At 44.6% G+C, this 128,720-nt stretch overlaps 3 protein-coding genes and 1 long non-coding RNA gene across 5 annotated transcripts; all 4 read left to right on the top strand.

Moving 5' to 3' along the window:
• The first annotated feature begins 7,639 nt into the window (after window positions 1-7,639).
• On the top strand, window positions 7,640-37,346 carry LOC119454164 (uncharacterized). Of its 2 annotated transcripts, none has more exons than XM_049667130.1 (10): window positions 7,640-7,788; window positions 25,333-25,451; window positions 26,260-26,298; window positions 26,770-26,802; window positions 27,467-27,566; window positions 30,288-30,400; window positions 32,649-32,696; window positions 35,250-35,285; window positions 36,476-36,614; window positions 37,271-37,346. In XM_049667130.1, the coding sequence occupies exons 1-10, from the start codon at window positions 7,719-7,721 to the stop codon at window positions 37,282-37,284; spliced, it is 711 nt and encodes a 236-aa protein (XP_049523087.1). In that variant the 5' UTR covers window positions 7,640-7,718; the 3' UTR covers window positions 37,285-37,346. The 2 variants fall into 2 exon arrangements, with proteins under 2 accessions (XP_049523087.1, XP_049523086.1); XM_049667129.1 differs by lacking the exon at window positions 7,640-7,788 and adding an exon at window positions 22,711-22,837.
• Window positions 37,347-40,117: 2,771 nt separating this feature from the next.
• On the top strand, window positions 40,118-51,720 carry LOC119454162 (putative protein TPRXL). The gene is made up of 4 exons (XM_049667956.1): window positions 40,118-40,253; window positions 43,839-43,994; window positions 46,847-47,040; window positions 51,658-51,720. Exons 1-4 carry the CDS (start codon window positions 40,184-40,186, stop codon window positions 51,718-51,720), a joined length of 483 nt encoding a protein of 160 aa, XP_049523913.1. The 5' UTR covers window positions 40,118-40,183.
• A 4,176-nt stretch (window positions 51,721-55,896) lies between these two features.
• On the top strand, window positions 55,897-65,499 carry LOC119452442 (uncharacterized). Its single transcript, XM_049667128.1, has 5 exons — window positions 55,897-55,995; window positions 59,159-59,206; window positions 59,635-59,670; window positions 63,833-63,974; window positions 65,367-65,499. Exons 1-5 carry the CDS (start codon window positions 55,909-55,911, stop codon window positions 65,378-65,380), a joined length of 327 nt encoding a protein of 108 aa, XP_049523085.1. The 5' UTR covers window positions 55,897-55,908; the 3' UTR covers window positions 65,381-65,499.
• A 40,108-nt stretch (window positions 65,500-105,607) lies between these two features.
• LOC125945379 (uncharacterized) lies at window positions 105,608-108,305 on the top strand. The gene is made up of 3 exons (XR_007466863.1): window positions 105,608-105,758; window positions 107,261-107,302; window positions 108,127-108,305. It is a non-coding gene; the product is annotated as an uncharacterized LOC125945379 (long non-coding RNA).
• Window positions 108,306-128,720: the final 20,415 nt, after the last annotated feature.

Below are 128,720 nucleotides of genomic sequence, written 5' to 3'. Positions count from 1 at the left end.
TGTCTCTCGCCCCTTCCTAATTTCCCTTAAGTTTGACATGAGGCAATGTGCGTGTTGGTATGCATGACGTCACTAATGACATGGTATGGTATGCATGACACGTGCCTGGGGTCATAAATCAGGTACCGACTCTCTCTGTTTTTTTAAATTTTATTTTGTTCCCCACACTGTATGTACGCGCAAGTTTGTAGTCACGTTGACGTCTCTCTCTCTCTCTCTCCTATTTCCGTTGCATTTGACATGAGTTAATATACGTGTTGGCACGCATGACGTCACTAAATGCGCACGCGCATGTAGTCATAAATCAGGTACAACTTTCTTTTTTTGTTCCCGACACTGTATGCACGCGCAAGTTTGTAGTCACGTTGATGTCTCTCGCTCTCTCCTGTTTCCGTGGAGTTTGGACATGAGTCAATGTACTTGTTGGTATGCGTGACGTCACTAAATGTACACGTGCCTGTGGTCATAGGCCAGGTGGCTGTCTTTAGTTTTTACTTTTTTGGTTACAGGGGAAATGTACAAATTGAGCTCTGTGCGCTTGCAATCGCACTCTCGATGAAGGCCGGAACCCGGCCGAAACGTCGAAATTAAAATGTTTATGCTTTTCTACGTGCGCCTGCACTTCTTTTAACTTATTAAACACCGGTACCGAAGAAATAATTTCTTCGTATATACATATATATACATATACGCAAATACACAGCCACCTATGTGACCATAATGAGATGGGGAATGACATTCAGCAGCCAATTTGTTCTAAATGCTGCTGCTTCACGGCAATTGTGGAAGGCCTAATATAATTTATTCTATATAGAAATGCCTCGAACAGCCTCGTTTTCTCCGTTTTGTTAAGTTACTTGGATAGCAGCGAGCACAGTAATTCTGAAGTAGCAGGGAAAACGCTCATTTTATGGCCCACAACATAAAGTAAAGAACAGCGTTCTCCGACAGCACGTGTTGGCAGGCGACGTGAAAGCAGTATAGACATGAAGTGATAAGACTGACCTGCGGCATTGCGAAAAAGGTTCGTCCATAAAAGATATAGGACGCATTGATAGCGCAGAATGCCTGGCAGAGCCTAGCATGGCACAACTGAGACGGTTGGCTGGAGAGTTCGTCGCTGTGAGACAAGCAATGATAACGTTTAAGAGTACGAACACCGCGCAGACAATAATTAACGAAGTTTGAAGTTAAGATGACTTTTGAATACCTACGTAATTTGCCAAAAACTCAATTAAACAGAAAAAACTGCAAGCAGGAGATTTTCGATAATTTGCAGCGAAGCTATTATTTAGAGCGTTAGAGCTATATTTTTTCCGAAAGGCTGTAATTAGGTCTCACATTTGAATCTTTGCCAAATATCAGCAGACAACTCCCATGCCAACCGCCTCCCCCCCCCCCCCGGCCCCGCCCCTTCAAAACTCACATTCAACACTCCGCACGGATTGCCTTGAAATATAGAGGCTCTGCCTCTCTCATCTAACCCATGATAGATACAAATAAGCTGTAAACTTCGTGAAACACTAGTATGACTGTTTAAGAGGTTTTTATCTGCTATTTATACAAATTCCATCACTCGGTCAGCCTAAACTTGTCCACACAATACTAGTAATATGCCCTAGTGTTCACGCAAAGTGAAACTCGCTTCGACATTAAAATGTGTACGACACCGGAGCAATATTCCATGCGCTATGTATAACATTTCTGCACGTAACATGTACTGCTCCCCAAAGTGGCTATTTACCCTATGCCTTTAAAAGTTCCTCATGTAGTGCTCCACATTCGTTATAAATTCAAACTCAGTGCCACAATCTCCAGCAACACAGGAAAAATGTATGCTTTTCCTACAACGCCTTGAAGTAAGGTACCAAATGTGTAATTAGTGTTTATCGAAGACTCTGCTACACCAACTAGGCCTTAATTATGCGCTGAGAAAAACCCTTAATAAAGTGTTCGGTGAAGCTTTGTGTGACTATTGATTCTGTGGACGCTCAAGTCATTGTAGTTCTGGGGGCTATTTCTTTCTAACGGAAAACGCCTTGCTTTCATGTCTAAAGAAAGCTAAGAGTATGCTTATATTTAGGCTCTGGTCCAATGGCAGCATAATATGCCACAACAAACTCGAACTTACTCTGACATTTCTTTGTGAAACAATCACGCAAGTCCTACCCTAAATTTTTCCTTGAATGAAACTAGTCCTAGGTTATTTTCAGTATTCTTGCATTTACTGCACACCCGCCTAGCTGTAAATCACCTCCAAACAATTATGAACAACACGATGGGTACCGTTCATCTCTACCTCGTCAGTTATTCTATCATCATCAGCAGCAGCCTATATTTTATGTCCACTGCAGGACGAAGGCCTCTCCCTGCGATCTCCAAATACCCTTGTCTTGCGCTAGCGTATTCCAACTTGCGCCTGCAAATTTCCTAACTTCATCATCCCATCTGGTTTTCTGCCGACCTCGACTGCGCTTCCCTTCTCTTGGTATCCGTTCTGTAACCCTAATGGTCCACCGGTTGTCCATCCTACGCATTACATGGCCTGCCCCGCTCCATTTCTTCCTCTTAATGTCAACTAGAATATCGGCTATCCCCATTTGTTCTCTGGCCCACACCGCTCTCTTCCTGTCTGTTAACGTTAGTCCTAAGATTTTTCGTTCCATCGCTCTTTGTACGATCCTTAACTTGTTCTCGAGCTTCTTTGTTAACCTCCAAGTTTTTGCCCCATATGTTAGCATCGGTAGAATTCAATGATTGTACACTTTTCTTTTCAACGACAGTGGTAAGCTCCCAGTCAAGATTTGGCAATGCCTGCCGTATGCACTCCAACCCAATTTTATTCTTCTGTATACTTCTTTCTCGTGGTTAGGGTCCCCTGTGAGTAATTTATCTAGATAAACGTACTCCTTTACAGACTCTAGAGGTTGACTGGCGATCCTGAATTCTTGTTCCCTTACCACGCTATTGAACATTATCTGCGTCTTCTGCATATTCATCTTCAACCCAATTCTTACACTTTCTCGATTAAGGTCCTCAATCATTTACTGTAATTCGTCTCCATTGTTGCTGAATAGGACAATGTCATCTGCAAACCAAAGGTTGCTGAGATATTCGCCGTTGATCCTCACTCCTAAGCCTTCCCAGTCTAAGAGCTGGAATACTTCTAAGCATGCAGTGAATAGCATTGGAGAGATTGTGTCTCCTTGCCTGACCCCTTTCTTGATAGGTAACTTTCTGCTTTTCTTGTGGAGAACCAAGGTAGCTGTGGAATCCTTGTAGATGTTTGCTAAGATATTCACGTATGCCTCTTGTAGTCCTTGATTACGCAATGCCTCTGTGACTGCTGGTATCTCTGCTGAATCAGTTAATCTTAGCGTACCGTTAATCAAGGGTAGCCTTAATCTCTACTCCTTAGTTGAAACACCTAGCCTTGTCTTGTCTAGCATGGAAAGATGACTTGAACCCGAAGCTTGATACAGCATGACCTTGACACTCGATCCAGCCATGCCTACAGTTATAGACGGAACACACAATCGGCGCGGAAATCTAGCGCAAGGAGCCTGAGTTAAGAGTAGTTTGCCACTTTCTACAAATTTCTTAATACCATATGTCTATAGTACGCGCCCACGTACGCACCTCAAATTTCTCAAATGCCCGGCCTTATAGGTTGTTCCTAATGCAAAAATTTTACATTCAAGAACCTGCGTATCCATCTCGCCTTACATGTGAACGGAGGAGGGCATCAACTCGCCTATTGGACAAGCTTTGAAACACTTACATAACGACCGCAAAAACAAGACAATGGAATTGTTTGGACAGTTGCGCCCATACAAGCTAATATTACCTCTTCACGTTCTATGGGTTCTACGCGTGGACCGTGACTTCACAACTTTATTGTGAACAGTAGCTCTGATGCAGTGAAATCTTCTTAAGCATGAAGTGCTTTTGACTACCATTTTGGGTGACCTTCAAGTGACCTTGAGCCAAAATGCCAAGCCGTTATCGGGGCACTCAAACGAGAACAGCCGGGCATCGTTGCGTGAACAAAACGAGATCATCCAGGCAACAAGTAACAAGTTAAGAAAATGCAGTCTCTGGCCCCCTAACCCTTGTGTAGGACCACATTACATGCGCCATCTCCTGCCCAAACAGGTTACAAAAACATTGTGTCTGAGTACTTGTTAATGTTTGCTGACAATATCACTCAAGCTTCTAGTAGGCTGAAGTTTTATTTGTCATTTCCAATAGCGATGTTCAAAAGGCAAATACAGGGCACCATACACTTTATTGTCATCTTTTGACGTTGAGACAGGGTAGCCTGTGCTCCTCTGAGCGCAAGTGGTCCGTGAGTTCCGCGCCACAGATTTTGCGTCGCCTCGAAAGATGGCGCCACGCTGCTTGGCACCTCCTTCACGCTTTTCTTCTCCTAGCTAGGCAGTGCGCTCTGTCGCCGTGGTGTCTGTCGCTGTATATCGGGCCGCCTTCAGCCTGCTTACTTCTTGTGGCTGGGCAGCGTTCCTATGGACCAGTGCACAGTATGCCGTGCTGCGTTGTGGTTTGGTGGGGTGCGCCGTTGCGAACATGCACTTCACCCATTTTTGGATTGTGGCTAGTATTATCACCAATCAATCGGCTTTTCTCGTACCCATTTCATGCTTACATCCACTCTCGATTACGGGAGAGCCAGCGTTTTTTTTTATTTATCTGTAATAACGGGTAGCAGAGCACTTTTCAACAAAAGGAGCTTTCAACGAATTATTATAGTTTTTCACCCCCTGAATACGAAAATGATAGTTTAACAGGCCAGAAGTGAGCACTAGTTGCTCTAACTTACCAAAAACAAGCCACAGCGTTTGCGAGAGACGCCAACGGGTTGTTTACCGGCTCTGATTGGCAAAGACGATCGTGACGTTTACTTAGGTATCGGCAAGGAGCGCGATTCGAATAGTGCGCTGACGTTACCCCTGTATTGACGTCATCCTCGCGACCGGTCTTGCGCCGCTATGCTCGGTGCGCGAAGGGGGCGGAGCGTCAACAAAAATTTAAACCGCGATTGTGGTGCTGCTACGCGCATAATCGAGAAAATGACTGCAGGAGTTCAATTATATACTGGGTCAGCCTTCAACCCCCCATAAATCTCCCAATTCTAAAAGCTCTTCAGCTTCGCTTTAAGTGCGATCCACAGACTTGTGCTGTTACCGTTTATTGATACAACTGTAGACTGTTTTGCATTTATTAATGCTTTTTTACGTTGGTTTTGTGCTTTCTGCGAGATCACATTTTGTGATTAATGGCCCTTTCTTTTTCAAACATTTCCCGCTTTCACAGTTTATAAAGCGAATAAAGCGGATAATCCTTTTTGTATCGGCTCGCTTGTAAATACCTTCAACGACGAAAGGAGCCCGAATGTACGACCACATGCTATGTGTTTCCCAGACGTCTTCGACAGGTAATCACAACGTCCACTTCACAGCGTTCAATGCCCATGCACGCTCCACTGAAACCAGAAATTTATCAAAAGTTTCCGTTTTGAAACGAGAAACTATAGTTAACGCACTGCGACTGTGATGTCTGCACTAGACTTGGCCGTTAGCAACTACCAGCGTGCTGGCATATATTACTCGATATGTTTTACACGACGTTTAAGTTTAGAGATTGCTTACCCATTGATCCCTCTGCGGTTCATCCCACAGCTAGAAAATTGTTTGCTCTGGCACTCAAGCTGATTAGGCGTGAATGTGAAGGTATGCAAGAGGGCAGTGAAACTTCAATGCAGTCTCTAACAGGAAAATGTTTTCTTGCTTGTTCTTTTTCATGTGAAGGCGCCATGGTAACTTTTGGTCAGTGGATTTAAATCAGTTGAGCTCACACCGATATGGCATCTCTTTTGATTGACACTTTCGTGAGCTATTTTTTTGGAAATCATGGCTAATACTTTTATGCGCCGTGGTTTTGACAGTGATCCAACCGACGATGCACAAATCGTTAAGCATAATCTCAACGTAGACGCGAAATGGGTCTACAGGTACCTGTAAGCAGTGCGTGCATTTGGATTTTATACGTTGCAATAAGGATTTTTGTGCCAGTGACGAATGTTGCCACGGGCCGATTATCTTTGTCCAAAAAAATATCTCGAGTCCAGCCGGTTTAAAGCTGTCCGGAGACAGATGCGTGGGACGCCGTAGTGAGGACAGATACCGAAATTATTTTTAATTACACCATTAAACATTGTAAGTTATTTTAAGTATACTTCGAGGGCGAGATTGTGACTGTGGACTGAATATGCAATGAATTCGTTTCAGGTTGTTTTCTTCTAGCCTTTAGTTTAAAACAGCCCTAACATAACAAATAGCAAGTTCGGGTTTCCTGCGCTCGAATGTTTTCTTGCATATGTAGGAGTCATATGTCAGGCTCTCAGCTGTTCCAGTACAGTAGGAGTAAGGGTTCGTAAACGCCACTTTTTGCTGTAAACGTTGCTTTGAGTAACGTTGCTCTGAGCGGGAAAAGCTAGATGGCATTTATTGCCATAGCAAGGCGTCCAGCTTACACAGACAGCAATTGGATACCCTGAAGGAACTCCTGAAAAAAAAATGTAGCCGCCGCAGTATTACAAGTGTCCCAATACCGTTCAGGAGGCTGATGGTCGCGTGCCATGAGCTTATCGCAGTTTCTTTATAGGAATAACTACGAACTTCGCAATCTAGGACGTATACGAACAAATAGGAACATCCTTGTTCGCCTCGCAGAAAAAAAAATTTTTAATTACACCATTAAACATTGTAAGTTATTTTAAATATACTTCGAGGGCGAGATTGTGACTGTGGACTGAATATGCAATGAATTCGTTTCAGGTTGTTTTCTTCTCGCCTTTAGTTTAAAACAGCCCTAACATAAGAAATAGCAAGTTCGGGTTTCCTGCGTTGCTGAAATTTGCGCAAACGTTCGAAGCTGGCAGCGTTTTTCACTTTTCACGAAGAAGTGCATGAAGAAGACTGACACTGTGAGACTCATTTCAACCATTCTATATATTCTCGTCTATCCCCAGTGAGATGAATGTTAACGTACGAACCTTTGCCATATGTTTCACCAGGAAGTGGGTGAACCCTACAGAAGAGTGTGCAAAGAACAAAGAAGCACTCATACATGACTTCCTTATAACGTGTACTTCTCCACGTGCGCCAGCCTGGAATATTTTAGAGCGTCATACTGCACGAAACTACTTGATGGCCTTGAGGGAAAGTTGACGTGCAATGGTAGAACGGCTGCCACTTGCGTCACCAGCGGTTCGTGGAGCATGTGACAGCTACAGTCATAATCAAGCGAGTCGTCCATTTGATATCTACATGCATTTAAAGTATAGCAGTTTTTCTCTCAAGTTAAATCAGCTCTTTGTTGAGTGCCTGCTTTCCGCATTACAGTAAGCAAGTGAAATCGCCTCGTATTATTTTACTGAGCATTGGACATCATGCAGGCCGAGTACTTGTATATAGATAAGACGGCGTTGATGACGCAAAGCACTGATAATGAAATGGCAGTCGGCACTGCGCCTGCAGAGACACGTGTGACTTTCAGGCCCTTTAAAGATATCGTAGCATTCTGTAATAATACGCCTTCTCAGTTCACTATAAATAGGCTCAAGCAGCCGCGGTTACGCAGACGAATTGGCAGTCTCACTAGAGAAATTGCGCCTTTTCCCGTATAGGCTGATCCAAGCCATGAACTTCGCTCAAATATTCCTCGTGGTCTGTCTCTTGACTGCCTCGTGCAGCTTTCGGGCTTGTCACGGTATGTATTAGTTCTTGCTTTCAACATTAGTTCCTGTAATTTTTTCTTGATGTATTCGCAAACATCTGTTTTCTGAGCAATAGGCCGAGGTTAAGAAGAGGCTAGAAACCTGCCTTTGTTGTTTATTTATTTATTTATTATTTGAACCACGATCCACATTCTTATCATTAAAATAATGACGGTTTCATTTTAGGTGACTCCTGTAATTTTTATTTGTACCTGAAGCTATTAGTGGACTATTTTTCGGCACTTCCGCTATGAGAAATTGAAAGCAAACCGGTGGAAAATGGAAACTCGTTATTACTATTATTATCCTTCTGTTATACTCGCTGCAGGAAGAAGGCCTCTGCCAGCACTCTCCAAATACCCGCGTCTTCTCTCCTAACATCTTCACGCCCACGAACACTTTGCCGTAATCTATTGCGCTTTATATTCCTTAGCACCTTTCCCGTTATCCACAATAAGCGGTATATGACCTGCTCCACAGAACTTATTCCTCACATTCCCAACTAGAATATCAGCTCACCGTTTTGCTGTCGGCTCAATACCCGTGGATTCCTATTCCTCACCGTTATGCCAGTACTTCTTTATTTCACCGCCTGTTGCTGCTCTTAGCTTTTCTGAAGCCTGTTTGTTAGCGTTCATGTTTCATCCCCATGCAATAGTACTTTTAAATCCGGTGATGGCAAATTTTTTAAGGCATAACGAGAAGCTGCCGGTAACAACTTGGGAGTGACTGCCCTGTGCGCTCTGGACTTTTAATTCGTCTAGAATATTTGTTTTCGTATAGTGACTACATGGTCTAAGTAAAGGTTCTTCTGCACAGCCTATAGAGACTGGAACCCAGTAACGAACTCCGGTTTTCCTAACATAAAAATAAACAATATCCACCTTAACAATAATTACAAAGCTTTGCGTTGCTTCGCCAGTAAGGTCATCAGTCATTTGTCGCAGTCATCGGCAGCGTTGCTGAACAGGACAGCGTCATTTGGAAAGCATACGCAGCTTAGGTGTGTCCGTTTATTGTCACAGCTAATCCTTTCGAACGTGACGTCTTGTATATGTCTCCTGAGCAAGCAATGAATAACATTGCGCTCATTTTGACCAGGTACATTGCACTATGATTGATCTTTGTTTAAGCGCCTTTCATGAGAAGGATTATGGCCGCTGTGGAAAAAGCTAAAATTTTCACGTATGCTTCCTCTACAGCAAAATTCCTTAATGAGTGCTGATATCTGTACTTTCGTAGAAGACATAAGTAGAAGACTGTGCTAGACTATATATAAATACGATGAGTTTGAGTACCACTTGAAAACTAGAGAAAAACAGGAGGGGGCAGCACTTACCTCGCCACATTTCCCTCTTTCTATCCGCCTCTTTTTTGCGTCAGGTTATTATGCGCTGCATTAGATCGCACATTTTGTAATTTATGGCAGCTATAGAAAACTCTTGGCTATATTCCGCCTATTTCTGAATTCCTTGATTGACGACATGGATGTGATTCATTGTTGCGCGTTATTTTCTAAATTATTTTCAATATGAAGAAGACAAAGGTATTGTTGAACATCCTGGCAAGAGAACGAGAATTCAGGATCACCAGTCAGCCTCTAGAGTCTGCAAAGAAGTATTTTTATCTAGGTCAAATAACTACAGGGGCCCCTGACCACGAGATGGCTATTTATAGAAGAATAACGTTGGGTTGCAGTGCATATGGCAGGCATTGCCAAATCCTCACTGGGAGCTTACCACTGTTGCTGAAAAGGAAAGTGTACAATAATTGCACTCTACCGGTGGTAACGTATGAGGCAGAAACTTGGAGCTTAACAAGGAAACTCGAGAACAACCTAAAGACCGCACAAAGAGCGATGGAATGAAAAATGTTAGGGGCTAACCTTAAGAGACAGGAAGAGAGTGGTCTGGATCAGAGAGCAAACTGGGACAGCCGATATTCTGATGGCGATTAAGAGAAAAAAAATGGAGCTGGTCAGGCCAAGTAATGCGCAGGAGATATAAACGATGGACATCAGAGTTACTGAATGGGTACCAAGAGGAGGGAAGCGCAGTTGAGGACGGCAGAAAACTAGGTGGGGTGATGAAATTAGGAAATTTGCAGGTGGAAATTGGAATCAGCTTGTGCGAGAGAGGGGTAATTGGAGATCGTAGGGAGAGGCCTTCGTCCTGCGGTGGACATAATGGTAGACTGATGATGGTGAGGATGATTATGATGATTTTCTAAACATGACTTGTTGTCTGTGTTGACTAAAGAGCTCCACTCGTTTTGTTTGAAATGTCTACAGTGAATAATTTGTGCAAAAGTGAAAGGAAGTTATTGGACACATAATTTTAATTCATTATTGCATCCATCGTGTACTAAAGCCTTCCTCCTTTAGATAGCTCGCAGAGCGCTTCCAATATCTTCCCTTGTTACACATCGAATTTGTAACTCATCTTTGACCCTATGTTAAAGAAAGCTGGGTTTTACCGGCAAAACCTCTTATTATCAGGCACGCTGAAGTGTGATTTTCCCCGGAATTTCGTATTACTCGTGTAAAGCAGGCGCTTCCACTGTATACAGCCAAAATATGCAAAAACTGATGTTTCACTAAGCGTCACGCGCATATATAAGCACGCGAGCCTTCCAATTTCCCTAAGCCGTTACTAGATGACACTATAGCTGTACTGCCGACGTTGTCATTATCGTCACCACGTACCGCACTTTGCACCGAACCGATGCTTATCTCGCCGACTCCTACGCAGCGGCACTCGTTAGGCCTAGCTGGCGGGAAGCCTTGCGCAAATTCGCTCTTATGTTTGTGCCAGTATGCCACATCGGAGATTGGCAGCGAGGTCACGTGCACTGGTTGGACTAATTCCCACGTGCGTGACTAGGAGTTTGGGTGCGCGGGCGATCAGCTGTCAACTGCAACGAAGCTCTGTCAAGCTTGTGTGAGGGAAAACTAGACGAAATAGCATAATTTTGCGCATGGGTATCACGCCAATAAAGCTCAGTGAAAATGTTTTGAAATGCAGCCTAAACTGACTGTGTCGAGGAGTGAAGGCTGCGTTCACAGTAGCTACACGACGGCCCACCACACCCGTCAGGCTATACGCTATCGGTGAAACGGAAACTTATCCGACGGGTTAGCTCGAGCGTCTACTAACCAAGCGGTGGCGTCCTCTTCGAACCCCAACCCCTCATACTATCCCTCACAAAATCACATCAATTTAAATGTCAAAGACATCCTTGCACATCAGCGCGGAGTCCGCAGAAAATACCCGCCGCCTCACCCACAACTTAGCGGGGAAGAGGCCGCCGATTGGCGTAAAATACAGACCGGGGTATTCCCCCATCTAAAACTGCTAAACGCCATGTATCCCACCCGCTATAGGGCCACGTGCCCTTGGTGCGGTGCCATACCTACACTAATACATGTAACTTGGGAGTGTACTAAACACCCTCATAGGCCAACTAATTATTTCACAATGGAGCAGTGGGAGGCACAGCTCGCCCGTTCCGACTTGGCAGGACGAAAGTCCTTAATTAGCCAGGTCAGGCAGGCGGCAGAGGCCAGTGGGGCCCTGGACTGAGGGGCTCCGACCACCACTGCTTAAAATATTTTCCAGCCAAATAAATTTTCTATATATATATCCGCCGCCTCGGCCTCACCAAATTTCAATCAAATTTTATTTTATTTGAGTACTAGACTGAGCAAAAGTCTGTAAAATAATTTCCACTGTGCTGGCGCCCTTAAAAAAAACAACGAATAGGTTTACTGTACCATTTAGTTTTTTTTTTCAGACAGCCTGAGTACTGGAAAATCTTCGCGGCATTGTCCGTCGGTGACCTTGTTATGCTGATAGTCACCCGCCACTAGTCGCGTTATTTCCAAAGCAGTCTCAGTGCAGTTCGAGGCTTCAGTAAGTAGCCATAAGCCTGCCTCATGTATTGTTCGCACGCTTTAAAAAACAAAAAGAGAACAAGGATAGTGCGGGCCTTAACAGGACTAAATACGACCATTGTGACCACTTGGTTTTCTTTATTCCGCATCTAGTGCACACTGCACGAATGTTTTTGCGTTCCATTCAAACTGGAATTCAGCCGCAGAGGTCAGAATCAAAATCCGTGGCATCGTGCTCAGCGGCGGGGTTTTGCCGATTAAACATTGCGATTGCCGATGTCACATCGCAGTTATATTAACGCGACAGCGTTAACGGCCCCATGTCGCAGAAAATCCCGTGTCGGTGCTGGCGTCGACTGGCGGAGATGTCGTGAGCGAAAAATTTCCGTATCCATTCAGGTATATGTATATGCCACGCCGTGCTATATGGCATGCGGTGTACGCGTTATATTGCCACACCATTCTATCCCTAAAGTTGCTCCTAACTTGTCTTACATTCTTGACAAAGTTATTCCTTGGAATTTTCGGAATGACACCCTGCAAATAAGTTTCGAGAAACAAAACACCGAGGGTGCATGCCTTTCATGTTAGATCCTCTCAGACAGAAATATTAAAAGTGCAAAACAATAACAGAAACCTCAAAGTGATGTAATTTTCTGGCGCGGCTGTGCACGCCCTCCGGGCATGGCCCACGCAAGAGGGTGCGCTTTAAAAAATTAAATTGTGGGGTTTAACTTTACAAAACCACGATCTGATTATGAGGCACGCCGTTGTGGGGACTCCGGAAAATTTCGACCACCTGGGGTTGTTTAACGTGCACCTAAATATAAGTACACGGGTATTTTCGCATTTCACCCCCATCAAAACGCGGCCGCCGTGGCCGGATTCGATCCCACGACCTCGTGCTTAGGAGCCTAACACCATAGCCACTAAGCAACGACGGCGGGTTAGAGGCCGCGTTTCTTCCAGAAAGCTCGCCTTCGTGCGTAGCATTCACCACCAGAATTTCCCGGTCAACATTACGGTTACATAAGCTGCAGTTACCGAGAAGCGTGATAAGCAGTCAGGGATCTTTGAATGCCATCGCGTTCCACTCTTAAAGGCGAAGCTTTAGCGTCCTGCAAATTTTTCTCCACGCTGATACTTGTCTGACGCGGACAGAGGGAGGGGGGGGGGGGAGGGGTCGACTAAATTCTCTGTCACTCCCGGTATTCATGAATCGAGGCTGTTGCGTATACTCATATGCTCATAATGTCTCCTATTCGATACTCATCAGCCACTTTTACAAAATGGGAATTTCCGTTGGCTACCGGTCTTCGCTAATGACAACGTTGTCTAGACGACTGTTACTGAGCTACTACACGTGCTACTGCCGTGTCTACACAGTAGAGTAAAAAAAAAGAGAGAGATTGAAGAGTGAGGACGAAAAGAAACATCCTTCAACTCTGAAACATTGAGAGTTGTGAGGCCAATCAATTTTTTGTTCTCCGGTGATCGATACCGGTGGCTGCTTCGTTACGTGCCTGTCCTGTGGGCACTGGTTCTGTGGGACGCCATGCTACTGTATCGTAACCAGGCGCACCGATCATCGATTTGCCTGGCGAACGCGGTCAGTAGCCCCAGGGCTCAGGTGCGCACTTTATCTGCTGCATTACACCCGGGAGTCTTTCGCGCCCTCTAGCACAGCCTACATTTTTATATTTTTCTCATGTTACCAGTGACTGCACTGGTTGATTGGCTGCTTAGCTCTTTACCGACAGGCTGGCACGCGGAGTCTTCTCCGATCACTGTTGGATGATACCTCCTCGGCCTCAATTTCTTTCCTTCAACATTTTACAACCGTGCAGATAGTTGAAGAGGATTCTGTCAATAGACACACAGAGTGACAGATGAAGTGCCAACCGTGGCGGAAGCAGAAAGAGTAAAGCAACAAGAGAAGTAAGAACGCCCGACAGAGATGTATGCTTCTTTGAATTGTTTATAATAAAATTTCATCAAGAATACCACGCTATAAATAGCACTTACGTGCAACTGCTAAGCAAGTAACGTGTCACGCCAGCCTTGCATAGCTATACCAATTATTTTGAAGAAGTTATGTTCTGGTTTTTATACCGCCCTTTTTCAAGGATGACGTCCCATTCTGAGCACTGTAGGGCACGTATAAACGCAGCGAGATGCATGCTGCAAACATATTGCCTTGCCGTGAAGCACGCCTGTACCGTTGTCCGAGCTGCTACACACAGCATCTCTAAAATTGCGTCGAATTGCGTAAGAGAGAGAGAGAAGTTTAATGATGCGAAATGCAGAGAGGTCGGCCAGAGGTAAATTCCTCTAGCCAGCTACTCGGAGTTGGGGGAAGGGGAAGAGGGAAAGAAAGAGGGAAGAAAGAGGCGCATGATGGGTGACTGCCCTAAGTACGTGGAAGAGCGTCAAAGGTTGAAGAATGACCTTACGAGTCTCGACAGCCCACCGTTGTCGGAGGACGTTATTTTAGGTCCTTGGCCAGACAAATGTCATAAGCTACCTGATAATACTTCAGCTTGCAGCTTATGCACTTAACCGCACAACGACTTTGTTCTACCTCTCACTCAGCTCCCCCTCAGCGTTGTGCGCATGAACCGCTTGTTGCGTTTTAGAATGCAAGTGGGCGAATTCGCACTACTCTGTTTGCGTAATGCAGTCTCTGCAGCTGGGGTGTCGAGTAGTCTCATTTGCTGACTAAGTTGCTTTGTTATAACAGAATGGTGTGGATGCTGTTATGTGCGGATTCTACCCCACACATCTCTTTATACTTATGTTGTTGATACAGACTACAGACAACGCGGCTCTAATGTATTCCTGTTCTGGTAACTATAGTGTCCCGTATAGGTATGCTGCACAGCGGCCCCTGCTATGTCATCGCAATTTCTGGTCATATTTATCAGCCAAAGTTGACTACATACACTTAATTCCTCGTAAGTTCAAATCTCACTGCTGATTCGGTGTTTCGCCGTTCATCACTACTTTTTGAATGCTTACAATATTAAAATTTTGAATTGCTAATGTCACTGATATTTAAAGAGTACTGTTACTCAAACCTTTAAAAACAGCACATATCATTACCCCAAAAATGATTATTTTCTATTTATCTGGGGAGATCACCTCCATAATAAGCATAAGCGATGAAAACAAAAAAATAGTTTGCGGAAACTTTTTTTAGCAGTGGGGAGGAGGGCCGGAGGGGGAGGGAACACCGGCAAAATACTGCAAGTAGGTTTTGACCCAAGCCACCTATGGCTGAAGTTCGAAACTTTACCGACATCCCTCGTCATACGTGAAGCATAGATTCACATTTTATTTGCTTTACATTCCATGTGTGACATCACTGCAGTCGGAGATCTTGCGCCAGTCTTATCTCCGCTGACTTCGCTTTCATAAGAACGCGAGTCGCGGGCCGAACTCCTTCTACGTCGTCATGTGTTTCGACTCTAAACCAAAAAAAATGATACTTGCTGCCGGTCATTCAGCGTTGGCCGAACACCTTTAGCCAGAAACTTCGTATTCAATACCAAAACTCAGGAAGAAAATGTTCCTTTCTGATACGTTGCCTGTTAAGAGAGCAATGGTTAAGAAAGTATAGCTGCTTATAGAGCATTGACCTCTCTAGCTGGTATATATATTGAGGAGGAGGAGGACAGAAAGGTATAAGGCAGTGATGTTAACCAGAACAGCGTCTGGTTGGCTACCCTTCGCTGGAAGAGGGTAAACAGGGGAATGGCAAAATCCGAGAGAAAGAATGAAACGAAGAGAAACGAGCCTGCTCTCAGACCAACGGTACGTACCACACAGACAAAGATGTTCACAGGCGCCAGTCAACGTCAAGATGCACAAAAGTGCCTTCAGGGACTCGGGTGTCGACGAGCTATGGGGTCGGTGTTCGAGTAACACGTACATGTACTACCTGCGATCGTTCAGTCGTAGCAATGCCTTGGAGAGTGAATGTCTTTTGGACGGAAATACACATTGGCGCAATAAATGTTCGATGTATTCTTAGCTGGCGCATACGTCACACGCCGCACTCTTGGTCATTCTAATCAGTGTTGTGATAGTCTTCGGGAAGGCCACTACAAACTGTAGCCGGCATAGAAGCGATAGCTCACGTCGATGAAGCTCGGTTGGTGTTCAGAGCTCGAACGAAGGGTTTAGTTTGCTTAACCTGCTGCACCTTATATTTGGGGTATTCCACTCTGCTAAAGAGAGCATGTGGGTCAGGGCACAAAGCTGCCTTCCAGCCTCTGTAATATAAAGAGGAATGGGAACGTTGTGTTGTTCTTGATGTGACGCTCGGGTAGCTATGTCTGCGTGATATTTTCTACAGATTCCACAATGGCCTGGTAAACATTGTAAAATACCTTCATGACCGCTTTGTTGGACCTTTCGGTGAAGTTTTGCGATATCGTACATCAGCTATCCGTGAGATCTACGTCAGAGAACTGACTGCATACCATGTATATCCGCTCTTGAGTCGGGAAACATAGACCCCTTTACCAGAACTTTCTGCGTCAGTGAATTGACGTGAACTTCGCAGAGCCGTGAGTACTGCAGACGTAAAAGTCATGACTTGTAACGTCTTGAATTGCAGAGTTACTGCTCTTGTGGGTATAAACACAGAACCGCCAGAACTTTCCGGTCTAGTTGATCTTTCTGTATAGATGTGTTCATGGTTCTCGTAATTCTCGTACAACATGATTTAGCTGAGTTATAGTGCTGATGGTTTTACATCTGAATTTTTATGAAGTCTTCAAATTGGGAGGTGTATGACAGGACGGCACAAATATCTTGGAGGAAACACCGGCCCGACCGCAGGTGTGTACCGCGATGTAAGCAAGGCACAATATGCACGGACAGTTGCACTATATGTCGTGTGGGGACTTTCTACGGTGAGGGATAAATACCATTGCCTAAAGGGCGTGAAAGACGGCATAAGCAAGAACACGCGCTGTTTAGACTTCGATTCCTGCTTCGTTTCTTGCTGCCTTGCCTCCTATTCAGATATTGCCGACGGATATTATTTTGTACCTGTATACTCTGGCCATCATCTTGCAGTGAAGTGTTATATTTGGTTGGCGAACACTAACCGTAATTAATTCGCTTTCCCATGTCTGCTTCAAGATGGACCCGTTTATTCCAAAGTAACATAGTATAGCCGCACCGATGAGATGTAAAGCAGTGGATTTTATCATGCACCGAAAGTTCTAAATTCCAAACCCGTCCAAGTTATTATATATCTGAGATTTAGGGTGGCGCCCAAATCCGGCAAGAAGAAATGAAGCTTTCAGAGCCACTAGGCTTACAAGTTGAGCGCAAGCATATTTATTTGTTTATCTAGTGATACTGTTGGTTCTACCTAGGGCCAAGATAAAAGTCGTAGATTATATTATGAATGAAATAGACATTACGCATCTTTCGCCTAGGAACAATACAATAGCCAATGAGTAGAGAGAGAGATAAAAGCAAAGGAAAGACCAGACGGCAACTAGAGGATATCTTCAGTTCGCTACCGTGTGCTAAATAACCCAGAACGCAGTAGTAATGAAACAGAACTAACAGCAAGAATTTTTTTGTTTTAGCCCATAAATAAAAAAATAATTGTCTGAGGTTCGATGAGGTCATGAATAGAATCGGAGCACCACAGTTCTTAAACACAATGGTCTAGACTCCGCGCCTAACACTACATGATTTCTGAATGAAAATAATGAAATGAATGACATAATGAAATAAGATTATAAATGCCCACCCCATCACGCAAAAAACCCTTCGGCTTTGTCAGAACATAAAATCACTGAATCAGGCCAACCTATTCCACAAAACATTGGCAGTTAATACACGCATAATTCTGGGCAATAATAAAAATGTAGTGCAAGTGGTTGGAAGGTTGGCTGTGGAGCCGGCAATGTTAAGAATGTGTAAACGAAAAAATAGTGAACGTAGAAACAAAACCTGGCTTCTACAAACCTGAAACCTGGCGATGTTGAACACGTGATCTGGCAATTTTGAGGATTTTGAACACGTTATGTGGCAATTGTCAAAATCAACTATAAAGAAAGGAAAAAGAAATACCGCGTAGCAGAAACTGAGTTGTAGCTTCAACAGTATTTTGATATCATTGTGCAAAACCTTCGTGCAAAAGTTCGTAATCGCACCAGGCAAGTCATGCTGCGCAACAGAAAGAAATAGCCATAGAGCGACCGCGGCTGTGCTGGGAGCGTAACATCACAGCATTTACCCATTCATTACAGTTCAATTAGATTAAATCAACTTTACATGAAAACATTTAAGATAGACTCGCGATACATAGGTTCATTAAAAGTGCAGAAGTGTTGTCATTGATAGTCGCCAACAACACAGTCATACTTCACGGGGGACGACGTCGCTGCACAACACCTGCCGCCTCCGTTTCACCGACAACATATGCTGTCTCCGCAATGTAGCAGCTGATGTCATCCTCGTGATTCACAATGCAGCGCTGCTTGAACATGAAACACTAGGTCTTTTTGCCCACGTGGCATTTCGCAACCCAGTTGCAAAATTGCACTAATGCAGGTTTGCACTGATGATTTCTTTCCCGGCTCGAAGAGGCTAACTGCGGCTGCGTTATAACTGATACACGTGAACTACTATGAACTTCGTCTACTTGCACATGGAATACGCGAAAAGACCTAAAAGATTATCTGTATTATTGCCCATGGCACCTGTATTTTTGCAGCAAGAGACCATCAGTCAGTTGTATTGAACTATTATAAATGCTCTACATCAAAGCACGTTTAACTAAATCTGTTACCGCTTGCAATCATGCCTGATGTTTAGCTTAACTGTAATTCAGTTAAGCATAATCTCTTTCGTATAAACACAGTATATCAGCTTTTTTCCCAGATATCGGTGAGCCAGGCTGTTTTTCAGCGTACAGAGATTTTCTTGAGGTTCAATAGGAAGAAATTCGGCTTCAAAAGCTCAGCTTTATCCTTGGCGGTTCGAAAATTGCCAGGCTGAGAAGATAATAAGCTGTTTCTGAAATCAGAGGCAATGACAACGGCACCTTGTGCATTATTCTACAGAGTGATTGTTTTGCGCAGCATCAAATACATTACAAAAAAAAAACGCCAAGCCTAGCAAAGTATGACACAAAATAATATAAGCTTTCTTACTTCGATAATGTTCAATGGTTTCTGCATTTTATACGCCGAGAGAGCACGTAGCAATCCTTCTGCAAATACTTCATTTTAATGGTCGTTACGTGCTGTATTTTGTGCAATACACCACAGAAGTTGTCTATATATATTACACACGCCGCAAAAGATCATTTCAATAAAATTTCTCATTCAACATTTGGGATCAGGACAATTATGGTATTCCATATTGATTGTCTTATCAGTTTAGTTCCGTGAACATAAAAAAATGTTTTCGGCAGTGAAATTTGCATTAACCGATTCATATTCGCGACTTAAATTAAGAAATTATCAAAATACAGAGTTAGAATTATTTCTTTTCCAATCAATGATTCCTATGTAAGTACCACAAAGCAAGAACAAAAATTGACTCAACTGCAGTTGTCTACGTAATGCAAAGCATTCATGATTTGTAGAGCATGGTTGCATGAATAATGTAACTTTTTAGTAGTGAATGGTTAGATGTAGATTATATGCTTAGGGGCTTATATTTATCACAAATTTCACGTAAGGCTTGCAATGCAATATACAACATTAAAAGCAATCTAAAATACAGTCGCCCATTCTCTGTGGGCCCTGGGTCACATACCCAATGTCGACAGTGCACTTACACATTGTACATGCCTTGTGTACATATCCCGTGCGCATATCCAGTCACCCCCGGTGGCACATAATTTTTGACTGCACTGTCACCGAGATGGGTCTGCGAACACGGCGATATACACAACATCCCCGCTCACCCGTCCACCCGTCCATCTGACGGCCCACCTGACGGCCCACCTACAGGCCCACCTGCAGGGCCGCCTGTAAAAAAGCGACTGTATACGAAGAAGGCTTCACATTAGTAGTATGAAACAGCCATACATAGGTCAGGCAACTATGATGACCTACATTAATGGTACTAGTCCCACCCTAGTATAATGGTGGGGACTACTAGTATCAATCTATACCGGAAAGTACTCAGGTCCGCGTCTGTCCCGCTAATTCAAAGACAAATGTGAGTCCGATGGCCGGCGTCCCAGGAGCGGATCCTTCCATAATAGCGCCTTCACAATGGCTGAACCCCTGCCGGAGGGCTCAATAAAGACCAGTAAACAGGAATATGCTAATTCATGTAGATGTACCTTCCCCCTAATATATTCTTTGCATATCGCTCTTGGGTGCTGATCACGATGACCTCTATCAGTAACACGATGAGCACGAGACGCATGAGCGTGCGATAGAATAATTTTCTTAAATTGAGCGTGCGGTTTAGCAAGGTCGTTCTAGACTTTTTAACACGAAAGTGTTTTATGCCGGGGTCCACCAAGACTTCACTGACGTATTTCCGTCACGGAAATACGTCACACGAACATACACGAACATAATACAAAGAAAGAAATGAGAAGAAAAAGTTCCACAAACATGCAAAATTTGGAAATCGAACCCACGACCTCTCGGTCCGCGACGATAGATCGCCGAGCGTTTAACCCATTGCGCCACAAACGCATTTGCAGAGAGCTACACAGACGCGCCTTATATATCTAACACTCCTCCGTGTACCCGCGCTCTTGCTCGGGGTGGTGCCGCCGCCTACGAGCAGAAAAGAGAAGTACTGCATTATGACACTAACGCGCACCGACAGTGAACGCTTCGGTGGTCTCAGCACTACGACGCCTCGATGCCAGCATTCGAAGGGACGCTGGCATCAAGAAGCACTACCAACGCGTTCTCGCAGAAGCACTACTAGGTGGCGTTCACCGTACTCAGCACAGCGGAGCGTGGCCTCCGCAATTAGCTCTGAAATTGTGTCTGAAGTTGATCGCGGAGGCTGCAATTACGACGCGCTATACGCGCTGATTTGACTCGGTGACGATTCAGTTACGTGCTTCGTCTTTCGCGTTGTGCTAGCGTGTGCAGCGTAGTGCAGCTTCCATATGCACGACGGTTGCTCATGGTCATCGACGTTGGTAGTCGTGATGGAGGAGACGTGCCACCAGGCGTCAGCGTGGGTGCATCAACGCCTAAGGGCGCTTTAGCCACAAAACACCAATAGACATTATATATCAATGTGCAATAAACATTACTTCTGTGAAGACACGTTTCACTTTCGTGTTCTATACCGATTCCTATATAAGAGGGATCAACCACATTTTTTTTAGTAATCTCAGAGAGTGTGCTGAAGTCCTCAGGTGATTTCTTGGCGGTTTATTTTTTCTTTTCTTACCTTTTCAATATTTTCTGTAAAAAATGTATTGTGCGTTTTCGACAATGATCCTCGATCTTTGTTATAATAATTGTGTCTCTTGTTCATTAGCTACAACTTATCGCCTTTTTTCCCCACGACATATTGGGTTATCTAAAATTTTTATTAAGAAAGAATTAAGAAAGAGCAAAAAAAGACATGGTATCAGGCCTTGGGCATAAATGAATTTGTAAACGTTGTTGCTGTTTATAAAACTGAAAAGGTTCGTGTAGACAGGTTTGCTTTTGGTATTGCCCTATTCTTTCCCCAAAAATTTCCGAAAACATTGCTTTATATTTTTGGTGAGCCGAATTTTTGGCCTGCCTCCCTGAGATTTGTCTTGGTTTGATGCAGCTCGACTTCTGACTGAGAGATTATACAACCGCTGCGTATTGGTACCTAGTGTTTACGGATTACCATGTCATCAGAACGGGCTTTATACAAGCTGTTACACCAAATATAACATACCCGATGATGACATTTCCACCCACGAAGCCACCCGCAATGTTGCCGCACGATTCGCCACTCATTTAGACCCAAACACATGCATGCCACATGCATTTAGTCACAGGCACAACTTTGTTATTCCTATCCTGGGGTAAACTGGCACATTGAGACGCCTGACGTGCGCGTCATGGCGCATACACCATATACATGAAAAAGTGAGAGCGGGCTATTTTCCCCCAAACGTTGCTGCTAGAGCTAGTGCTTCGAGAATAAATGAATACGTGGTAATGCATCGCCTCCGAGATCAGCATGCTATACCCAGTGAAGTACCTTTCTGATAGGCCTGGGTCGGCTGCGGAAAGGGTGTGATGTGTGTTCGTTGTAGTAGAATAGCAATATAAATGACAAGTTCTAAGCTCAAGTTTGCGACAAAATATATACGCACAGGCGCTCGTCTTGCTGTTATGCCTGCTCTGGACGGCGAGGTGGTGCCGCACAGCATCCCCCCAACCTGACGACGCATCAACTATACAAAAAAAGAAAAAAATAGAGGAACACTGAGCCAAAGTATAAAACAAAACAGTTTAAGCTTGGCTTACTTCGAAAATATTTGATAGTTTCTGCTCAATTTTGTGCACTCTATAGCACACACCAATCCTCGTGCAACTGTATTGGTATATTTGTCGCTAAGCGCTCTATTTTGTATAAATGTTAAAGAGAGCATTACTGAGTAATCCAGCACATGTACACTATACCCACTGTAAAAATTATATATTTCGCATTCAGTTTAAGGAATAGTACATGTTAGTATTCGGCAATAATTTTAATTCGGTTGTTCGAAAAATGCATAGAAATGGTTTCGTGACAGTAAAGCTTACGTAAACCTTCAAAAATTTATGAGGTAAACTAATAATGAGGAAAGACACCCTAGGCGTTCTTTCTCTACCTATCCATCACCCCAAAGTGAAAAACAAAAGAAAGAGCTGTCCCTGTTGTGTGTTCGCAATGAATGTTTTCTTTTAGAAGCGAGCTATAAGAGATCAACACTCTAGCCAATGCGAACATCCTGATCACGTGCCGTATACCTCACGTGCTCAAGCGCTGCACATACATACAACATGTTGATTGAACTCTCCAGCAACCTTGAGGGAAGCACTTGCCCTCCCCTGGTACAAACAACTAAAACATGTCCGATCACCATTCAGGGAAAATGTTGGATGCATGGCTTCAAAGCCATGAAGCAGTTGCCGCGGTTCATCCCAGCATTCACAAGGGTAATTAACTTTTTCCTCTAAACTTCAACGGTGCTCTATATTTTTGTGGCGGATTGCTCACGTTGCCTGGAAGGTAGGTAATCACACTACTGACTTGACATTACCTGTCTTCCATCATCATTTACACGGTAATGACGAAGACGATGATAACGAATCACCATTTTTTGGCAACTCTATTGGGAACGATCATGCGTACGCAGCTTTCAGGTGCGACACTTAACTTGAAGCATAATCCTCGTTTCTGTATAAATAAGCAGCCGCTGCTTGCATTAAGCACAAGAAGTAACAGACTACCATGTGCATACTGCCTCACTCCAGTAGAAACATGTCCATCGCAACAATCTTACTCATGCTCTGCATTGTCACGGCTCCAGTGGTTACTCAGGCTAACAATGGTACGTCTACTTTTTTAAGATTCACGATCACTCGCTTCCTTTTGGGACCTTTATTGAAAAATTTGATGACTGGTGAAAAGGCGCGTTTTCTTCAGGTTGTGAAAAAACATCAGGAACTACTTTTACAGCGAAGCGCCTGGAAAGGTTTGTATGGAACTTTTCCCAGTGAACGGGAAAGAATGAGAGGAATGTTGGGGTTCTGTGGTGCAAAAATTGAAGTATGTGGGATAATTAAAGGCTTAAAAATTCAAAGCGCTTTTTTTTCTTTTTTTAGAGACGCTATATGAAATGTGCAATACGTTACCTCAGTTGTTTGCGTTTATTTGTTTGCTAAATGAGTGTTGTACGAGGAGAGCCATATGTGACAATATCTTTATATTTCAAGAGGGTTGAGGGCTGGGGTGGGGCAGGATTATGCATATTATTGGTGACGTGTACACATTTCCGGCTACATGGGAAAGCCGCTCGGCATTGTGCACATCACTTCTTTATATCGCTTTTAATCACAAGAGCAGCCTCTGAAGTTTAAAGTTGAATGATAAGCTCACACAAAATATGAACGATTCTGTTTTCAGCTTTCTCACCATATAATGTTTATAAAATGCGCACATGCATAGCAATGGACGTTTTGAAATTTACACATTAAGAAGTGGTGGAATTGTAACTGTTTATATCTATCAGTCTTTATAGTTTGATCGAATAACATTCAATATCATTAAAGCATAAATCGTTGAGCGATCTGTACAATGTGGTTCACCATGGAAAATATTTTGTTCAATATATTTTCTGATGAACATAATTTGGCTAGTTTAATATGCATAAGACAAATTACCACAAATGAGCAAAATATCGTAGCAACAGTCTTTTCACTGAAGTGATAATTTTCTGCTTGTGAGTGAGACTAATGTTTTCCAAAAGTGGCATTTAATGTTAACTTGTTAATTTAATGTCACTTGTTAACAGTCGAGTCTAAATTACACGAGGGACAAAATTTCTAGAATCGTTTACCACGAATTCTTTTGTAAAATTCCTCCTGGCTGTTGCTCAAGCTTTTCGTTTTGCGTTGCTTTTGAGTAAATAGGCGAGACATCACAGACCTTCTTGAGGCTCGGCATTACATGGCCTGCCCAGCTCCATTTGCTCCGCTTAATGTCAACTATAATATCGGCTATCCCAGTTTGTTCTCTGATCCACACCGCTCTCCTCCTGGCTCTTAACGTTAGGCCTAACATTTTTCGTTCCATCGCTCTTTGTGCGGTCCTTAACTTGTTCTCGAGCTTCTTTGTTAACCTCCTAGTTTCTGCCCCATATGTAAGCACCGGTAGAATGCAATGATTTTACACTTGGCTTTTCAACGACGCCCTCATGCGCCTCGTGAGCGCTGGCTGAAAAACGTTCTTCCCATATTGTAGAACACCATACAGTAGAACACCTCATGCGCCTCGTGAGCGCTGGATCGTGAGCGCTGGCTGAAAACGTTCTTTCCATATTGTAGAACACCATACACTAGAACAGCATACTCTAAAGAACCTCCAGTTTTTCTTTAAATATGATGAGCATCGAGGCATCCATGTATTCTGACTGTAGGTTGTGAATACGACAACTCTTTGTATCTAAAATTTTCTATACTTTGAGGAACAAACGATCGGTGTACGGAGAAGCCCACTGCCGCCAACGGTCAGCAATGCCGTTTTCAGTGAACGTTTAAAATTTGAAATCATTTATAAAGCCGCAACTTCAACTGTGAAAGCTAAAAAAAGACACTTTTCGCAAGTTTCTAGCTTTTTAAAAGAAGTTGAGTGAAATTTCTATGAAGTCGTACCCATTTTTAGAAGGTCGAAGTAATTTCGGCGCAGCTTTAGACGCATTTCTAGTGCTCCATCGGGCATGTTATTTGGAGCAAATCACAAGTCTACTACGAAAATTTGTCGTTAAATTCAATATCTTTAGTAGCGTAATTGCAAAAAAAACACAACCTACCATCGTCCCTTAATGTGGGCAAGAAGCTCAATATGTGCTAATATCGAATTTAAATCCAATCTCGCGCACAAGATGATACGCCGTAGCCAACATTCTTCAACGATGACGCAACATATGCAGGCGAAACCAAGCCGGAAGCTCGAAACGATGGCACGACCGCAACCACAGGGACAGAAAGCGAATACAACGAGGACAACTGTATAGAGATCACGCTCCCAAACATTCTCCAGATTGATGAGGTGAGGTGAAGAGCATCTCTCTTTATTGTAACATATGGGTCAGCTGACTGTTATGTCTTAACGTGCATGTAATGTCATAATGTACATGCACAGCGAAATACTATGATTTCTATAGAAAGTGCGAATAATTCGAAGTTGGTTAATGAAAGGAATGGAGAAGTACAGTGATGCCATGGATATTATGAAGCCGTCCGAATTATGTTATTTTATTAAAAAGGTTTTACAAAACAACAAATATGGCGTCGCTGTTGATGATGAAGCCTTTTTGTTTTCTCGTGACTATGACTGACTAAATGTTTACTCGGAATATTAGTATTACGCACAGCGTTACAGAAACTAATTGGTCATTCTGCGCAGTGCCCGAAAGTAGAGCGCACTTTATACGCTCACCAGCCAAATCTACAGCAACTCACCCACTAATTCGGTCTCCGCATAGGCATATGGAAGCGGGGCTCCCGTACATTATGGCAATTCTGGAGAAGTAACAAGCATCAAAGAAATAACTTTTTTTTCATAACTGGACAGCCCGCTTTATAAAAGTGCCATATTGCGTAAGGCTTTCCGAAGTTATGTGTTTTACGAGCTCTCGGTGCCACTTCAACTCAGAAGCTCTATATATTTATGTAAATGCATTTAAACCGCGAATGTGCCCATCCACGAGTGCTCGCCTAACTTGAGTCGTGTTAATTCATCTTCTGGCGAAATTTAATAACTCACTGAATTGTTTATTATAAGGTGTAACACAAATAAACATATTTTCATTTCATAGTGTTCAGAGGTATATTTACATTGATGATGTTTATTGCAGTGCCTTGGAGATAACCTCAACCTCTGCAAGGGAAAGACAGTACGTACACTTGACGCATGACTGCTACAGTAATTGCACAGAATCAAGGCTTTCCTAATGCTGATAATACGGTCATAGCAGCTAGACAGTGACACAACGTAGCAAGCTTATGCTACGTTTAATGCTTAAAAGCACAGTTTGCGGCAATTGTGTTTGCGGACGCTGCACTTCCCATGACCACAAATATATTAAGCTTAAAACAAGCAGATATTCTACACGCATATTTAGAGTAAACTTATGATTACAAACTTGCTAATCCTATTTAATATGCGCATTTTGCATTGCCTATGTAAACTGTTCCTAAAGGAGATTCAGTATGGTAATTTAGTATGGGACGTATTTCGAGTCGTATTCTACAGTGTCCAGGTAAGCGAAATTCTAGAAATTTCTGAAGAAGCGTTAGCTATAATTACTATTGCAATTCGTTTTTGCTATTGCAGCCTTTTCTCATGTAGAACCTTGTTTTTGCAGACTCTCACTGAAGGCGTCTTATCTTTGGCAAACGTAAGTCTGATACAGTTTCAATAAGTTCATCTGTGAATGCTCCTAGTTTTCTAGCACATTTAGGGTGTTGCGATCATTGCTGTAATAAGAAGAAAGCATTGTGAGAACTGCAGCTATTTCAAAAAAAAAAATTATGGGCATAAGAACACAAGGCAAGAATCAAGAGATTCCAATATTCCGTTGCATTTCACGCACGCAGCTTCAACTCAGTCTTTGACAGTGGTGGTACAAGTAATCGAAATAACTTCAACCAAGCGTTTTTTTCCAGGGGCATATATATATATATATATATATATATATATATATATATATATACATGATTCGCAGTGTACCGCCGCCTATACTGTGCTGCTGCCGGTTCCAGGAGTCGAAAATTCGGCTTTTGCTGCCAAGTATAGCGCAAATGCTACTCACCCTCCCAGGCGAATAATTATTTTCTTGTAATAAAAGAGAACAGAACATGCGCGGTTGTCATTAAATGGTAGCAATACTTTGCGAGAACTACCGTTACCATAGTCATCCTGGCAACACGATCGCTTGTATTATAAGCATGAATAAATAAGGGGAGCGTCGTAGTTGCGCATTGATAACTAGGTGCACTAACTGTATTTTCAAACAGCACAGTGATAGTGTTGTCAAGGACTGGCCATTTTTTTTCTTTCAGTGCACCGTTAGCGGCGTTGTTAGGAACTTGAGTCTAGTAAAAGCCCTGGTCACCGTGAAAGATCTGCTGGTGGCCCTCCTCGGCAAACTCGTGCCAAGCTGTAAGTTAAAATTGTTTCTCTTTTTCTATAAAAACGCCGACTCGCGCATGAATATTGGCATATTGTAAATACTCGAACAGTTTTGCGATGCATAGCTTCGCTATAATAATTGGCAACTACGTAGCAAATTGGATATATCAGCAATATAATACCAACATGGACCGATTGGTACATATTGAATTAAAATATAGTACATCGCATGGGACACAACGAACAAAAGAAAATAAAGAGCTCTTCGTCTGTTTCGTTGTGATCGCCGTGAGTCATGCTCTGTTACTGTAATTACCATATGCCAGAGCCATGTACGAACGACGAAATGTCGCTGGTAACAGCCCATACTGATTTTGGAGGGCCTCATGCACGTCATCATAAATAGGCTGTATATTTTATCAGAAATTTAGAATGATAAGTAGTTGTCTTAAGCGATATTATTGTAACTTGAAAAGTACGCTTCTTTTGAGGATGCCTGGAGTGGTCTTCCGAAAAAAAAAGTACAACAATGGTGGCATCCAGCGTAGAAAACTGGATGCGCAGCGTGTTGCATAGTGAGCACTCGAAGTATACGAAAATGTGTTTTATTTCTTAAAAGCTAGAGATTTCAACTTTCAACTTACGAAGTGCCTTCTTGTCCATATAAAGACTTGATATGGGGAGTTCTGGTATTAATACGACACCGGCAAAAAAAGACGCAATATATTGCAATAAGCCTTTGTCGGCTATTTTGCGCTCCTCACTCGTGACTGAGAAGTTGTAGTAATAGCAAATTTTGCGTCTGTCACGCCACCGATCAGGTTTGCTGTGTTTCGGCGATGGAGTCCATTTCATGCTTAAGCAATGAGTCACGACTGCGAAGTAAATTAATTTCAGTATTCTTTACTCACCATCATAAGGAATTTTATAGGACGTCGGTCATGAATAGTTTATTTTGTGGAGCCATGTTCTCCCTGGGCGCGCGGACTTCTCTTCCGATGAAAGCTTTATCCAGCCAGCTCTGCTACGAGGGATCGATAAGGCGCAGTGATCTAAGGAAACATGGCATCAATTTCGTGTTGTTGATCTAGGTGCTATAACGTACATGTATTCCAACATGTTTCTATTTTATTTATGCAATCAGCCCTCCATGACTGGTCAAACATTTTCGGTCTAACCTCATTTTGCCGGTCTCTCAGACGACGTCGCGAAAACGGCGAAAAATACCCAAATACCCTTCTCATATGGCGTGTGCGCACTGATGGTGCATGAATATACCAAACAAAAAAATATTATTTCTGATTCCAAACAACTTTTCACATTAGCCCTCCGGTATTGGTCAAAAGCTTTCGGGCAGGGCCCACTTCGCCTGTCTGTCGCATGACGTCACAGAAACCGCGCAAACTCACCACATCAAAATGACGTGTGCGCATTGAAGACACATTGTTATGCAGAAAAAAATGAAAATTTACTCGGAATAGCCGTATTCTGCTCTGTTCCGAAAGGAATAGAAGACGTCTGCCCATCGATTGCACTGGCAGTGGCTACTAGGAGCTGTCGGAGATAAGTGATTTTTTTTTGCATATAATAAACGAATGAACGTGGCAGTATAACCTTGTCGAGCCCTTTCAGTACAAATACGACATCGCTCTTCAAACTGTTATTCGCTAAGGAATCCATTTTAGCGGCATGTTTCCCCTTCCGTTGGACGCCGCCGTGATTTTCGACCAGCCACCAGGTGAAGACTAGGTGAAGTGGGCCAATCCTACACACCGGCATCACCCTCGGCATCCAGTTATCTATTTTCTCGGCGCTAGTTCAGCCCCAACGAAACCATCTCCCCTGTCTCTGTGCTCCTCACCACCAGTCAGCCAATTAGATAAGAAAAATATGTCAATGTAGGCAATGATATCTGTCTTGAAGGCAAATAAAGTGACCTCATATAGGCGAGCAGAGCATCTGATTGGGTGGTTCAAACTAACACTGCGGGTCACCGACCGATGCATGCGTTAGGCGGTTAAGTAAATGTTATGTTAATACATTGAAATAGAAACCGATTGGACTAAGTTTATGTCATAGGGCCCCAGGTATTACGATATCCACTACGGGGAGAATGCTATTCCTGCTCTTCATGAACTCTTGCGCCCACGAACCTATCTACGTCTTGAAAACTGACCTACGACATCTTTGGGAAATAAGTGATAAGTAGCTCAGGACGAAGTTTCTAAGAGGAATAAACACTGGGAAAAGAGAATCGTCAGAAAGAGACGGGAACTAGGACTGCGTGGTGAGCTCTTATTTGCAGCAGATCTGCGGTGGTTGACGCAAAAATGGGCGCAAAAGCGAAAGCGCACAAAAGAAACAAAGAGAGAGAAAACCAAAGAGAAACGACTGCCTCACCCTTTTCTCATCCCTGTGTGCTTTTTCCGAAGTACTGGAGAACATTGAATGTTTTGCATGGGGACACTCGATCCATAGTCGAGCGGCTGTATTGTTAGTAGTTGAAATTTTTCTGCACTTCGCAACAAGTCAAAAGAGAAAATTTCGAGGTATCCAAAATTGCTTGGCATAGCATTATCATTAGGTGCAAACTGTTAATGTGGTTATCTTACATGTGGTGCCAGCTAAGCAAGAAGCTTTTTAGCGACCGGCGTCAGTAGGCGCTTCAGTGGGTTGTGATGACTAGGCTAGCTTTTTTTCTTTCATGTGCTTTTTCTCTACAAAGTTTAGAGCTACTTTCTCTATTTTCAGTGGGCACAGTATTGAATGGATTGGACCTGCTTTCTCCGCTTGCAAGCAAAGATATTAAGGACAACGTCTGCTACGGAGATATAAAAATTACCGTTCCTAACAGCCTTGGAAAAGTAAGTTTAGCTGTCTTCTCACATTTTTAAGTAATAGTGCACAATTACAGCTAAGGTAGGTGAAAATAAAAAAACGCTCTCTCGACAAAAGTCGCTGCAACATAGCCTCTATATACACAGTACATAACATAACGAAAACATTTTGATTTAAACCTATTAGTATTACAAAAACCCATATTTGGCCTTACATGTTTGCATCAAACGTTGCTTATGGCAAGTGAATAAACCAGTATTGCGAACAATACATGCACGTTCACAGCAAAGTTAGGGACAGGAATGAATCGGTCACCTCGTAAATAAGCCTTGAGTCGTTGGTTGTGTACTTTTTGAGCGAAAATATTTTGACTTCACACACACGCACACACACAAACACACACACAGGCACGCATATATATATATATATATATATATATATATATATATATATTTAATAGTATTGTTTCAATGACTTCAAAATCATGAAAGAGTGAGTTATTTTGCTATTGTTAACTGTTGAGCATGCTTGACTGTTGCGCAGTTAATTATTCTGTAAGAAGAAAGCGCTGATGATTTTCGTTAAAAAAGAGCCGATAATACCGGACGATGCTTAGTAATCCCCTGAGAACTGAAGACACATTTTAAGATGCAATTGCTTTCGACGTCGCCTCTTATTACCATATCGTATGTTACTAACGTGAAAGCTTATTTGATAATTTATTACTTTGGATAAATGCTGAGCGCAGAAAATTCATACATATGAAGAAAGTAAGAATGTGATGATGTCCTTTGTCGTATGAACCACTTTTATTCGCCTAAGGAAAAAGGCGAAGTTGTGGAATCATGTGTTCGGTTGGCATTTTGATGCTGCACGTAAGATTTTAATGCAGACTGGCGGTATTCGAATATCACTTCACGGTTTCTGTTCTCGTTTGTGTCGTCGTGAGGAAAGGTCTAGATCATCATCATCAGCGTATATTTATGTCCACTGCAGGACGAAGGCCTTTCCCGGCGATCTCCAAAAATCCCTGTCTTGCGCTAGCTGATTCCAACTTGCGCCTGCAAGTTTCCTAACTTCATCACCTCACCTAGTTGTCTGCCGTCCTCAACTGCGCTTGGTCCACCGGTTATCCATCCTACGCGTTACATGGCCTGCCCAGCTCCATTTTTTTGTTTTAATGTCAATTCGAATATGGGCTCTCCACGTTCGCTGTGTGATCCACGCCGCTTTCTTCCTGTCTCTCAACGTTAGGCCTAACATTTTTCGCTCCATCGCTCTTTGTGCAGTCCTTAACTTGTTCTCGCGCTTCTTAACCTCCAAATTACAGATCTTGATCAACGTAGTGTCAATTTTCACAAAATCTGCTAGCAACAATATGCCTAAACTACTTCCATACAGCACAGCATGCATTCAAATTTATAAGCATGATTAATCTATAATGTATTCCTTCCGAGCTAATTTTGAAATAGAATAAAGGCAAGGTGCCCAGGAAATCTCATTGTTGATCAAATGAGTTTGCTTAGATGCCACGGCATAACTGGCACGAAGAGTGCGGACAAGAACAAGACAACAGACAAGAAAACACACCACTATCAACTCAAGTTGATTTGGAGCCGAAATGAATATTTATACAAAAAGTTAACCGTGATTTAGTGGTTATAAATTCTGGGCAGCTGCACGAATGGAGCCTCAAAGGAAACCCTGTAGACGCTCCGTATTCAAAATATTATAGTGATAAATGCGCGAGTAATACGTCTATTTATTTGTGCGCGGTAAATTTGCTTTTTTGAAGTAATATTTGTGATTCCAAATCGCATGACCTCACGTTCTTGTTAGTGCTTTTTTATGTAAGATGGCCATGCACACACTTTTCTGCACACACAGATTTTCTTTTCACTCAGAACAAACTTCAATTGGTAGCGGGGCTTATCCGTTTCTGTTTTTCTCCTTCTGACTGTCCGCATGCTTCTCACCTGCTATACTATGGCAAGATACTCAATTGAGTAGAAAGGGAGCCAGAGGTGAAATATTCGTTGGTAATAGACAATACTGTTCCATTACCTTTGCTTCGAGGACCCTGTGCAACCTACCTGTCTGTTCAAGTTCACACTTAGGTGTAGACTACAAAGTGATTCCTCCGGTATTAAAGACTCGTCGCATTCACATCACAATATTTTGTTGAGGGCCACTGGTGGTGTACACGTACATGTGATCATTAAGGAAACCTGCCTGTTTATTCCGCTGTTTAGTTTAATCTGTTCTTTTTTGCAGTGCGTCGACGATACGCTCAAGCTTTGCAAAAATGGAACGACAATTGACGTGAGTATTGCTTGTGTGTTACTATGGGCTTTGAAAAACGAGTATAAAAAGCTGCTTAAGTAAACACACTCGTGGGGATTAGTGGTTCTACCGGAGTGCATTGGAATGGAAAACTGGTAATGATATAATGTAATGATGTAATGATGCCTGGTGGTATATAATTATATCAGTTGTAATGTATCCCACACAATTTTAACAGCGGAGCTGTTTAAGGCGACCTTCAGTCCGTGTGTCGCGAACAGAAAATATGGGCCGATCCTGGCGGTAGTACAGAAAGAGGGCAGGCGCAATGGCACATACTCCTGTGAACTAGCGAAGGTGTTTAGGCCTAGCCCAAATACGTGACCAATACCTTGCGATAGCCAATCAATAGGTAATTGATAATCGATCAATAATCACTAAATTCTGGGAAATGCTGGGGATGACTTTATAGTGCTTAGCCTAGCGCAATTACGTGGCCAGTACCTTGCGACATGCAATCGATAGCCAATCAATAGGTAATCAATAATCCATCAATAATCAATAAATTCTGGAAATTGCTGGGGATGACTTGGTAGTGCTAAGTGCCGATCAGCTCCGCTGTTTCTTTAGCCTTGCACCACTAGTGCAAGCTAAGCTAACTTTTCTGATTATTTAATCTAAGTGTTGTATTAGGGGAGTGCTACTTTGGAATGAACACATGACTTTGTAAGAAAATGCTTGCTTACACCTGCAAGTGGCTTTGCATTGTTGGCTTATGAACCATAAGGAGGGCTCTCAAGCACTTCACTCCTAGTGTTTCCTTGCTGGCCTACAAATCCGCAGTACTACTAAAACTTTATTCCGCGGTAATTATTTGGGATCCGTTTGCGTTGACTAATTTAAACAAGATTGCAAACTTAAAAAAAGCTGCCCATTTTATCTATAACGGTTACGGTCAAACATGTGTAAGTGCACTGCTAGCGAGAGCAAATCTTCCGCCCATAAGTGAAAGAAATAGAGTTCGTCGTCTAAAACGTTTACATCAAATAATTAACTGATGCTATAGTATAGACCTCAATAAATTATTGTCTTTCTCTTCACGTTATGCCACAAGGAAACGTCAGAATCTCCCTATTGCACCCAATGACGCAACATGTATTTTAAAAATTCGTTTCTTTTTGCGAGCACTATCCGAGACTGGCATCGTCTGATGTTCTACAAGTTGTTCTACGGATGTTGTTCTACAACCATCTCTTGAATTGTTTGCCACTTGTCTCAAACATCTCACTGAGCTTCACGTTTTGCCATTGTTCATTATAACATTGATATTGTTCTTAGTTTGACTATTACAGTTATCTCTAAAATATTTGCATTATTGTATCACTAACGATCAACTGAATTATTTTCTTGTTTTCTTGCATTTTATTTTTGTAGCATTAGATATTTTATAAAGGGTAACATTTAAACTTGTGCAGTTCCGTGTTCCTAATTATATTTTCTTTCCATATTTGAGTTTGAAATTTGTTAAATATTGTATACCTGCCAGAACGTTTTCATTTTTACTTCTCCCGAAATGAATTGCCACCGTGCTAAAATCCCTGCATGGTATTGCAGTATCTAAAAATGAATGCAGAAATAAAAATAAAGAAATATAAAACTTTGTTAAGGCTGAAAAATAAAATATACCGAATACTAAAGAAAGTCACAGGCCTGCCCGCCCCACGCAGCACTCATAGCTTAAGCTAAGAGAAGCGGCTCCATAGACGACCGTCTCTTTGCGGCGTTGTTACCAAAACGCGCTGAACTGTCCGCCCGGCGTCGACGGCGAGCTGCGGCTTGTGCTGCTCTCTGCGCAGTGGTCTGCTGAGCCCGACGTTGCCTGGTTGTAGCCACCTGCGTAGCTCTAGATTCGCTTATTCAGGAGCAGTTCGTACCTTGTGAGGAGGAGCCATAACGTGTGCCGAAGAGTAAACAAAGGTATCGAGACTACGCAGCGCTCATGTCACATCCCTTGATATCTGACATGATACAATGCAACTGCTACCTGTCCTGACATCTGGTGGAATACAACGCAGCGGCAATGCAAAGTTAGCACGTATCGACGCTACGGGGCGCGGTTCTCACATCGTGTGACTCCTTGCGTGCTAGGGCGCCTGTATGGGACATTTTACCGCAGCAGCTAGCAAACGCTTGCATGGCACAGTGGTAGAGTAGCTGACGGCCGCGCAGAAGGCTCGGGTTCGATGACGGCGAGGACTAGGTATTTCTTTCTCATTCCCCCGGTGCACCGGTGGCGGCGGCGGCGGCGGACAACATCGCCAACCGAAACGGCCATTGGATTGAGCCCATAGCAGCTAACGCAGTAATAATCAGCGCTGACGGATGCCTCTGATCTATAAAAGCACTTCACGGATTTCAGTCTTGTCAGTGACCCCGAAATTGTCTAGATATATTGGTGTCGATTATCATGACAGCTGACTGCAACTTCCAATATTAGTATTTAGTCGATAGCTTCCGACTGAATCCGTGCATAACAGCGTGTACAGTGAATGTTGCTTGCTTCATTTACAATCGTTCCTTTTCCATTTTCAGACTTCCATTGTAGAATCCCTTGTCAAGACAGTTGGGGTAAGTGCAGGTGGAATGAATATACATTGCAGCGTGTTTGTTACCGTCCTGTCGGCTAGCCATCAGCGCATTAATTGACCTAAGACATAAGTGTGCGCTTGTTGGTCTCGAGAGCTACGAAAGCAGACGACGGAAGCCTGGCGGTAACGACAGAAACACTGCGTACAGAGATAGTCAACGTGTACTTACTCATCCATTGAAATAGCCACATTTCTGTTATCCCCCGATTTTTACCGTGAACATGTTTTTGTCGCAAGTGTCGATAGCTTGTTTTTATGTGTACAGCGTGTGGACGTGGAGCCTCCCTAAATAATTATGTGATGTTATTTTAGCGCGCACTCCAAGACAATAGCGCCCAGGAGGGAACAGTACCTTAAAGTATTTGCATAAGTTTTATTGCAAAGTTCTGGCTAGCTTGCCTAAGGCATTTTTAGACAGCGTTTTGTGATCTGCGGCTGAAAGTTCTTCCAAAAACAAAGTTGTTTTCTTTAACTTTGCATACAAACAATTTCTACACTTTGCTGAAAAACAGTTAACCAATGAGAATATGCGATCACATTGCTTGTTCTTGAGGCTTTTATTTCTGAAGCGCTTACAATACAATAATGTGAAATAACACCACATCAAATCGCAATAAAGCGTGAACTGTTCTGGTGTTGTCGGCGGCCAGATATGCGTACAAAAACAAAAAAAACAAAAAAACTTAGGAAATTGGATTCTATCATAGTCAAGCAGGATTTCCTTGGTTGCATATGTTTTGCACATAGCAATCAAGTGAATTCGATATACTGCAGTCGGTATAGGAAGTATACAGAGCACCAATACGATGCAGTAATTACGTTATCACTTACTAGTGAAGGAACTGAGGCATTATCTTCTTCCACCGACATCAAATGTAACGTAATGCAAACTTTAAAACGCACAAACTGCGCAAGGTCTATAGCAGCAGAGGTACATTAACTAAAATGATCAGGTCTTTGGAGCTTGTGCTAACGCCTGTTGCAAACACATGCGTTGGCTCTCGGGCAGCTGGATGCTGGCAGATGCTTAATATAAGCCTGACGTGGGAATAGTGTTGAACGTGTTTTTTACTTGACGTGTCACAATGCGCGTGGATTTAACTGTGCGAAATAAAAGAACAGTGAGAAACCTAATTTTGTTTCCGTTTCGTGTTATTTTATCCATAACAGTGCATCGTCAAGGACTTGTTCACCACCCCACCAGACCAGACAGTCAGCAACCTTTTGTGCGATATTGCGAGAACTCTGTCGGTCGTTCTTGGAAAAGTTCCTGGCGGCGGCATTCTAAGCAAACCAGTAACTCAAATCTGTGAGTATCGCGTATGGGAAATAAAACTTTGCAGCAGTAATTCAACAGGTGCTTTAAAGAAATATGAAATTCTGTGCGAATGTTACATAAAATATACCAAGGAACCAAAGTGGGAAAATAAAGTTATATATATATATATATATATATATATATATAACTATTTTATTTCAGGAAGAAATTGAGGCAGTAATTGAGGTAGTGATGCCACATACCATGTAATCAGATTTTCATTATGATAACTGTGCGATTGCGGATTTCTATTTTACATTTAGATTTGCTGCAACATATAGAGGCTTTGTATTCATGTAGAACTAACGTTGCTTTTTGAACTTTTAGTGGCGCCGCAGTTCTCAAGACTATTTTATGTATGTCTTAGAGTAAACGCAGATCCATGTTTCATTTCTTGGGCTCTTTATGACAATTGTGATACATATGACAAAGTGGAAACTGGGGGAATGGTAGAACCACAATATTTTATTAGTAGCGCGAATTCTTAATTTTGAAGTTGGTATTTATGTTCCTTTTATGTAATATTGCCTGATGGGCGTATAATGTAGCAAATAGTTCAGCATGGACTCAAAAGTGACAAAAAAAAAAACGATGCAGAATATACGAACAAACCTTAGATCACCCATGTGTTTTCTTCTTCTTTTCAGGCGAGTCGAAGTAGCCTCTGCATGCTACAGCTAACCCACCTTCACACTGATCCCGCCAATAAAAGAAGGAAACAAACAGTGTGTTTTATTTTACGGCCCACCCACCATGGTTGCTTAGTGGCATCGGTGAGGTGCTGCTAAGCCCGAGGGCCCATCTTATCCCGACCATGGTGGCCGCATTCCGATGGGGTCGAAATACAAAAACCTCCATGTAATGTACCTTGGGCACACGTACACGTGCATGAAATCATTTCGAGAATCTCCCCCTACGGCTTGCCTATTATTAATATCGTGGTTTTGATACGTAACCCCCCGAAATAAACAAAAAAGATTTTACCGCCCCGATATCGTCAACAACTTTCTGCATTAAGAAAAGTGGGTGAAGGGTGGAGAAGGTAGTGCGAACGTCTTTACTGAAAGCAAAATAAATAAAAAATGTATCTCTATTGATAAGGACTTGGAGGGGGGAAGGGTTGTGTTAGAATGGGGTGGGGCGTAGGGTCAACAGTAACAGTGCTGGCTTCCTGAAGATATTTTAAGTTTGTGGTAGCTAAACTGCGATATATGAGCAGTTTTTTTGACATAGACGAAAGAAAATAACGACCACGTGTAGCTCTAATATCTCCGTTTGGTATGAAGAAGACCGGGTCAGAGGCATTGTGGTGGTGCGCGGCTAAATGAAGCAATTGAGCTGGTACAGCTCTACGCTGGGAATGAATTTGCCGGCTTGTAAACATTACACTGTTACGTCCGGGCAGGCTGTGTCGCACTCACGGGGGTTTCCAGGTGCTCGAAGGCCGCCGTTCGGAAACTACAACGGAGCACCTTTTGTCAAGACGTTAAACCATTTTTTCACAGCCGGTAAGTGGCACGTATACCTCTGCTTCCCATTCAGTTCTTTTTTCTCTTAGAAGGAGCTCGGGCAGTGGCCAACGGAGAGCGAGAAACGCTCACCGCTAAATATGGTCAATCACGCATGCGCTTCCAGCATATTGTTACTGGGATCGGGGATCGGTCGAAGTACGGGGTACGAGGTACGGGGATCGATACCCCGCACCTCCACCAAGATGTTACGGGGAGGCAGACACATCAGTAAAACGTACTTACAATATATTTACAAGGCAATGAAGCGCTGAACCATATGGGTGAAAGCGCGCTAGATCAAAAACGTCTTCTTTATCGACGCTCCTCTTGAGGAATAGTCCCGTGACAATAGGAGGCAATAGGTTGGTTAGTAAGCCCAGAATCACCAGCTACTCTGTGGAGCGCTTGAGGTGCCATATGCAGGTGTTGTGAACTAGATTCGGGGAGTTTAGTCATAGTAGCGAGCTGCCGCGGTGTTTTTCATGAGCGAGAGCGGCCATGATGTTGCAAATTCTCGCGTGTCCTTAGCATATTGCAGTTGCCGTTTATAAAAGACTACGGCCCGCTCTCTGGCAGTCTTGTACGCGGAATAGTAGAACAGCAAATGATTTTAATTACGTTTACAATTGTATTTAATTCCAACGACAAATCAAAGATAGAAATGACTTCCAATACATTCAATATTGATTCTCTTCGTTCCCGTAAGTTCCAGCTTTGGTGTGTGTACTGCAATAACATCTATAACGTGGTCTGGTGCCTTTTTGTTCAGTGATTTTCATTGAAAGGAAAGTTCCAATAATTGCTGCGTTTTCAAGTTCACATCGGAATGAGCCTCATCAAGAACACAATGTTGAAATCGCCCCTCGAGTTTCGAGATGCCGCGACAATATTATAACGCGCCTATTTCAACAATTACGTTGACATTCCTGCGTCACGATTTACATAAGCAATAAAACTGGCAGGCCATTCAACCCTTGGTTGAAGTCGAAGAAGGATGACATCTCCGTGGCTGAGATAATGGGGTGCATGAAGCTCAACTAGAGGGTGAATCGCCTTCCATGTCTTACTCTTCAGTTATCATCATAATCACAAACTTCCTCATTATTATCATCACAATCACGATCGCCATGAACAATAAAAATAAGAATCGTCATGATTATCATCAGCAATCTATTCATGGTACCATAATAATCCTCATCATCATTGTCATATCCATCATCATCGCGGCTCACAGAATAATTTATACAAATAATCATCATTATCATCATGATCACCAGGTTTGTAACATGCTTATACGGCACTATCATCCTGATCAGGCGCATGAATATGTTTAAACAGAAACGTTAGAAAATGAAATGCCCGATTTGGTAAGGTGGCGCTAAGTCGCCAAGTAATACATTGTCTTCAAAAATTAGAGCTGCTTGTTTCATCAGAGACACATGCGTCATGCAAGAGGGCCTGAATAGAAAAATGCAACGCTAATATGCAATTTCCGGATCACGTGAAGCGTTGCATGCGCGTAAGGGTTACGCATTCTACAGCGCCACGACAGCCTTGAGTATATGGTTCATGATAAATGTTGGATTGGCTGCCACTTGCGTCATAACCGCCCGGAGAAGCTCGCGACAGCTGCTACGTACACCTCATAGCGCGAGTACTTGCTGTGATCTGCACTTCGATATATTGCAGCATTTTTCCTTGAAAAATTCGAACGGGCCCTTTTGGAGCGGATGTTGCTGGTATTACCGTAAGCGAGTGAAATCGCCCCATGTTTTGCTGATCACTGGGCACCACCCGCACATGTACTTACGTATAGAAATAAAAAAAAACACGATTTCATAAGGTAAAACACTGAAAGTAAACTGGCAGCCAGCTCCGCGTCTGTAGAGGCACCTGCGGCTTCACGGTTCTCTGGGAATGAGGGAGTGGTCTGTAACCATGGGCCTTCTCAGTTCTCTATAAATAGGTGCCTGCAGCAACGGTTACGCAGGCGCATTAGCAGTCTCACAGAAATCACTCTGTATATAGCCATATAGACTCACGCTAGCTATGAGCTGCGCGTTAATATTTCTCGCTGTCTGCCTACTAAGTTCTCCTTGCAGTCTTGGGGCCAGTGATGGTATGCACTACTTTGTTTCTTTCGACATTGTTTTATCTAATGTATCCAGATGTGTTCGCTTAGAACGTCAGATTGCTTAGCGATGTACCGGTTAATGAAGAGGTTACGAAACTTGCTTTAACGAATAATTTATTATTTAAATTAGGCTGCTGAGCTTTCCAATTGCTAAACTACTTTAATTTCCGGTTTTTCTAAAGGTCTAACGCTTTACTGCTTGAAGTTATACTTTTTTGCGAAAAATTTAGATAAGGCTTTGTTTAAGCGAGATACGTTAAACCAACCCCACCGTTCTAAAGAAACGCTTGTTTGCAAATTCATGAGCAAACGTAGTCACGTATGATATAGGAGGCACCAAGTAGTGGCGGGTACATTTGTGGCCATGCAAAAGAACATTTAAATTCCAGAAAAATTGCAAGAAATACGAGCCATTGAAAAAACTTGATATTTTGTTTAAAGATAGGGAGTGTAGTTTTCGCAGCGGAAGACAGTAAAAGTTTTATCCACATTTTTTGACGTCATCTTTGATTGACTAATTCATACCTTATATTTATGCCGGATCATTTATAGAGGTTGGTTTATGGGAATTTTCGGTTTGCGTAGTGCTTATGAACTTGGCGCAAGCTGAAAGAAAACCTTCTTTCTATGTTTTCCGTTCTCCGTGAGGTATTGGCTGTTGCTATTTCTGATTTGTTAGCTCCAGGTAAAATTGCTACGCCTCGCGATTTTGTAAGCCCTGCCGGAATTTTCATTTTCTTGCCTATTCTGTCCCAATAATGGTTCTAAGGAAAAAAATTCATCGATGACTACGATACTCCCTGATGTGAAATTTGAGTGTAGCTCCACACGTGTTTTCAGAGTGTCTATATTTTCTATTATGATTATATAGGTACACGGTTTATATTAAGAAGAGAACGCTGTGGCTAGCGTAGATGGTGCGGACAATCCATCTCATGCAGCACATTGCAAACGTAGCGAAATGTGGCGCGACTGCGTCGCTGATCGGGAGATCACGAGAGACAACGCGTGGGTGACGCTTGGACGCGATTCACAGCAGCCGCCACAGACAGACTTCCGTTCATGCAGCGCTTTGTTTCCATACAGACGGCCTGCGTTGCTCTGGCGCCATATCATGGCCATCGTCGCCGCACAGTCTGTCTTGCGCAGCACTGTTTTTCTTCTCACGCTTTCTTTCCGCCAACGACGAGAGCGGCGCTTCGTCGCGGGGAAATCGTGCCACGAGTGTCAGCGGCGACAACACCCAACAAAGGGTAATGTCGAGCCTTGCTCGTAGCAGTGATCCCCGTCTCGCACGCTGGTACCGCGGACTGACCTCAGCAGCTGACGCCGCAGACGAGCGTAGCCCTCCCCACCTCATGCCACCTTGGCCCCCCTTGGAAGCGCAGATGAGATCGCCCATGCTGCTGAGGATACCGTGGCTTCCGGCAACTCAGCGCATGCGCAGGCTGTTTCCCCTTCATTCCTTCTCCACTTTCCGCCTCATGCATGCTTTATTTTCAGCCTCCTCTTCCTATTTCCTCCTCGTGCTCTCTTATTTCATCTCCCGCTGCGCTCCCCATTCGCTTTCATCTCTGTCTTTGTTCGCTCGCTCGTGACGAGGTACGTCACTGAGGCACGCCGACGCTCAACGCAGGAACGCGAGCACAAGAGCTGCGCTCTAAAATTTTTCTCGGGCGGACCGTCAATTTTGCCGCCAAATAGTTATTACGCAAGAAAATATACCTCTACTGTTCTATGGAGGACAACCTCTAACTGCAACCTGGATCATATATGATACAGCAAGTAACATTTGCTTCAGAGAACCACCCGAATGTATCCTAATGGGATTAGGATTTTAGGGTACTTCAAGCACTTTCGATGAGGTGTTTCCATGCCTGCCTGTATGTGTCGGCCTCCAACCATTCCCCGCCACTTTGGGACATGGGTAGTCCGTGGTCACAGGGGTAGAACATCGGCATGTTGTAATGAAGGGAACCGTGTTCTAATCCAGTTATCGGAGTAACTTGGGCGACGGATATGTGAGATAGGGTATCCGCCCTCATCAGTTAACCCATTTCGCAACAGCTTGTGTTACTGGGTATGAGAGCGTGGTTATTTTCCGCTCTTTAACAAACAGTTTTTACTGCATCTTGAACTGCGTATGTGAAATTAGCTATGTGCCACTCTCCAATGAACGTCTCTGACGACATTGCAATTTGGTGTCACTTGGTATAAGCCACTGGGTATGTGCTGCTATTCAACCACAAAACTTTCATAACATTTTTTCCTAAGTATTCGGTGAAGAGCACTTGCCGCACTGTCATGTTACCTGCTAGGGTCGCCAAGGTCGTAGCCACCAGCATCACCTGCGAGACCAAGTTGCCGGCGTCATCTGAGTTTCCCAACTCTCGCGATATATTAAGGCAAACATGTCTGAATATATATTCACACACGCACCACGCGGGGACCTTGCTGCGAATAGTAAAGTATTGCTGTTCAATCTCCGGTTTTCCGCCTTCTTCAATTAGCAATAGTTGGGTTTGATACCTTTTTGCAAAGATCACCCGGAAGTATTTCATGTTGTAAGAGCATTTTAACATCGGTAATCTATAATTGGAGTACTTGCTAAAGCAGTGGAAATGGCAACATGTCACACAAAAATAAGAACGGTTTATTTTTTATCAAAACACTTTACTGAACCCTTTATCTGGGAAGTACGAAAGGCATGGCCTATATTTGTTTCCTTCTTCATATTGAACAAGTACAGAGAACACAAGATATGAAAAGTTTCTTCAAAACTAAGCTACACGCATTAGCTCAAAAATTTGTTAAGGTGCCGGTTGAAGATAAATTTGTGGTTCAAGACTTATGTTTGGTACTTGCTTTGACAAAGTAAACGTGTGTTCTCAAAATGAACCTCTGTGAAGATAAAGAATTAGCGCTTGCATAAACAAACAAAACGATTTTCGCAGTGGCGAGATGATGACCATTACGCGCGCTAAGAGAAGGACGATGCCTGTGTTTTGGTCTCCAAGACATACTCTTCTTTGTTGCTACCGAACTAGCTTTTAGCCACAGGAACGTTTGTGATGCCCTTTGTCAATCCTCTGTCAGAGAAAAAAATGTATTCTATCGTAAATATTCCCATTCAGTTTTTTCTTTTGTAATTTAAATGTCAAGTTCTTTAATATGTAAATTCAATAGAACTCATTTATATATCAAGTAAATTTTAAAGTTCATGGATTCCAGTAACCAGATTTTTTTTTAATAGGATTCCTCAAAATTAGTATGTTTTTTACCTTTGCACCACCCCATTCTTGACCAACCCCCTAGGATGGATTGCGCCAGGACACTGAGAAACATCAACAACAATAACATCTGCTGCTGTTCGCGCACATTTGCGCAAGAATACCAGTGAGGCGGAGGTAGATAAACAAAGATGAATTTAAAAGTACTATAACTTGAATTTGTCTAGCTTTTGGAGATGTTTTTCTTAGGTCATCGGTATTGTTTAGCTGCCAGTTAAATGGTTAACGTACCGATCGTTTAGTTATTGTAATATACATGACATGACAACTATGAACGCAGCCACCATGGATCCCGCATTGACTGCAGCGGCTACTGATGAAAGTACATCGGACGAGCCATCAACCTCTGATTCATCTACAGCTGCTACTGATGAGGGGACTGTTCCAGATACAGAAACCTCAGAGGATGGCGCCTCAACGGCTGATGCAGACTCAAGTAAGGAACCCGGTTTTTCAGAGATGTCTGGTTCTATAGGTGATGTCAAATCAGAATGGTTGTCACTTCCCGCCTATTGGTGAAGATTTGCGCAGATATTTTACAGGAAAGAAAATTAGGCCTCAGGAAGGCAAGACCATCATGCCTATTTTTACGCGTTCAAATATCCTTATTGTGGTGACTAGGAGAACAACGGGAGGCCATATTGGTATTTGCTTTTCTCAAGTACCTAGACACATGCATAGTTATGCACAAACACAGGCCAATATTTACTTGTGAACACAATTAGCAACATTAGAATTTTGAAATGGTGCACTGTAAACAAGCGATGAATCTTAGTAAAGAAAACAGATAATTCAAGATGAGAGACACGGCGAAGAGAAACAAATTTTACAATGTTCTTGTTTCAGTCATGACTTACTATCTTTAAGAAGGCGAAAGAACATCAACGTTACTGTGCAGCATAATCCCATTGATGAATTCACATAACAACATTGTAGGCATACTTAAGACGATCATAGAGATTCTAATGCTCGATATGTGACACACAGCGAATAGATGGTGGATGCTGAAGCATGACACATATCGAGCTTTAAAATTTTACATTTTCCTGCCCCTTGCATAAGACTAATAAATTAAAGTCCTTGCTATGGGTATTACATCAGAGCTGTAAAAGAAATGTCTAGGTAAACCTTTATATATCGTGATTTTACCTTTATTATGGTCATTTAAAATATATTGTGAACTAATAAGAGCAATGCTGCAACGCAACTTCCTTTGCAGGCAATGCAATGTGGTTGTGGATTAGTAAGTACAGCAACCGTTTTCTAGCCGTAAAGTTTTTGGTTTGATTTCTACTATTAATGATAACTTATTTGGATTTGTATGGGCCAGACCAGATAGCCTGATTAAGAAAACTAGGTGGAAGTGCAGAAAGCCTTGCTTTCATTTTTTATATGGACAGAAACATGTAGGTTATTTGGCCGATTCAAAAAGTATTTATAGAAGTAGTGTTGTGAAAAAGAACAACACATCAATTTTTCGTCTTTATGCGACATTGTTACTGTTTAAATAAACTAAATGAGGTCGACTTTTCGCACGACAAAACGTTTGTAGAAATTCCAACGGAAGCAAATGATCAGGATACTTGAGACGTAATTTTATGCTGCTATTCTGGGTATTTGCAAGCGCTATCTGTTATAGTAATGCCACTTGTGGTAGTGAAATGATCCTGCACTAGCAAATAATAGCTGAGACATAAACTGCCTACTGTCAGACGAAGGACAAAAAAGGCTACAAGCATAACTTCTAAAGTAATTTTAAAACAACGCTGTCTCCTTGGTAGAAGGCTCTGTCACAATATATACAGAGGAGAAAAACAAAATTGACAACCTCTAAAACTTCATAGGAATTTAGCAACTGCCATCCCTTCATGGAAGTGTTCTTCGTAACGAAGAAATAGAGTTTGCGGCGCTGCTCAGCTCAGAACTCCAAGACCAACTTTGGGCCGTCCAGCGAGCCATGGATGCCGTGCGGGAGCAACAGCACCCAGTGGCCATCGAGGCGGCCCCAGGCCCAGGCCTCCCAATCGCCTGATTTAAAATAAAGTTCTGTCACTCACGCTTTCCCGGAGTGTGAATCCAAGCTGTATTTCACACTGTAAAAAGTTTTGCGAAAACGAGCTAAAAACGTTAAATTTTTAATAAGCTAAATACGACCCAATTGAATGAAGGGAAAATTTTGTCGTTATCCTGCGAACGAAGCGATTTGATGCTTCTTTGTTTACTACCCTCACTTAGAATTGGCGTGCAGATTCCCCACAAGCATAAAAGGAGGCAGACACTCTCTTACGCGTGGTCCAATTAGTGTTCATTTCTAAAATAATTAAGTGCTACTCACAGACAGGAAACGCAACTAGGAATGTGATGAATTGTTTCGTTTAGCAGTTGTGAAATAATTCTCATGCGCAGTCCCAATATTTCTTCTTGTTTGGCAAGTGACTGACAAGTACGTCGCATACAATGGGTCACCGATATCTCATTTTCTTCCATATTCCTATTTGTGCCATCTGCATTATTGATTTCAAAAGCTTTCGAAAATGTCTAGTGCCTTGTTTTGCCGATATATTGTCTAATGCGTGGCAATTCGGTATCATGTAAGACGCCTTGCACGGGAGCTGTGCAAAGGTTACGTCGTTTTGCGCTGCCTCATACCAATTGAAGCTGAACCCCGTCCATACAGCACTGAAAGTTTTCTTGGGAGCAAAGCTCCAATTGCGAAGCCAGTCTCTTTATTTGTCTTGTATTCATTCACAATAGTCTCGAAAGTTCGCGTAATATTATTAGGCATATCTCGGCAGATGTTTGATGAACTGGACAACTGCTTCACTTGATCTTGACTCAACCTCACTTGTATATTATTTGACTGTACACGCCTAAAATTTAAATTTTGAGAGCTGTGACGTTTTATATGGGTCGCGGCATACGTTAGTAATTTATAAGATTATAGCCAGGTTTGGAACACAAATAAAAAGAAACATGGCCCGAGTGCCTCTGCCACTTCTTAGAGTTAAGATCACAGACCGAAATTGACTGTACACATGAAAAACTAAGCGAGTTCGTGAAGCGAACAGGCCATTAAATGAGGTGAAATTTCTTCTTGCGCACTATACAGCAAATGCGGACTCAGAGAGAATTGTTTTCTTTAAGGAAATTTTTCGTCGAGTGGTCTATATAAAAGGTGCGCACCAAGTTCAATAAATACGACAAATGCAGTTTGGAAGATCACTTACACAGATGCCACCATTTTATACCATTGCAGTACGCTTAGAAAATGTTCTGCACCTTTTACAGATGACGTTACAGCGCAGACCGACAGCGCAGCAGACGACGGGTCTACGAGTGTGCCTTCAGAAGTCACCCCCAAAGAAGCGCCCACCGCGGACAGCACCACGAACACGACGACGGCTGGTTCTGAAACAACCAGCTCTTATTCAAGCGACAACTGCATAGAGGTCACAATTCCGAATATTCTGGGCATAGAAAAGGTAAAAAGAACAAATTTTCATTGCAGGGATTCCTCACCCTATTATACGGTGGTTTTTTGCTTATTTTACTAGACGTGCCTAGACAAGGACCTGCTTGTACTCCCAGCACAACTAGAAACATAAAGATGCAAGCCGGACGGCTTGCGGCATTTATTGCCCTGCGTGGTCCAAGAACCGTGCGATTTCTTTGCTTTGGCTTGGCTTCAATATCTTGCCTATTGAGCCAAGATGAGCCGTATAACATTGAGAACTCTACTCTCTCATAAATGAGTCGTCATCTAGGTCGAATGTATTAGGTTTACGAAATTTTTGTAATGGGACCTGGAGCACATGTAAAAATCTGAAAATTTCAGGTATGCGCTTTGCTAGCACAAGACGACTATTGGCAAGAAATACTAGCAATTGACGATGATTTTTAATTTAAATAAATCAGATTTTTACTAAGAAAATTCAATGAATACGGGTATTACAGGTAAATAATTATTATTCCTAGAGTATATTTGCCATACCAGATTCAGTTTTAAATGTCCTCAGGGCGCTTGATGTGAAATGAGCAACGTACCCGCCGGGGTGGCTCAGTCAGCTAAGGCGTTGCGCTGCTGAGCACGAGGTCGTGGAATCGAATCCCGGCCCCGGCGGCCGCATTTCGATGGAGGCGAAATGGAAAAACGCCCGTGTGCTTGCGTTGTAGTGCACGTCAAAGAAACCCAGGTTGCCAAAATTAATCCGGAGCCCTCCGCTACGGCGTGCCTCATAATCAGAACTGGTTTTGGCACGTAAAACCACAGAAAAAGAAGAAATGAGCAACGTTTAGGGAAATCTATGCAATAACAATAATTTTCCTGCAAGATGAAACGCTCTGAGCGGCACCGCGGACAGGTGCTCGCGCCAGGTTTATTTCTGGTATTTTTTGCATCATAATTTATAACACCACCGAATTTCACATTGAAAGATTTCACTGCTTTCCTGTTGAAGAAAAATGGCAGTTTATTCTCTATTAATGACGTTTCAAATAACCAAATATGGCAATGTACATTGTCTTTAAAAGTGAGGGAGGAGTTTGAACCAAATATGGCAAGTACATTGTCTGTTAAAAGTGGTGAGGGAGGCATGGATGTGTTCAATTACGTTACAGTTAACGAATGCACCGCCTCAACAAATCAGAAGCGCGTTATTAACTCTTACCTTGCAGCAGTTTTCGACAGCACCGATGAAGTCACCAGCTGTCTTCCTTGAACAGCTGACAATAAATTAGAGCTTTGAACTCCTGCTCTCAAAAATGTTCATTAGAAATCTATGCGGCGTGATGTTTCACATGTGTAAGTCAGCCATCTATGAGCTGTTCACGTAAATAATTTTGTGATTTCTCTTATTTGCTGTTGCCTGTTGGAATGTCTTACATATGCGGTGACGAATCCAGTGACCGTTGACAAGAGGAGTGAAGAGTCCAAGCCACTCAGACTGGTTTCCGGACACACGAAATGTTCACAAAAGACACGGGTCCTTCTTCACAACAAATTAGCATACTAGATAAGTTAGTAAGAACCGTCAATGAGCAAATACGTCTCGAAACGTTTTGGCCAAAGACAGCCGGGAAATAGCCATTTTTACGGACGAAAAGCTTTCTGTAGTCGGCGCCTCTTTACATTTTTACAGTTCTTATATATAGGCGTGTCGTAACCTGAAGGTTTTAAGTGCAGGTACTTCATGAATTTACAGTAATAAATAACTCCAGATAAAATCGATAAAACGATAGCCCCTTTATACCGACGTCTTCATCGTTGTCTCACTTGGTTATACCATGATGTTATATTTTATCCCTTTTTTGCCTTCTCCCTCCTAGAACATTTGCATACTTAATCCGCTTCAGTTTGTTGAGTAGCACGGAGACGCATGTATGTACGCTGCCAGATTTATCTGTATTCTAAGAGAACTGGGCTAGTTCGTATTGCTTCATAATTACTACCGGGGAAACAACGAAGACAAAGGGTCCTCAACTCATTGTCCTGTCGTTTCGTCTTTCCCTTTTGTCTTTGTTGTTGGCACTGCACTAATCATGTGCATTTTATTATAGGAGCTTTCTGACGCGACTCGTAAATGACAGTTCGTAAGGAACGTTACCAGGAAAATATATGGTTATTCCTATGATGGCTTGGTACGGATAAGAGAACCGTGGCGCCATGACATAATTTTAAACACGTTTGGGGTCCTGGAGTGCATCTTACACAAAATTTAACCCTATGTTGAAGTGGACAAAGGATGTACTTCAGATGCCAGTGTTACCTAAGTCTTATTTCTTAACAGCACCGGCCTTAGCTGGCGGCAGAGAATGAAGACTTATTTACCTCAAATTTCTGAGCCTTGCTTCTTCTGATGTTTCTTCGCAGAAGCATGCAAGATACTTGCACAATCGTTCGGCAAGACATGACAGTCGGCATCAGAAATGAACCACCCGGTGTTGTGGCAGAATTCTTGCTGTGGAGAATAAGAATGTCCGGTGTATTATTCTTCATGACGTGCAATCCCCATGACACAACAAACGTCTTGGCAGGGCATCGCCTGACCTGCTACATCAAACCCCACAGACACAGATGGATGGATGGATGTAAAACTTTAATAACAGACACAGATGTAGCTCCTTTATTGGATCCAAGCAAGATTTTATTACGTGATCGCCTAATGCGCTTGTCAGTGTAAACGAAGTAGTCAAAGCACATAAAAAACGTATTATTGTTGGTGTCATCGTAATTTTTAGAAGTTTCAACATTGTTCAATTATGCTTGTTTCTATGTGGGCCCACCATTTGTACTTTTGGCTAGAAAAGATGCCAGCAGTTTATGATCATGTCTTCCACTTGTTATAAAAAAACGTAGTGTCGAACGATGTGCATCTATTTCATAAAAACAAGTATTCTGACGACAATGTCCTATCGAGTTTGTACGATGGTTTTTGGTTGCACTACTCAGCCTAAACATAAAACAAACAAACATGTAATTTTTTATTTGCCTTCCAGTGCCTTAAAGACAGCCTCAACTTATGTACAGGAGAGAATGTGAGTATTCTTCACTTAGTGCACGAATATTGTTCTATAATTATATGTACAAAACAAGACTGTATTGTCCGAAGAACTGTGGAAAATATACCGTACTCCCATCATTTATAGTAGAGAATATCAAAACGCATGGTTCATTATGCAATAATCTTGTCGGCCCAACAGCATCGCGCCTAATTACGGAATCAAAACGTTACGTTTCTCCACGCATATAGGTTACAAATCACCTACCTCCTCGAAACTTGGCAAAGCTGGTGACATGTTATGATATCATGTGATGACTATCATTCAGAAACTGAGGCGTACAGGAATTGGACCCTTCGATCTGTTGTTCAAGAAGTGTTCTTGTTCCAGAAGTATTTTGATGGCAAATCTTCAATACTTTTTTGAATCAGAAGAAAGTCATGCTATATTCAATTGATGGCACTCATGCACTTGAGCTAAACCCGCCTGTAGCAACGTCATCACCACCACCGCCATCTTGAAAGCATTTAAATTTTTTCCATAATGCACGTGTGAGAAATCTCAAACGATGTTTCAACAGCATCAATGAGCACACTAGAAGCTCTGAACAGCAGCGACTTGAGACTAGTCATTTTAGAGCGTTCTTAATGGACGTGCGTCAAGCTGACTTCCCATTCTCTCCTTTTTTTCTCTTTTTCCTGCTGCTTCGCTTCAGTTCTTCCAATTAAATTGCGGCTCTGTTATAATTATGTATGGCGGGAAGCACACCCTGTAAAAGTTTCAGAATAAATGAAAATATCTGGGTGATGATGATGATGATGGTTTAATGGCATCCCCTTTGAAACGGGGTGGTGACAGCCGTACTGAAGAGCAATCCCCTATTGCAGCGAAAATATTATGGAAGTATACTATAGTAGAAAGTATAGCTCAATTTATATCACCCGCTACATTTACTAGTAGAATCGGCACACTGTCGTGCATGCACTTTAACTATAACGAAAACATATGATATGTGCCGAATAAACATGTAGCATGTTGGATATCCCAGTTAACATAGGCATGATGTGTAAAAAAGCGTACGAGATACGAGGACGGGACGCACGGAGTTATGTCATCAGAAGGCTTCCACAAGCTGAGAGTATTCCTTCCATTTCTTTAATTAGCTAGTTAGCCGAAATCATTACGCAATTTATAAGTATTTGGTCTAATGGCGCTAGTGTCAATGTCAAATTGTTTATCGTATTCCAAAACATCATATTCGATACCTAACAGGCTACGTCATTTTTCTCATTCAATGAAACGATAATTTTTTTTGTTCTACCTCCACTTTGCGGCTTGTATGTATCTTTCTTCCTAGCCGTTAAGACCACCATGAGGGCGACATTCACACGTTCCTTTATATATTTACATATCATCAACCCGTTAAAATATAGTGAAAAAATTACTTTCTTATTGTCATCATCAGCCGCCCGTGCGAGGAGTCTACGCAGCCTCGCAGTATTCTAGATACGTCAGGGCTTCCTGTCACCATTTCACTTTCGTTTGAGTTTCAAGTGCGACACGGTATGCGATCGTTGCTGTTATGATATTGGTGTGTTCAGCCCGAGGATGCGGTGCCGCTGGAGCAGTGGGACGAGCTTCAATATGCTGACAACATCGCATAGGCCGCGGCAGTAAGCTACTTCGCCAGCCAGCGATCCTGTCTGTCAAAGTGGATGAACTTTTTGACAGTGCGTTGAAGGATGATGCCTTCGATGACTTCGAGTGACGTGCTATAAATGCCGGTTTCCTACGCCTAAGCACATCGTTGACTCAAGTTTTGTTTTGCTAAAGTTTGCAGTCGTAAAGATATTGTTTACGGAAATTTAGTGCCCTAAAATGGAGGGTGAACACGACATTGCGCGTACTCACGTTTCAGATGGCTCTTCGACTCTGACCAGCTCTACTGGTGCGGTAGTTATTCCGTCGGCATCATTCTGCAAGAAGTTCAAGATCAGCCACGTCACAACATCAACAGGGTCTGAACTTGCCGCCCTCCGTAGCGCAGTGCTTTATGTGCACGAACAATCACCAAATAATTGGGCTATATTCTGTGACTCAAAGGCAGCCCTACAGTCACTTTTATCAGCTCTGCGCCGCAGCCCACATGAACAATTGGTAGCAGAGATACGAGTACGCTACCATCAAGCGGTGGTCAGAGGCCACGACATTGTATTTCAGTGGCTACCTGGGCACTGCAACATCACTGGCAATGAATGTGCCGACAAAGCTGCCCGTGAAGCACATGACGAATATGAAAGAATCCCCATACCATTGTCAAGAACGGACGCAGCGCGGCACCTCAGCAGTCTTGCCCATACTATAACTCTAGGAAAATGGCATATACCAGAGTTTACTAACCGGCGCCTATATGCCATGGACCCACAGATGCAATTACGACTTTTACCCGGTTTTAAACGACGTGAAGAAACCTTACTGTGCCGCCTGCGATTAGGAGTTTCTTTTACGAACTCCTATTCATTCCTAATTGGAATGGCGGACAGTGCGAACTGCAGCACATGTGGTGTTGAGGAAACCACCAGACATCTCTTATGTCTGGTGGTTTCCCTAGATACGAAGAAGAGAGGATTGCCCTTCGGACTGCTTTGGGGCACTTAGACGACAGGCCTTTTACGGAGGAGAAGATCTCGGGCCCGTGGCCTCGTGCGTCTTCTATGTACAGGGCTACAAAGGCGCTACTGCGCTTTTTGAAGTGCACAAGCCTACATGACCGCCTGTGATGAAACTTAGCCATGAACGCTTGACTGTAAATGTGTGAGGTGTGAACTGTGAACTTCTCTCTTCCTTCTCCTCTTTCAATCTCTTCTCCCCCTTCCCGAGTGCAGGGTAGCCTACCGGGCTCAGCCTGGTTAACCTCCCTGCCTCTCCCTTATGACTTCTCTCTCTCTCTCTCTCTCTCTCTCTCACGTTTCATATAATCACGATATTGTGCAAACACGACAGCGTGTGTAATCACGTTTGAACATGGTGAAAGAGCTGAAATAGCTGCGTCGTATACACACGTGTATCTAATAGACCAATTTTATGTTTGAAAGTAGGGGACACACTTTATATGAAGGTGCAACATATCCACCAGAAAATACGATAGCATATACTTAGATTTATGTGCATGCAAATTATACCGCACGTGGTCAAAATATAATACGGAGTCCGCCATCACGGCAGACATCATAATCAGATCGCGGTTCGAAACTTAAGCTCCCAGAATACTAAAAGTAGTAGCGTGAAATTCAAGAAATTACAGCAACAGGTGAGAAAAGCCGTCGTTTGCAAAGGGTAGTGACAGCCACCACATCAGGGCTCTCAGAGGTGGTTCCAAACTGCTGACTTGACTAATAGTTGATTTCTCGTGACTGCGGAAGTGGCAAGAAATTGTAACTGTTGGCTGTTGCTAATAGAAAGCAGCCGAGTTATGCTTGGCACGTGAACGCGTTGCCCGGCTTCGAGTTTAAACAATATGAATTACGATTGTTCTGAGCAGCCAGCTGTTACTCTGATGCCTTGAAATTATTGCGCGGTCGTGATTCCTTTAGTTGCTACAATTCCTTGTGTGAAAGCGACTTAGAGAGCGCTGCTGTCGCACATACGAAGCACCCAGGTGTGCGCTCACTTGACAAGTTTTGGGTATTTCGCGCTCCGATATCGAAATGAGGAAAAAAAAGCTAAGCAAAATGTTGAGTACGGTAAACTGTTTGAGCTTATGTTATTCAATGCGAAGCAAAAGAGACCTACGAACTTGCGCCATTTCACCAGAATAATACATTGGTGAAATAATTATTTTTCGGAATGATTATGTAAATAACACACGCAAAAATGCTCCTGTTTACGAAATTCTTCCGCTGACAGAACATCCTGGGGGCCGTGTTCGTTTCTCGTAGCTTGTTTGATAAATCATATTAGCGTTAGCATAACACCTTATATGAACACAGGCCCACACCAATAATAAATTTTTCGAAACTGCGAACAAATATGCTGTAATGTTTTTTTTCAGATATTTGAAAGTTCTTCATGTGATTGTGCTTCTCCTTATGCGTCAAATATTTTCTTTTACAGACGCTTATTGAAGGCGTGTTGTTATTAGTAAACGTAAGTTTGCCTTGCCTCCCATTTTGATCCATTATCACGTCACGTCGTCATTTATGTTGCCTCGGTAAATATCAGTTTGAGAAAACAGCGAAGCAATAGTTTTACGAACAGTTTTGTTCAGTAATGCAATGGAATATGATGTTTGGATATTCCGACATGGTAACATGTCATCGGTGTGCCGTATATGGTCGCAATCGCTTGTGAGTGAGCGGATCAGTTTTGTCTACTAAAGTGGCACATGCTATATGTGGGTGTGTCATAATATAAACTGTGTTTGTGTAGCGCATCGACGTACGGCTAACATGAGCGACTAAGACATGTTATTGTCACTTTTGTGTGCTGCTTCGGATGGTATAATGCAAAGCTTTATTGGTTGGTCGCCATGAAATCAATGCCTAGTTATGAATTTTTTTGTGTCAGTGAGCTTATCTTACAGGAATTTTGGCAGACAAATATGCACTCAAAGCTGTCTGGAAAAGATAATAAAGGTGTCGGTGTTTTTTTTTTCCTTTTCAGTGCACCGTAATTGGCGTCTTCCAAAACTTAAGTCCGATGAGCGCACTGAAAAACATGCGAGATATCCTTGTCGCACTTCTGAAGAAAATTCTACCCCCTGGTAAGGTTTGTAAAGCAAAGACCTATGCGACGGATTACATTTGCTGTCGTTTGTATGCAAAATACGATAAAACATGCCTGCGCGTTAGACTTTTACGAAAAACAGTACGGACGCTGGACCGTCAGACAATCAACTAGTTTGCTTCATCGCCATTTAGGACATATAAGGCAGGACATTGTTCAAATTATGAAATACATTCACTATGAGAATATTATATGTACATTTATTAAGTGTTAAAGTTTAGGCACCACTATCATTGAAAAGCGTCTGTTATTCATACGTGTGTTTGCATAGCTTTAACCGTGCCAGCCTGAAGTTTTTGTCTACTGCTCTATAGTACTGCTCAGAAAGTAAGTAACTTAACTGTATTTTGAAGCGTGAGCACAAATTTTCAATGTATAGAGCACAGTACGCTGTAAAAATATTCGTCTTGCCCTTTATGTCTGAATGCACCCTATAGTCTAGAAGCTTTCACAGTGCTTTTTACACCATTTCACACGTAGTTGAAATGCAAAATGTCGTTTGTGTGAAAAATAGTCAATTTCATTGCCACCTATATTTATCTAACCATATTGAAACAACTGCGAGGTCATAAGTATTGTAATACTTAAAGTAAAACACCGCGAAATGTAACACGTTTACCCTATCATACGCATGTGCCCTCACGTTAGGGACACATTCATTGTTAGGACCACAATGCACAGGCACGCAAGCACACTAACGTTAACAATACCATTTATTAAGCTTTTGAACAAGTAAATACAATTAGAATGTTTGTAGTGTTCACTTACCGCAAGGCAGGGTTTTTTGAAGAGGCTAATCTACCCTGTGAATTGTCTCCGCTATAACTCATCAATGTGGGATAGTCGTTTCTAGCGGGTTTACAACTGAAGATTGGTACCTTGAAATATTTATTATTTCACATCATTCTCTATGTATAAAGAATAGCTGCATTCTTAATGCGTCTAGAAGGAGGTATCACTAACGATGTACTGAGGTCAATAAAATTTAGGAATTGTGCAATATGCATGTTGCTGGAAATGACAGTAATAAAGTCTACTTTATTTCAGTGGCGACATTATTAGAGAATATGCCCATGTTATCTTTTGGTAATGACATTGAAGATAACGCATGTCGCGGAGCTATCAAGATGGGTTTTCCCAGCAGTCTTGGCAAGGTACGTAACGCAGAACATTATCCCTACCAATGATATGAAGTACAAATCAGTTTATTGCGAGAAATGGACATGCTTTCAATAATATTCAGTAGCATAAAGATTGAGAAGCATAGACACCAACTAGTGCGTAAGTTAGGAAGGTTGTCCAATTTGTTGAAATAAATTATAAATCTTTCACGCTTCTTTGCGAGAAATATAGTAATTTTTCACCGCCTATATCTGCGTAAGCATTTAGGGCAAATCATTCGCGCAATACTTCTCATTTGCGGCAAAAATTCCATTAATTATGTTAATTTGCTCATATAGCGTAATATTTGTAATCTTAATACACAAAACATGTTTCCTGCATATACAGTAAAATATTCATGAAAATGAGGAGTTCTGTGCAGCTTGTTCCTGAGCGTTAATATTAAAATATTACCCGCCGTGGTTTCAAGTGGTTATAGTATTGGGCAGCTAAGCACGAGGTCGTGGGATGAAATCAAGACCACGGCGGCTGCATTTCAGTGGGGGCGAAATGTGAAAGCACCCGCGTACTTAGGTTTAGGTGCACGTTAAAGAACCCCAGCTGGTTCATAATACCTCAGATTCCCTCAGTACGGCGTGCCTCATAATCAGGTCGCGGTTTTGGCGCGGAAAACCCTATAATTAAATTTTAATGTTAAAATAAACTACTTTTTGAAATGATTCATGCTTGTGCATGAAGCTTCAATGGTTTTCGGCCATTATGAAGCTGCTTGTGTGCAATTATGCAGCAAGGATATTGTACACTCCCTGTGATAACTAGCCCCCGTTTGTGGCTTAGGTATACCAGGGCGTTTCATCTAACAATAATTAAAGAAAGCAGTCAAGCTTTGACATTTGACAATTACATATTGTTCGTTAATGTCCTGAATCACTCGGAGCATTTTTTGAAGTGTGACAAATTACATAAGTAGCGTGGTCTTTTATGCAAAGTTTTAAATATTTATGTTGTGGCGTACGTTTCCTTGGAACCATTGTAGATATTGTTATGACAAAGCCAAGATTGTTTCCATAACGATTTAAGTTACACGGTATCCACCGCGTACATGAAAATCTGAATATTCGAAATTAGCTCATTAGACAAATAATTGTCGTATAAAAGTAGTCCTAATTAGTCAAATTAAGCAAGGAATTCGCCTTTTTGCGGAATGTGGGCCACTTTTTGTAAAAAAATTTGGCTCAGGCCACATGAAACACCTAGTAAATTACCTATTAAGATAGACGAAGTTATGCGTGTACCATAATTGTCAGAATTGTCCCATGTCATGCATCAACCACCACACGTACATACATTACATATCATAGGCTTATTCTTCCGCACTTTCATTGTTTCAATGCTTTCAATTATTAGCACTGGATACCCGATAACATAACCTCGTGTTCACACTGCGCAAAATTCTAGCTTGAATTAATGCCCTACGCATCTAGATCTAATTGTTTATGGTAATTTACTTGTGTTTACATGTGCTGTTTTTCGTTTTTGTATGTTATCTTGCTTTTTATAACATGTTTCAAGTGTCGTTATCTTAGTTTATAGAGCCGCATTTCGACGAGGGTGAAATGCGATAACACTCATGTACTTAGATTTAGATACACGTTAAAGACCCCAAGGTGGTTCAAATGATTCCCGAGTCTGCACTACAGCATGCCTCATATTCATATCGTGGTTTGGGCACGTAAACCCCATACTTTAATGTTGTCTTCCTAGTACTTGCTTTTACCTATAATTTGTTGTTTTTTTGACCGTGTCGATCCCGTCGTTCTTTATCACAAGTGTGAAGTAAAGATTCCGTTACAACACTTTGTGCTGTGTTCATAGAGTCACATGCAAGATATCCTCGATCTTGATTCCTCTTCCCATGCTTCAAATTTGTTAAATGCTTTCATATTACATACTTTTACGCCCCCTTAGGTTATGCCGTCCCTGCATTTAAGGAACAATGAATGAAATAAATATGATGAAATGGGTGCAGCGCGATTTACACTCGCAATGAGAAGACAAATCAAGTATCGGCGGCAAACGTCCCTTTAATAAGCCAATATTAAACTATGTTGGCTGTGCCTAGCTGCTCTCAGTAATGCTCGAAGTCGGAATCACGACGAGCAGGCCATTGCTTGAAATGTGGGCTCGCCAAAGCTCGGTGTTTAACGTTCAGACTAGCATTGAGGTATAGATGCATCTTTTGTCATTTAGAATGTCCTGTCACTTTTATTCACAGATTAAATTGCTGGCAATGACGGCATTGGGGTGATAAACAGTCGCAGCAACAGCTGGCATAAGCAAGAGGCCTTGGTTTAGCCAGTGTAGCGTATAGTGATGGAAAGCTCGACAGAATGTTAATGCAAAATAAAATGTCGTAGTAAAATACTTGAAATAGAAATGTACACACAAGGTTCTTATTTTTTTAGAAGTATTCAAAATGCACGTGCTCGGCAATCCAATATTTGGGAAATTTCTGGAACCCTATTTCCTGAGACCTATTAAATACCTGCCGTCCTAAACAAATTTCAAGAAATGCTAAACTTTGAATGTACATGACGTGTATTTAAACATGTTATGGAGACGTTGTTGTCCTCTGGAAGAAAGTGCAATCAGAAATAATACAAAATGTCTGTAATGCGAAACGTATGTAACATAGAAAATGCACTGTAAATCTTGTCTGGTTTCCCTGTTATATTGTGTATAATGACTCAATGTTATTCATTATGTGAGAGATTTTTCATCGTTTACAAGTGCAGTGCATCTTTTATATTGTGTGTATATTCCAATAGTGTCATGCAATGTGTGTTTTGTTGTGTGTACTAAATTGGGATAGTGTCATGCAATGTGTTATGTGCTGTGTGTAGTACTGTACAAGTGACAAGTTCTCGTATCTAGGATAGTGTAAAATGTCACGTTGTTTATCTTGTCTTGTTCAGCACAATTTTCTTTTCAATGTTTCGTTACTGCAGCGCAGCGAACTGTTTACGGTCAGAGGCCTCGTCAGGCCCTAACTGCCTTTAGCTTCTGTCCTTGTATCAGGCATTATATTCTGTCTGCTGTGAAAACTGAAATATAAAAATAAAATAAATGGGAAGCGCTAGCTCATTTCGAGGGTTACATATATGTTGTAATAATTGTATGTTGTTTTCCATGTAGTGCACGGATAATACGCTTAAGCTATGCGAAAATGGACAGACAATCGACGTAAGTAGATCCTTTTGATTCAATTCAATAAATTCCGCAAAGAATGAAATGTCCTCTTGTAAAATAACGTTGCGTGCTGCTACTTCAGATGCCTGTAGGCCGAATGGTCAGCATGAAGTCACAAAATGTTTTTCTAACGTATGACAGGCCTAAGTATCTGGTTAACATCTCATCGAGCACGGATTAGTGAGGCTTAATGAAGATATCACTGCACATTCGACGTATGTTTAGTGTATGCCTGGATATTGCTAAGAATTACTTAGGTGAAAAATAAAATGGCCATTGAATGCCTATTTCAACCACTAAAAGGAAAGGCCACTCGGGGTACTGTAGAAAATGAAGTTTGAATTAAAGAAACATATGGTGGCGTTTATTTGAGTGTGCAAAACAATAGTTTTCTAAATGTAGCAATGAAACTTTATTTACAGATATCAATTATAACGTCACTTCTGTCGACTCTAGGGGTAAGTTGAAAGCAACATTTTTACCTATTGCACTTATCGAGAAGTCCTTCGAAGTTTAAAATTTGCTTGATTGTACGCTATACCTGTATTGTGGGCAACGTATATATATATATATATATATATATATATATACATATTGTTTTCTCCTAAAAATGTAGATAAAACATGAAACTCAACAATAAAGGTTCACGTTCGAAATCTATTCACGCACAAATCAATTGCATGTAATCATGGTATTATTTGGTATCTCTCAGCCAAAATATATTTCATACTAGAGAATAAATACAAACATGCTCCATTTTTAGTACGATGAATAGAAATTAATCTCGCAAGCTTCTGCATTGATCGGCAAATATCAAGACATATTGTATCAGATGATTTCAGGAACTCTGAATATCGATGCATGCAGTACGGCAGCAGCAGAATCTCACATTACGGGGCTTCATTTTCTAAAGAACTAACCATTTGCAAGGCGCACAACGTCATCTTCAGCCGAAGCGATAACTAAGTGGTATGCACTGCACTTCTAGTTCAAGTTATAGTTCGTTGCACCTTTAGCAGTCAGTTCAAGCCCGTCGGCGGAGGCACTATTTCGATGGTGGCTAAATAAAAAAGCAACTGTAAACTTTGGTTTAAGTGTCCATTAAGGAACACCATTTGGCCAAAATAATCAAAAGTTACCCACTAAGGCGTGTCTCATCATCAGATAGAGACTTCGGCACGTTAAACTTCGAAATGTAATTATTCAATGCCATTTTTTCAGCTACAGTTTTGCCTTATGTATCCTTCGAACTAATCGCACAGATGGCAGCAGTTTCACAGTACGCGTGGCCCACCAAGACCAGCACAGATTGCCAATAACCATGACTACACAATAGCACGCTGGTTGTTGCTTCAGACCTGCTCCTGCAAATTCTGGCAGTGGGATGAGTTAGAGCCACAATATTAGTGGTGGGCAAATTTTTGCTTGTCTTTGGCATATAGCAAGGATGAGGTTGATTGTTACTAGTTCACGGTGCGACCATGGCACAATGACCGTGGTGGCTTAGCGGACAGGACGAACAAGGGCAACCGCGTTTTAAGCTTTCATCTGCATTCATCGTAAATTTACGAGATGTAGACGAATATCACTTTCTCGATTACTAATCGAATAATAATGATGGCATAGCGAATTAAATATCAAGAAGGTCAAACGCAGATGCATATATTTAACGCAAGTCTGTTCGGGTGCAATTGGATACCACGCTTATACTGACTAGTAAAGAAAACAGATCCACATATTATGAAAAATCAGAATTATCATCACAATAAGGATTATCACGAAAATATGGATTACTTTTAAAACAACATACCTATTTTCGCAGAAAAAAACTGCATAATTAGCCTCTCGACATTTTTAGAACTTGATTGCAAACAAAATTTCCATGACTGAGTGGATGCGGTATGGCTAGCTTTGTAAGTCACTAAAAAGTTGTTGCCAAATCGGAAGTTGTGAAGAAAGACAAGGGAGAGCGGCTGAAGTACTTGCTTGCCATAGGCGCATGTTACAGAGGCCGTTCCAAGGAAAACATCACTGGTTGTGCCGTAAAAGAGAAAACTTATATATGGCTAGACTGCCAAAAACACAGAATTGCACACTAAGAGAAAAATATCACATGTTTTGACGTAGGCTTCCACCGCCAAACCGAAAAATTTATTTGCAGTGTCGCTTTTGATTCTCCATTGCTTTGAAAACTCATGTAACTTTTTCACGTCTGATAAGTTGCGATACTTTTTTAGCCGACTGGGAAAGTAAACCAACTTCAGCAGTTGATCATGCCAGAATATTTCGTTAGTTTCGATATACAAAATACCGATTGGTTCATTTTGAAACACACATAGGCATAATTATTCAGTAATATTCACTCGTCTTCGAAACTTCGAGTATTCGTCCATCCCTGAAATTTACCCAAGGTAAAACATCGCGAGAAACCAATGCTTCCACATTCGGCTTGTATACATCGTTGTTTCTTCTTGCTCGATTTGAATGAGCAAGCAACTGAAATCTTGAGCGCATTTACGAGGAGAGCCGCAAGACAAATGCTCTTTTAATGAAACGTGTAGACCCTCATCAAGGCGCTCGTATCGGTTTCCCCGCTAGAAAAATTGTGTTCCGGATAGAGAAAATACAGAAGGCACAAAATATTACCATCGACCAATGTCACAGAATAAAACATGCATGATTTCTGGAAGCCAGACAAAATATGACACTATGCTTTACAAGACGGCTGGATTCATCATCCTGAGTCATCGCCGGCGCTTCTGAAGTTTTGTTGGCTTCAAGGACGAATCTACACGCTTACTAATTAACTACCCGTTTGATGTTTAATTATAAGGAGAGCAGTGGGAACTACTTTAAGTATGCAACCAGAAGTTTTGTTTTCCAATTTGTTCTGCAAAAACAGTAAACTGATATTTGCGAAGTAGAAAATGGGATCGGAGGGAGCTACTGCCTTGAGATGTCAATGGCTGGAAGAGTCTGCTTTCTCAGTAAATGCTAGCAACCTTAGATCTGTATAAACTTTGAATCCAGTATTATTTTACAAATGCGATACCCTACAACAGGAATAACTATGGACAAGTTCTAATTTGCTCTGATTTAGAACTGTGTTTGGCCACTACGGGGCTAAGGTTACGAACCAGAAAATGGCCGCCTCAGTAAAAGCCCTTCTTATGCAGAAATGTACTAAAAAGTTTCAAACCGAGAACTACCTCAATAAGGACGGACATCATGAAATAGGGTTTCCATGTTGCTACAATCCATATTGTAATTTACACGTTCCTGCGGAACCAGGGCTTATAAAAGTGTACGTGGAAGGGAGTGTCAAGGCCATTTCTCCGACTTTCATATGTTCTATAATGCTTCAGTGCTATACACTAAGGCTCCATTTGATATTCCTTGTGAATCCGGCCATAGCATTGCAGAAACTTTTCTTTCACATTGCAATCATGGCTTTCGAGAAAGTATTTGCGTAGGCTATGCCTGAGTGCACGGCAGCAGATAGCAAGGATAATGTTTACGTGCCACTTAGTGCATACGATGGCTTCTCTGAAGAGCTGTCAGGCGTCGTGAGAGTACATTAGGGGAATGGACGCATGTGAAAAAAAATCCAATGAGTTGCAGCTTGTCCCAAGAGTGCTCACTTAAAAGAGACTAAAGTGGAAGTTGTAGCTATTTCTCCCGTTCTGCAATTCACGTGAGAGGTTTAACCACATTCACTTAGCTACCAATCTCAGTAAAGCTTTCGGCATTTTAAGACAGCGTTCAAATTTTCTGGCATTTGAAGGCACTACTTTTATTAAGCTTTCGAATGTTTTGAAAATGCAGAATACACGGATAAAGCAAAGGCTTTGAAGGGAACGATTTGGACTCAGTTCACAGCAATGGAACCCTAAACGTTTTGCATAGTTCAATACATTTTAGGTGTGAAGGAAAACATTTTTCTAAGGTCCGCTTTACAAAATTGTTGGTTGCAATGTGGTGGTATTTGCGACGATAGCGGCGAATATAAGTACTTTATATGCTTGAGGTGATCTAACAGACACATTTTACATCACTGGAATATCTATTTCGGTTACGACTGAGCAGCAAATTATTTATTTCTACTGACCTTGAGTATGGTATAAAATATTAAAACAAATAATTTCTCTGTGTTTGTTCTATTGACACATTTTACAAGTGGACACATTTGTTGGTTCGTGCATTAGATATGTGAATAAAATAAAAGAAAGTACTACTTAAATATTTCTACTTCAAGATCAGGTCATGTATATTCCTTCGACTAAAAACACGGCAAGGGATAGCCATGGGTTAAATGACTGTCACGCAATTTGCAAACAACACTAAGGCAAGTGGTAAATGTGCGTAATATTTTTCATAGGTAAGTTTTAAGATTTTACGGTGTCTATTTGTAGTATGCAAGTAAATGCATTACAATATTAAGCAGTACAATTATTATGAGATCAAAAAGAACCCTTAACTGGTGAAGTAGCTAGGCACGAACATTCCTTAGCCGTGCGCGCATGTTTAGAGCTTATTTCGCGCATTACAATGTGGAAGTCAAAGTGAAGCCGCACGCTTTACTAGGGATGCATACATGTACGTTCTTTTAAATCTTTACAGTGTACACTTGAGACACTGCTTACCACTGCGCCAGATGACCTTATCCGCACGCTAATGTGTGACATTGCAAGAGCTCTGGGCGCCCTTTTTGGAAATTTCTTGGGCACACAGAAACTAATTCAAATGCTTGCAGAGGGAACATGTAAGTATGAAATGAAACGCTTAGCAGAATAATATATACAAGAAATAATGCGATGAAACGAGAGAAAGTTCGTGTACTTTTCCTTATGGATTAAATGAAGCAATTTATAACAGCAATGCAGAAGCAACACGTACCTTGAATATATTGACCTTAGGATACATTTACCTTGATAGCATTAGCTCAAGGACTTATGGGAAATCCATGTGCACATATAAATATCTCTGTACCCCTGGACTAAGAGCGCCATAAAGCTTCCGGAAAACAAGAAGTACCCTACATAATTGTAGCCGCAACATTACGGTAAATCGAAATTGTTCACTTGAAATTGTGAATTTTTTCAGCGCACTTAATTTTCCACCGCATTCATTGCACTACTTTTGATTATATTGGACTGCAATTTTGAAAATTTCAGAAGCCATGTCATACAATTATGAGTTGGATAGCATGTCAAAAAGCTTCTATGCCTCGTAGGCTAATCATACGCCAACAAACGGATGGTGAATTTAGCACTTCAGTGTAGGGATACATGCACTGCTATAATACAATAAAGGCAATGGATATCCAATAAACGTAATAGATATCCTTTAGGATATCTATTGCCTTTATTGTAGTTCATCTTGTCCCCAATATTGACAATACGTAAATGTTTCGAAGCAGTTGTGCACAGAGTGAATAGAAGTAAACTTAGAACATGTCTATTCGATGGTAATACCACCAAAGCGACTGGTTGTCATCACACTACTCAAGGTAACAATATTTTCGCTCAACGCATTTTTGTCAGTCTTTTCATGTTCGCAATTAAAATGCAATAGCCACAGAAAAACGTTTGTGTATAGCTGCCGAATGTTCATTGTTTTCTGTGTGGATGTGCACGTTTTATCTTAGGTAGGAACCCTCCTAGTAAATGTTTTTATATATCATTGCAAATACAACTACTGTGCAGTCGTTACTGAACACAATTTAAACATCCGAGGCACAGGCATAGGTTGTAAAGTGTCTTGTACGTTGTTGGACAAGCCAGTGAAATGGATAATTCATAGGGTCACTGAGACAATTTCCGACAATCCTTACTCCTGATTTGAATCCAGCACCTGCCCAGCAGAAGGAATTATTAACGAAGAACAGATGTGCATTTGTTGACACCACTTTCTAACTACCATTTTTTAATGTTAATAGTAGGGTAATGTAGCTCCAACAGCGGGTACGACATGTTTAAAAGTATTCATGTATGCTTACTAGACGAATTGCAGGTACAATGTTTTTAAAAGTACTGATATTAGTAGTACATGAGAACACATCCCTAATATATATACTTTATATAAACATTAACTTTGCAAGATTGTTTGCAAGGTTGTTCGAATCTCCAACCAGTACTGTTTCTTCTCTTTGCAGGCCCAGCATCATAGACTTCGAAATACCAGGCAGCATTTTCTTGTCTATGAAGTGCATGAACAAAACACGGCAAGAGAAAGTTGCTTCTCATTAACATGATGGTCGCATCAATAAATCATTGTTTTCATGAAAAGATACTGATTGTCTCTCATGGATGCCTTCGTTACTATGAAACATCTGGTGTGTCCAGGACTAGTGGATGCAAACTCTATCCGTCTTCTGTGCTAATGTGCTCTCGTAGAAATAATGGACATCACCCCACCGCAAGACAATAGTGCCCAATTCCTACCGTCACTGAGAGATTTTGAGCGTCAAGCCAACATCCTGGAAAGGATACAACTGTACTATTTCTCCTCAATTCCATCTTTCCCTTACCATAGGTCAGTGTTTTTCCATTGCTTAATAAATATGTTTCATTGAATACAAAACATGCGTACTTTTCATTTACTTCCAGAATCCACGCATTTCGCAGAGAGAGTGATTGTGAAGTAGAAGATTCGATATTTTTTGTAGTCATTTAGGGAGCACGGCTCCCTGCCTTGAGAAACGAGAATGGGAAGAAAAAGAAGAAAGAATAAAGAGAAGGTCGTCATAGTCGCAGCATCCTTTAGTGACAGTGGCAGGCAGGCGGCGCACTTACAAGTCAGACACCAGCCCCGTGTTTTCCAAGAACCTAAAGAGATACTTGAAGGTGGAGCTGTGATGCCAGCCGGGAAACATAAATTCTGACGCTGAGACCACAGGACGGCTAATGGGTCGAAGCAATGTGGAGACAATTTGGGAGGACGTTTAAGCTTCGCCTTTAAGAGTGGAACCCGATAGCATTCAAGTATGCCTGACTGCTTTTCACGCTTCCAGGCAACTACAGCTTATGTAACCGTAATGTTTGGAAGCGATAGCTCTACTACTCCAGCTACAAACCCAGAAAACGCCTGGTTCCATAAATCTGACCTTCAAGCTCAGCCAAGTTTAAACTGGGACTTTGCCTGCTTAATGCGCTTTTCTGGAAACGCTGGTGGCGAACGCTATGCACGAAGGCGAGCGTGCCGTTTAATGTTTTGATGGTATTTTAAGTAATATAGCGGGCCGCGCCACTCCTACATTTGAACAGACGTCAAACGGAAGCTCGAAAAGGGGTTTGTGTTTGAATTTCCGCGCAATAGAATTATGTCTTCTCGTTTATTCAAATTACAGTCCGACGCTATCATGTCTGTACGTAGTGTATAAGTCTTTCTTCACAAATTTCCTGACGCATTTTACTTTCAGAATTCCATTAGTTCAATAACGCCTCTGCGCCACGTGGAAGACTTGCGTGGTTGAAGATGGCTGGTTCGGGATGGTTTTCTTGGCGGCGGACGCCGGCTCCGACGCCGGATTTTCTGCGACACGGAGCCTTCTCGCGTTAAAAAAAGCCCGCTTTCTGGAGTAGGCGGGGCTCAAGCAGAGCAGGTGCTCAATTGTTTCTGCCAGGCCGCACACTGAATAGGCCGTGGAGGGAGCCAAGCCCTTGCTCTACATATATGCTGCCGCCCAGGAGCAGATGATGTAAGGCGCAGCAGGAGTGACTGCTGCAGCCTTAATGCCAACGCCGGTGACAAGAAGGAGGGGTACGCCATATTGCACGGCCACCAGATTTGTAGGCGCCGCTTCTTGATCAACGCTGTGGTCTGACCAACACGACGAGTCACATGAAAAACTGTCGGGGATTGTCATTATTCTGTTTGAGACCAAGTTTGTTAAGGGCAGCTCCCCAACGGTTCTCGAACAGCGGGGGCGTGGTCGGTATCAAAGGTCAGTAACAGAAGGCAGAAACGAAGCTTCGCGCTCGGAGCTCCGAAGCAGCCTTGTGACTTGGCATCGATGAGAAAGCACAGAGGCACAGCAGGCAGGAGCATGTGTCGCATATAACGGAAAGAACGGAAGTGCTAAGTTTGGATATTGTGAAACATTAGAATTCTCGGGTATAGTTAAGGCATTGCGCTGAATATAGGGTTTGCTTCAGCAAAGTGGACCTGGCGTTGATACGTGGTGTCCCTATTAAGGTATCAATGCACTTCCCGAAAAGAAGTTCATAATTTTGCTGTAGTAGACGATTATGAACTAAGACTGGCGCAAGCGAGAGAAGTGTCCAGCTCACAACTTCAAAAATTTGAGATGTTCAGCGCATTTGAGAATTCGGTCATTTACAATTTAAAAGTGAACAAATTCGTGTCAAGCGCGATGGTTAAATCTGCTCTTTCAATGTTGGGTATACTGTGGAGAGGTGAAGATGCAAAGGCAGGAATAGAGAGAAGAAGAAAGCGACCGATTAAGAGGTCAGTCAAGTCTAGAAATTAGGCGCATTGACCACGAGCATAATTTGACAGCGACGAGTGGAGTAGCGGACCAACGAATAAAAATGACGGTACCAGGACGCTTTATGACACGCTAAAGACAAAGCTTAAAAAAAAGTTCTTTATGTGCCATTTACGGCATATTTCGGCAGCGTTACTACGTTTCACCCATGTATACTGGAACGTTGAACGAGGTGGTAATAATTTATCATATTAAGCTCAAAATATTTCACTGCCATCCCCCCACAAGTCAGATTTCGCTTATTGCATGTTTGACTTTGTTCTGTATGACTGCTTATGTTCGAAGGAGACGCTGATAGGGAAACACCGCAGTGAAGCAGAATTACGGGGCCTGGCAACTTTATGCGATCTTTGGTTGCAGCTGGGGCGCTATAACGTAAAATGATTCCAAACCGTTTTGACTCCAAACTTCTGACGTTAATCTTACGTAACCACCTACGCAAGCATCGGGCGGTGACCCGCAGCGTTGTCTGAACAACCCAATCAAACACTGTCCTCGTTTAGAGGATGTCACCTTTGTTCACTTTCAAAACCAATAACATTGTCTACACTCAGCGGTTTTTCTTATCTAATTGGCTGACAAGAGGAGAGGAGCACGCTCTAGTGAAGTGGGTTTCGATGGGGCCGAGCCAGCACAGTGAAAATAGATAACTGCATGAAGAGGGTGGTGCCGGCATCTCCGATTGGTCCGCTTCGCCTTACTTAGCTAGCGTTGGCTGGTCGAAAATCGCGGCGGCGTGAAACGGAAGGATAAGAATGCCGCTAAAACGGATCCTCAACAAGGAAGAGTTGACAGAGCGATGTCGTATGCATGCCGAAAGGGCTCGATAACGTTTTACTGCCACGCAAGAAGGTTTACCATGCGCAAATAAATACATGCTCACCGGCAGGTGCGAGTGGCGAGGGCATGAGCGATCGGCGGGCAGCCATCTTTGATTCCTTTCGGAACGGGGCAGTCTGTGGTTATTCAGAAAAATTTTCAGTTTTGTTCGGCATATCAATGCATTTTTTTCGCGTACACGTCACTTTGACGTGGTGAGTTTTCGCGGTTTTGTGACGTCGCGTGACAGACAGGTGAAGTGGGCGTAGCCAGAAAACATTGGACCAATGGCAGATAGCTACTGCTGAAAAGACATCAAATCAGGAATGATTATTTTTCTTTTGTGCTGTTTAATCATGCATAATCAGTGTGTACACGTTACATCAGACGGGGAGCTATTGCGGTTTTCGTGACGTCGCGTGACAGACAGGCGAAGTTGGGAGCGGCCCGAAAATGTTTTGACCAATTGTGGAGGATGATTGCAGAAACTGGAATCAAAACAGTTTGGAATCATTTTACGTTAAAGCGCCCCTGAACACATGAAACAGTGCGCGCGTTATCTAGAGTATAGAGTATGTCGCGAAGGAAGAAAATAGCACGCACTGTAAAGCCCCTCGCGCATGTAGTCTTGAGAACATCAGCTGTTTTCTTCAATACTTTGTAACTGCTGCTGGTTTGGGTGTAAGGGCGGCGATTCTAAATAGCTGAATTCGGCCACGGCCATACTGCCAAAGCGAACACCAAGTTGGTTTTCGTTCTATCTAAATGAGAAACGCCCCCTTGACGAACTGCAATAACGCTGAGGCATTCGTCATTTAGAAGAGCTATGAATTGTGCTAGTTGGTGGGTATTCATTTTTTTTTATCTCGTGTCACTTCGGGTCCGCTTCATATCCAGCGTTCGTTCAGTCCCTGTTGTGTGCTGCAGTACTTAGCGCAAGAAAAATGAAGGCATTCGTCAGTCAAAGTGGAGCTCCATATCTCTACTGCACAAGATCACATCACGACCCAAATTATGGCCGCTTAAAAAGCATGCACAAACAATATCGCTACTGCATGAATGAATTATTTTGATGTAAATTTATTAATTGCAAAAGTGCATTTACGCCGATGTGCCATTCACTGCTACGTTAATAAATAGGCTAGAATGGGTGCTGTCCTCGATGAACAGTTGACAGTTGACAAGAACTTTATGGAAAGGTCCTGAGGAAAAAGATTGGGGGAGCCGAAGGCACCCCAATCAAGTTGGTGGCTCCGCCCATGACGGAACCGGGAGCTGGTGGCTCTCGGCGACGTCGCGGGCCCTCTGGACGGCCTGTCGTTGATGCGTGAAGTCCGCGCTTTGCAGCAGGGCGTCCCACTTGGACTTGTCGTGAAGATCAGAGCCCGCGTTGAACGGGCACAGCCAGAGCATATGGTCGAAAGAACAGTACTCGTGCCCACATTTGGTGCACGATTGCGGGAAGTTGGAATCTATCCGATTGAGCGCTCTGGGGGTGAGGTACGACCTCGTCTGTAAGAGCCTGAACGTGACAGACTGAGCCCTGTTTAATTTTTGGTGAGGGGGGGGGGGATTTCCTTCGGCTCAGTCTGTCGTGGGATGTGATCTCGTTAAAGGTGGTAAGAGGGTCTTTAGTGGAGCAATCTTGTGAGAGAGCTGTCCTCAGTGAAAAAAAAATATTTCACACTTCTTTATCAGCGATTATCTGTTGAGAATGGAAACATAAAATTAGGAAATGGCATAGTTATTTCAAAGAAACGAGGAGATTCTAATGAGAAATAGGCGCAGCTATATTTATTGTTCTGCAAATTGCATTGCGCTTTGCAAGGCCAACATTCTTTTTGCTGAAGCCCAAACCTGATTCTTCGAGATGAAGGATAATTGTGGAAGTTATGGAAAATTTAAGTTCGCGCAATGGACCTTCGACAATTGTTTTCTTTATGCCTAGATTCCAAGTCATTGCCAAAAAAAGAAAGATTGATTTTTTAGGTTCATTACAAAAATGTCCGAGAAGCTGAGCGTCAGCCCAATCTTAGCGCAAAAAAGAAAAGTTAGTCCGTGGCATGCAGCACACCGTTTTGTAAAGGCAACTTAGTGCTGACATACTGAAGTCATATTTTTATAATACTGCTCGCTTTGTAGAAGCTTGAATAAAGCAGACAATTCTCTAGATTTGCTATGGACACACGTGCTGTACCTCACAATACTGATACTACGGAGCTATTCAGAGATGCTCGGGCAAGCGAATCTGGCATTTCATTTTAATATAGTCAACAGCGACCCGACAAAACACCCGAAATTATTCTCAGGGGTTGAACGCTCCACTATATAGCCCCTAAACCTCTCAAAACGAATGTGCTTCCGTTCACTGTAATGAACCACCAAGAAGTTTTTAGAATGTCTTTAGTAAGCTAGCCGAAAAAGTTACTTCATTTTGGTGGCCAGTTGACAAGGAATGTCGCGGATGCGCAGTCAGTATATGCCTAGACATTATAGACAAAACGTAATTTTATCGTTGAGTTATTACATCTGAAGAAAAGAGTTAAAGCGCAGGCTAAAAAATAAAAAATAGGTATACATTCGCTTCACAATGTGTTCCAGTAAGACCTTTTTGCTGGAGCTTGCAGCTTAGGGTCTGGCGTCTTCGTCGAAACGTATAGTTATGGGATATATTTATTCAAACAGCGGCGGTAACTTAGGTACTTAAGATTGGACGACATCGCTTACTGCGGACACGGTAGCGGTCATGAACGTGATAGATGGAGACACCTGAACTGATCTGTGGTGGCAATCGTAACTCACACCATCGAATATACAAATATTTTGGCGATCTCGCTCTCTAATGAGATTTCAGTGCGCCAGAGCGGACCTCGTTATACAATATTTATTTAGATTTTTTTATTCCTGGATGAAAGGAAGAGAACTTGAGGTTGTCCATTGGAAAACTTAACAGATAACATGACTTTTAATCCGATAGTATTTTTTTACATTCTACTGGCCCAACAAACGCTCATTCTTCGAATTATAAAAAGTGTCCGTTATCTGAAAAAGGACTTTTCAAAGAGATGTAACATGTTGGCAACATAGCAGTACATAGGTTTTCTTTTGTTTGATATATTCCAGTGGGAGATGGCACCTCCACTGCTTAAATCTTTTGCGTTCTTAGAACAGTGACAGCAGGCACACTGTGAGGTTGTTAGGGGTGGCCGAATATTCAAGATTTCGAATTTGAATGGAATATAGTTTCTATTATTAGAATAATATTCTATTCGAAAATAAACTACTCGAAGTTTTTGAATACTCCTTTTGGTATCTCGAGGGAGAGGGGACGATGGGTGTAAGGACTATTCCGACTGATTCTGCTGTAGGCCAGCTGTGGTTGTTGTGCTGGGGCACAACTTTCTGAGTAAACGCACAGAGCAAATAATTTCACTCAATACCTTGCAGTCGATAAAAAATAATACTTGGCCAGTCTCAAAATGCTTGCACAACTTTAAAGCAATGTGGTATAGTGTGGTATCAGAGTTCTTTCCTTCGGCGAACGCTACACTATGTGTATATGTTAGCATGACAGTCCCGTGTTCCTTTACTGTCATTGCCATGGTGTCCGAAATAATCGACAGCAATTATTTCAAATTGCAAGCTCCTGAGTTTTCCGAAGAACTAATTGTTGGTTGTATTAGATGCATGTATCAATGTCAATGTGAGCCTGATATCTTTCTTAACAGATATGCGCCACGCTAACTTCGTATTTCACGTCACTTCCGGAGTGAAAAAATATTCGATAGTCTGTTTATTATTCGCATTCGATTCAATTTGGACATTTCAATGTTTGCATACCTAATAAAAATATAACTCTCCGAGCCTTTGGTGGAACGAAGAAGAAGTCGACTAGTGCGGCATCGACAAAAATGAAAAGAAAATGAAAGTCGACATCAGCTCCGGCTTTCATCAATGTTCTCGAGTGGTTCTCCCTGGTGAACGGGGTGATTATGCGACACGGCAAGTCAAGAGGACTCTGCCAATACCGGATTTTCGTCGTTTAAAGGAGTTTTCGGCGTTCTGTGAGCGTTTGAACCACGGCGAAGAGACGCGCGTAGGCTTAGGCCTACCCCACTCCCGCACATGCAACCCAGGATGGATGTCGAAGAAGAAGAGATTTCTCAAGAAGAGGCATGCGACCCGGGATGGAAGGTGGCGTACGGTCACCGGCCCGGCAGGTGAAAGAAAGAACATTCTTTGGCTCACGACGGTGGATCTACATGGGGCTGGCGGAGGGACGGCGGCCGCACCGCCGCACCGTGCGACGCGATACAACGTGTCACCACTGCTTCGAGGCTCCCTCGACTTCCCAGGGACACCTTTCGCATCATTGTCATTACGAGGGACGGCCTGAATGTAAACAATGTCAGCAGAATACGCTTTGAGCAAGCCTTGGTCATGGCGGCAGCCTTGGCTCCGGCCGAAATTGAAGAGGACACGATGTGTCCAAATGGAGTTCAGAACATTTTTGTGGTGTGCACTTCGCACGAGAAAAACGCGGACGCGTACGCCAGAGTGCAGCAAATCAGGCTCGGCGAAGGCACTTTTGGGGTGGCGGCGTACCTGGCCCCACCCGAGAACACGTGTAAGGGTGTCATAAGAGGAGTCGACGTAGAAGTCAGCGAAGCTCAACTCAGAGCGAGAATTGTAAATCATCGGAATCCGGGTGCTTTGGAGGCCAGGTGGATCAAGAACACCACGGCGGTGGTGGTGCTTTTTGAGGGCATGAAAGTGCCCAACTACGTGGCATGCGGCGCGAGCATCTTTCGTTGCACTCTCTACCGACGCCACACGGAAGTCTGCTACGAGTATGGAGGACTGGGACACCGGGCTGACGTGTGTCCCAACCCGGGAAACAAGTGGTGTCGCTCCTGCGGCAAACGATCGCCGGAGGAAGATCACCGGTGCGATCCGAAGTGCACGTTGTGCGGTGGCCCGCACCCCATGGCGGCCAAGGAGTGCAGGGAGAAATTTCAACTTCCCTATATCGTCAGAAGTCGACGGCGGCAGCGGCGCCGACGCGCCGAGCAGCTGCAGCTGGGGACCGACGTCAACACGGCGGGCGGCAGGAGCCGCTCGTGTACACCAGCCGTGCGGGAGCGCAGCACGGAGGGGAGCCGCTCCCGCACGCCAGCGGTGCGAAAGCGCGGCTTCACCGGGAACCGCTCTCGATCCAGAGGGCGCTCAGTGTCCAGCATGAGGATATACAGGAGGAGCCTACCTGGGTGGATCGTGTCAACGGGAAGACGAAGAAGGGGCAGCAGAGACCCATGGAGGTAACGCGGTCGACTTCGCTAGAGCATGGTAGTAGGTCGCACGTGGAGGCATTACTGAAGGAAGTTAAGCAGCTTAGATAGGAGGTACGCCAACTCAAAGCCGCCAAGGGAAACCCCAAGCCGGGTGAAATAGAGGCGAGCAACCAGACGCCAGAGGTAGTCGAACAGATACCCCGCGTAGGACTCAGTAAAGCAACGCGTAAGACCCCCCTTCCTGAGGAGGAGCAAGTGAGCGACTCGGAAACGTCTGAGGGAGAGGCTCAGCAAAGAAAGATGTTGGAGGAACTACTCAGGATAAGTAGAGAAAATCAGGAAAGCGTAAAGCTTTTGCTGCAAAGAATAACGGTACTAGAGGAAGAGGCGGCGATTAGGGCCAAAGCCAAGGTCCGAGCGCAAAACAAGACAGTGAATCACTCCGAGGACGCTCCGGACGCAGAGCAAGGCATGTTAATGTAGCATCATGGCGGGCGATCACAAAGATCTGGTAATCTGGCAGTGGAACTGCGCCAGTTTTCAAAGGCGCAAGGCTCCACTACGGCAGTTTCTAACGAATCAGGTGGAAAAGCCGCAGATTTTATTTTTACAGGAGACACTATGTGATGTCACTACCCTCTCTGGCTACAAGACTGTGTCGGTCAGGAACGAGGGAGGAAGAGGATTAGCCACGATGATAAAAAAATTTACCCTTCATTGAGTATCAAATTCATTCTGGACGAGGTAAGATGGAGGCCTCTTTTCGCGGAGGTTATACCGCACGGGTAGCTTAAGCAGAGAGTCTTTGTGCTTAATGTTTATATCCCGCCGTCAGACCAGAGACAGATGTTTAAGTCTCTGCTAATGAAGGCGACGTCGTTAGCCAAGCACTGTCCCCTGATAGTTGCCGGGGACTTTAACGCCCCTCATAGTGCATGGGGCTACGTCAGACAGACGGTAAAAGGAGAGAATCTGGTGAGTATCCTGGATGATCTCGCGTTTACAGTAATCACGGACCCAGGGTTCCCTACTAGGCTGGGCACGTCCGTTGCGCGAGACACAACACCTGATTTGGCATGTGTAAGGAACGTAGGTAACGTCACGTGGGTCAATAAGCAGGAAAACCTGGGCAGCAACGACTTCATAGCGGCAGTGACCTTAAGGGTGGACGCCCGACCAGCCAGGGTATTTATAGTGACGGACTGGAATGCGTTTAGAAAACATAGGAAGGAACGAACGAACACATTTTCCACATTTGGCGAGGCTATTGACTCACTCACGGAAGACGTAGAGAGGGCTACTGCAATAGTAAAAACGGATGCGGAGGTCCCAAGAATGGACCCGCACTTAGCGCGCCTACTGGAGCCCAAATCCTCGATTCTGATGTGGTGGAAAACACAACGGCTAAACCGCAGGCTGAGGAAAAAGTTTGCGGAGCTTAATAGAGAGATCGAAAGATATTGCACGGAACTCAATAGGTTAAAATGGGATGAGGTCTGTGCGGCAGTAGATGGGTGCATGCGCTCAGGAGGGAAGTGTAACCTCCTCAAGCGCCTCCTGGGTGACGCGCAGGCTAAGGGGAATTAAAACCAAACACTTAGTAAAGTCAAACACAGGCACAAACAGGAGGGAGGTACTGAAGAGTCGCTTTTGAATGCGGTCGCGGATAAATACCTCCCCATAGGGCCGACGCAGGAAGAGGATTATCCGCAGATCGAGTGTGCGACGGTGGAGGAGCTGGACGTGCCCTTCACAGAATCGGAGATCAGGGCGGTGCTCCACAATTTAAATAGCGGATCAGCTCCGGGTCCGGTTAAGGTTTCTAACAGGCTATTACGTAACCTGGACGATAAGACAGTGGAACTACCAACTAAGGAGGTTAACAGGGTATGGGAGGCAGGACAGGGGCCCGACGGATGGAAGGAGGCATCGGTGATAGTCATCCCTAAACTTGGAAAGCCCCTTAATCTGGACAACATGAGACTGATATCACTGAACTCGTGCATAGGCAAGGTAGCGGAGCACGCAATTTTGAACAGGGTTTCCGGGTATATAGAGCGCATGGACCTCTTCCCACATAATATGGTGGGTTTTCGACCCAGCCTATCGATGCAGGAGGTTATGCTAATGCTAAAGAAGCAAATCTTTGATAGCGGCACTGTGGACATGAGAGGAATTCTCTCCCTGGATCTCACTAAGGCGTTTGACACAGTATTACATCGATACATACTGCAGGCCACGGCCGCGATAGGCCTTGGAGTCAAATACCAGGCCTTTGTCAGGTCCTTTCTCATGTATAGAACCGCTAGTATTCAGGTGGGGCACATTCTGTCGAGCGTGTACGAACTGGGGGCTCGGGGCACCCCCCAGGGATCAGTAATCTCACCACTGCTCTTCAATATAGTCATGAAGGGTCTTTTTCAAAAGGCTGGGTGGCCTCCCGGGCATAGGTCACGCTCTGTACGCAGATGACATCACTATCTGGTGCCCAGGGGGCTCCCTAGCAGAAATGGAGCAAGCTCTACAAGCGGCCTTGGGCGAGGCAGAGGCTTACCTCGCAGACACAGGTCTCAAGCTGTCTCCCAGTAAGTCGGAGCTGTTACATTACAGACCGGCAAGGCAAGGGGTTATAGGGGTCTGACACCGCTCAACCAGCTACCCGTGGTATTTTACGCGAATAATGGGCAGACAATTCCTAGAGTCGACTCAGTCAAGATCCTAGGCCTGCTCATAGATGTGAGGGGCTGTAATACCAGAACAATTACCCACGTTACAGCCAAGACGGAGAACATGTTGAAGTTAATCGCTAGGGGGTCCAACCAAAAGAAGGGGTTAGGTGAGGACAACCTCCTTTTGGATGTACCATGTGTTTCTGATGAGCCATATTAACTATGTGGCGTCAGCTCTAGTATGGACCAAAACGGAAAAGACCAAGTTAAGTACCCTCATGCGCAAGAGCATCAAGAGAGTGCTAGGCTTGCCGATTGCCACGAGCTCCGACAGGCTAGATCAACTCGGAATGCACAGTAACATAGACAAGATCATAGAGGCGCAGGTCACTGCTCAGGTGATCAGGCTGTCGTCGACCCCGGCTGGCAGGTGAATCCTGACAAGGTTGACATGGCCCCTAGGATAATGCAGGAACGGCGGATAACACTGACACGGGAAACGAGAGATACCTACATGGTGGGGCCCTTCCCGCGAAATGTACATCCACATCATAACGAGGGTACACGTAAAGACCGTGCACGAGCTATCTTGAAGAGAGTTAGGGATTACATAGACTCTTAGCAGCTTTGTCGATGCGGCGCAATACGGCAACAGGAGAATGTTCGCGTCGTCGGTTATAGGAGATCAGGGAGTGCTTCGCTCATCCGCCTCGGTAAGGGTGGCCACCCCGGCTAAAGCAGAGCAAATCGCAGTTGCGCTGGCCTTATGTGACCCAGAGCATTTCTACATTTACACCGACTCGAGAGACGCAATCAGAGCATTCGAATCTGGTAACCTCGCATGAGAGGCGGCCTCTATTCTAGAGAAGAGGGCTTGCCCCGGTTCTCATTACGCGCTTGTGCCATTTGCTCCCAGAAGAAAACGAGGACGGTCTTGTTCACGAGCTAGCGCCTTGGTCTTATGTCGGTGCTGCACGGCTCCTTCGACGACTCGGACTTACTTTAACGGCCTCTTTTAGAAGCCGCCTGTCTAATAAACGTGACATTTTTCTGGTGGAGGTGCTGGGTATTCTCGACCCATGCAACAGACACCTCCTAGCAGCAGGAACGCTAGATTGCCACCAGAACTCACGCCAGTACACCGCGCCAGCAGAGAATCTAGGGATTGGCCCCCGAGTTTGAGCCTTTACCTGCGAGGACAACGACAACGTCGGCAGGTATGGATGCTACATCCTGTACTACCACGACTAAACCTGCGACGACTACTCCGGTACCTCCTGATTACACGCTGCAAAAACCACGCGTGCCAAGTCCCTACCATTGCGAATTTCTTGAAGACGTCGAAGACTGGCTGGCAGACTTCGAGCGCGTAGCTGAGTTCAATGGATGGGACGACGAAGCGAAGCGCCGAAACGTTTACTTCAGTCGTTTGGATGGTGCTCGCACGTGGTTCCAGAACCGCGAAGGCGTCCTGACAACATGGCGTGAGTTCTGTCGCAGGCCCTTTGACACCTACGCCAGCTCTCGCAGTCTCGCATTCAGAAGCCTAATGAGAGTCTGGCTATGTACGTGAAAGACATGGTGCGTCTTTTCAGGCGAGCTGACCCTACCATGTCGGAAGACAAGAAGCTGCGTCATTTGATGCGAAGCGTGAAAGAGCAGCTTTTTGGTGGACTCTTTCGTAGTCCGCCCAAAATGGTCGCGGAATTTCTCACTGACGCCGTCGCCATGGAGAAGGCCCTGCACCAGCGTTATTCACACCAATACGATCGGCAAGTGAATCTCTCCTCTGCGACCAGCAGCATAGGAGCTCTCACGACCGACGTCGAGTCGCTTCGAGAGATTATTCGAGCGGTAGTCCGCGACGAGCGGCGACAGCTTTATCAGGCGCAGCCGCCTTCAGTCAACTTCATCGCTAGCGTCGTGCGTGATGAAGTGCAGCATGCGCTCGGCGCACCACGTTACAAAGCAGCACTTCAGGCCGCTCCACCAGTTCAGGCGTTCACAACTTCAAGTGAACCTCGACGCGCAACCTACGCGGACGTTTTCAGACGCATCGTCCCGTCGCCGGCGACACCTACCATAAGCGAATACCAGCGTGCGACTTATGCCGACGCATTCCTGCCCCCTATCCCTGTACCAGCGCCGCTACCTGCCGTCACCCCGTATGCGACGCTTCAGTCAGCGCAGGCAGTTCCTTATTTTGGAGAGGCTCGGCGCGCCGCGCGTAAATCGGACATTTGGCACAAGCCCGACCGACGACTGCTCTGTTACCACTGTGGTGAGGCAGGTCATTTATACCGAGATTGCCAGTACCACCGCCTTGGACTCCAGCCGCTTCCTGTCAATTCGCCCCGACCACGTTTCGGACAGCGGCCACCCGAGATTGAAGATTTTTCCCAACAGCGCGCGCCACCATCATCAAGGCGCCAGTCGCGATCGCCGTCACCACGACCATCCTATTCGGGAGGTGCAAGTAGGATGTCGCAAGGACGCTCTCCAAGCCCTCGCCTGTAAAACTGACGTCAGGGGCCTTTCGAGGCGAGGCCGCTGATACTCGACGTACCGAAGACCTCCAATTGAAGCGACCTCAGACCGACGGATACTTGACGACGCCGGTGTCTCAGGCGGGAGACAACTTTTCCATGAACATACCTGTGCTGATCGACGGTCGAAATGTTACGGCCTTAATCGGCACTGGCGCTGACTACTCGATTATCAGCGGAAAACTGGCAAGTCGTCTAAAGAAAGTCGTTACGCCTTGGACAGGTACGCACGTACGGACAGCTGGCGGACATGTCGTCAAACCGCTTCGTGTGTGCACTTCATGGGTGCAAATTCAAAATTCTACGTTTCCGATCAGCTTCCTTGTTCTCCGAGAATGCTCCCGTGAATTAATACTCGGAATAGACTTTCTTCGAGAGTATGGCGCCATCATTGACTTCCACCGACGCTGTATTTCTCTACAAAGAATGCGACGACACGAGACCCTGCCGCCGCACAGCCGCTTTTCGAATTTCCGACGACAGCGTCACGATACCACCTCGTGTTAGTGCAATGATTCCGGTAACGTCCGAGGGCACACGCGAAGGCGAAGTACTCGCAGAGGGCAACGTCTCCCTTCTGCTTACCCTCGGAATTAGCGTGGCTCGAGGAATCATTGAAGTTAGGAATGGCCAAGCTGACGTCTTGATCACCAATTTTACAAATGAATACCGACACCTTTTCCGTGGCACTGCCGTCGCTTACGCTGAAGCCTGGGAGGACGTCATTGAGTGTTTCGCTTGTGGAGAAAGTGGCAGCGATGAAGAATGCGGCACAGATATTGACACCAATAACGAGCTGTCGGAGGACAATAAGGCGGCACTGCGGGGACTGTTGTATGAATTCAAGGACTGCTTCGCGCGATCGTCTATAGTCAGTCAGAAGCCAATCACGCAGCACAGTCGTGTAATTACTTATTTACGACGATGCACGTTACTTACTTACGACGTTAATTACTTACGACGATGCACGTCCTATTCACCAGCAGCCGTATAGTGTTTCGCTGAAAGAACGCGAAGCAATTCAACGACAAGTCAAGGAGATGATTGACGATGGCGTCATCCAGCCTTCAAACAGTCCGTGGTCGTCACCGGTTGTCCTGGTAAAGGAGAAGGACGGCACTCTCCGCTTCTGTGTTGATTACAGAAACCTCAACAACGTCACAAGGAAAGACGTTTATCCGTTGCCGCGCATAGATGACTCTCTCGACCGGCTACGGCGAGCCAAGTATTTTTCTTCCCTTGACTTGAAAAGTGGGTCCTGGCAGATTGAGGTAGACGAGCGTTACCGGGAGAAAACAGCCTTTATCACTCCGGATGGACTTTACGGGTTCCGAGTACTTCCGTTCGGGTTGTGCTCTGCTCCGGCAACTTTCCAACGGATGATGGACACGGTGCTCGCCGACCTAAAATGGCAAACCTGTCTCGTCTACCTGGATGATGTGCTCGTATTTTCAGGCAGTTTTTCCAGACATCCTAAGCGACTGCGGCAAGTGCTCGAGACAATCCGATCAGCTAACCTCACGTTAAAGCCTCAGAAATGTCACTTCGGTTACGAAGAATTGAAGTTCCTTGGTCATGTCGTAAGCGCGGAAGGCGTCCGTCCCGATCCCGAGAAAACTGCCGCTGTAGCTGCTTTTCCGGCTCCTACCGACAAGAAAAGCGTTCGACGCTTCCTGGGACTATGCGCATACTACCGGCGCATTATACGCAATTTTTCTAAAATTTCTGAACCACTTACTCGTCTCACGAGAGACGACACGCCGTTCATCTGGAGCTCTGAACAAGAAGCAGCTTTCACCGAGATTCGACATCGCCTGGCATCGCCCCCTGTTCTTGAGCATTTCAACGAGGACGCCGAAACAGAAATTCATACTGACGCCAGTAACGTCGGTCTGGGTGCAGGTGCTCGTACAACGGCAGGAGAACGGCGAAATGGTCATAGCTTACGCCAGTCGCACCCTTTCACGACCTGAGTGCAATTACACTACCACAGAGAAAGAGCGTCTTGCCGTCGTAGTGGGCACTTGCCAAGTTTCGACCTTACCTCTATGGCCGCCCATTCAAGGTCGTGACGGATCATCACTCCTTATGCTGGCAGGCAAACCTAAGAGACCCTTCTGGACGACTGGCACGGTGGAGCCTGCGCCTGCAGGAATACGACGTGACCATCGTGTACAAGTCAGGCCGCACACACGACGATACCGACACATTGTTGCGCGCACCTGTTGAGCCTGCCGATCAACACATCGAATACGAGAGCGCTTTTCTCGGCGCCATAAGCGTGGCAGGCGTATCGACACGGCAGCGAGCAGACTGTGAATTACGACCTATAATTGAATACCTAGAAGGCCGCAACATCTCTCTGCCCCCGCAAATTGCCCGCGGTTTGCCGTCAGTTTTGTTCACGCCAGGTCGTTTTGTTTACGCCAACATCTCTCTGCCAGTAACAAAACCTATTTTTTGGTCGTACCGGCAGAGCTTCGTGACGAAATCCTGTTCGCATGCCACGACGAGCCTGTGTCTGGCCAGTTGGGTTTCTCTCGAACTCTTGCCAGGGTACGCAAAGCGTACTACTGGCCGAAACTCGCCACTTGTGTTAAACGATACGTCCAAGCCTGCCGTGAATGTCAGCGCCGAAAGTCGCCAAATTTGAAGCCTGCGGGATTGCTGAATCCTATCGAGCCGCCTCGAGGGCCGTTCGATCAAGTCGGCATGTACCTCCTGGGCCCGTTTCCGTTGTCTACTTCCGCAAACAAGTGAATAATCATCGCCACAGACTATTTAACCCGATATGCTAAAACAAAGGCTCTTCTAAAAGGCACAGCTTCTGAGGTTGCACAATTTTTCGTACAGAACATCGTACTACGTCATGGTGCCCTTTCCTGTGTCATCACAGATCGAGGAGCGGCGTTTACGGCAAGGCTGCTTGAAGAAGGTTTTCAACTTAGTTGCACCACGCACCGAAAGACGACTGCCTATCATGCACCCTCAAGCAAATGGCTTGACCGAAAGGCTTAACAAAACGATGACCGACATGCTGTCAATGTACATAGACGTGCAGCATAAGACGTGGGACGAGGTACTATCGTACGTCACGTATGCGTACAACACCGCTACGCAAGAGACCACACGCTTCACGCCGTTTTCTCTCGTTTACGGTCGAGAAGTTCAGACGATGTTAGAAGCCATGTTGCCATGTGACAATTCTGACAGTTGTGATGAAGACACCGAGCGCTTCGTGCAGCGTGCCGAGGAAGCACGCCAACTGTCTCGCGTGAACATCAGGAAACAACAGTGTATTGACGCGCGACAGTACAACCTCCGCCACCGACAAGTTGAGTACCAACCGGGTGACCAAGTGTTAGTTTGGACCCCCTTCCGCCGTAAAGGCCTTTCGGAAAAACTTCTTAGTCGGTACTTCGGCCCTTACAAAGTGCTTGGGTGAGTGAGTGACCTCAATTATGAAGTTCTTCCGGACGGCACCCAGCTAGCACGACGCCGACAACCACGGCCTGAGATTGTGGACGTCGTGCGGTTAAAACCATATCGCACACCATAATAGTCGTGGTTTCCGGACCGTTGCGTTTCTCCTGGGCGAAGTCTTTCTGCCTGTTAAGTAGAGATGGGCAAAACGGCTCACTTCAGTGAGCGGCTCGGAACAGCTCAGCTCACTGAAATGAACCGGTTCATTTGAACGGCTCACCGGTTCACTTAAACGTGTAACCTGTGTTATGCATATTGTATAGTTATGTGGCTTTGAAAAAAAAAACGATATATGCATAATTTAATAACCGTGTTATTGGTATTTTCGCTATTTTAGAGAATATTTTTACATATATTAAAAGCGTGAATTTTTAGTTGTAATGAAGCTTTCTTTTCTGATATTGGGGATAAGATGCTTATGATACTGCGACAGGTAGAATACGACGTACTTTTCTCAGAAAAAATAATTTGTAACTTCATCGTCATTACAGAAGCTTGTCCGTTTTTGTGGTACTTTAAAATCAACTTTGGTGAAACTAAGAACACAAAGTGATCGTACATTATGTTTCAACTTTATTCATTTATTCACATACGTACGTTCACTATAATATGAGTAAGCTGTAACGCCATGCAAAATAAATGTAGAAATCATTTCTTGAAGTACAATACAAAAATCACACGAAAGATCCACAAAACTGCCGCACATACCTTTCGTTTCTTTTTTCTCTCTCTTGAGTGCACGCGCGATACTGGCGATCATGCCATCATACACCAGGACAAAAAAAAAAAAAGAAAGAAAAAGAAATGAAGTTCTATTACAACACAACAGATCATTGGCCTCGTTTTATTGACGTGCTAATGATACACGCTCAGAAAATGCACTGAAGTGGATGTCATGGGCGACATTTTCATGACTACACTAATTAGCACAAATGAAGATCAGGACGTAAACTGTACGTTTACCTCTTGTCGTTAAAGGGCCCCTAAACCACCCAGAGGTCGAAATCTAGTTGTGGTGTTGCAGTTGTGCCCGAGTCTACAACGAACACGTAGATGCGAGAATTTTTCGAAATGGTGCCGTAATAGCGGAGTTACACGCGTTTCATGATCGAAAAACGGCCCTCGCTCGTTTCGCTCTTTCCTTCGCTACGTTCCTCATCGGCTGGTCTCCCCTCCTCGCCGAGTGCTTCTCGAAAGGTCACGTGACATACGTCATCGCCAACGCGCTTCTCAAAACACTGCATACTTCCGGTAACGTCCACGCTAGCGGCACATATACCGACGGCGAACTGTCCGCCAGTGTCGTAGAACGTCTGCCGCGCGAGAGGTGTCCAAAGTAGACGGCAGTTCGGCCGGAGCCCCGCCCGCTGCACCATCAATGGCTCAATCGACTACCGCGAACCTGTGCGCCTCCGCCACGGCAACGAAAACATAAGCTGCAGCCGGAAGACGACGGGCTCGGCTGTGCTCGCATCGCAGCCGACGGCGCCGCTAATATCAGCGTATTTTTCTTGTTTGTGTACAAGTATTGCAAAGAGCGATAACAACGATAAGAAAATATTACGGCTTGTGAGCGTCGGTATTTCATTTCAAAGCGCCGTCCGTTTTAGCTTTGAAGGGAACCAGAAAAGGCCTAGCGACGATATCGGCACCGTCGTGCGATCAGCGGCGGTGAATCTGACGCACAAATGAGTCCCGGTCTCATCCTCTCTACGTACGGCAAGGAAATTTCGCCGTTCGCGAGCAAAAACCGCTGTCGAACGGCGGCCCGCGAATAGCAAGCGGCGTGCGACGAGTTACCGTGCCGGTAACGTGGACGTGGACTCAAGCGCTTCTCGGCTTCCTGCTGTTGCTGCGGTGCCGGCCCGTGTTATGCGAAGCGTACCGCTATAGACCCCGTGTTGCGCGCACGTCTGGAAAGGCCAACACTGTCGCACTCTGTTCGCGCAGCTAATCAGACCGCTAAGCACGACTGTGTTGGAACGCGAGCGATTTGGCACTTGCGTTGCGGGCTGTAATTACTGATTCGCAACGGCGCACAAACGAGCAACACGGCGAGGAAGAGCCGAAAGCGCGCGTACGTGCTAGTAGACTAACCGGAAGTCGTACGTTCTTGTTCAACCAATGGACATCGTTTCCGCAGTTGACATCACCAGATTCCCTCTGCTGACATCGTGACGACCACTGGGGATAGCGGAAAGGCGAGGGGCGGAGAACGGCATTGTTCTTTTTTTTTTTTTTTTTGGCGCTCCCGCAGCGCGTAGCGCTGCAGACTTTGGCATCGTTGATCGTGACGGCATTCTGAACTCGATGCGCGTTTACTCGAAATGTTCCAAAATATCTCAGGTGGTTTAGGGGCCCTTTAAAGACACGGAAGACCATCATCGAAGTGTTATTGGACTGGCGCACGATGTGCGATCGGTGAGAGTCGTGCGACATCGTTCGAACAGCAGCAGGCAACGAACGGTAATATCCTTTGCCAATTAAGACATCTTTACTTCTCCCCTCGGTGGCATCGGGTGCCACACCATAAGACGCACAAAAAACCAAGGGGACTGCTGCGCACACCACACACTGCGAGTGAGTACCAGTAGCGCGAGTCGGCCCACACCGGACACCATTCGTCGGTCAGAAATCGAAAAACATCGAAACCTAGCAAAAGACCCAGCTCTGACGGAACGGTTCGGCACGGCTCATTCAAGGAGAGATAACCAGCTTCCTCACTCCGAAAGAAGCGCCGCTCACTTACTGAACCACGCGGCTCTCTCGGTCTTTAGAAGAGCTGGCCGCTCCTGAGCGCTCAGGAGCGAGCCGGCTCTTTTGAAGAGCGAGGGAGCCGAGGCGAAAAGAGCGGCTCGCTCCCGAGCGCTCAGGAGCCAGCCGGATCTTTTGAAGAGCGAGGGAGCCGTGGCGAAAAGATCCGGCTCGCTCCTGAGCGCTCAGGAGCCAGCCGCTCAGCATAACCCAGCAGAAGACCCGGCTCTGACGGAACGCATCGGCACGGCTCTCTGAACGCGAGAGAACCGGCTCCCTTTCTCCAAAAGAACCGCCGGTCATTTTTACTGAACGACCGCTCACTCGCTCTTTAAAAAGAGCCGTTCACAAGATCCGGCTCGCTCCTGAGCGACCCATCTCTACTGTCAAGGTTTTGTTTAGCATCGAGTCGATGCTCTTCTGGGAGGAGGGGTAATGCCACGCGCTTGTGCCATTTGCTTCAAGAAGAACACGAGGACGATCTTGTTCACGAGCTAGCGCCTTGGTCTTCTGTCGGTGCTGCGCGGCTCCTTCGACGACTCGGACTTATTTTAATGGCCTCTTTTAGAAGCTGCATGTCTATTAAACGTGACAATATTACGTTGTTCCCCGCACACATGGGAACGAACGTTCTCGAGGGCTTCCCAAACCTCAACGACATTGGCCCCCGACCGTGCGCGAGAACTCACGCGCCGCGACGGTCTGGAGGCTCCGGAGGGGCAGGAAAGGACACAGCAGAAAGACCCACTTCTCATATTCAATAAAATTACTAAACATTATCAACTTGGCAAGAGAGTTTGTCCTGTTCCTCACCTGAAGCTCAGCAGAGGTCAGTCTGCTACTGTTAGAATGTTGCAGACGGGATCTTTCCCGTCGCGGGGCTTCCTTAGTAGGATGTACTCACACGTGGACCCTGGTTGTCCCGACTGTAATGAAACCTTTTGCTCAATGGCTCACATGCTCTGGCGATTTCCCGCGTCCTACTCTCCAGCGAAGCCGAATGGGAGGAGGCCATCAGAAGCACGGTACTCCGAAAGCAAGCCAGGCTATCCAGAGGGCCCAGGAAAGGGCGGAGCGTCACGGCGTTCTGTCCTCTACGTGGGCGCGGCCAGCGGTTACAACGGCCTCCCGTTAAGGGGTCCTGACAGCTCCTCAGGATCAAATAAAGTTCGTTGTCTGTCTGTCTGTCTCTTAGCCTTTGGCTGCTGCACAAGGTCGAGTTGGCTGACGGCTCCTTTGAATCGTCCATGTTTACGCAGCAGATTGCTTGCACCCATTTTCTTCTTGCGGCCATCAGAAATGAAACAATGAATCGAAAAAACCTAGTAGCTGCAGCCTACGGCCGCAGACCGTTGAGGCATGGGCGATACGCTGCTTAGTGCGTTGATTTAAACCAAACGAGATATGTCTTCTCCCTGACGCCACAGATATTAACCATGCAGTCGAAATGTGGGGATAGCCACCAAAAGACGAGACATGTGCGCGTCGTCGCTGCGCTTGCGCAGATTGCCCTTATGGAAAAGGCCCATTCTCAAGTAACTCCGTGAGCACTAACATTATGAATCACTACTCGACATGTGGTACTGCTTTGTGGGTTTGATGTCGATGCAGAACACCGGCGGTGTCCGTTTAAATAACGGATGTACAGTTCAATCGTAGCAGCTGGTGTATTAATCGCTATCCCGTCAACATCGTACTTTCCGCTAGAAACACTAGATCATTTTCACGCAAGTGGAATTAGGGAGGCCAGTTGCAAAATTGTTCGAGTCCCAGGTATACAGGTGACATTCTCACAGTTCGCTCACTGCAAGAAGCTAAAATGTGCATCCACTAATCATAGACGACGGCCCCTGCGTGTTACTGGACAGTGGCGATCTGTCATTGTCACACACCCCGTGAACGAGGCGCCAACGCTGGGCCAAATTCCAAAGCCGACTTATCAGCTTCTCAAATTAACCCCGCGAAAGCAAGGACAATTAATAAGGGGCCCTATGTTGCGCCAGCGAACGCCGGTTGTGGTCCAAAGACCGAGTCACAGCCCAGTAATGTCAAAACACACAAAAATATATTCTTCAAACAAGTCAGTTACATACACACGTGCACACTTATGCTAGACACATCACAATACAATTCACATGGGTAATAATATAACACTGGAAACAAATTAACGACAAGCACGGAGAGCCCAACACGTAAAGTAAAGTTTGGATAAGAACACAAAGTGTCCAATCGTATTCACCCGTGCTGGTCTTGAGCTGGATCATCTCGGCGTATCTCGATGCAAATCTCGAAGGAGGAACTTTCTTCGCAAATGCAGACGCTCGATGGACTCGTCGGTTAGCTTGCCGGGAATCCCCTTCTTCCGTAGACGGTCAGTCTTCACATCACATCTCTTCATCGGCGTGGTCTGATCCCCCTTCCGATTCCGCAGAGCGCTTTTATTGCCTTCGCCGGCGCTTCTGGATGCTTCGGTCGGAGTTGTGATCTCGTATATAGTATGAACAAAGCCTGGGAATCTTCTAGACGTTTCTCGCATTTTCGACCGCGGCCGTCGGGACGTCGTCGAGGAGGGTGGTGACTCATCCGTAGGTGCAAGCCAGGTAGCCCTCCTCCCTCTCTCTCTGCTCGCCGGGTGAGAGGGTGTCTCGACGCTCTCTCTCTCTCTCTCTCTGTATCGCTCGTTACCGTTGTCTTCGCGTATTTAGTTTTTGTTTATAGACTCCGTTAATCGCGTCGGCTGTCTGTGGCGTATGCTCTCTCTACCTCTGTCGAAGCTGCCGCGGGCCGGCGTGATTCTTTCGCTCACTTGCGTGACACGTGGCGCGCGCTTAGAATATGCGCTCTTTTTTGAGTCATTTAGCTCCAACTATGGTACATCCATTGTATTACAGTTTCACTTGGCCTAATTATGCTGGTGAAACTGCATTATGTGACGATAATATACGTTGCACGAGTTCATAATGGCAAGGGACTCCCTTGATGGGAACAAGTGTGTTCCCCTAAGTCACACTGCTGTTTTGCATCTGACGTCGCTTTTGCTAAATTATATTATCCAAGATATTAGCAATATAAAAGCTGTGTCTTGTTTGTGGTATGTCCTAGCAGCTGTGCAAACTGACAAGATAGTACTGCCTGCAGGTAACGAGAAACATTGCGAACGATAGCCGAGGAATGCTTCACGCTCCAAGGCTTGCACGGAGGATTTTTTGCTTTACAACGAAGCAATGCAGAGGCACTGCTACTGCCCTTCCTATTAGCTATGGTACCTTCGTCACCCCATCCCCCTGCCCCGCTCTACAAGCCCTCAGAGGCGCAAAACACAAATAAATGATCCCCAGTGGGCCATATAACAAGGACCCTTAGGAGGTGCATTTGAACGGCCTGCCGGAAGTAAAGTAAACTTTGGAAAAATCCCCACGGCAACTATTTTTGCACTCTAGCTCGACGGCGGCATGGTGCTGTGAGCGGCTGCGATTTGTGGGAACTGCGACGAAAACCAACCCTTGTGACACCTGCGAGCAACACCTGATGACCAAGGATATTGTCGGAGTCATCAACGATGGAATGAAAGCAAAATGTAGGCAGCAGTAATGTGGAATACGCCGACAAACCAAGAATTTCGAGAAGCGAGGTAATAGCGGCAGTAAATATTCTGCGGATTTACGTTGTGCCGCTCTAGGGTATCGCCGGTGAGCGTGTCGTGAACCTCGAATTCACATGTTGGGATGAAGCCACACGTTCCTTCGGGTGAGTTTCGTAGGTTGCAAGTACTGTCTGTCATCCAGTATATATTTATTTCATGTTAAAGTGAGGTTTACTTTTTCTCAAAGTACTTAGCTTGATTTATTTCTCGCGTCATAGTGCGTGATCTTTACAACGAAGCAACCTGTAGTATGTTTACCCGAAAGCGCGGGCCCGGCCCACCCCATGGGCCGGGCCCGCGCTTCTGGGTAAGCCCGTGCCCATGCAGTGCTCGAGTTGGGACACCCTTTATATATATATATATATATATATATATATATATATATATATATGTGTGTGTGTGTGTGTGTGTGTGTGTGTACGCGTGTGCGTGCGTGCGAGTGCGTGCGTGAGTGCATGCGTGCGTCTACTTTATCGTGATAATGCTGCATACGGGACATGGCTCTAGTGTTGCCCACAATGATATTCTTGATCGACATCGGCCTGCCGAATATTTTTTATACAGCCATACACTTTTATAAACAAGTGCTTGGGTATTCCAGTCATACTACAGGTGGCTTCGTTGTAAAGATCGCGCACTATGACACGAGCAATAAAGCAGGCTAAGTACTTTGAGCGAAAGTAAACCTGGTAGGGCAGTTTTGACCCAGGCCCGCGCAGGGCTCGGACATTCTGGTAGTGTGCATGCAATATGCGGCGAGTTATCCTTGTGCGTTTCGACTCTAAAAAACATGTCTTTTGCGGTCTCGGGCCGGGTTCGGCCGGTTTCGAGCCGGGCTCATTCCGGGTTCGGGCCTAAGGTAAAGGGGTGGCGGGCCGGGCCGGGCCCGGGTCTTGCCATAAAACTCTTGGTCGGGCGCGGGCGGGCAGCCCAACGTAAAACCGGGTGGCCCGGGACAAGCCCGGGCTGAAAAAATCGGCCCGTGCAGCGCTCTCGGCCCAACTACCATGCAGCAAGAATTAAAAATATGCAAATACCAGGTAGCTGTACAGAACTAAAATAATGTTGTTTGCCGTCGCTTGGAGATATGCAGATTATGTTTTGCATTTCGCCTAATTGCATAATTAGTCCTAATTATTCCATCAACTTATCAAATATTATGATTACATGAAAAGTGTCAATGAGAAAATTGTAGGGCAACATGAAAAACTCCTAATACAGCTTTATTTTGCTCAATACGCGCTACATAAAAATCTTTTTCCAAGCGTGAAAGAATCCGGCGAATTCACGCAAGTACCTCGAGCGTCCAGTCGTGTGACAATTGTGCGTGTAATCGCGGGCTTCTTTCACGCCTTATAATAGCGGCTGCTAAGTCTTGCATAAAGGCATTCCACTTGAGTGGTCCCACTTGAGTGGTCTGGAACAAATGTAACTGCAAATAAGAGCAATACCGCAATGATCCTGACTACGATGATGATGACGGTGCCAGGTCACGTTTTACTAACATCTGTTTGCTCCCCACAGACCTCTTTCTTTATGGCGTCGCCTCATGTTAGAGGTTGGCTTGGGTAATGCGATAAGCTAGAACCAGGCAATAACGTAGCACCACTAACTCCCTAAGTATGTGTTTGCATTCTTAAATTGTGACGCTGTGTTAGACAAGCAAAGAAAAATAATGGCACGCCTTCGAGTTAGGCCCACATTTTGCATTCAAGATCAGGGTACCTCTAAAGTGGGTGAAGGTCACGCGTAATGCGAACGCAATAATTAGAACGCAGTGAGATGCCGTTTTACACGAGCATACCGAGAATTCATTGATTTCCAATGCATCATAAAGTCCGTAAAAAAGCTGTCTTTCAGTACCTAGCCGATTTTGTATCTAGGCATTATGCTCATTCGGTTGTTATGTCGGTCTTTATGAACAAACGTCCCATGCACTGGTTTTGTAATAAATTCCTGAGTGCCATTTTATAAGTCGAGCAGATGATTTATGTATGCGGAAAATGGCTCGTATGGGACCTGAGGAGTAGATGTGGTTTTAGTAGTACAGAAAATGCGAGCTGCGTCCATTGAAACACGAAATATATTACTACAACTTTTGCCTAAGCTAATGGGGAACATAAAAAAAATAAAGCCTTCCTATACTCCATCTCACAAGATGGGCAAAGCACTGTATAAGATAGGGGCGCCCTGAGCCAATCATCATACACCGCACTACACAATTGTGTTCCTACGCGCCTGCCCGCCTCCCGTGAATTTACAAGTTGCTCCATCTGTCTTGGAAAAGGTGTACAATAGTATTTAGGTTTTTAATTTTGTAGAAGGTGGCGCTTGCCGTCTTTTTGATCGTTTTGTTTGTTTTTGGACGGGCGAACGTCTGTTCCAAAGAGAGTCACCCGACTTTTCTTTTTCTTTTTATCGCCACCTGTTCGAATTAGTTCTTGTGACGTCAGAGTTTTTTTTTTCTTTCTTTTCAGTGTTTATAATACGTGTACATACAAATATTTACTTCAGTGTGGCCACTGCCCAAGCAAGTTGGTTCAAATACAGTCCGGGGCAGCCGTGTGGCGATGGAGGCGAAATCAATCAAACAATCAGTCAATGAAAAAGTTTATTTCACAACATATTAGTTGGAGTTTTCTCGCTCTCATTTTCGCTACCATCACTGCGACAGTACTTAATGAACGCGACTTGTACGCACACATGTAATGAATCTCGTTAGCCCGTTATAGCGGTTCACATCTCATCGTCCTCATTACAACTCAAATCAGCACTGTTCATTGTCTCGTCCTCCAGGTTGACTGTAACAGCTGGACAGTGGTCAACAACATCGCCAATGATGTGGTCCAGTTTTCTCATCACAACTTCCTCATTGAGAACATGCTCCACATAGCTATTCCACTTCTCAGTTGTGATTGGCATGATGCCGTGCCAAACCCGAGGTTCCACATCTTGGAGCTTAGATGTATAGTTTTCACTCGCCATGAAGCCGTTGACGTAGCTCCAAACAAGCTCTAGGGTTCAGTTGGTAATGGCAGGGTGGTAGGCATACAACGAGATGGCAGATGGCCAGCAGCTTCAGCGATGCAGTCCGCACACTATCGGTCCCCGTCTGTGTTCACGTTGTCGACAAGCTTCACGAGCTCCGCCTTCACCATGTCGCTGCTCCACTCAGCATCTTTTCCGGACAGCCAAGACTCTATATTCTTTTTGAGGCTACTCACGAGCGGCACTACATCTTGCTTCACAGAATAGTAAGGTGCGTTATCCAGGACGATAACACTGCCTGGTGGTAAGTTGTGGGAGCAGCTTCTAGGAGAACCACTTTTCGTAATGGTCCCCGTTCATTTCCTCGTGGTAGTCACCTGAGCATTTCTTTGGTCGGCAGAGTTCCACAGCGCCTTCGACGAAGCCACGTTCGCTGCCGCTATGCGTCACAGTAAGTCTGCCGCATTTGCCTCTAAGGTTTTGAAGACCAGTCGACAGTCCGGATCGACGTGCTTCGTGCGCAGACTGGGTGGTGTCTTCAATCCACACCAGACTACGCGTGTGGCCAGCGTTGACCCACGTTTCGTCGTATAATAAAAATAGTATACCCTCGCGTCGCAGCTCCGGCATCTGACGCAGTTGCCGGTGGCGAAACTGCACAATGTGCGTCATTTCGATCAGCAGTGCCTTCCGAGAGCGTTTCTTGTACTTCAAGACAAGCTTCTTCAGCATCCTCTCCGTCGTCGCTGTGGACACAGTCGGTAGCGTGTCGTCCGCTTTGAAACGTTGCACCACCTTGGCGATAATTCGAATTTCCCCTTTGGAAAAAGCTGTGCACTACCCTTCGCAACACTCTCAGGTCAAAATCCTCCACCTTTGACCCGTCACGAGCCTTTCCACAAGGACACTTCTTCGGTGACAGCACTGTCGGCCTTGACCATGCCTCAGTGAGCCTTGACCATGAACATAGTCATAACCATGACTCAGCAAAAATGACAACGACTCAGCGAAAAAAATTACACTAAAACACTACTATAGTTTCAGACGTGGGCAATAAGTGAAGGAAACACTAAAGAATTGTGGTGGAAGTCATAGACATGACCATGACTCAGCAAAAATGACAATGAATCATCGAAAAAAGATGAACACTCAAAATACACTGAAATTGGTTCGACGTGGGTACAAAGGGAAGGAAAAAAGTAAATTATCTTCATAGAAGTCATAGTAATCACCATTACTCAGCAAAAATGACAATGGCTCAGCGAAAAATATTAAAACTCAAAGATCACTGGAATGGGTTCGGACGTTGGCAAAAAGTGAAGGAAACACTAAATGATGATGGTAGAAGTCATAGTCATGAGCATGACTCAGCAAAAATGACAATCACTCAGCGAAAAAAAATTCACACGCAAAAACCACTGCAGTAGGTTCGGACGTGTGCACTAAGTGAAGGAAACACTAAAGAATGGTGGTAGAAGTCATAGTCATCAGCATGACCCAGCAAAAATGAGAATGACTCAGCAAAAAAGAATAGCACTCACAAACCAATGGAATCAGTTCGGATGTGGTACTAAGTGAAGGAAAAAGATAAAGGTTGTTGGTCGAAGCCATAGTCATGAGCATGACTGGGGCTTTCGCCTTTAGGTCCCTTAGGCATAGCTAAAGAGACTCCTGAGGACTCATGACATACGTGTCATGTAGGTCATGAAACAGTCGCCTATGGCTTGGTGCTCTCATGGTCATTTCGTTAACTTGGTAGGCTCCCCGCACACTGCTTCGCAAAACATATATTCCCACAGGGCGTGGGAGCTGCCGGCTTTTTTTTTGTCTGTGCTTAGTCGGCCAAGTCTTGGCGCCAAGCGCAGTTGCGTAAGAAATATAATCGTGGTGTATAACAAAAATTGTCCCTTTTCACGGTGGAGACGCATCAGTGTGCTCATCTGATTTTATTTTAAGAAAGACGAAAACTGACCACATTGTAACTTGCCGGCTTTTCCTTTCTTATAATTTGGCATTGTATTATATAGAATACACAACATGAATTCGCGATTTTTCATAGTTCGCTCATCACCAGTTCAGTAATAATTACTCTAAATAAACGAAGCTATACGCTGCTATCAAGGCGTGAATGCTAAGCCCACCCCACAAATGCACATGCATTCTGAGAACTTGTTCTTTGACACGTACCTAAAAGCTTCTCTGCGTCTGTGCAATCCTTCGTATACCACACGTTGTCGAGAAAAAAACGTCGTTACTGTTTCTAATCAAAGTGCCTTGGCTGCTTTCGCGTAGCGCATTTTGAGTTACGCTATCTCTAGAATTACGGTAATGCAGACGACGCGAATTGTTTATCTGAGCGGCACGCCGTGCTTCGACACAGCAGCAAAATACAAAAGTCGCACTTTCGCTCGAAAGGCCAATCATCAATTGCGATAACCAATTAGTAGAGAGCTATACGTAGTAGAGGTAGTAGTTTTATCTGCTGCATAAACTTGGACATATTCGCTTACTGACTGAATTAACAAGCCTGGTGTCAGCTCGCACAAGCAAACACGCATCGATCACACTCGATCACCGCAGACAACTACTGTCAAAACACTGGTGTGAGCAATCATGGGGCTAACAGTGAGCTATAGTTCGTGCGGTCTATGGCTTCAGCGGATACTGAGCGGCGGAAGCGCAGCGCATAGCAAGGTCAAACCCGTATGGAGATCGCTTTCAAGATACGGTGTGCGCGACAGCCGGAACAGCGCAAAGCACAAATACGCAGTTGCTGGCAGAGTAGAAGCCGCACCCCTCCCTTCCGCGCTGCCTTCCTGCTTTCCCCCTCTCCTTTGGGCGATTGAGTCGCCAGTTACCCTTGCACCCGGTCGCAAGATACACATTTGGTGCCCCTCCCTCCCTCCCTCCCTCCCAAACCCCCCACAGCTTTTCGCGCATCGGAAGACGTCGCGTTCGCTCTGCGCCGTGCGTTCGCTCCCCGTGAAAGCGCGCGTCCCATGCGTGCTTTCACGCGCACATAAAGCATACAACGTGCAGCGACGATTTTATCGCCCTTGGACTTTATAGGCAACCTCACGGCGACGACGACGCCCATGGCAGAAATCCGCTTGGTGTGTCCATATAAGAAGGAGGAAGTTGAGGAATCGCCGCATGTGCGTCAACGTCTTGCGTCGACCCACTGCCTACGATGACCGTCTTTTTTGCTATGGCTGCTGTAGCTGTGCAGCATTAGCCTTCATTGATATTCATGAACAAAATATCCGCCTCCATTTCACCCTGCGAATGTGGATGAAGAGCGAAGCTGTTGCTGACGTTAGACAAGCACCACCGCGTACGTGTGCGCAAGTGCCGCAGACATGCTCATTCGTCTAGGCCTTCCGCCAAGCGCAAGTGCGTTATGGAAATAGTTCACATTTTCAAAGTAATTTGCGTCAGAGAATTCCTTAAGTGCGTCCTACACACATGCTCCAGAAATGATAGCTTCGTATTGTAATTCGAATATACGTGAAAACATTTTTATGATGCGCGGAAACTCAGTGACAAAGCGCTTTCCCAGCTGCTGTTCGAGGTCTGTCCGAGTGGACGCGGACGCTAGGTGGATGTAAGGTTTTCGGAGAGTGTTTGCCATAATGTCGATTACGGCCACAGCGCACACTGTGCGACAGATGCAACCGGCCGAGCACCCACGCATCAAGGAGAGATACATTGCGTCCGCACGTACGTCACGCACCCACGCACGTTTGAGGAAGTGCAGCATATATCGTCACTCTCCTAGGCCCTCCGCCAAACGCAAGTGCGTTATTAAACTAACGGAATTTCTCAAGTTAAATTGCGTCAGAACATTATGAAGTACGACTTTCATACAAGCTGTAGACATAACATCGGAGTGTAGTTCGAACATATGACAATAACGGCATCGTCACGTGACGATATCGCCTGATGATGTCACCACGTAAAACGTGATATCACGGAATGACGTCTTCGTCAAGGGATGATGTCACCTGATGACATCATGTGATGCCTCTTGGAGAAGCTGCATACTGTGCGCTGCCCACTTCTTTGCGCTGCCTCCGGGATCCACTCACATTTTTGTGTGAGCGATAGCCGCACGCGCGGACACGAGAACTCCCGACCAACTAGAGGTGAACAGCTTCCCTTTCAAACATAGATTTTTGTGTACCATTTATTTCATCTCCTCCCGAAGTCTACGCATGTGCCCTACGAACAAGCTAATAGCACTCCGAAGAATTTCGCTATAGGGTAGGGTAAATTTCGCTGTGCTAAACGGGTTCGCGAACCGGTTAGAGACCGCTTTAAACTTTCAATTCTCTAGGAACTGAACAGGAACGAACGCGGAGCGGTATTTTTCTTCGCTTCGACACCCTGCTTCCAAGAATTTTTTTTTATTTAGCGGCGGAGATGAAGGCGTATTTCCTCTATTCCTGCTGAAGAACTTGCGTTCTTCGTTGACGTGCATTCCTGTGCGTGAGTCATTTGGGCCTTCTCTCTTTGGTAGATGGTAATTTAGTTATCAATCTTTTTGACAGCTTAGAATTTCTGCATGTGCATTTTTCTCCCACAAACGTGTCTTTTGGGCGAAGCTGATTAAATGAATCTTGGAGCTTTAGCACATGATCGGACATGACTCATCAGTGAAACCCACCGGCTTCCATGCTACGATACATTTTGTACCTGAGGGTTTCTTGTTTGTGCAGACTCGTATTTGATGTCTCTAGAATATTATTTGAAAGTGCACCGGAGCATTGCCAGCCTTCACGGATGGTAGTTTTCATTCTTTTAGAATAACCCTATGTGTATACAGATAAGCTGTATAGAAATATAGATATATCTTAAGATATAGTGATTTGCAGCATTTTTGCAGTAATTTGTGGCCGTGAAGCTCGTGTTAGAAATTTTCACCTTAATTTACAGCTACAGAAGCCAAATTATCGACTGTAAATAGGGCGTAAGTTATGCGATTTATTACGTTTACAAAATCCTTATTTTTAGCAACAATATTCTTTTACAAAATCTATTCAAAGGCGTCGGTAAAGATTATGAATGTTATGATTAGGCGAAACAATATTAAAACCAACAGAAAAATATAATAATTAGACAGCGAATGGAATGGCAGCGTAGTGCAATATAATATGCGGTTGAAGTTATTTTTTTGATAAGTATGAAAACTGCGTTGAGATCCATAAGTGAAAAAGTCAAGAAAGGGCTGTGATTGCAGTGATTAGTACACATTTCCCGTGCCGTTATTATCAATGCCTGAAGAATTATGCCTAAGTATGGCGGAACATAACACTCCTATTTTGGCTTTCTAGTTACTCAAAAAACCTAAATAGAAGACCTCATACTTTTTTCCTACGTAGTTTGGAACAGTCGCCGAGGTTATAGAAGTTTCTTTTTTTTAGTGAGGACTTTGCTTGTAAATTATGATGGAGTAATTTCTTGATTGGTTACTACTGCTGCATGGCCGAACTGGTCACCATAATTAGTCTATATTTCTTTGAGTGTGGCTTACTCCACTTCACACATCTCACAATTACCAATGAGTTCCTTCTTACTTCCAACTAGTTCATTTTTATCTTGCTTCCGTCAAGTACAGTAAAGGGGAGGAAACATTACGCAATATTAGCTCATAGTCTTGATTGTGTATTAACTTTTTTCGGCCCCCTAGAATTTTCATATTTAATTGTTTACACGTCCCAGTTTTGTTTCCTTTTACTCCTAAATAAACATGTCCCTCTCAGCCGCCCAATTAATTGTCAATTCTCTAATGTGGGCATGGGTCATGAGCAACCAGGACAACATCAGCAAAAACTCCTCATAGAAGGCTCCAGGCCAGGCTATTGCGCGACAGCGAAAAATAACCACACGAAATAGTGCCAGTAGCACTATATACATCGAAATTAACAAATAAATATGCCGCGTCAGAACTCGTTTTGATGGAATTATAGAGCTTAATAGGACTAGCAGACGTATTAGCATACCTAATCTGATTTCGACAACTATTCAACACAAAGGTTTCGATTTCTCTGCGCTTTGTTTGTGAGCATCCATACACACGCCCACGCAAGTTGTTCAGAAGGAGCAATGATTTCGCTGGTTGCCCTGTTGCCAAGTTACCTGTCAAGTTACCTCTCGGTTACCTCATGAACGTGTCAAGAAAACACGGAGCAGCCAGAACAAGCCAAGGATTTCATAAACTATCACTCCTAAATAAGTAGCAAGATTTGTGGCACTGCAGTTGCCGAACCACCGTGACCTTCATGCGGATCTTGATTTTTTATTATGTCAAAAGCACTCTTAGCTAGGGTGGTCTGCTAGGCGAGTTGGAGCATAGTGACGGTATGATGATTCCGGCAGGTAAAAAGACCCTAGCGTGAGCAGAACGAAGACATGGGACAACAGCTGGACTTACAAGGAAGTTTTATGTTGAATACAATCCTACGGACTGCTGCCCCGCATACAAAAAACTAAAACCTTTTTTTTTCTTCTTTTTTCAATTTTAAACATCCAAGAGCACGTGCTTCGTGTATGCATTTTTAGAGCCTGGTTTATGAATTAATTCCAATTCTTTATCTTTAGCTGGACAAAAACTTCACTTACATACAATTGTGCGCCCAATTTTACGACACAGAAAGTTTCCCACACTTCCCTTTGCAGTCTATTTCGCTGATTATCCCCGATCGACACCTGAAGAAAGTATGGGCTGCAGCCACACTTCTTGAAATGCAGGGGCAGATTCCCCTTTGCCCCCGTTGTAAGCAGATCGCTGTGTACAAGCAGCAACTCATTCATACAGCAACTTGTCTGGCCAACGTAGCAAGCAGCCCCGGCCAACGTAACACTGATAGCCAGGTTTTCGACACGTTTTTAAACATTTCCATTTAAATAATTCAACTGACAACGCTATGCGCTTATAACATCATGATCATAATCATCAGCCTGTATTATTGCGATAGCAACTATAGGCACACTCCAAGCGGATTTCTGCCGTCGGCATCGTGGTCGCCGTTGCCGTGACGTGCCGTGTAAAGTTTAAGGGCGATAAAATCATCGCCGCTCGCTCTATACTGTATGCGCGTGTGAAAGCCTGCCAGGGACGTGCGCTTTCACCGAGAGCGAACTCACAGAGGAGAGCAAACGCGCCTTACGTTGAGTGTAAGGCCTTGGGGGGATGGAAGGGAAGGAAGGGGGGGGGGGGCGACATTGTGCTGCTGCGCCAAATGCGTATTTTGCAACCGGGCACAAGGGGAACTGGAATGTCGCAGGCGAAAGGAGGAAAGCGGGAAAGCAGCGCGGGAGGGGCTTCTGCTCTGCGAGCAACTGCGTACTTTGAGCGGCGGCTTCCGGTCGCGCGCACCGTATCTTGAAACGATCTGGAACACGGCTCCTACCTTTGTATGCGCTGTGCTTTCGCTGCTCAGTTTCTGTTGAAGCCATAGACCGCACGAACCTTCGCTCGCTGCTGCTGGCGCGCTTGCTCGCGCCAACGTTTTGACAGCGGTTGTGTGCAGTCATCGGGCGTGCTCTATTCATGCTGGCTTGTGCGCGCTGACACCATGCTTGTTAATTCAGTTAATAAGCGAATGTGTCCAAGTTTATACAGCCGATAAGATTACTGTCCTTACTCCGTATAGCTCTCTACTAAATTGCGATCGCAATTGATGCTTCACCTTTTGGGCGAAACTGCGAATGCTTTTTTATGTCCACTGCAGGACGAAGGCCTCTCCAAACGAGCTCCAATTACCCCTAGTAAAGTCAAGGTTCTTCCCCCTCTCTCTTGAGGGTACGAGTGTTGCTTTCCAACTTCGCCGTCCGAGCACACGCTGCCAGAGGCGGTTGCCGCTTGTGAAGAATACTGCCGCTAAGGATAGCGGCGACGGGTTCATTGGATCCTTCTGATGGATGGAAGCAGACACAGATTGAATGAAGCTTGAACGACTTTGTATTTACAACTTTGTAAGCCTGCTGCTAAAAAGCGCGAGTTATTTCTTTAATTATTGTTTGGAAAGCTTGGCAACGGCGTTTTCCTTCATCCTGGTCTCGCCGAACGGAACGGCTGCAAAGAGGGGGCAAAGAAACAGCTAGCAGGCAAGTGGCCGATTACCCTTGCCTGACGAGCGAAGCTCAATAGGATAATTGATGGTCAGCAGTTGGTGACTATCGCAGTGACCGCACAGAACGCGTAAACACCGTAGTCATCAGGTACTGCGCGCACCTTGCCCATTGTGACCGTTGTTGATAAACCATTTCTAAGACCGCAGCCAATTGACCATTGTAGGAACCCCTTTGATAACTGCTCAGAAAAAGTTTGAAAGCACACGGAAAATTTTACTTCGCATCCTGTACGTTCACAAAAAGCAGTTGCAGACCGCCAAGACGCCTATACAAAAACAACGACATAAACAAATAACATTTTTCATCTCCTGCAATTGCTTGCGCTGCTGCAAGCACACGAGAAAATGGCCTTCGAAATTGACGTTTGTTACACCGAAGCAGCCATTTCCGGGAGTCTGATTTCTTCGTAACCACTAAGCGTTACCAGATTGGCGATTAGTTCAAGTGCGATATAAACAAATTAAGGTACGAATTTTTTAAGACACCGAAATATGCTCAAATTGTTGCAGCTTGCTGTGGGTTATAGAGGGTTTAACATGCAATCCAGGATTAAAGCCTAAAGTATTGTGCCATGCCCCCCCCCCCCCTACATATTAGAACATATCGCGGTCATTCCGGACGATGAGGGTAATTTCACAGTAGAGCACATTGATTTTAGAGAAGAGTCCAAAACAATGCGAGAGCGAAACCTACCTTCTTATACGTACAGAGCGCCTTGAATGGGCCACAGAATGCTCAGTTTAAAAATTGGGGTAGCTCGCACTAGTTGGCCAAGGCTAAAGACACAGCGGAGCTGATCGGTTCCTAGCTGGTGCTGGCTATACGAAGTGATGCTAAGTTGTACTAAGTAATGCCAAGTGATGCTAAGTTATACGAAGCGTAAAAGGATTTCTTCGTGGGCCGTGGCATCGGAGAACGCCTCGCGAAGCACTTGCAGTCCGATCACACGTAGGGGAAGTGGGGCAAAAGCTATGCACAGTGTACGGGCGGTGCGCAGCAGACGACACGCCGGGATGATCACACGTAGAGGAAGTCCCTTATAAAAATGACTATTGAAATGTTGTTGGCATATTGTTGAGGAATTGTTGACACAATATCCTTTCAATAATGTCTCAATAGTTATTGAACGTACACAACAATAACTCAACAATAAAGTTGTTGAGCGCTTCACAACAGTAAAGTCATTGACTAATTGTTGTTGACATATTGTTGAATAATGTTGAGTACTATTGAGAATTGTTGAGCAATATTGACATTAAATATATATCTGAAACACACACATGTAGACGTGTATGTGTTTTGCACATATATATTGTTTTATTGATCACTTAATCACCACTAAATATATAGAGTGTCACATAACATGAACCAAATGTCTATCTCTCGAGTCGTAACTGGGGGAGCTTGTGGCAAGACGACGCTGCCGCAGGCGTTCCGCTTCGTTTGCCCTAACTTCAGCGTCGGCAGCTCTTCGCTGACGTTTCGCCTGGGCTTCGGAAGCCATCACGCTAGAATCAGCATGCTAGAATCGGACGACAAGCTTCGCCTACTAGAATCGGACGACAAGCTTTGCTTACGTAAGATATGCCTTTGCTTGCGTAAGATGCTTACGGCGACAAGCTTTGCTTTCAGATATATATTCAATGTCAATATTGCTCAACACTTCTCAATAATACTCAACATTATTCAACAATACGTCAACAACAATTAGTCAATGACTTTACTGTTGTAAAGTGCTCAACAACATTATTGTTGAGGTATTGTTGTGTACGTTCAATAACTATTGAGGCATTATTGAAAGGATATTGTGTCAACAATTCCTCAACAATATGCCAACAACATATCAATAGTCAGTACTCCATTTTCCCGACAGAGGAAGGGCTGTTGATTTTGTCTATTTGGGTCCTACGTATGACAAGGGCAGTTCAAGGAAGCGTTACAGGTCCCCGTGCCCACAGGGGATATGTGCTACTTAGCTTGGACCCTTTCTGCACGGCCTCCAGGATCGGCCCACATAAAAGGGGTGTCATTGATCTTGGACCCTTTCTGCACTGCCTCCAGGATCGGCCCACTTTATCTGCCTTGTATCTATCTGCCTTTTGAACGTCGCCATTGGAAATGACAAATAAAACTTCAGCGTAATAGAAGTTACACCTTGAGTGATATTGTCGAGAAACATTGGGAAGAACTCGCAAGCAATTTTTTTTGTAATTTGTTTGGAGAGTAACTAGCATGTGTAGTAAAGGGTTGGTGCCAGAGACCGCCTTTTTTCAAGTTTGACTGGTTGCTCGGATGATCTCGTTTTGTTCTCGCAACTTGTCATAGTGGTTTTTGATGTGTGGCAAAGCCAGTGTCAAGCAGACACCATTTACTATTTTGTTTGCTCATATGTTTTGTTTATATCAAGTACAATGCATTTCATGTACGGTACGCTATATTGCACTCTACGTCCATGCCACAGTTGTACTCGTGCCTACGGGTGACTAAATTTCATTTTCAACTTGCCGGCATGTTCTCGTTTTGAATGCCCGGATAACAGCTTTGGCTTTTGGCTCAAGGTCACTTGAAGATCGCCGACAACGGGAGCTAAAAGCATTGCTTAAAAGAGTAGGCAACCTTAAACTTTGACTTAGGTGTTTCTTTTTGGCACTCGCATCCCGGCGTTGGTGTTCTGTGCTTTGGTAAGCAGTAATAAGTGATTTCTGATCAATTACAATTATTCCAGACACTTCAGTAACTCAACTTGAACTAAGCTTATGCTTTGATATCATGTCTATAAAGAAACTGATGGATTTTGCACTGTACTACTTTTTTTTCTTCTTTCCTGATTTATTTTTAATCTGGTCTCAGCTAATTAGTTATAATTATCCCAGACACTTCAGCAAGTCAACTTGCAACAAAACTTATGCTTTGATATCATATCTATAATGGAAGTCATGAATTTTGAAATGAACAATTTTTTTCTATTTTTCTGATTTACTTGGATTGCGTCCCTGGTCCGTCTCAGCTAATTAATTCTAATTATTTCAGACACTTCAGTAACTCAACTTATAGCTAAATATATGCTCTGATATCATATCTATAATGAAATTCGTGAATTTTGTACTGTACTGTTTTTTCGATTTATTTTCACCTCTTGATCATCTCAGGACGTGAACCAGAAGTACTGTCCAAAGAACAAATGTCACTCGACGCTCCTGCCACTAAAGACTCCCGATACAGCTTTCTATTGCTCAATACGTGCAACATAAAATTGATTTTTTTTTCTTTTTCTTTTTTTTCGAGCGTGAAAGAAGCCCGCGAATACACGCAAAATTGTCGCACAACTATCCGCTCGATCGAGGCACTATGCGTGTATCCGCGGGCTTCTTTCACGCTCGGAAAAACACTTTTATGTACCACGTATTGGGCAACAGAAAGCTGTATCGGGAGTTTTTCCTGTTGCTCTATAATTTTCTGATTGACACTTTTCATCTAAATATAATATCTGAGAAGCTAATTATTTATTATCAATTGATTAATAATTATTAATTATAATGATTATCTAATTATTTATCTAATGCAAAAATTGAGTATCTGTAAGCGACGGCAAACAACATTACCTTGGTTCTGTCCAGCTACGTGGCATTTGCATATATTTAAGTGTCGGTGCAAGAAAGTTGGGACACCCTGTATATACCGGGTGTTCAAAATTATAGGCTTTACGAAAATTTTTAAAAATCGCTTGTAGCAGGTAGCATAATTCTTATCGCTTAGCTTGGTTATTCGAAGAAACGGACATTAGTAACACAAGAAATTGAAACTAATATTCTAATAATTAACAAAAATTGACAAATGAACTTCTTAGTTAATTATTTTACGACACATATTGCAATATATGAATTGTAGCCGGTGAGCTTGCAAGACGCATCCACCTAAAATGAATTTCCAGGATAACACCAGTTTCGAGATATTATTGCGCAAAGTGTGGGACGAAATACATGGGCGTTTTAGTTACTGTTGTGCTTCAATGTATAAAACAGCATTTTGGTAACAAAGTAAGTGTAACAACAGTGCATTTTTACGGCGAGTTTGATGGCGCATATTTCCAAACTGGTGTCATTCTGGAAATTCATTCCAAGTGGATACGCCTGACAAGCTCACCGGCTCAAATTCGTAAATCGCAATATGTGTCGTAAAGTAATAAAATAAGAAGCTAATTAGTGATTTCTTGTTAATTAGTTGAATCTATGTTTCGATTGCTCGTGCTACTAATGTCCGCCTCATCGATTAACCCAGCTCAATGATAAGAATTATGCTACCTGCCACAGGTGATTTCTAAAAATTCCGTAAGACTTAAAAATGACCACCCTGTATGTATATATATATACACAAAATTGGAGCACAAGACAAACGTCCCAACAAGCAGTGACCAATGACCGATGATTGGGCACCTCCTGGATTCCCATCGGCTTCTATTGTAAGTGGCCAGTGCCCTGTCTGTCAGAAAACGGCATTGCCTCCATGTTAAATATGGGCATGATGGTGCGAAAAGTAGTATGTAAGCATAATAAAGCAATATGTTTTTAAAGAGTGCGTTTCGTTTAGTTGTTAGCCCTTAGCGCACAATAGAATGAAACAAGTTTGGGTGATCTCTGCGACGTGGTGTCCATATTTTACATGAAAGCCTAGGTCTATTCTGTAACACGTAGAGACGGGTGCTGGCCAGTGTGCTGGGAAACTGCTTGGCCACCACGCACAATCTACGCTGTTATACTTTGCCGGTGGCAAATCGTAGCGCAGAAGCACAGGTACAAATGTTTAATCAATGGGACGGCAGTGGCGCACCGACGGGGGGTGATTCGGGGATTGTAACCCCCCCCCCCCCCCCTCTGAGGCCAACTTAACCCCCTCTTTTGTTTAACCCCTTTTCTTTCCTTACGCATTTCAGTACGGCAACTAAGATGTAAGACGCGCAATCGTCTGCACACTCGCAAAAAGCGCATTTTTTGACAATTTCCCCCGAAGAAAGTGAAATTAGCGCTGTTTAGATGGTATTGACAAACTGTCAACCCCCCCCCCCCCCCTGGCAGAGATCCTGGGTGCGCTACTGTGGGACGGCATGCTGTCTACCGTTCGTCATGATGTCAAACTAACAATCACGAACAGCGTCAATTGTGTACGTTACTGGTCCGTAGTTCATTTCGCGCCGGTTGCTTCACGTATTAAAATAAATATTTATTTTTAATACAAACGATTAAAGCTGTGCGCGCACACAGGGCGCGACATTTGCGACGTTTGAATTTTGCACTATTTCCCGCGCGCTCCGTACGTGACCGACCGGCGCACTGCGTTACCGCGATAAAGAAAATAGTTCCTCAAGGAAGCTAAGCAGAAAACTTTCACATTCTTGCAAACCACAAAAATTGTTAAGAAATATCATTATATTACAATATTTGTTAATAAATATGGCAATTCATATCTATGAAAGCGCGGATTTGTATGCGCGCTTTTGTGTGAATGCGCGCTTGCGCTGTTGACTCTGGCGCATTCCGGAACTTTGTGCGTGCGGCGTATGTGTGCGGGTTGCGTGATGAGTTTGCTGCGTTTTCTGTGCCCTTTGCCTCGCTGTGACATCTTTGGTATATTAGAACTTGGTGCTCGCTCTTTATGGGCTACACGTTGCCTCGAAGATCACCATAATCGCCTCCAACTCAGCCACATTGAAGGTGAGTGAGTGTTTCGAATTCCACTTGCTCGTTCTTTGCGACGCTATCAGCAAAAGTGCGTACAGAGCCCGTGCGTGTCTTCCACGCGCCTCTGTGCTCGTTTTCATTACTAGTACTATCCTTCCGTTGCGAGAATTGGTTGTGCAGCACTAGATTTGTGATATTGAGCATGAAGTTTGGTACTGATTTATCTTCACAGCGCGCTTGCGGCGACGTAAAGCAGCTATGTGGAGCCAGCTAAAACAGGGCATGTTGTGCGCGCCACGATGTTTGGTACGGTGTTCCAGCACCGATTGAAATTAGCCTTATTAATGAGCGCTCGTGCTTCGCCCTTTTCGTGGAAACAATGCGACGTGAAATAATCCGAACTGTACTGTAATCAAGTATATTTCGTTCGCGCAACGCCGTCCATTGACGTGCATCTACTACATGGCGTGTCGGGATCGGCGAAAATATGCGCGGGGCGTTTTGCCGTTCTAATGTACTCTGCTACGCTGTTCGCTTCAGGATCGAGTGCCCAGAGTCCGCTGACACGCCGTGCGGTAGACACGCGCTGTGGCGCGATAATAATAAAGAATTGCAATAGCGTATATGTGATTCTATGTGATAGGTGAGATAAAAAAGGGCTGATGCCAGTGAATGCTGTGAAATCATCAGGTTATGTGTGGTTTGTTTTCCGCCGGTACGCGCGCGGTGAACTTTTTTTTTAACCATTATCTCCCTTCGACGCCATAGAGTACTTCGCGCTAGCGCCTTCGCGTAGGCGCTCTATATTCACGGAAAAGGCAGATTCTGTGGGATTCTATGTTCTGCTTTAGTGAGATGAAACATTCAAAATAATGTCATCGTGTGAAGTTTCAGCCTTTGGCCCTTCAGTAACTGATTGATTTAACCGAGTTCGAAAATCAGTAAAGGAACGAGATGCTTGGGCATATTTGCCGTGTCGTCCCACTGTGCTCCCAGTGGCATGTAAGCGTTATCGACAAATGTCAAAAATTAGCAAGGCTTTTTATGAGATAGAAGCAGACAGTTATGTCAATAAGTTATTTTTGCTTTGAATTCACACACTAAAGAGGAGAGAGAGTTAAAGGGGAGCGTATCCTTGTGATCTAAATGACGCTTTGCCATAAGCTTGGAACAATGGTTTGTTGGTGGAGCAGTTATTTGGAATACTTAGAGAGTAAGCAAACTGCAGTAGCAGCAGTTAGATGGGGAGTAAAAAAATGCAACACAGGTTTTATATGAACGAGCTACCTTTAAGATGTGGCCGCAACAGTTCATGCAGTAGATGAGCAAAAATAATTTAAAAATTTAGGAGAGAAATTAAAAATAAATTATTTGCCCACCTCACACTGCCAGTGGCAAGAGCATCCATGCTTTAATGTTTTCAATCAGTCATTTATATCCATCCATTTATGTCGGCCTAATCGTCCATGTAGATGTTTTGATTGTTGCTTTTGAGTTATCGTGGCGTCACATTTTAATACTGACATCTGTTTCAGAATCAAAATGAGCCTGGAGACGCCACAGCCGGAATGCTAAAGGTGAATTCTTTGGCCATTCATCGTCTAGCGTCACCATGATCAAATGCACTGTTTCCAGGAGAATGTATTGCCGGGAGGTATTCTCCTTAAGATTTAGTAAAAATGGTAGCATTAAGTGTCTCCTTTGCGATTTTGCATAGCCTTTGATTTGCGAGTTGATTCATTTATTTGATGAGGTGGGCAGTTGGCACACCCTGTCTTTGTGTCTTATGTACACATTCAGCTGAGTAGGTCTGGGACACAGCAAGCGAATCTGATGTGTAGTGGTAATCGCATTAACGTCGACAGTTATCTTCCTGTTTGAGCTGCTACTGCTGCTTGCCAACACAAGCAGCAGTTGCCCACGATGGCGTGAAAGAGGTTCATTGAAGAGTGGCACATACTCTGAGTCACATACCCAGAGATCCAAGCAGGTCCATCAGATGGTTATTAACCCACTTCCCATCTACATAGCAGCCCTAACCATTAGGCCATTGGCCACCAAGTGACACAAATTGGCTGAAAAATAGGTAAAGACAGACACCCGAAAGAATGTGAAGTATCCTAAAAATGCTACTTGCAATAAAGTTTTCAATGCTTTGGTTTACTTACTATTTTATTTTGTACTGGGTGAATCCTTGTTTTTCTGAAGCACATGGCATCCTAACAGCATAACAAGCTATGACATTAGTTTTGTTTGTTTTTATAAGTGACATTAGTTGACATTTTACGTCTGGAGCAGGCAGTATTTCTGTGATTTATTTGGAGTGTGGCTGTTGTGTAAATATGCTTAAAATCCTTAAACTACCTCACTAATATTTACCTAAACGTGCCGTTTCACATAGGTTGGAGAATTGCTCATTCAGATGATCCTGGCACAGCTTGCCATGGTGGACCAGGCAAGTTTGCAAGGGCCTTGATTCACCATGTGTTCACAGAGAACCTCATGGGCCACTCACTTCTTGGAAACACCACCACCAATAGGCAAAAAGAGGCTCTTGGCCTTATCAGGGTCAACGCTGTTATAGGCAAGTACCGTACATCCTTTTTCCCATTCCATTTTTGCATTCACATTTTGTACTTGGAATTACCAGCTTGCTATTAGCACAACAAATGACTTTCAAGTAGCCTGTGTCTGCAACTACGTGCTACAATAGCCTACTATTTGGAATGAATGTTGATTTGATCTCAAGTCTGTAACGCCTCCATACTAAAGTGCTAAATTTTAAAAGCAGCCTTAACCGCCAGAAGTGTGTGGTGGCTCCAACTGACAAACTTAGGTTTATTTGCGCATTAGTTGCACTACTTGACTGTCATTGCAATGAACAGTTGCAATGAAGCAACTACCAATCTGTAGTACCAATCTGTGAAGCTTGCTACCAATCTGGTGCTATAGCGGGTGTGCTTAAGTAGCCTGAAAGTGTTGTTATAATATAGGAATTGTGGAGAAGCTATGCTCAAGTGCAGTTACTGCTCAACTCGAGGGACAGCACTTCCACCAAATTTCAGCAATCAAAATGGCCCTCCAGATTCTGTAACGCAAAACATAATGGTTTCACCTATTTCAACAGACAACATTGAATTAAAGTTGCTCCTGTCTTGAAGGAGGTCCATGTGGTGGCAGACAGTAGCCTTTAAGCAGAGGGAGCTCAAGTTACGGGGCATAATTGTTTGGTTGTTTCGATCAAAGCAACAATAGGAACAGTTGCGAATTTCGTTGTCAACATTGCTATGTTTAGCAATGTTCATTCATTCTAGGGACTCAACCAATTAAGATCCAATTTATCACATTGTATTCTAGGATGTGGAAAAAACAGAGGTATTTATTTGACTTTTCCTCACGTTCCCATAAAATGATCAGTACTCAATAGGCCCTTGGCAGCTACTATTAAAGCTTCTTACAGAACATGAGGCATGTCCACAGCTCCCACTCTGAAATTGTTGGAAATGTCTCCTGCTTTCTTACTTCAAGGACGCCCTTGCCTGTTTTCAGCGTTATTATAAACCAGTGCTCAAGTACTATGGGTTTAGATTTATCAAAGATTGAATGAGCTTTGTAGGTGTTCATGTTTAACCCTTTGAGGATCACATATTTTCTGGCAAACGTCCCCCAATTTAAGCGTTATATTTTTATTCTGGATTGTTCCTCAGAATGACCTTTCAAGAAAAAAAATGGGTAAATAATTTTTAAGGTCACAAAGTGGCAAAGGTTTCTTAGTGTCCGCTGTTTTACACCATGTTTATTGTAGCCTGCAGGGCAAACTAGCATAATCACATTTTTTAAATGTAATGACACTCAGAAAACATTAAACTAGGTGAATACTCCCAAACTACTGCAGTGATGGGCACCATAGAATAAAGAGAAAGATCAGTTTTGGAAGAAGCAAAGGGGCAACAGCACAATGAGGATTTTTGTAGAAGTCGCAGAAGGTTACAGAATCTGTAATGTGATGCTTGGGGACACTTCATTAAAGGGTATGCTTATTTATATGTTCTTTTGCCGCCTCATATTTATGGTCGTGACCACATGATTTGTTTCCACCACTCTACATGCATGGCAGTGACTCTCAAAGGATTAGCAGAGCCAGTCCACTTGCATATTTCTCTTGTAAGACTGAGCATTTGTTCGTATTTCTTCTTCGCATTTATTTGTGTTTGTGTAACCAGGTCGGCGTGCAACTGCAGTAAATCCTCGTTATAAGCAGTATTTTGTTTTCAGTAGAGAGGCATAATAATGGTCATCACGATGCGAGAAGTGCACTCCAGTAGCATATGAGCTCGTAAAACAAATTCAGATATACCATACTCAATTCTGGCCGCATGACCGTATTTGGAGCAACTCCTACAAATAAAAGTGCAATAAAGTGCTGCACATTTTGATTATGATTGTTGAGAGAACTAATTTTAGTTGCCAGTAGTCTATCTTTAAGTTTTTTCACCAACAGTATGAAGTCTTTTTTCCGCCATTTTGTTCCTAACAAGCAACGTTCACATTTTCACACCAAGGATATTTATGAAGTTATTCTGCCACAGTGGGCTTTTCCTGTTTGCCTTCTGCATATTCTACTAAGTGGAGTCCTCCGGTGCCACTCCACTTTGAAAGCTGGTCATTCTCTAGAATTGAACTCGTGAAAACTTGGAATAAACAAAACAAATGGAACAGTTTCATTATAACAGGGCGTACTGTATGTCATACTTTTGCATGTGGAACATTGATCTTTAACATCATGCGGTTTTCCTTTTTTTACAGGCTTTACCTGTCACAAGTTTCCTGGGACAAACATGGCCTACATTAAGAACACTCTGGCCTCACTTCTCGCAAGGCACCTGAAGTGTCCAGACGAGCTCAAGTCTGTGGACAGTTCAAGTGTTGTGCACTTGCAGCCCTCAACATTTTTTTATTACTATGATGTTTCTAGTCACCTGAAAAGCCCAGGTTGGATGGTTCAGACACAAGTACTGTGTTGTGATTAATAATTAATTGCACAAGTGTTGCGCTTTGTATTTTCGTACATTTTTACGTACATCTTTAATATATTTCTACAAAAGATAGTGTTTCTTGACTATTTTATTTCATAGGTATCTCGGGTCATTTCATGCCAAGACTGTTCCATGACGGCACACCATTTCAAGTTTGATAAAGTAAAAGTAGGCCCAGTGAGAAATTTTACAGAAAATTAGGTTTCATACGTACACCGTAAAGTGGAATCTGTGCTATTGTCAGAGTGGTTCTGTTTAAGAAAAACTACATATTAACATTTGTTTGCAGTAATGGTTTATTTTGCTATTTCAAAATAGTAAGAAGTAAGTGTTAAAAGTTTGCTTAAATTCAGAGTGCAACAACAGTTCTCGGACAAGGCAGCGATGTGCTTTCTTTCATGTACGCATGAACCTGATTTCTTGCAAATTCTTTCATTCTAACTTGTTTTGCGGCACTCAAAAATTAAAAAAAAAACATCTCCTCATGCCAGTTCCATTTAAGTCTTCCAGCAGGTAACTAATGGCCACTGTGTATCAGATAAAAATCTTAAGTAGTCAAAGTGAATAAATCGCTTGGTATGTAATGACCTGCCCAGGAACCTAGTAATCATAGCAGAAAACGCAACTGGATCGTGCAACAAGCACTGCAGCACAATAAACTGCTGCGATGGCACACGTTTTTGTAATTACAATGTCGTTTCAGAGGTAGATAACGTTTAGTAAAATGGGCACACCATTTAACCAATAAATAAGAGTCTCAGTGGGCTCATGCAAATTGTGCCATGATTAAGTTACTGGCTACCAAATAGAGAAATCAAGTACATTTTAAATGGTATTTACTGTAATGCTTGTATAATATTTATTTTCTATTTATTTCAATTTTGAGAAATGTTTTACTTTAGGGCCACGCAAACTTTACATCTCTCAGTATTCAATTTCGTTATTGTATCTGATATGAAGTGCTCGGCTAACACGTGTCAAACATGACTGGTTCTTTTGTGTTACGTCATAGGCAAGTAGCCTATATATATATTTCGTTCTCTGAAATAAAGGTTGTCGTGCGTTTGCCCTTGGGCCGTCTCCGTCACTCTGTCACCCGCTACAACAGTGGCGACGAGGGTGACCACCCCGCGGAGCCCCCGCCACCAACAGAGGCGTCTCGGAAGCGCTGGGAGTCCTGCTGGTTAGTTGAAGTAATCGAGTCTACAGAGCGTCGGCGGTCATGGCCCTGGCTACGAACCTCGGTAACCCAACTTTCGACGAAAATCAAGATAACTGGGATATTTACTTGACTCGATTGGAAGCATTCTTTGAAGCGAGTGATATTAAGACAGATGATAAGAAAAGGGCGCTCTTGGTTTCGACACTGTCAACGAAGACTGTAGGCATTCTGGCTGGACACAGCGCCCCCCGGAAAGTAAATGACCTGAGTTACAAGGAAGCACTTACCTTCCTAAATGACCATTATGCGCCGAAGTGTAATGAGGTTGCCGCAAGTTACAAGTTCTTTGCAAGAGACCAGGCCGCAAACGAATCTGTCCGGGACTATGTTGTTGAGCTACGCAAGCTTGCAGATAAGTGTAACTTCGGCACCAGCCTTGACCGCATGTTACGGGACCGCATTGTTTGTGGCATCAGAAATCGTGCGGTGCAACAGACGCTGCTTGAAAGAACTGTGCTCACACTTGCCCAAGCCGAAATGATTGCCACAGCGGCAGAGACAGCCGCACTCGAAGTAAGCGCCATGACCAGACCTGATAATGAGGCAGCGGTGTGCAGCGTAGCGAGAAAATCACGCCGATATCAATCTTTCACCAAAGATAAGCAAATCCATACTGATTGCGCGCGCTGCGGAAACTACGATCACGAAGCAAGCGACTGTCCGCATAAAAGAGAGCAGTGTTTTCGCTGTCGGAAAACTGGTCATTTCGCAAGGAAATGCCGCTCCCAATCGGGGCTCCGGGCTGGTCGTAGGCGCGATGGCAGCGCTAACGCCGCAGTTCATTATGAGACCGCGGTATCCGAAACTGAGGAAAGCGATATTTCAACAGTCTTCAAATTGCAGGAATCACGAGAAAAGAAATGTTCGCTCCAGGCGTTCCGCAGAGTTATCCGCTGGGGTGGAGTGCCCTTGAACATTATTATTGACACGCGATCACCGTTTTCTATCATTCCGCAGGAGCTGTATCTAAAGCACCGTCTGAGTTGGCCACGCTTATCGAAATGCAAACACACGCTCAGCTGTTACTTGGGCAAGCTACCCATTGTCGGTGGACTGCACCTTCAAGCCCATTTTGCGGGGAAGGCTGTACCTGCCACACTGATTGTTGTAGGTTGTTCGGGCCCCAGCCTTTGCGGAAGGGACTTAATTCAAGCGTTTTCGCTTCTGCCGTCCGGTTTTCTCGCTACGGTTCAGTCGACGTCAGCAGATCCCGACAGCCTCAGGACCGAGTTTTCTGCCCTTTTTGAGCCAGGGCTTGGAAACATTCAGGGGCCACCTGTGAAATTCCACATTAGAGAAGACGCCCAACCGAAGTTCCATAAGGCGCGGTCAATCCCTTATGCTCTTCGTGAAAAAGTGGAAACGGAGCTGGACCGTTTAGTGGAACAAGGCATATTATCGCCCATAGCACATTCTGAGTGGGCGGCACCAATCGTACCAGTTCTGAAGAAAGACGGGTCCCTTCGCATCTGCGCCGATTTCAAAACCACAATCAATGCTGCCTGCATAACTGAGCAGTACCCTTTACCGAACATTGAAGACATTTTTGCGTCACTACGTGGGGGATCGTCTTTCACAACACTGGACCTTAAGGATGCATATAACCAACTTCCTTTGGATGAGGAGGCGAGAAAGTTGGCCGTGATAAACACTCACAAGGGTTTGTTCTGTTATAACCGTCTTCCGTTTGGAGTTGCTTCGGCTCCCGCGATTTTTCAGCGGCGCATGGAAACGGTTCTGGCCGGCCTTCCAGCCGTGCAAGTGTATTTGGACGATGTCTTGATAGCGGAACGTGAAGATGGTAATGGCTCAGTGCTCCGGGACGTTTTGCGCAGGCTTCAAGAGAATGGTATCAAGCTGAAAGCCGAAAAATGCCATTTTTGCAAAGACTCCATCGTCTACCTGGGCCATCGCATCGACAAAGACGGCTTGCATCCGCTTGAGAAGAACCTAGCAGCAATACGCGACTCGCCACGGCCTACGAATGTGAGCGAACTGCGCTCGTTTTTGGGTCTGTTGACTTATTATCATCGGTTCTCGCCACAGATGTCAACGATGTTGGCCCCGCTGTATCTTCTACTTGAAAAAGAGCATAAATGGAAGTGGGGAACGTCCCAGGAAAATTCATATCTCAAGGATAAACAAACACTCCTGAGTTCGCCAGTTCTGACGTATTTCGATCCCAACCAACCTGTGCGCTTGGAATGTGATGCGTCATCTTCGGGTCTAGGTGCCGTAATTTCGCACCGAATTGGTAAACTGGATAAGCCCATTGCCTTTCGTTCACGCACGCTAACACACGCCGAAAAGAATTATTCTCAGCTCGAGAAGGAAGCTCTCGCACTGGTGTTCGGAGTAACAAAGTTTCGAGACTACCTGTTGGGCCGCGAATTTGTATTGGTCACGGACCACCAACCACTAGGGGGACTTCTACGAGAAGATCGACCTGTGCCCCCAATGGCGTCGGCACGTATTCAGAGATGGGCTCTGTTTCTAAGCCAATATCAGTACCGCATCGAGTACAGGGCCGGCAAGGAAAATGCCAACGCGGACGCACTCAGCCGCTTGCCTGTGCCGATACCAGATGCTTGCAAATCGGGCACCTTACCAGAATATGTGCTGTCTTCAGAGAACCTTGACAGCTCGTGCGTGCCAGCGGGTGCCATACGGGCGCTGACGAACGCAGATGAAGACCTCAGTGTTGTGCAGCACTTTGTACTTAATGGATGGCCTAAACGCATGTCACCGTGTCACAATCACCTTCAACCTTATTTTTGCAGAAGACTGGAACTGTCAAGCGCAGAAGGCCTGCTCTACTGGGGTCATGGCATCGTCGTACCCCGCAAAGCTCGAGTCTCCATGCTCGCTGAGCTACATCGGTCCCACCAGGGTGCATGTGCGATGAAAAGACTGGCTCGTACGCTATTCTGGTGGCCTGTGTTGGATGGTGAGATTGAAAGCCTTGCACGTTCGTGCATCTCTTGTGTACAAGCGCAGCCAATGCCCCATAGCCAGGCTCCTATCTGTTGGCCAGAAACGGGGACCAAGTGGGCACGGCTTCACATTGACTATGCCGGACCAATAGAGGGGCGCATGCTGTTGATAGTCGTCGACTCCCATACCAAGTGGATCGAGGCACTTCCCGTCAGGTCGGCCACCACAGAAGTCACAATCGCGCGGCTTCGCGAATTGTTTGCTCGTTTTGGCTTGCCGCAAACAGTTGTATCAGATAACGGGCCTCAGTTTGCAAGCCAGCAGTTTTTCCAGTTCATGACTGCCAACAACATAACTCATCTACACAGTGCGCCGTACCACCCACAATCTAATGGTCTCGCAGAGCGCGCAGTCCGCACAATAAAGGATGGCCTTCTCAAGCACTCTATGGTGAACGATCTCGAAACAAAACTAGCACGAGTGCTGCTAGGCTATCGACGTACCCCACTACCGTGCGGCAAGTCTCCATCAGAAATGCTACTGAACTACCAAATTCGTTCACGCTTGGATGCTTGTGTCCCTTCTCTACCTCCAAGTTACTCGCAGCCTCCCAGATTCCAGCCCGGGGACCAGGTCTGGGTGCGCAACTTTGGCCAAGGGAGGCGTTGGCGGCCAGGCATCGTCAAAAGCACTGAGGGTTCACGGCTGGTAACGGTCGACACTCCAGATGGTCTAGCCAGGCGTCATTTGGACCAAATTTTCCGTCGGGCGCCTGTGTCGCCCGTGGCCCCAAAAGCGGAGGCTCCCGACACACTTCAACCTAGCCCGGACAACAAGAATCGGCCGACGTCAACGCGAGAAGGCCGGTCCAGTCCGGCTACTCCAGAACCAACTGGCGCCGTGCCTGTTCCTTCGACAACACCTCCAACATCCCTTCCAGCCCAGCAGGCTCCCTGTTCCCCAAGTCCACCGGTCTTACGGAGGTCTACCCGACAACGAAGACCCGTGCAAAGGCTGCAGTTTTAAGAGAGGGAGAAGTGATATGAAGTGCTCGGCTAACACGTGTCAAACATGATTGGTTCTTTTGTGTTACGTCATAGGCAAGTAGCCTATATATATATATTTCGTTCTCTGAAATAAAGGTTGTCGTGCGTTTGCCCTTGGGCCGTCTCCGTCACTCTGTCACCCGCTACAACAGTATCAAGCTGCTGGCAGTTTGTAGATTGTGTTAGGATATTTTTGATCTCAAGGCACACATGGCTGTACAGTTAACAAATGTTTGGCTTCAATAAACAATTCATCTAGAAAAAAATGCTTTTTGTCCACATCTATTCTGAGCTGTTGATTTCGTGAAGGAGTATTGATTTTGTGTGTTAAGCCAATTCAAAAACTGGCCTAATGGTTCTGCTAGCAGCTCTATAATATGTTTTATTACAGGCTATATCTAAAAGTGGTTTTGATCCCTGGGTGACTCAGGTCTGCAATACAGAAGTGCCTGCATTTAAGTTTGTCCCTGTCCTCTAGTATGCAAGGACCACATCAATATGGATGGCATCAATGGTAATGCTATGAGACTCAACATAGCTCAGCGGTATTTAAAGAAAAGTCTAGTGCAGTTTTCAACACTATTCACCAAACAGCATATTTCAGTGGGCTCTCAAGTGATTTCAATAGTGACATTCAACACTGCTCCAATAATATTTAAATGGTGTTGCACTATTGACTAACATTGCACGTTGGGCTTGTTGGTATAATGGAGGCAAAAGGCGTAGTGCATCAGAAACAGGACACAAGAGGAAGAACACAGACAACACACGTTTGGTGCTTAACGTGTGTGTTGTCTGTGTTCTTCCTCTTGTGTCTTGTTTCTGATATGTAGCACCTTTTGCCTCCATCAAGCAATATTGACGTTTAACGCTCATCCAATAATACTTCAATGGGTTTCAATATTGATGTTCAACAATGCTTCAATAATATGTCAATGGGGTTTCAATATTGATATTCAATACTGCTCCAATAATATTTCAATGGGGTTTCAATATTGACATTCAACACAGTTCCAACATTATGTCAATGGGGTTTCAATATTGGCATTCAACATATTTCAACAATGTCTCAACAGGTTTTCCATATTGACATTCCACACATCTTCAACAGTTCTTCAATGGGCTTGCAATATTGGAATTCAACATGGTTTCAACAATCCTTCAATGACTTCTCAAATTGAAACATCCCAATGATGTTTCAACAAAATGTCGCGGGCCAATTTTCAACACCAGTCAACAATTTCCTCAATAATGTTTCAACAAAGCCTCAATGTGCTTTCAACGCTATTTGTTGACATTGACCAATGACTTTTCAACAACTTTTCAACAATTTTTTTTTTGTAAGGGGTGGGGCAAAAGCTATGCACAGTGTACGCGCGGTGCGCAGCAGACGACACGCCGGGTTGATCACACGTAGGGGAAGTGGGGCAAAAGCTATGCACAGTGTACGGGCGGTGCGCAGCAGACGACACGCCGGGATGATCACACGTAGGGGAAGTGGGGCAAAAGCTATGCACAGTGTACGGGCGGTGCGCAGCAGACGACACGCCGGGATGATCACACGTAGGGGAAGTGGGGCAAAAGCTATGCACAGTGTACGGGCGGTGCGCAGCAGACGACACGCCGCGATGATCACACGTAGGGGAAGTGGGGCAAAAGCTATGCACAGTGTACGGACGGTGCGCAGCAGACGACACGCCGGGATGATCACACGTAGGGGAAGTGGGGCAAAAGCTATGCACAGTGTACGGACGGTGCGCAGCAGACGACACGCCGGGATGATCACACGTAGGGGAAGTGGGGCAAAAGCTATGCACAGTGTACGGACGGTGCGCAGCAGACGACACGCCGGGATGATCACACGTAGGGGAAGTGGGGCAAAAGCTATGCACAGTGTACGCGCGGTGCGCAGCAGACGACACGCCGGGATGATCACACGTAGGGGAAGTGGGGCAAAAGCTATGCACAGTCTGCGGGCGGTGCGCTGCAGACGACACGCCGGGATGACGTTATGGCGCATGCGAAGTAGCCACGGAGGAAGAAAACAAAACAGGAGAGGCCCTGACGTCACTCTTGTGAAGCCGTAAGTGCAGCCATGTAGGCGTGCCACCTCTCTTTGCGCCTCCAATCAGGGGTTCTGCAGCTCGCCGGAGCAGATGAGCGAGAACTATGAACTTTCATTGTTACGACCCGCTGGAAGTGTGTGCTGCTGACGCGCGTGAACACAAAGCCTACAAAACTTCTGTCGCAGTTTTAGTGAAGCAGACGCACTCCTGTATTTTTCCGTGGCACGTTGGAGAAGACGAAGAAGAGCCGCACCGTGATTGCTTGTGTGTATCTGTTGAGGGCCGACACTCACACTCACAGATCCAAAACACAACTTTCAAGCTTACACACCACACTCGAAAGTCAGCTTTTCTCGCAAACAAAAGGTGCTGCGGGAAAGACACCGGCGGAAAAAATCTCACTTTTCAGATACCGAGAGCAGCAGCGAAAGCTTCAGGAGCGCGGTTGCCTTGGCAACGTTGACATTTGAGGGACCCGTCCCAGTGCTCCTTTGCGAAAAACAGCACGTCACTTCCGCCACACCTTCTCTAATACGTTCGGGCAGGCCAGGACCTCTCCTGGGGCTTCCTTCCTCCATGGAAGTAGCGCACAGCTGGTGGGAGCTCGGCCGAGCCGCCGCCAGAGGCGCCTGCTGCAGTCACGGACACGGCGAGCGCTCGGCGATAATGCGGGAAAACGGAGGAGCGCGGATGGCGTCAGCAGCATTTCTGCGCGTTGCTTCGTTGGGGCCGCTACAATATGTTTCTCTCTCTCTCGCTCTCATTTTCTCTTTTTCTCTCTTTCTCGAGCATAGCACGCGACGCTCCGTGAGGTGGTTGATAGTCAACGCAGTGGCATGCGGCACAGATTGCGGCCGGCTTATACAACTCCGCTATTAAATATTGGAAGTTAATGCATAATTAGCATGGCAGGAGCTACAAACAGCTGTTGCGCGTGAAGAAGGTGTTTAGACCGCTGCGAGTAGAATACGTTTCTTTTTTATTCACATCGCGTAGTAACGGTGAAGATGAGGAAACGATTTCAGGAAGACAATACAACAGACCGAACTGTTTAATGGCACAGTGTGCACAGAAAGCAAAGAAAATCCTCACTTATGACCTTTACAGCAAGCATGGCCGCCGGTTGTCGTGCACTGTAGAGACCTCATAGAGTAAAGGATTTGCGATTCTGCAAACAATACGAGAAGGGCATACAATGGCATCAGACAAACCCTCATCAATATAAATTCTCGAAAACGTTTACGAAGTCTTCCCATAGAGCAATGACGTCCTTGCGAAAGTTCATTAAACTGTTCTGGGCATGCTAACCGGCTTGTGCGCCGTATAGCTTTACTTTCTAGTCAAGTTGTTTTTTGAAACGTTCTTGAAACTATGAAAAAGTTTTAAAGCGTTATCACATTTACCACGTTGAAACGCACGACGCGCACGACGTCAGGTCATTAGCAGGGCCGTTGTGACTCTATAAGTTCATCAAAAACGACTGCGTAGTTCAGTTTGCTAGCCCTTAAATCAGGCGCAATTCATTCTGCATATATTATATGCAGAACCTATTAAATGTCATGTGGGTTGACATTTACGCTCGCTATTCTAATTTAACTAGAGTACATTTCAGTCCGTGCGTTTTAAGTGTGCTTTTCAAAGCTGGTATTTACCCAGAGCGGTTCTCGTGACGGAACAAACCAGAAAACTTTCGGGCGTCGCGATGCCTTTAGTTATCGCAACTCATGCATGGAATATGTGCAACGGAATACAGATTTGCTCGCCGTGGTTGCTTAGTCGTTATAGTGTTGGGCTGCGAAGCACGAGGTCGCGGGATGAAATGTCGGCCACGGCGGCCGCATTTCCGTGGTGCGAAATGCGAAAACACCCGTGTACTTAGATTTAGGTGCACGTTAAAGAACCCAATGTGGTCCGAACTATTGCAGAGTCCCGAGCTACGGCGTAATCAGGTGATGTTTTTGGCACGTTAAACCCCATCATTTTTACACTAATTGGAGCGAGTTCCGCCGTCTTCGCGAGCGAATAGCCCCTAGTGAAATTGGCCGCATTTCCGATAGGACCGCCTGCATTCTTGCGGAATCGGAAACCACCACTGACCTTCCCAGCTACTGATCGCCCCCCTGCTGGACAACCGCCTCGCCCATTTGTGGGCTGCTCAGACGGGTCTCCAGGGCCCTCTGGTGCGAAATCATGGCGATGTAGGACGAGGTTGAGAAACACGCGGCTTACCTAGATTGCACACAATGGCATCAACTGTCTAATAGTCGTAACAGGCAGTTCAGCCAACAGAATTTATGGCATACGCTCCGCCACATTCTTGATCGCGCACATACCTAATCCAGGTGCATCAATTCGCTGGCACCGACGCAGTGCTTCTTCAGAAACTGCACCAACAGTATCTGAATCTCCATGTAGATAATGACCTCTATCCCCCGTATTCGGGTGCACATAATGCATTGCTCGATTGCGACATAAAGAAACCAAAATCCTCACCATTCTAGACCAACATCGCACCACTTCTGCTCCCGAAGCTACCGGCAATACTAACAAAATCCTGTGCAACCTCGACGCGCCATCTATAGCAGTTCTTGCTAACCTGATGAACCAATAGTCATCAGGCACTGTGCCTAACGAATGGAAGCACGCTCGCCTGACTTTCACCCCGAAGGCAGGCAAGACTCTAAGCCTTGAGAACCTTCGCCCAATTTCTCTTACCTCTTGCACTGGCAAGGACATGAGACATGTGGTCCTTAATAGGATCGTCACTAACGCGGAAATAATAACCTTTTCCCCGACACTATGTTTGGCTTCAGGCGCCACCTCAGGACCTCATGCTCCAATTGCAACACGATATCCTGGACTCTCACGCTACGCGAGCCACGAGGGTCGTCCTGGGCCTTGATGTTAGCAAAGCGTTTGACGTTGTGTCGCATGCCACCATCAGGGCCAATATAAATTACATCATCCCGGGTTTTCTCGCATACGACTTTGTTCGGGCGTTTATGACCAACCTTGCGATAGAGCTGACACTCGCGAGCTTATCAGTGATTGTATTTGGCTCAGAACGTGGCGCACCCATCCAAGGGCCTGTTCTTTTCCCATTCCTATTTATTCTGACTATATCCCGGCTGCCGGCGAAGCTGGAATCCATCCCCAATATCTTCCACTCCTCTGCGTGGACTATGTTGCCATCTGGGTCTGCAAAGGCTCTGATGGGTACTTTCAGACTGCCCTTTAAGAGGCTATTCACATCGTACAGCCACATGTTGAGGCCATGGGGCTTACTTCCTCACTTGCAAAGTTCGATTTCCTCGTATTTCGCAACAAAGTGAAACGCTCTGCTCAGCCTTCTCCACCGCATGTCACCCTTGACATTCGCCTCAGCGGCGTCAGCTTTCCTGAGCCGCAGACTATCCGCATCTTAGGAATGCTGCTTCAAACGACACGCACAATGGTGCATCCATCATGAAGTCGAAAGTATCGGCGCAGCAGATAGCACGCCTCATTCGTGGAATTGCCACCCGCAAAGACGGGTTTAGGGAAACAGACATTTGTAAGCTGATCCAGATATTTATTCTCAGTCGGTCACATAGTCGCTTCTACATACTGTTCGTCATACAGATAAGACCAAGATGGATTCCATCATCCGCCAAGCCTATAAGACCCCGATTGGCATCCTTCGCCGTGCCAGCACACATCAGCTCCTCCACCTGGGCACTGATAAAATGGTAGATGAGCTCATTGATACCCACCGAACCGCAGCAGCACCGTTTACTGCTTACGACGACAGGCAGACGTGTTCTTGCCAAACTGGGCATAAAGCCTCGTCTCACTGACACGAAAAACGCGTCACTTCCACCTCTGGTCAGGGCCATGATATTCGTCGAGCCGCTGCCTAAGAATGCGCTCGCAGGGGTCCACGATGCCAGGCGTAGGTCTCGCGCTGATTCTCTGCGCGATTCCTACAACGACCGCCCAGATGTCCTTTACACTTACGCGGCTCTGTCGTGCTCATCTGAGCTTCCCTTTCCTTAGCACGAGTTGTGTAAATCTTATCGTCCAGCGGCTATCTACCGCATGTATTACGTGGCCTGCACAGCTCCCTTTTTGCTCCTAATGTGGACTAGAATATCGGTAATTCCCTTTTCGTCTCTGATCGACACCGCTCTCCTAATTTGTTCTCGAGCTTCTTCGTTAACCTCCGTTAGCATATACTAATACACTTTAACTATTGGTCCGATTTCACACATTTCGGCAGAATAGGAAGTCTGAAAAAGAAAGTCGTAGTTTCACCCGAAAGGCAAAGCACCGATTCCGATACCAAATTAGTGGACGAAGTAAGAATAGTAGTTAGAATAGAATAGAATAGTAGACGAAGTAAGAATACGAAATAAGAATACTAGTGTAATCGGCCGTATAAACTTGCAAACATAGGCATAGGAAGTATATTAAAAAAAAACTTGGTGTCACGCGCGCACAAGCAAACGTGCACACATCTCACTCGGTGACCGCGGAAACTCGCTGTGAAAACGCTGGAGTGAGGAAGCGCAGCAGCAAGCGAATTGAATTTCGTGCTGCCAATAGCATCAATGCGAACTAAGCCTTGAATACACAGAGCAAGGCGGTCTCTCCCTGACGCAGATGGCTTTCAAGATACCGTGCAGCCGCCGGGGCCGCCCGGAGTTGCGCTGTGCCATTCTGGCTGTTTATAGGCTCTGCAACATGACAATATGGACATGGCGGATAACTATTCACCATGATGATCTTCTAGCAAAACAAGACTACGAGTACTTGCGTGAGGCCCTAGTATTTTTCCGGAGGTGCATAGAATGCACATACATGTTCCTGAATGGTTTCCCCATGCGTTAAGTGGGCTGCATGTAGACTATTTGTTTAATATACTAGGGTCTGCCTGCGTTGTATTGATTTTTTAAAATCCTTTTGACCGTTCTGGGTGCGTAGGTTTATATGCGTATTGCGTTTTGACAGCAATGAAGAAGTAAATTGTTTCATGAAGGTTGCTTAGTCCAAGGCCGTCCACCTATTTTTAATTTATCATTGTATTCAACAATACAGAGCACTACGTGGCTATACACACAAAAACCACTGGGCCATTCGCGCACAATTTACCTCAAAAATTCTCATCGAAATCGCTGCCCCAAAGCCACTCTCGGGGACCACGACAGCCCTTTTGTCATGGACTTTGTGTCTTTAGGAAATGTGGTGCCACCTCTTTTTAGTATACCTAGAAACAGGTTGGGAGGACACGGAACACATTAGTTCGCATACTCAGGCACCCATCGACGAAGCAAGGCCGTCGCCGCTGAGTTTTGACCTCAATATCTTGCTCTCGCGATAATAAGCAGTAGCAGGTTGCAAAGGCGCTAATACATAAACAACAACATAAGCGCATAACATATTCGAGCGAATTGCTTGCGGTGCTTGAAGCAGACGAAAATATGGCCTTCGAAATTATCCTGTGTCACTTCGAGGAAGCCATTCCTGAGGGTCGGATTCTTTTCGCCACAACTAACCGTTGCCAGACTGGTGTTTGGTTCAAGTGTGATATAAATAAATTCATGTACGAAATGTCTGACGCACCAAAATATGCTCAAATATTTGCAGCTTGCTGTGGGTTATGGACAGTTTGGTATGCAGTCCAGGATTCAAGCCCGAAAGTTAGGTGCCATGGCCTCCCTAATTATTAGAGCGCCGCAAGGTTGTTCAGGGGGACGAGGTTCAATTCACAGTAGGACACTTCGTATTTGTAAAGGAGTCCAAGACACCCGCCTTCTTATACCTACAGAATGCCTTGAATACGCCATAGAATGCTCTGTTTAAAAAAGGCGGCAGATCTCACGCCCTCTGGGAATCAATGTTATGCGAAGCAGTGTACGGGAAGCCTATCAACTTCACTAAACGACCATGAAAGCACGAAGACGTAGGCGGCTCTTTCATTACCTACATGACACGCATGTCATGACCTTCATGTCATGAGTCCTCAAGAGTACCTTTAACTACACCTAAGAGGCCTTAGGGCGAAAGCCTTAGTCCCACTCGTGACTATGACTCCTACCACCATCCTTTAGTGTTTCCATCACTTATAGTACCCATGCACGCCCGAACCCATTTCAGTGATGTTTGAGTGTTATAATTTTTTAGCTGATTCATTGTTATTTTTGCTGGGTCATGCTTATGACTATGACTTCTACCATCATGCTTTAGTGTTTCCTTCACTTAGTACCCACGTCAGAACCCATTTCAGTGGCTTTTGAATGTTAACGTTTTGTTCGCTGAGTCATTGTCATTTTGGCTGTCATGCTCATGAATATGAATTCTACCAGTATCCTGTAGTGTTTCCTTCACTTAGTGTCGACGTCCGAACCAATTCCAGTGGTTTTTGAGTGTTAATGGTTTATACGCTGACTCATTGTCATTTTTGCTGAGTCATGCTCATGACTATGATTTTTACCAGCATCCTGTAGTGTTTCCTTAACTTAGTACTGACGTCCCAACCCATTTCAGTGATTTTTGAGTTTTAATCTTTTTCGCTGGGCCAATGTCATGACCTACATGACACGCATGTCATGACATTAATTTCATAACCTATCTTTATGTTCGTCATACACTCCTGTCATACTATACCGGTTTTGGTACCTACCAAGTTAACGAAACGACCATGAGAGCACCAAGACGTAGGCGGCAGTTTCATGACCTACATGACACGCATGCCATGAAATTCATGTCATGACATACTATTTATGTTCGTCATATATTTCGGTCATTGCATGCCAATTTTGGTACATACCTAGTTAACGAAAGGGCCATGAGAGCACAAAGTCGTAAGCGGCTAGATAGATAGATACTGTCAAAATATCAAATGTTCGCCAAGAAATGCTTCGCATTTAAAACGGGAAGTTGGTGCTTAAGTAGCAAGGCAGGAGCTACAAAAAGTTATTGCGCGTGAGGAAGGCGTTTACACGGCTACCAGTAGGATACGTTTCTGGTTTCTTGACATCGCGGTGGTAGCGGTGAAGACGAGGAAACGTTTGAAGCAAAGCAGGACCAAACTGCTTAATGGCGCAGTCTGCGCAGAAATCAATGCACAGCCTGAATTAAGACCACTGCAGCATGCATGGTCGCCGGTTGTCGTTCACTGCAGAGGCCTCATAGAATAAAACATTTGGGTTCTACAAACGATTCGGTGAGAAAAATCCGTATAGATATCGAATTCTCCAAAACGTTTACGAAGTTTTCCATACAGCAATGAGGTCTTTGCGAAAACTCATAGTACCGTTCTGCGCATGCTAACCGGCTTGCGCGCGGTATAGCATTAATTTTACTTGCGTTGTTATTGAAACGTTTTTGAAATGTTGAAAACGTTTTAAAGCGCCATCACATTAACCACGTTAAAACGCACGACGCGGACGACGTCAGGTCGTTCGCAGAGCCGTTATGTCTCCATAAGTTCATCTAAAACGAGTGCGTAGTCTGCTTTTCTAGCCCGTGAACGAGGCTAAATTCATTCTGCATATATTATATGCAGAATGAATGTGGCCCCAGCTTTCCACCTATGAAATGCCATGAGGGTTGACATTTACGCTCGCTCTTCTAATTTAACTGCAGTGCGCATCACGGAAGAAGAATGTAGCTCTGCCTTCAAGAGCTCAGAACTTTCACGGCAAACTTGGACTGTCCAGAGAGCCCACGATGCGGCGGCTAGGCTCAGACTACCCGTCCCCATGTGGAAGCGACCCGCAGATCTGCCCTAGGGCCGGCCTTCTTAGGACTTTGTCAATAAAGTTTGTCTGTCTGTCTGTCTGTCTGTCTGTCTGTCTGTCTGTCTGTCTGTCTGTCTGTCTGTCTGTCTGTCTGTCTGTCTGTCTGTCTGTCTGTCTGTCTGTCTGTCTGTCTGTCTGTCTGTCTGTCTGTCTGTCTGTCTGTCTGTCTGTCTGTCTGTCTGTCTGTCTGTCTGTCTGTCTGTCTGTCTGTCTGTCTGTCTGTCTGTCTGTCTGTCTGTCTGTCTGTCTGTCTGTCTGTCTGTCTGTCTGTCTGTCTGTCTGTCTGTCTGTCTGTCTATCTGTCTGTCTGTCTGTCTGTCTGTCTGTCTGTCTGTCTGTCTGTCTGTCTGTCTGTCTGTCTGTCTGTCTGTCTGTCTGTCTGTCTGTCTGTCTGTCTGTCTGTCTGTCTGTCTGTCTGTCTGTCCGTCCGTCCGTCCGTCCGTCCGTCCGTCCGTCCGTCCGTCCGTCCGTCCGTCCGTCCGTCCGTCCGTCCGTCCGTCCGTCCGTCCGTCTCCGTCCGTCCAGTACGTTTCAGTCGTTCCTGCGCTTTAACCCTGCTTTTCAAAGCTGATATTTCTCCAGGGCGATTCTCGTGATGGAGCCAACCAGAAAACTCTCGGACCTCACGTTGTCTTAAGTTATCACAAATCACGCAGGAAATACGTGCCACAGAATACAGATTTACCCGCCGTGGTTTCTTTGTAGTTATGGTATTGGGCTTAGCAAGATGTCCCAGGATCAAATCTCGGTCACGGCGACCACATTTCGATGGGGCGTAATGCGAAAGCCCCCGTGTACTTAGATTTAGGTGCACGTTAAAGAACCCCAGGTGCCCCAAATTATTGCAGAGTCCCAAGAACGGCGTGCCTCATAATTTGATCGTGCTTTTGGCACGTAAAGCTCCATAATTTTCACACTAATTGGAGTAAGTTACGCCGCCTTCGAGAGCGTAAGGTCCCTAGTGAAATTGCCGACCTTTCCAAGTGGACCGCCTCCCTTTTCGCGAAATCAAAGACCATCACAGCTGACCTAGGAAGCCGCTGGCCACCCCCGTGCTGGACTACTGCCTCGCCCATTTGTGGGCTGCTCAGATCGGGCACCAGCGCCGGTGGCTTCCGCAGAAACACAATCGTATCGTCCAGATTGAGATCACGAAGATGTAGCACGAGGTTGAGAACTATGCGGCTTACCAGATCGCACACAATGGTATCAACTGTGTGATAGTGTTAACGGGCAGTTCAGCCAGCATAATTTCTGACATCTGGAGTCTCCCCTCAGGACCTAAAACAAAAGTTGATTATCTGTCGGTCTGCTCCTCCACCTTATGGATCGCACACATGCATGTGTGCGATCCATAAGGTGGAGGAGCCATGGCTAATCGGTGTCTAAATCCCGCCTTCTTGAATTGGTACCTCAATTCGCAGGCACCGACGTGGTGCTTCTTCAGAAACTGCACCAACGGTATCTGAATCTCCATGTAGATATTGACCTTATTCCCCCGTATTCGGGTGCACCTAATGCCTTGCACGATTCCGACGTAAAGAAGCCAAAATCCTCACGGTTCTCAGTGAACAACGCACCGCTTCTGCTCCTGAAGCTGACAGCACTACTAACAAAATCCTGTGCAACCTCGAAGTGCCATCTATAGCAGTCCTTGCAAACCTGATGAATCAACAGTGGCCCTCAGGCACGCTGGCTAACGAATGGAAGCTCGCTCGCGTGACCTTCCTCCCGAAGCCAGGCAAGACTGTAAGCCTTGAGAAACTTCGCCCAATTACTTTGACCTCCTGCATTGGAAAGGCCAAGGAACATGTGGTCCTTAATAGGATCGTCACTAACGCGGAAATAATAACCTTTTCCCCGACACTATGTTTGGCTTCAGGCGCCACCTCAGGACCTCATGCTCCAATTGCAAAACGATATCCTGGACTCCCGCTCTACGCGAGCCACGAGGGTCGTCCTGGGCCTTGATGTTAGCAAAGCGTTCGACGGTGTGTCGCATGCCACCATCATGGCCAATATAAATTACATCATGCCGGGTTTTCTCGCATATGACTTTGTTCGGGCGTTTATGACCAACCTTGCAATAGAACTGACACTCGCGAGCTTATCAATGAGTGTATTTGGCTCAGAACGTGGCGCACCCATCCAAGGGCCTGTTCTTTTCCCATTCCTTTTTATACAGACTATATCCCGGCTGCCGGCGAAGCTGGCATCCATCCCCAGTATCTTTCACTCCTCTGCGCGGACTATGTTGCCATTTGGGTCTGCAAAAGCTCCGATGGGTACTTTCAGACTGCTCTTTAAGAGGCTATTCACATCGTACAGCCACATGTTGAGGCCATGGGGCTTACTTCCTCACTTGCAAAGTTCGATTTCCTCGTATTTCGCAACAAAGTGAAACGCTCTGCTCAGCCTTCTCCACCACATGTCACCCTTGACATTCGCCTCAGCGGCGTCAGCTTTCCTGAGCCGCAGACTATCCGCATCTTAGGAATGCTGCTTCAAACGACACGCACAATGGTGCATCCATCATGAAGTCGAAAGTATCGGCGCAGCAGATAGCACACCTCATTCGTAGAATTGCCACCCGCAAAGACGGGTTTAGGGAAACAGACATTTGTAAGCTGATCCAGATATTTATTCTCAGTCGATCCCATAGTCGCTTCTACATACTGTTCGTCATACAGATAAGACCAAGATGGATTCCATCATCCGCCAAGCCTATAAGACCCCGATTGGCATCCTTCGCCGTGCCAGCACACATCAGCTCCTCCACCTGGGCACTGATAAAATGGTAGATGAGCTCATTGATACCCACCGAACCGCAGCAGCACCGTTTACTGCTTACGACGACAGGCAGACGTGTTCTTGCCAAACTGGGCATAAAGCCTCGTCTCACTGACACGA

This window comes from Dermacentor silvarum, chromosome 5 (assembly GCF_013339745.2).
Source record: "Dermacentor silvarum isolate Dsil-2018 chromosome 5, BIME_Dsil_1.4, whole genome shotgun sequence".
Classification (NCBI taxonomy): domain Eukaryota; kingdom Metazoa; phylum Arthropoda; class Arachnida; order Ixodida; family Ixodidae; genus Dermacentor; species Dermacentor silvarum.
The sequence above is the reverse complement of the archived record's forward strand: the minus strand, read 5'-3'. Positions and strand labels throughout refer to the sequence as shown.

Excerpts from the sequence above, each read along its gene's own strand:
- LOC119454164 (XM_049667129.1), top strand. The coding sequence starts at position 22,750 with ATGTCCGATCACCATTCAGGGAAAATGTTGGATGCATGGCTTCAAAGC. Across the intron at positions 26,299-26,769 it reads ACCTCTGCAAGGGAAAGACA|ACTCTCACTGAAGGCGTCTT; the intron begins GTACGTACACTT and ends TTGTTTTTGCAG. Across the intron at positions 27,567-30,287 it reads CGGCAAACTCGTGCCAAGCT|TGGGCACAGTATTGAATGGA; the intron begins GTAAGTTAAAAT and ends CTCTATTTTCAG.
- LOC119454162 (XM_049667956.1), top strand. The coding sequence starts at position 40,184 with ATGAGCTGCGCGTTAATATTTCTCGCTGTCTGCCTACTAAGTTCTCCT. Across the intron at positions 43,995-46,846 it reads AACGGCTGATGCAGACTCAA|ATGACGTTACAGCGCAGACC; the intron begins GTAAGGAACCCG and ends CACCTTTTACAG. Across the intron at positions 47,041-51,657 it reads ATATTCTGGGCATAGAAAAG|CCCGAGGATGCGGTGCCGCT; the intron begins GTAAAAAGAACA and ends TGGTGTGTTCAG.
- LOC119452442 (XM_049667128.1), top strand. The coding sequence starts at position 55,909 with ATGCCCATGTTATCTTTTGGTAATGACATTGAAGATAACGCATGTCGC. Across the intron at positions 55,996-59,158 it reads TTCCCAGCAGTCTTGGCAAG|TGCACGGATAATACGCTTAA; the intron begins GTACGTAACGCA and ends TTTTCCATGTAG. Across the intron at positions 59,207-59,634 it reads AAAATGGACAGACAATCGAC|ATATCAATTATAACGTCACT; the intron begins GTAAGTAGATCC and ends CTTTATTTACAG.